Source organism: Saccoglossus kowalevskii, chromosome 20 (genome assembly GCF_978046115.1).
Source record: "Saccoglossus kowalevskii chromosome 20, keSacKowa6.1, whole genome shotgun sequence".
NCBI classification, from domain to species: domain Eukaryota; kingdom Metazoa; phylum Hemichordata; class Enteropneusta; family Harrimaniidae; genus Saccoglossus; species Saccoglossus kowalevskii.
Window position 1 is genome coordinate 6,563,777 of NC_140660.1, and position 136,903 is coordinate 6,700,679.

Below are 136,903 nucleotides of genomic sequence, written 5' to 3' on the forward strand. Positions count from 1 at the left end.
TCCAGCTATCTAGGCACTGTTTACACATAATGGTCCAGCTATCTAGGCACTGTTTACACATAATGGTCCAGCTATCTAGGCACTGTTTACACATAATAGTCCAGCTATCTAGGCACTGTTTACACATAATGGTCCAGCTATCTAGGTACTGTTTACACATAATGGTTCAGCTATCTAGGCACTGTTTACACATAATGGTTCAGCTATCTAGGCACTGTTTACACATAATGGTTCAGCTATCTAGGCAATGTTTACACATAATGGTTCAGCTATCTAGGCACTGTTTACACATAATGGTTCAGCTATCTAGGCAATGTTTACACACAATGGTTCAGCTATCTAGGCACTGTTTACACATAATGTTTCAGCTATTTAGGAACTGTTTACACATAATGGTCCAGCTATCTAGGCACTGTTTACACATAATGGTCCAGCTATCTAGGCACTGTTTACACATAATGACTCAGCTATCTAGGCACTGTTTACAGATAATGGTCCAGCTATCTAGGCACTGTTTACACATAATAGTCCAGCTATCTAGGCACTGTTTACACATAATAGTCCAGCTATCTAGGCACTGTTTACACATAATGGTCCAGCTATCTAGGCACTGTTTACACATAATGGTTCAGCTATCTAGGCAATGTTTACACATAATGGTTCAGCTATCTAGGCACTGTTTACACATAATAGTCCAGCTATCTAGGCACTGTTTACACATAATAGTCCAGCTATCTAGGCACTGTTTACACATAATGGTTCAGCTATCTACACTGTTTACATATAGTAGTCCAGCTATCTACACTGTTTACATGTAATAGTCCAGCTATCTACACTGTTTACATATAATAGTCCAGCTATCTACACTGTTTACATATAATAGTCCAGCTATCTACACTGTTTACACATAATAGTCCAGCTATCTACACTGTTTACATGTAATAGTCCAGCTATCTACACTGTTTACATATAATAGTCCAGCTATCTACACTGTTTACATATAATAGTCCAGCTATCTACACTGTTTACATATAATAGTCCAGCTATCTACACTGTTTACATATAATAGTCCAGCTATCTACACTGTTTACATATAATAGTCCAGCTATCTACACTGTTTACACATAATAGTCCAGCTATCTACACTGTTTACACATAATAGTCCAGCTATCTACACTGTTTACACATAATAGTCCAGCTATCTAGGCACTGTTTACATATAATGGTCCAGCTATCTAGGCACTGTTTACATATAATGGTCCAGCTGTCTACACTGTTTACACATAATGGTCCAGCTATCTAGGCACTGTTTACATATAATGGTCCAGCTGTCTAGGCACTGTTTACACATAATAGTCCAGCTATCTAGGCACTGTTTACATATAATGGTCCAGCTATCTAGGCACTGTTTACACATAATAGTCCAGCTATCTACACTGTTTACATATAATAGTCCAGCTATCTAGGCACTGTTTACATATAATAGTCCAGCTATCTACACTGTTTACATATAATAGTCCAGCTATCTAGGCACTGTTTACATATAATGGTCCAGCTGTCTAGGCACTGTTTACACATAATAGTCCAGCTATCTAGGCACTGTTTACATATAATGGTCCAGCTATCTAGGCACTGTTTACACATAATAGTCCAGCTATCTACACTGTTTACATATAATAGTCCAGCTATCTAGGCACTGTTTACTTATAATAGTCCAGCTATCTACACTGTTTACACATAATGGTCCAGCTATCTAGGCACTGTTTACATATAATGGTCCAGCTATCTAGGCACTGTTTACATATAATGGTCCAGCTGTCTACACTGTTTACACATAATGGTCCAGCTATCTAGGCACTGTTTACATATAATGGTCCAGCTGTCTAGGCACTGTTTACATATAATGGTCCAGCTGTCTACACTGTTTACACATAATGGTCCAGCTATCTAGGCACTGTTTACACATAATAGTCCAGCTATCTAGGCACTGTTTACACATAATAGTCCATCATTCTAGGCAATGTTTACACATAATGGTTCAGCTATCTAGGCACTGTTTACACATAATAGTCCAGCTCTCTAGGCACTGTTTATACATAATGGACCAGCTATCTAGGCACTGTTTACACATAATAGTCCAGCTATCTAGGCACTGTTTACATATAATGGTCCAGCTGTCTAGGCACTGTTTGTCACCACACTGTACATTTTAAAGCTTCCAATTTGACTTTATTGTTACATGTATCTACAAATTTGGAAAATTTATGAGAAACAATTTTTATCCAAATTTGAGGTAGTTTGAGCTGAATTCAAAATTTGCACCACTCAGCATGTTACCGCACATATATGAAATGCATTATGGGAGATAACTTCAAATTTTGAACCACTAAGCAAGTTACTGCACATATACGCAATGCATTATGGGAGATAACTTCAAATTTTTAACCACTGAGCATGTTACTGCACATATATGCATTGCATTATGGGAGATTGTACAATGGAAACTAGTATAACCCTGGAAACTCATTAAATTATATGTCAATTTCATGATTTCATGAATGTTAGATTTCATATCAATATTAGTTTACGACTTTTTCATTCCTTGTCACAGAGCAAAATTTTTAGATATAAATAAATATGATTTTTTTTTTCAATTTTTTGGTGACTCCATTTTTTTGTTATTTTTGGTATTCTTGATTGTATGAACGTATAATAATGACAAACGTGACATAAACTTCAATTTTGTTAGATCTTCTTTAAATCATCTTTTAATCTGCTAAATAAATATTCATTATTTTTTTTTCTGGCCCAGACAAAGACAACTGTCATATAAAACAATAAATTGCCACGATGGGGGATAGTCAATATTTTTATGTATTCATTTATTTTTTCTTTGCTAATTCTGGCATAAACTATTGTCACAATCAAAATTTTCGAAGAAAAATAAGGACAAATTTGTATGTGTTTTTAATTTGTAACAAAGTGTACTTTGAGGTCTAACATTTGGAATGCAAAATGCAACTTTTGTCACAAACAAAAATTGAAACCTACATTATTTTATATTTTCAAATTTTATTTTCAAATTTTATTTTCAAATTTTAATCAAGCGTGTAGCCAGTAGAAAATTGTGGTTTAAAATTATCACTAAAATTACCAAAAAATCCCTAAAATATTGCATCAAAATTTTGGTGAGAAAAATTATGGTTTTCAAAGGGTATACCGATATTTAAGGTATATTGTCTTAGTGTTATTCACTGTGTGTAAATTTGTATTACTGCAAACCATTTTAATTTCAAGAGTGATAAATTTTCTCAAATTTGTGGGAGAGAAAATTTCTCTGAGGTGATAACACTTTGAATGTCAACGACCTTTGCGAAATTTTATCTACACATATGCCTGAAAGTCGGTAAATTGCGAAAAATTCCTTGAAGCGAAAATTCAGAGGTTTACAGTATTTTGTGGATAGTGAAATTAAAAACCCTGAAAATATACAAATTTGGATGTATTGTTTCCTTAACAAATCACTGCCAGAATTTAAAGCTGGGGAGTCCGTATGCGTCAGATGGCCATAGTGTGTGATTGTTTACAAACAAGCGTCTACCCATGAGCCTTTGCGTTTTTAGCGTGTGTTGTTATCATCGATTCGGACTCAATTCTCGCGCGTGCGCAGGTGGCAGCCTTCTCGCTTTAAATACCTAGTAAATATCCGTGCAACATCATATCTGCTAATATTAAATCCAGTAATTATTTACTTCCTTCACAGTACATTGCAAGACGATGCAAACAAAACAGACATAAATAATATATTTGTATTTTAATTATTGTAATTTGACATTCCAACACAGCAGGAAAATTATTCGGACCTGTTATAATTAAACACAATATACTTAACGATCTAGTAAAAAATACTGAATATTCAGGGTCATAGGTCAAACAAACAACTTTGGCAAAGACCCGACATAACAATATGGTCACATGACTTTGGCATGGACTGGCGTTACTGTCTAATGGGGTACACAGGGTTTGTTAAGGTACTATCGAAAGTAAAACGTTATTATTCAACAACATGAAGAAGTAATCAGTTTAATTAAAAGTGAAACCCCTATTTCGTGAATGGTTCGGCCTGATTAGGACCTTATTCCAATGCTATGACGGGCCAGCATATGATGTTCTAGGGGAGGATTTCAGTCTCAGTGCTTGTGAGAGAAGAGTAGATCCATCGGCAATGGCAGAACTGCATGAAATAATCCTGCGCTGGTGGTCGGTATTGTTAGGATCCTGGGCTAATGACTGCACACACAGACAGAGCTGTACACACGGGCTGACCACACTCATACATCCACCCAATACGGCAGTCTGAACGTTTTTCCCTTCCTCTGAAAGTTTAGCGGGTGACCCGAGATGCTCGGATTCCGTCGCATAATCCACAAGCGATTGGCAGGCTTGGACAAGGGGTCGTGAAAACACAACACATCGTAATCGATTTCTTTCATCCAAAGTGTTCTTATAGCGTTTAACAGTAGAAAACAAGGCCATGGCGCATGCCGTCATACTTTTTACGCAAAGTTTGAACTGCTCTTTGTGAAACGGGTCCTCGCTAGTGTCAGATGCTAACATACATGCCTGAGATAAAATATGTAGATTTTTTCTAATTTCATCCGATATTTCCACAATTAGCTGCGGTGACAATTCAGTTATTGGAGTGTGCTGGATACGATTACAACAGTTTTCGATGTCAAATTTTGCACGGGAGACTTTGTATTTATCTACTATTCCGGGAATAGACTTGATGGATGACATTTCTGTCGTCGCAGCGAGGTAGGCCGCATGAGCCGAACATTCCGTCAAACTCACAACAAGTTCGCATATTTCTCGGAGACTCAGTTGTACATCGTTGTATCTTCCGGAGCTCATCTGTTGTAGAATGTCTCGTGTCAGAACGGACAAGCCTTTCGTTCGAGCAATGATCGTATCTCGACATTTGGCGTACGATTCTCCAAACACTGATAAACTTTCTGTATTCACCGGCCGCAAGTCGCTGGTTAATAGCAGTAGATCGACCACAGCTTGCATTTTTGAAGCGCAGACGTCGCAGCAAACGGCTAAAGATAAAACAGTGTCGTTAGCGGACACGGCCATTCCATCAACCGGCTTGCGTCGAAACTGCAAGCGATGACAACACGACTCGATGCATCGGCGACCACTGTGTTGAAGGCCGCGTTTTCTAAACTCCCCACTACGAGGAATGACATCGCAATTGATAAATATTTACCAAATCACCGACACCGTAAATCCGCCGATCAACCGCGCGAAGCGACGAGACCGGCGATAAACAGCACAGCACGGGCATCCAGCCTAGCAAAGGGGGCTTGGTGAAGTGATTCAAAGAGGAAGTCGTCGATAAACTTTGACCGCAGAAAGGCAAGTTGACCTCAGTACCAATATCAGTTTTATGAATGGAGTGAATTCACTTACACAGATTAAGTAGAAACCACGGCTCAAACGAGGTCGTCGATCATCCGCGATATTATTGAGAATTTCACCAGACTATTCGCGTGATTTTTCATCTAAATAAGACGCCACAAACTGAAATAAGGGCACTGAGTGGGTGTGGTCCATATTAACAGTTCACAGACCGCCACTATTTGCATATGAAATACAACGACTCCCTCTGGACGAATAAATATTTACACAAGCTTTTTTCTAAAAAAAAATACAAAATCTGAATGTTATAATTAACCTTTTTCATATTTCTCAGTTGTTTTCCTTTTTCACGTTAATAATTTCATACATAGCATCAACGAATTGTAGAAAACTACAAATTAAAAAATAATGATGACTGTTTGCCGTGTTTAAGACGCTTTCGTTTATTGGGCTACTGTAATAATATATAAAATAATTGACCAATTGAAATCGTTGTTCCATGCGCCTGGCGGAGCTGTCTGTACTCTGCTCGACGTCAGATCCCCGGACAGAAAATAGTTCTATTTTCTGACATGTTTCGTAATGTGGCGACAATTTGTTGAGAGAAAATGACAGATACAGATTAAAATAATTGTAGCACCGAATCCCTTTAAAGAAAAGGGAATATTTGTCAGGTTACTTTGAATAGTGTCTTAAAACTCAAATTTCCGCCCGGCGTAGGGATACAACTTACGTTTTCACCTACGAGCAATATTTTATAATAAGGTGACCTCACATTTCCGGGTTCACAAACATCAACATGGCAGCGTGTGTGGAGGTTGGTGGCAGTCGTCGACGCAGAGTTTTATTTCTCGTGCTATGCATTACGATGCTGATAAGCGTCGGATCTGTGGACACGGATGAGGAGGAAGACGACGAAGAGGTAGAGAAAAAGCCCCGACCAGGAGAGCGGACTAACGAATGGAAAAAGAAAGACGTACGCGATTACACAGATGCAGACGTAGAAAGACTCTTCGATCAATGGGAGGTGGGTGAACAAATTCTGCAACTTATACTAGTCGTAGCAGACGACAGTGTGATACCTCAACAGAACCAACACTGTCGATTCCTTTAAATAGATTCAATATACACAAATTTCAACTGCAAATCGAAAATTAAAACGAAATATGTTACTGCAATTTAGAGATAAAACTCTTTAAGTATGTTGTGTCGAAACGTGATTGGTCGAGACGAGTTGCGTGCTATACCCGTGGGCTGCGAAAAAGAGGGTAGGACATCTGTTAATGAATTCATAAACTATTAGTATAAATCTATCTATTTATATATTCGGAAATCACATGAATAATAGTTACTTTGACGATAGTTCTTATTAATTTTCCATCTGTTTCTATTAAAATGATAAAATGCAACAGAGGTGAAGCGGTTTCTATTAGAACATATATAAGAAATTGTCATTTTTTCGTTCTCAATTGTTTGAAAAAAAAATGGGTGCGACTTCTATAAGGGATGCGGCTTCTAATACAGATTTAATTGCAGAATTCAAAAGTTAACTTAAATTGTAACAGTACTAACATTGTAGAAATAGAGTATACACTGGCAAATTAATTAAATCTGAATAATTAATCCTTTAACAGTACAATCATACGATACATAGTGACTTTTGTGAAATTTTGTTTTCATGAATTTCATAAAATTCTGGAATCCCACAAATTGTTTTCAGTGAAAATTAAACGGTTTACAGATTGCAGTAAAGCATCTTGTCATGGTACATCAATTCGGCTTTAGAGATGGGTGGATTTAAGGGCGTGGAAATTGTATGGGATGGGAATCCTTTCAGAATGACAATTTTCCATCCATTAATTAGAATAATTATAATTTTTACAGTGATTGAATTATTAGTGAGTTTTAGTTTTCTGGTATTGTTGAACTAAAAATGGTAATGGTAGACATTGTCATTTGAAAATTGTCTTGGAGCTAAAACTGGCTTTTCCGAACACAGTAATGTTAGTGATTAGAGAGAGCTATGCAATTAAAATATCTTCACAGAGAGTGATAATTGGCTTTGGAGTGAAGGAGAATTTTTCTCATCAACATTTTGTTCCAATATTTTGCATATTTTTAGGATTTTGGGGTAATTTTGTTCATAATTTTGAACCAAATAGACATATTTTTCTGTTGGCTACAAGTCTTGGTCAAAATTTGGAAAAAATATGAAATAAAACATGCAGGTTTTAATTTCTGTTTGTAACAAAAGTTGAAATTGGTGACAAAAAAAAGTTACACAAAGGTGAATTGATACTACTAATATCTAAATGTGACCGCCAGGCTGCTGATTTTGTTGATAATTTTTGGACGAAATGGACATAATTTCCTACTAGCTACTAGTCTTGGTGAAAATTTTGGAAAAAAAATGTGGACTTTAATTTCTGTTTTTGACACTACCGGTACTAATATCTAAATGTAAACATTTTCTCGTCAGGCTGCTGAATTGCCAGGGAATATAAAAAAAAAAAATATAAAATAAAAAATATAGTTGAAGATAAAAGCAGATTACAGTACATGAATTATTGTGGTGTGGAAAAAGATTATGTAAAAATAACTAAAATCCGATGTAAATGCATTTACATTTTTTAACCAGCATTCATGTAAGAAGCGGTGATGAAATTTCCATTCATTTTTTGAACCAAAACTTCTGTATTTCTATTTAACTGTTTATAACATTTCAGGTGGAAGAAGAAAAAAAAAATTTAAGCCAAATTTATCAAAATTTTGACAAATTTGATTCACAAACAACTGTAAGCATTTTAAATTTTTCGCTGCCAGGGATTTTGGCAATTTTGTTATTTGCTGGTATTTGTAAAGACAAAAAAATATTGCAGTTGTTGCTGATACAATTGTTGGAGTTTCATAGTATTTTTGCCCCCTTGCAAAACTTCGTCTTTCGTGAAATAAAAACAATTTTTTTTGGTAATTTCAAGCATTTGGGCATATGTTTGCATCTGTTAATGAAATTCCAGGATCCTCTACGTTGAATTTTGTTTAATCATCAAGTCTGTGTTTTGTCTTGAATTTCCTACCTACAATGTACAAGTAATTTGGTAAATTATTCAGTCATTTTTGTTTCTGGTTAGCCACTTATCACTAAATTTAGTCCTTGGCAAATAGGTGTAACAGAAATCCTGGTTCTCATCTCTGTTCCATACTGGCTATACTTTTTAATTATGTTTGGATCATACACTTTTTTACTTTCAATTAATAATTCTCTTTAGGATGGTGAAATTCACAAAATTTGTAGCAGTCACAAATTCCAAAAAAAATTACATCCAATCACAAGGCTGCCTCGCTTGCATCAATCATGCCACATCACAGTCTGTGTGGTAATAACAAACTTTTTCAATACCACAAATAACACTGTGAATAGGACTGAAACTATGTCTGTGTCGAGAAAAAATGTTCTATGATATAAATTCATTTATTTTTCACTGGCATTTGATTTCATTATTTTGTTATTTTGAGCAATTTAACTGGGTCTTAGGTTCACAAAAATGGCTGAGAAACAATGAGTTCTAATCTATTTTATATGTTCACATAGATTTAAAGCAGGGGAGTCGTCACCTGCGCATGCGTCAGATGACCATAGCGTGTCATTGTTTACAAACAAATGTCTACCCACGAGCCCTTGCGTTTTTAGCGTGTGTTGTTATCACTTGGGACGACCCTCTCACTTTAATTTAGCGCAATTTATTTATCAGCGAAATTTTACATGTTTTAGAGTATAAATAACAGAACTAAAATATCAAATGTATTCCTGAGTAACTTCCGTTGAAATGGATGAATACATATTGATATGACTGCTACACGGTTTCTTCAGTTATGCCATTCATTTATGCTGCACCCACTGCTCTTTTAATACTTTATTTTTACAGGAATTAATTTTTTGTTGAAAAGAATTTTTGGTGTTTTTGTGTAGAGTTTATTTTCACTGATTTTTGATTCGGGAAAATGTACGAAAAAAATTATATTTGTTGGATTATTTTCACTGAACCATCCCTTTCATTCAGCGAATAATAAATTTCATGTGAAAATAAAGTATTTTCCAGTAGTTTGTATGTCTAGATTACCTCTACATGTGCAACATATGTACATTTGGTTGTTCCGGATTGTCTCAAAATTGAGTTTGTGCAGTTTTTTTTAAGTTGAGCTATTTTCACCGGCTCTTCGACCGGCGTTTCACAGCAGCTTGCGAAGAGACCATAGAAATATATGGTACGGTGCTGTGCATTTTAGCAACATAGAACGTTCTCTGACGTAGCTTATATCTTGTAGGAAGGAGAGGATGAAACGGATCCCGATGATTTACCAGAACATTTACGTCCACAAGCGCAGTTTGACATCAATGAATTGACTGGTAAAGAACCAGAAGACATCGTCAAGGTTACCAAGAAAGGCCGGACGTTGATGATGTTCGTTACTGTGTCTGGTAATCCATCACGTAAAGAAGCTGACGAAATCACTCTAATGTGGCAGAGTCAGTTATTTAATGCCCATTATGAAATGACAAGGCAAGTAGAAATTGACCATTTTCCGTTCACTGCGAGAATCACGCGTTATGCATGAAATCGAACATAAAAACAGGACAAACAACGGTCATAGCAGCATAGTGGCGTCAAACATCGCGTGGGATTCGACAAACGCAGAAGTATTTTGGGGAATATTTCCATGCTTAATAATGTGCTGTATACATTTGATGATAGGCAATTTCAATGAAGTAAGGGTATTCAAATGCAATATTCCCCTGTCAAAGATCGGCCGGTCGATGTGAGCTACGAAATAAAGAAATTCGAGTTCAAAATCAAATCGTTCGACGCGTGTCTTTCATGCAACTCACGAGATCTCGCAGTTGAACGGAAAATCACCTATTAAATCCTTAATTTACACCAAAAAAATAGGTTTTCCTTCTTGTCATTTTGAAACCTGCACGTCACATGCCTCAAGATTTTACGTATCAGAAAAAATAGCAAAATTAAAAACTGAAGAATAATTATTGCATTTTCATCATTTTACTTTTTTCCAGCATAAAACAATATTTCAATATTTGGTATCCACATTCTGGGGCATAACTTCAATATTTGGTATCCGCATTCTGGGGCATAACTTCAATATTTGTTATCCGCATTCTGGGGCATAACTTCAATTTTTGGTATCCACATTCTGGGGCATAACTTCAATATTTGGTATCCACATTCTGGGGCATAACTTCAATATTTTGTATCCACATTCTGGGGTATAACTTCAATATTTTGTATCCACATTCTGGGGTATAACTTCAATATTTGGTATCCACATTCTGGGGCATAACTTCAATATTTGGTATCCACATTCTGGGGCATAACTTCAATATTTGGTATCCACATTCTGGGGCATAACTTCAATTTTTTGGTATCCATATTCTGGGGCATAACTTCAATACTTGGTATCCGCATTCTGGGGCATAACTTCAATATTTGGTATCCGCATTCTGGGGCATAACTTCAGTATTTGGTATCCACATTCTGGGGCATAACTTCAATATTTGGTATCCACATTCTGGGGCATAACTTGAAAGCATACCCTATAGATAATTGTGCATTATTGTCTTTCTAATTAAATTCATGCATAAATTAAAAAAATATTATATTCAATAATTTGTTTACATGGCAATGCCCATTATTGCAGATAACAGAGTAAGGACTGGACATAAGAAATAATGGTTGAGACACAGTCAAACCCATTATTTAAGGGATTATTTCTGTTTTAAATTTAAAAAATATAAATATAGTTAAAAAAAATTCTTTTTTTTTCTTCTGAAGGTACATGATAGAGGACAATCGCGCAATACTCGTACTCAAAGACGGTAGTACTGCGGTAGACATTAAAAATTTCCTGATTGACCAAGAACGATGCGAAGAAGTGACGTTCGAGAATCAAAGCTTTCCGGGAAAACACCTTGATGCCAAGGATAAGAAGGAATCGAAGAAAGACAACAAAACGGAACAAAAAAAGAAAAGTAAAAAAAAGAAAAAAAAGAAGGATGATAAAAAAGAGGAAAACTCGAAAGAAGAGAAGATGAGTAAATCGAAAAAAGAAGAATTGTGATTTTCATGAATTACTTTTTAGGCTGAAAAAAAAAGATTTGTTTTTGTTTCTGAAAAATTGTGTGTATATTAACTTTTTTCTTTTTTTGTGCTATTTTATTACAACATTTTAGCAGAAACCAGAAGAGAAAAAGACATGAGCAGCCAATTTTGAACAAAATGTATCAGGGATTTCATTTAAGAGCCGATCGACGGCCATATAGCTGACTACAAGCCCAAATTGACCGTCTACTTTCTGCCGAGATCCTTTTTATTTTATTCGTTGGCCTGTTGTTACAGGATGATGGCCTGCTATTAAATGCATTTGTGAAACCCCTGTGAAACAAGAAACAAATCAGTTATTTTTTTGGCCTTACTTATATAAAATATTTTGTTTAGTTACTTTATTGCTTTTATTACTGTCTATCTGTTTATGTTTTTTATAGTTTTTGTTTTTATCATAATACCTCATTCATACCTTTCTATATTTTACAAAAATTACAGATTGTGTAACTGACCAATCATATTCGTTATTACAAACTGACATGTAACATCAACCAATCATATTCCTTAGTACAAACTGACACTGCTGACATGTTGCACTGACCAATCCTAACCATATCTTTTATTACAGACTGATTAATTGGGCCATACTCATGTTTGTTTAAATAAGCTGCTATATGATTGGATAATAATCTTGTTTTAATAAGATGCTATCTGATTGGCTCATCTTGTCACATGATTAGTTCATCTTTTTATATCATTGGGATAACTTTTCACATGACAAACTGATCTTGTCTCATGATTGGCTCATTTTGTCACATGACAAACTGATCTTGTATCATGATTGGCTCATTTTGTCACATGACAAACTGATCTTGTCTCATGATTGGCTTATTTTGTCAAATGACAAACTGATCTTGTCTCATTTTATCTAATTTGAATAATTTAATTTGAATTTAGTTAACACTATAAAATGTGGTTGCTTTTTTAGTCAACAAAATAAAATATTCTATCACTAGTAGTCTCTCTCTCAATATGAATTTTTATACACTACATGGATCCCACCACCCTCCTAAAGCTTAATAAAACAAGCAGCCTGACGGCTGAGATAGCTCCGCTGTTAGCAATGTACATTACTATTAAAGAGCTGAAGATATCATTAGAAAATGAACAATATGTATAGTATCAAAGCAATCAAACTTACTGTTTTACCAAAAATATTCATCAACATTTTTAGAGAATTGAAGATATCTGAAAGAGGTCCACTTGAGGTACCTATATGTGTAATATCAAAGTAATCAGATTTGTGGTATTCAACAAGAAGTTGAAAATATCATTTTTTTACCAAAACGGACAGAAATATTCACTAAAATTAGAGAATTAAAGATACCATCATGTAATGGACGAATCTAAGAGAGGTATACACGAGGTACATGTACACAAAGTATCAAAGCAATCAGATTTGTAGTTTTCAAGAAATCAAAAAAGTAAAAAGTTAACATGGCCGCCGCCGAAACAATCACTCATATGATAAGCTGAACAGTGGAACTAAAAAAATGGTGCGTTTCTGGTAAACCTTACCTTTTATTCTTATCCAGTATACCAGTATTTTTTATCACCGAAGTGGCCACTAGAGGACGCTCATTTCCTGTTTCTAACTGCATGCTGGAAACATTCCCAGCAACATAAGGTTATCAATAATTGCAAAATTATTTAAAGCGGGGGGAGTCGTCACCTGTGCATGTGTCAGATGGCCACCCATGAGCCTTTGCGTTTTTAGCGTGTGCTGTTATCAGAGCTTGGGAAGTAATTCCATTGCATGCGCAGGTGCTATTGTCAAATTCTAAAAACCAAACAATACTTGAATGCAACTTGTTTCTGAGGTGACTGGGATTTAAACAATGGATCCTGTACATGAACACAAAGAATGCATCAGGGGGAAATGTAGACTGCCCTCTGGTGGCTGGAATATGCAAATACTGTTGTTTTTTTCACAACATTTTTTTGTAAGTATTTTCCTGTAATTTCATCAAATTCAGACGAAATGGACATTTTTGTTGCCTATTTGTCTTAATTTTGTATTCAAATATGGTTAACAAATGATATTTTTTATATTTCAACCAAAGAATCGGTATTTTGCAAGCATAGACTGTCGTTGGTGAAACTTCAAATACCTTACACCAAATCGACCAGAACCAGATGTTTTTTAAGAACATTATATCCAGATACGATACAGGACAGCAAATTTTTTATTTTTTTTTCCAGTGGCATGCCATATATTGAATGGCGCACTAACTGTTGCAACACAAATTAAAGCGGGGGGAGTCGTCACCTGTGCATGCGTCAGATGGCCATAGCACGTCATTGTTTACAAACAAGCATCTACCCATAAGCCTTTGCACTTTTAGTGCGTGTTATCGTTGCTTGGGACTCAATTCCCGCGTGTGCGCAGGTAACAACCTTCTGGCTTTTAACACAAATACAACAAATTCAATTTTCGTGGAAAAAAAAGACAACTTTATTATAATATGGTAAAGAACGGTCACTTTTATACAGAGGAAATGAGTCTCCCAAAAATTCACATCAGAAAAAAACAAAAACAATCACGACACTCAAAAAGCGTTTCTTTGGAAGATCTACAGAGCAACATGGCAGCCATCTTATCACCACCCCTCTCCCCCAAACCAGATTTCAATTGTATTCAAATTCAGTAAAAAAAGGTTTATTTTTCTGACCAGTTTTCAAATTACCGGTATTTTACAAAAAAATGTATTTTTACATTTGTTTCCCCCCCAAAAGGGCTGGATGACAAAAAGGCTGCTTCAAAAAGAGTTCCTTATTTTGTTCTGCCATGAAGGGTTAAATACATATACTTTTGATATAGTGTATAGAAACAGTTAACAATTTGGGAATTTACCTGTCATTAATAAACATCCAGTAATATAATTGCCATATTTGGGTAAAGACAAATCATATGATCAAATTCAACCAATGAACATCCAGTATAGCAATTACCATATTTGGATACAAATCATCTGATCAAATTCAACCAATGAACATCCAGTATAGCAATTACCATATTTGAATACAAATCATCTGATCAAATTCAACCAACGAGCATCCAGTATAGCAATTACCATATTTGGATACAAATCATCTGATCAAATTCAACCAATGAACATCCAGTATAGCAATTACCATATTTGGATACAAATCATCTGATCAAATTCAACCAATGAACATCCAGTACAGCAATTACCATATTTGGATACAAATCACAAACATCCATGACAAATCATGTGATTAAATTCAACCAACAGACATCCAGTATGACAATTTTCATACTTAGATACAGACAAATCACAATCTATTTCAACCAATAGGACACCAATCCAGTATAAATATTTGGTAATACACACCAACATCTGCTGAAATCTCAGCGACAGAGACCAACAAGACTTGTTTTTGTCCCTCGTACAGTATTTCATCCTCTCTTGTCATTACATCCACAGTAACCATGATAATTAGACTCGAGAGCGAACAGAATGCTATTTGAGTAGCAAGGACGAGTCATGCAGCTCTTTTTAAACGGCCATTGCGTCTGAAGAATCACAGCCAGAGAAATTATTGGGATCTCCTATACAGAAAGACACTAGCACTAAGATGCATCATTGCATGGTTATTCATGGAACGAGTAAAACTATTGGTAGTTGAGCCGTTTAAACGTGCCTCATAGAGACAATGGGTTCAACACGTACCAAATAGAAATAACCAAATCAAGAACCTGTGACAAGTTCCTCCATGATTCCTACTAAGGTTACACCTGGCCTTTTTTTCTACTTCAAATCAGTTACCAAAAAATATTACAAATTTGGGCCTTTCTGGTTTTTTTTTTTTAAAACAAGAATTACCGTTATAAAAGCCTGTATTGAGATTTAACACGTTAAGCTGAACATTCAAACAATTTGGTTTTTAAATGTTGATTTAATACATTGCAACAATGGATTTCTCCTTGCAGGACATCTTTCAAATTTTAACCTTCTTACCACCAGCTCCCCTCGCAAAATAGTCTTGTTTATAGTCTGCACTTTCAGTCAGAAGACTGGGATAAAAATTGTTTTTTTTTTAGTAAAAACATGAAAATTGGCTTAAATGTTGTCTGTCGATTTCAAAATTAAGATTTATTTCCAGAAATCAAATTTAACCAATGAACATCCAGTATACCAATTACCATATTTGGATACAAATCATCTGATCAAATTCAACCAATGAGCATCCAGTATAGCAATTACCATATTTGGATACAAATCATCTGATCAAATTCAACCAATGAGCATCCAGTATAGCAATTACCATATTTGGATACAAATCATCTGATCAAATTCAACCAATAAACATCCAGTATAGCAATTACCATATTTGGATACAAATCATCTGATCAAATTCAACCAATGAGCATCCAGTATAGCAATTACCATATTTGGATACAAGTCATCTGATCAAATTCAACCAATGAACATCCAGTATAGCAATTACCATATTTGGATACAAATCATCTGATCAAATTCAAAATGTCTGTCAATTCCAAAATTAAGATTCATTTCCAGAAATATTGAATACAAGAAAAAAATGCGCAGAAATATTTGGGTGAGAAAGTCTGGTGGTGAAAAGGATAAGACTTGAGAGCCGAACCAACCCAATTTAACAGAAATGATTTGGTCTATGTAACGGGTACTAATACATAGGGTTGACTATTCCTTTGAAGAACTAATCAACATTTTAACCCCCACCTCCTCCAGAAAAGGGTTTGCGTCTTGCCATTGTGTGTTTGTATCCCTAATCCTACATGTTTGACCTTTGACCTTGTTTGGCTGTGACCTTTGTTCGTTTTTTACTTTTGATTTTACGCATATTGTAGGATATCGTCACTGTTTTGCATATTGACAATGTGCGACACATGCGATAATAGAATGGGGGAAATGTTGGAATCCAAATCTTGAAAAATAATTTAATCAACGGTAAATATCCTTGTGGAACATATTTTCTCAGTTATACAAATTAAATTAATTAAACTGCATCATTTTTCTGAAAAAGAAGAAAAGCAAAAACTTTCTTTTTCGGGTCTTAGAGTTGATGATCTACCGGTACCTCAATTATGTTCAAGATTCTGTCTAGTCAGACAATGTCTACTGTGTTTTCTGTTCTGAACACACTTTGAACAAAAAACAATGACCAGTGTCAAACAGTACATCTTCGTCAGCCAAGGTTCATTTATTCTGTCGTCGCATCACTGTTATACATTGGCAGAATTTCCATTATCAGTTCGTGTGCTCTTGGTTTCCATGGTAAATAGAACATGAGGTCACATGTTGTGACAAATTTGCATGTTTTTGTCAGTTAAGCTATGACATGATATAAGACGGCAAATACTATTGGTTTATATTTGAAATCAATGTGACTTGTTACAGTAACGCTGATTGATGGATCCATCTCCAGCATGTCCAATCAAATCATTCAATTTAAGCAGAGGTCAAATAAAACTTTTCACAACACAATCACTCAGTTTCGTAAGGATGGCAACAGAAGGCCAGCTTCAGCGAAACCCTGAAGTGCTTTCGAATATTGGTCAATGACAACAGCAGCATATATATGTCGGATTTCCGAGATTAGCTTCTATTGGTCTGCAAGTTATTTGTATGGAACTTTATGTAAAGGTCAAATTTTAACTAAACACAAAAGCGATTGATAAATCATTGAACAGCGAAAACTGAACCGTAACATTTTCATGAATTTACAAGATAGTTTCTGATTGGTTACCCAATCTTAAGACCCCAACATTCTGACCAATCAGAGAGCAGCTTGTTTGTTGACAGCTTGTTTGTTTTATTTTCATTCAACTTATCAAATACTGCCTCACTTTGAGGGATTTCAAGACGGGTTTATGGATTCTACTAAAAATTACGCTTGTAATTATTGCCATTTACATTAATACTTATTTGTGTTACTGTAAAATACTTTATTTGAGCTGGAATTATATTAATTTTTTTTACTGCAAAAACATTTTGGCTGCTTTGTAAGAAGTTGATTTCCTACCAATTTTATACGAGTTGAATGTAAAAAAATAGGAGAAAAGGTATTTTCACTGGATTTTATTTTCACAGTTTCATCTTTTCAGCGAAAATAATTTACTTTACAGCACTCAAGACAATAAAGGACCAAAAAAAAAAAAAAAAAACACCAAAAAAACAAATTTGATGGTTCAACCAGTTCACTTCCACGGATATAAAATCAGATGTGAAAACTTTTTTTTTACAATACCATTAGAAAAATTCATGGTAGATCTAGGACTACCTGTCACCCCTACACAAGCAGTGGTTTCTTCCAAACTGGGGAAAGTTTCTGGTCTGGCAGGGCAGAAAAAATAGACTTTACTTTTAATTGGCAGTGACCGCCGTCGCCAAGACCAGGTAATTTCAGAAAGGAAAAAAAAAAAATAAACCCCATTTTTTATTTTTTTTGCCTCTTTAATAGAAAGCAGTGGTTTCAATTCTTTGTACAAATGTATAACTGTTTTTTTAAAGATAACTTTGATATTCACAAATGGCATGGTAACCATGGTTACCAGCATGTACAGATTTTATACACTCAGAAAAAATTAGCAAAAAAACTTTTTTGGTTCATTCTGTACAAGGGAGTAAGAGACTATCACGGAGTCGCCCAAATCATCTTATTAAAAAAATGGATGTTTCATTACCAAGAAAAGGGTCTCATGACGATAAATATTATTTACAGTTACCATAGATACAAGCCACGCTAAAAATAATATACATATTTTCTGTTTTTGTGCGCAAAAAAAATTTTTTTTGTATAAAATTTAACCCAGGATCTATTATTAACAAATCTGAGTTTCCACTCAAGTAATGAAACAGCGCCCTCAACAAACAGCATGAGAAATCATTAAATACCATGTGTCCACTGACTGCAATATATTAGGGCTATGTTCCGACACTGGATTACAGCACATTCTCACAGTGGCCGCATTAGGTTGTCATAGCAACTCGTATCTATAGTAACAGTAAAATAAATGAGTGAGGATTACGATTCAACCAAAGGTTTGTATACAACGCAATAGCGATGATAGTCCAAACAGTCCGTCTTCACGTGGGTCTTTGTTGTCTCGCACACTTTCATGTCGTCCACGTTGCCAAGCAACCAGTCGCTACAGGACGACCGTTGATCCTCTGAGATATTACCGACTTCCCAGTTTGTGAGCCAGCGGCGAAATCTTTTGTGGAGCTTTGTTGATATCACTGGATGCGACTGCAGAGATGAGAAAACAACATCAGGGACGTTATATTTAAGACAAATAAAACACGAGAACAAATTACGAGTGTGGTTCATGCGTCATAACCTTTAAGTAATTAACCATGATTTACGTTACCATAGCAAATTAAGGAATTTTAAACTAATCAAAGGGATTAAATGCTGTCTTTGAAAAATCTACAAATAATAAACAAATTGTCATCAGCTGATTTATCGTGTCGGATTTGACAAACGTGAAAGTATTATGTGCTATACATATACCCATTTGATGACGGTAAATTTTGATGAAGTTAGGGTTAGGGCATTTCAACAAAGAGCAATAAAAAAGAGATGTTCAATCATTTGATTTTTATGCGAGATCTCGAATTTAACGGGAAATCTCCTAATCAACACATGCGGTACAAGTTTTTTTTTTTTATTTGAGATCTAGAAAGTAAATTTGTTCTTGCCAAAATAAGACATCTTTAGAAGATGCACAACACAAGTCCACCAATAGACTGTCGTGTGGGAATATAACTGTCATAAGAAATCGTTAGCGGCAACGACAGACATGGCTAGCTAGACTGGCCCAACCGTGGCAATTTTATAAACTTTTCTTTTCTTCCTGAAATCGTGGTCTGACACGAAATTTTGCATCAACGCGAGAGATTCTACAAGTTTGTTTTTTAGGGTACAGTGCTCCCCCCCCCCCCGCCAGAAAAACAACAGATATTTTGCATAACAATATCACACGTTAATTATTGTATTCATTGTTAGCCCCTATTGTTTATCCAAAATTAAACAGTTGGAAACCCCTACACTTTTAAGCCTTGGGAGAACAAAATATAAAATAATAATAAAAATTTCCACTACTGAGCCAGCCAGAGCCAGCATTACAGGCGAAGAAACGGGCAATTACATTTGATAGTTACCTCTCTGGCCTTTTTAAGAGCTGATCTCCTGTACATGTAGTCTTCTGAATTTACCACATACACCATTTTGTAAGAATTCAAATTAAATTTACATTCCATATTGCTTGCCATCTCCACCCCATCCAAGTCTTCCTTCTCCTTCTTATCCTTTTCCGTCGTCTCCGGATCGGATTCTGTTTTCTTTTCTGGTACCTCTTTTTTTTCCTTCTCTATGTTCTCCTCACAAGCCGAGTCTGTGTCACTTCCCGCTTTCTGTTGACGACCTCTCCGTACATTCCTAAGTATAAAATCAAATGTTAACAATGAGAACAACGCGGACAAAGACATACTTCCATTACAGAACACAATTTTTATCAGCCAAAATGTTTGGATAACTGGAGTGGTAGGGTTAGAGTTTGGGTTAGGAAGTTTCAAAGTTGCCAGGAAACTGCTGCAGATTTTATGAGACCTGTTTTAGAAAGATTCACTTCTTCCAAGCAACTATCCAAACTAACTAATGGTCGTCATATTCTTTTACTTATTTACGTTGTAAAAACGATTTGTTAATATGGCGGTTGTTATTCTCGCCAGGAAGCACTCCGAATGTGCAGTTATGACCACGTCGCTCCAAGGTCATAAAATAAATTACCTACCTTGGCAGAAAGACAGGCTTCCGAGACAATGACTCTCTTAATTCTGGGGTTGTGTTATCGTTACCAACGAACCTCTCGACGTAATCCGACCACTTCTCAACCTCTACAGGGTCATCGCTATGGTCTTCGTCTGTATCTAAGAGTTCTAGCGTCAGTTTACTCTCGCATTTATACTGTAATACAGAATAACATAGTGAAACTATTAAAGCCTTGCCCTACAAGCTCATCGCTATGATCATTTACTGTCACTAAGAGTTTACACTCACTTATTTTCAGGAGGCAAATATCCGAAAACTTTCAGAAAATGGTACATTGGGATAGCTGTTAAGACTCTCCTGAACAGTGCCACAAGATTACCCTTACGGGTAAAACGTATATAAATTTGGTTGTACAGAATTACTTCATAGTTAAGGTTGTGCTGTCTTGACTTTGGAGCCAGTGTAAAAGGCTAAAAATTTAATGATTTGATTTTGCGATTGAATATCTTTTTAATAGTTGTCATTTCTTTCAGAGGGGAATATGACGTTACTTTATCAAAATTGACTTAACAGCAAAGATGCAGAAACACATTAAGGGTTAAAAATACACAAAAACTACTTTCGCTTTGCCGAATCTCATTTGATGTTTCGACGCCACTACAACACTATGATCTTTGTTGTTTTTTTCTATTCTTGCGTTTGATTTATCGAATAACACAGGATCTCAGAGTGACCAAACAGATCGCAGGATTGAAAACTTTGAACTGAGTCCGCAATTCTGTTTTTTGGCAGCCATCTTGTTAAAAAAATTTAGTAAACAAAATCCAAAGAGGCAAAAAAAAAATACCATAAACACAGTAGTAGTTTACCAACAGCCTCATAAAAGCCATGCCTTTCACAATGTGTGACACCTATCCCAGTAATCAACAGAGTCACAATTTACTTACATAATTTATTTTGAAAACATTTTGGTCATCTGATAGTATTTGTTCCACTTTTCTCTGATAGGCTGCTTCCGCTGCGGCTCTAGCCGCCTGACTGGCACGACTTCCACCCGAACCGCCAACTTTTTTTTCTGAGATGTATAGTTCCATTATTTGTATGTTCAGATCTTCGGCTACAATGTGCTGCAACTGGTGACGATAAATTAAAATCAAATCATTAGAATAGAACTTAAAAAGCAGTGATTCTCGCGCTGCGCATGTGCAACATTTGTGTTGATAAACAGATTTTCCCACAATCCAACGCGCTCTTCTAATGAAAATCATAAGTATGAGGTTTGACCTGGGCGTGACCTGAACTAATTACCGCCAGTGAATCCTTTGATACCTCCCAATCACCTAAAAAATACCTAATTAAAGCTTGGTAACATCCCAGTTTGTACTCGTTGATCAGCGCAACAGTCAAAGTCACCATCTTTGTTTATACAAGACCTGTATATCTCGCGCATGCGTGTTGCGACGACAGCCCCCTTAACTTTCAAATGCCCATACACTTGGGTAATTTTTTTTAAACTCCTATTATATGGGCTTCATTTTTAGCGCTTGTGATTAAGCCAACTAAATAAACTGTGTGGTTCCAATAGACCATTTTCCGTTCACTGCGAGAATCACACGTTATGCATGAAATCGAACGTAAAAACCAGAGAAACAAAGGTCATAGCGTCGTAGTGGCATCAAACATTGCGTGGGATTCGACAAAAGCGAAAATATTTTGGGGGGCATTTCCATGCATAATAATGAGCTGTACACATTTGATGATAGACAATTTCGATTAAGTGATGGTATTCAAAAGCAATATTCCTCTGTCAAAGATCGGCCAGTCTATGTGAGCTAAGAAATAAAGAAATTCAAGTTCAAATCGTTCGATTTTTGCGACAGACGTTCGACGCGCATCTTTCATGCATCTCGCAAGATCTCACAGTTGAACGGAAAAACTGAAAATATACTCAAATTAGAGTTGATTCCCAGAAATATTGAAGTGCAGAAAAATTTGGATGAGAAAGTCGGGTGGGGTGAAGGTCAAAGCAGGAGGGTCGTCACATGTGCACGTGCAGGAATCGAGTCCCGAGCAATAACACACGCCAAAAAACGAAAAGACTCGGGGCTTGACACTTGTTTGTAAACTATGATACGCTATGGCCATCTGACAACTCCCTCACTTTAAGTGTTTGTCTTAAAATGATTTAACAAATTTTAACAACAAATTCCTGATATTCATTAATTGTCTGAATCAGTGTACACTGACATACCTGTCTGACTGAGTTCTGTACCACTTTGTCCACCGTGAAAGATATATACGCGTGAATACCAAACATTTCTCTCATCTGATCTTCGTACACCGTGCTTTCAAGATTGCCGTCCAATAAATTACGAACCATCTCAAGAAATGTAGAGTAATATTCTTCTGGTTCAGGGTCATCTTAAAAACAAAAGATGCTCAAATTAATGACTGTAGAGGGTGCTAAGCCAGAAGCATCAAAGGCATTTGCCTCGATGCCCAAAGTACTGTTGGGTAATATTCCTCTGGTTCCAGGTCAGCTTATCAGAATTAATGAGTGTATGTAGAGGGCGCTATGCCAGAAGCATTAAAGGCAATTACCGAGGGTTTCTCCAGACCACCACTAGAGGGTGTAACAAAGACAGTGGTGTTTGGTGCTCAGAGTGGGGTTGAATTGACACAACATTGCATCATGCGGGAAGCGTATTATTTCCAGATATGCATCTACAGGCACAACTAGTACTGCAATGCTCCTGGTATTCATCCAGTACAATAAACAACAAGCAGCCTGTCGGCTGAGATAGCTCCGCTGTTAGCAATGCACATGGCAATTAAAGAACAGAAGATATCATTAGAAAATGAACAAATTTGAGAGAGGTCCACATGTAGTACCTATATGTATAATATATCAAAGCAATTGGACTTGCGGTTTTCAACAAGAAGTCGAAAATATCACTTTTTACCAAAAATTACAAAAATATTCATCAAAATTAGAGAATTAAAGATATCATCATGAAATGAACAAATCAGAGAGAGGTCCACATGTAGTAACTATATATGTACTATCAAAGCAATTGGACTTGCGGTTTTTACCAAAAATTACAAAAATATTCACCGAAATTAGAGAATTAAAGATATCATTACAAAATGAACAAATCTGAGAGAGGTCCACATGTAGTACCTACATATGTAATATCAAAGCAATTGGACTTGCGGTTTTCAACAAGAAGTCGAAAATATCACTTTTTACCAAAAATTACAAAAATATTCACCAAAATTAGAGAATTAAAGATATCATTACAAAATGAACAAATCTGAGAGGTCCACATGTAGTACCTATATATGTAATATCAAAGCAATTGGACTTGCGGTTTTCAACAAGAGGTCAAAAATATCACTTTTTACCAAAAATTACAAAAATATTCACCAAAATTAGAGAATTGAAGATATCATTACAAAATGAACAAATCTGAGAGAGGTCGACATGTAGTACCTATATATGTAAATATCAAAGCAATTGGACTTGCGGTTTTCAACAAGAAGTCGAAAATATCACTTTTTACCAAAAATGACAAAAATATTCACCAAAATATCATTACAAAATGAACAAATCTGAGAGAGGTCCAAATGTAGTACCTATATATGTAATGTCAAAGCAATTGCACTTGCGGTTTTCAACAAGAAGTCGAAAATATCACTTTTTACTAAAAATGACAAAAATATTCACCAAAATTATAGAATTGAAGATATCATCATGAAATGAACAAATCTGAGAGAGGTCTACCCAAGGTACATATACACCAAGTATCAAAGCATTCAGGCTTGTAGTTTTCAAGAAGAAGTCGAAAAAGTAAAACATTGACACGGACGACGACGACGACGGACAATCACTCATATGATAAGCTCCGCTCGACAAAGTCGACAGCGGAGCTAAAAACAAAAAATCTGGCGAAATATCCCAGACTTTTAGACTTTACTTTTCAAGACTTTCCACAAAACAATTGTTCATCGTAAAGAAAATATTTTTTTTTTAAACTTGCATAGCGCAATATGGTACTTGGTGGCTTTAGCGACAACATAACTACCGTAACATTCCATTGTTACTTACTCGGCGGTCGCAACCTGAGGGTTAATGCTGCGCTTTCTTTACTTGACTTCCTGGAAGGCGTTTCCATGGCAACTATCTTCGTAGCTGTCGTGTACATTTTAAAAAGTCTTTCACACAATATTTGATGGAGACGCAGGAACAAATACCAGTGATTATTAACAAAAAATAAATTATAAACGTCGTCCTGTGATCAAGAAAAAAAGAAAAGTATTAAGTTAGTGACCACCTCGATGTAAAGACAGCCTTACAACAAAACTATTAATCCATGTGGTGACTTGTAAAATACTTTATTTTAGCTGGAATTAATTTTCGATGAAGAAGTTTATTTTCATTGATTTATAAAGCGTTGATTGTAAAATAGGTATATTCGCTGGATTTTATTTTCACTGAAATGGATGATTCTGTGAGAATAGCGAAAAGGAAGTATTTTAAATCTAATGAGTATTGCAGAAATTTCATTTCAAAAATGGACATGGGACACGTGTTCACACCAGAATTTCCTTGCCAAACTATTTTCTTGGACTAGCTAAAGAGAACTGAAAAAGAAGAACTGAAGACTTAAAAGACATAAAATTGAAAGTATTAGGTTTAACTTGCAAACTGTTGTGCTACCTCTAGTTTTTATGGCCTGTTGATTTTTTTTTAAATTTTCCGCATTTTCAAGATACAAAAGAGTGGCGGTTACCAGCACAGTGGCTTTGATTTATCACCTGACTAGTTGGACACTGCTGGTCATTATTTTAAGTGCCAGAGGTTTATCTGTTTATTGCGTGCTTGTTATAAGTACATTAAGTGTTACAATTTTTGTTAGAAATGAATATGCAAATACTATTGAAATGTACACAATAACGAACTCTAAATTATCGGCCTGTCAAAAAAAATCATATTAACCCACCGTTTCATTTTTCTCTTTGTCTTCTGTGATCCCATTCACGAGTGGATTTTTGGTTTTTAATGCCGACGCCGTTGGTAATGTTGACCGCCTTGACGACGAGCAGCTTTGCGAGTTATCGGTTTCCATATCTGAAAAACAATTAATGGTTGTATGATGCTGATACGGCCGCACAATGTGTCGTGCCCTCTATACCGATTCAACGGATCACAGACACAGACTTTTTTCATGGCAACTAATTGCACCAATTCTTAAAGCATGTCAATGGTGCATCAGAAAATCATGTCGTAAGAGTATTTACAAAGGTTGTAATTTGTAAAAATGAAATTTGCCTTACTGTAGAACCATTTTTTTTTTTTTTACTATTTTGATGTTTTGAGCATATTCATTGTGTTTTAATTTCACAAATTCGTCAAGAAAATAATGAGTTTAATTGTTACTATACATGTTAACGTAAATTTAATTTAGTGGATTTTACTTATCAGTGCAATTAAAAGCCAGTGAAAAATTAATACATTTACAGTATACTTGCCTTCAGTAGTTTCCTACAGACAAATTTCGTTATTCTTTCTTGAGGGGCTGCTCCCCAAATACTGTGGAATACTTTATTTTCGCTGGAATTAATTTTCGCTGAAAAGGCTTTTTGGGCGTTTTGTATGGAACTTATTTTCACTGATTTTTGATGAATTTAATGTGAAATATAGGAAAAAAAGTATATTCGCTGGATTTTATTTTCACGGAATCATCCATTCAGCGAAAATAGCGAAAATAAATTCCAAGCGAAAATAAAGTATTCTACAGTAGCAAACAAGCTGATCCAACTTCATTTCATTTTGAGTAAGAATCCCCTTGTTAGGCCTTCAAAGAAAGTTTCTGGTCAACTTGTTTTTTACAAAAATTGGCCAGTTGGTGACCCCCCCCCCCCTGCTAAAATATTTGAAGGGGTGCGAATTTTGTAGGTTTCACCGAATTGTCAACAGAGGGTTGCTGTGCAGTTGTGAAATTAGTTGGGAAAAAAAAGCTTAAGGCTGAGAAAAAATATCTGTTTCTCGTTTCCGTGCGCATCATTTTGAACTATGCGCCTCGAACATTTTTGTCCTTCTAAAGCATTCCAAAATGCGCTTGTACTCGCACTTGTCTCAAATTTCCCCCATTTTAGCTTAGTATTCAAAAATTTTTTTTTTTAAATTTCCATCAAATGAGAAACAGAATTTTTTTTTTCCTGGCCTAACCTGTACTTCTGGGTTGTACATGCTGACCAGAAACCCATTTCTTTCTTTCTTGGTTTTATATTGAATTATTTACTGCAACACGTTAAAATGTCACGTGATTGAATTTTAAACACCTTACCTTCATCGTCCTCATCATCTGACAGCTCACCACGTGGGCCGAACATAAAATCTGGCAGGAAGTAGAGCAGCAACTGTTTAATCTTCTGTTTATCTTCTTTATGTATGCCTGTAAAACAAAAACAGCAAGAAGAGTACTGTAAAACTGTTTTATTTCACTATTTCGATGTTTTGAGCAAACTTGGCAGGGAAAGAATGAGTTCTATTGTTATTTTAAATGTTCACATAGATTTAATTCAGCACGTCTCAACACGTCATCAACAAACAAACAGCCTGTTAGCAATGCACATTTCAATTAAAGAACAGAAGATATCATTAGAAAATGAACAATATGTATAGTATCAAGCAATGGGACTTGCTGTTTTCAACACGAATTCAAAAATATCACTTTTTACGAAAAATTACAAAAATATTCACCAAAATTAGAGAATTAAAGATATCATTACAAAATGAACAAATCTGAGAGAGGTCCACATGTAGTACCTATAAATGTAATATAAATGCAATCGGACTTGCGGTTTTTAACAAGAAGTCGAAAATATCACTTTTTATCAAAAATAACAAAAATATTCACCAAAATTAAAGAATTAAAGATATCATTACAAAATTAACAAGCAGCCTATCGGCTGAGATAGCTCCGCTGTTAGAAATGCACATTTCAATTAAAGAACTGAAGACATCATCAGAAAATGAACAATATGTATAGTATCAAAGCAATCGGACTTACAGTTTTTAACAAGAAGTCGAAAATATCACTTTCTACCAAAAATGACTAAAATATTCACCAAAATTAGAGAATTAAAGATATCATCACGAAATGAACAAATCTGAGAAAGGTCTACATGTAGTATCTATATATGTAATATCACAGCAATTGAACTTTTGGTTTTTAACAAGAAGTCGAAAATATCACTTTTTACCAAATATGACAAAAATATTCACGAAAATTAGAAAATTGAAGATATCATCACAAAATGAACAAATCTGAGAGAGGTCCACATGTAGTACCTATATATGTAAGTATCAAAGCAATTGGACTTGCGGTTTTTAACAAGAAGTCGAAAATATCACTTTTTACCAAAAATGATAAAAATATTCACCAAAATTAGAGAATTAAAGATATCATTACAAAATGAACAAATCTGAGAGAGGTCCACATGTAGTACACCTATATATGTAATATCAAAGCAATTAGACTTGCGGTTTTTAACATGAAGTCGAAAATATCACTTTTTACCAAAAACGACAAAAATATTCACCAAAATTAGAAAATTGAAGATATCTACCCAAGGTACATATACACCAAGTATCAAAGCATTCAGGCTTGTAGTTTTCAAGAAGAAATCGAAAAAGTAAAACATTGACGACGACGAACAATCACTCATATGATGAGCTCCGCTCGACAAAGTCGACAGCGGAGCTAAAAAAGCAAAATGAAAAAAAAAAAAAAGAATAACTAATGTGTTTTAAAATGCATTAATTTAGCAAGAAAACAAATTTTACCAACATTTCTTAGCCACGAATATTGCAAAGTTACATTCCCACTTTGAATAACCTGCGGAAAACCTAACACTGAAATCATAAAATCATAAATTTTGTAAAGTTGATTACAAATATTATCAAACATGATATTGAATTTAGAAGTGTCTCAGTAAATATAGTTGCCTTAAGTTGCCTTTTCAATCAGATCTGGAAAACAAAATGATGTGTATTTCGATCTTGAAATGTCCAATTGTAATCCATCCATACACTACCAAAATCAGGTTCCAGGAAATGCGCAATTTTGGTGATTTTTATCATTAAAATGGCCGCCATACAGCCATCTTGAATTTGACAGTTCCTTCATTGTAAATGTGACACTTCAACTCATTTCACAGTTTCATTTTCCTAAAGGGATGGTGTATTTCCTCTAAAATTATCATTTCCACAATGTTTTAAGTGGGCCACGTCATTGATTAATCTTTTCAGCGAAAATAAATTCCAAGTGAAAATCAAGAACTTTACAGTGTTTGGTCTATTATCAAGGCAGACATTTTCACTGCCTGGCAACCATCACGGTGAAAACTCTCAGAAAACTACTTTGGGACAGTTGTTCCCTGAACAGTGTAACAACATTACCCCTACATATGCAACATGTATAAATTTGGTTATCCAGGATTACTTCAAAGTTGAGTTTGTGCGGTTTTCTCAACGTTAGCTATTTTCATCGACCACATTTTCCAATCTATTAATTCCAATATGTTTTATTACTAATATTTATGTCTTATATCAATGTTCCTACTTGTTCGTAGAGCTGGTTGGTTTTTGTGTTCTCATGAGATGCATTATCATGTTATTGACGAAACAGAAAATCATGTATCGATTTAATTATCTTGAAAAACATTGGAATTTGTAATTTAGTAAAAGAAAATTGACATTTCAAAAATAAATATAAATATGAAAGAAATCTGGTGCCACAATATTTTTGTTTCTCAAGTTCAGATACAATCACATCAAATTTTATTTATGACCCCCCCCCAATAAGCTGACTCAACTTTGCTTTTGTGAATCCTATTTTAAAGTGTCGCTACAAAATCAGTCCTGTAGAGGGCGTTTCTAAAAAATCAGCCTTGTAGAGGGCACTTCTACAAAATCAGTCCTGTAGAGGTCGCTTCTACAAAATCAGCCTGTTTTTCAGGCACACTGGTTCAAAATGTTGTTATCGATACTTACTTGTTTGTCTTTTGACGTGGTGAATAATAAGTGATGCCGCATCCTCCAGTATCGCCTTATCATGGAATATATACGACAAATGAGAACCCGCATAATCTCCATTTCCCTCAGCTGACTCTTGTCTCTGAATAAAAGACAACAAGTCATGTTTTTATGTTAGCATAGAGGGTCCTAGAGCTATCTGAATATTGAGTCTCCCTAGGTTGACTACTATTAACATGATTCTGGTTGTCACATTTCACAGTTGAATCAGTAGATAAAGATAGTACAATAGTTACAAAGTTTTGACAAACTGAACTACTGTGGAATACTTTATTTTCGCTGGATTTAATTTTCGCTGAAAAGGCTTTTTAGGCATTTTGCTTGGAATTTATTTTCACTGTTTTTTGATGATTTTAATGTGAAATATAGGAAAAAATATATATTCGCTGGATTTTATTTTCACGGAATTATCCCTTCAGCGAAAATAGTGAAAATTTATTCCAAGCGAAAATAAAGTATTCTACAGTATTTAATTTCCAGACTATTTAAGGCTCAGATAAGAGTTTTTAACCCTTTTCACCACCACTTTTCTACACTTTTTTTAAAATATTTTTTCAATATTTCTAGAAATGAAGGTGAATTTTGGGGCCAACATACAAAATTTGAGCCAATTTTCAGCTTTTACTCAAAAAAATTTGGAAATTTTTGTCTCAATCTTCTGGAGAAAAGTGCAGACTATAAAAGAGACTATTTTGTGCATTTGTGATTGAATAGACACTTTCTTGTACTTCTTACAATTGAGTAGAAAATACTAGTCTTCAAATTTTAGTGTAAAACTGACAGTCCATTAAATTTCACTTACTATAAAATACTTTATTTAAGCTATTTTCACTGAAGAGATGAATAAATTTATCCATTTTCTGATACTTTACATTCATCTCATCAAAAATCAGTGAAAATACACTCCATACAAAACAACCCAATAAGTCATTAGGCAAAAATTAATTGCAGTAAAAATACGGCATTTGACAGTACCCATGTACATTCATGAGGTTAATAGACCATTTTCCGTTCACTGCGAGAATCGCGCGTTATGCGTGAAATCGAACGTAAAAACAGGACAAACAAAGGTCATAGCGTCGTAGCCGCGTCAAACATCGCGTGGGATTCGACAAACGCGAAAGTAATTCGGGGACATTTCCATGCTTAATAATGTGCTGTCCACATTTGATGATAGGCAATTTCGATTAAGAAAGGGTATTCGGAAGCAATATTCCTCTGTCGAAGATCGGCCGGTCAATGTAAGCTACGAAATAAAGAAATTCTAGTTCAAAATCGAATCGTTCAATTTTTGCAGCAGACGTTCGATGCGCGTCTTTCATGCATCTCGCGAGATCTCGCAATTGTACGGAAAATCACCAATTTAGTTAATATATTGTGAGGAAAACCTACAACTGTCATCCATCGTTTGGAAAATTAACATATTCAAATTAGCATCAGGCTATATTTATCAGCCAATCAAGATCACTGTTACAATAATAGCCAATCAGGTAATAGCTTTCACTCACCTCATCAAAGACAGTTTCTATTTCATTCAATAGACTTTTTGACCTCAATGCTTTAGTGTCTGTCTGTTTAAAATTAATACCTTGATGGTCTAACGATTTCAGATAATATTTTTCATTCTGATCTCGCCAGATTTTGTTGAACCCTCGCTGAGCTTCCCTCCATTCTTCTTCTTTAGCTTTTAACCTACAACACAAAAGTTCATCAATTCAGTTTCAGAAGTTTTCACCTGCCCATGGTAACCATCTTTATATAAAGGCCACCTTCCCATGGTAACCACATTTATATAAAGACCACCAGCCCATGGTAACCACATTTATATAAAGGCCACCTTCCCATGGTAACCACATTTATATAAAGGCCACCTGCCCATGGTAACCACCTTTATAAAAAGGCAACCTGCCCATGGTAACCACCTTTATATAAAAGCCACCTGCCCATGGTAACCACCTTTATATAAAGGCCACCTGCCCATGGTAACCACCTTTATATAAAGGCCACCTGCCCATGGTAACCACCTTAATATAAAGGCTACTTGCCCATGGTAACCACCTTTATATAAAGGCCACCTGCCCACGGTAACCACCTTTATATAAAGGCCACCAGCCCATGGTTATCACCTTTATATAAAGGCCACCAGCCCATGGTAACCACAATTATATATAGGCCACCTGCCCATGGTAACAACCTTTATATAAAGGACACCAGCCCATGGTAACCACCTTTATATAAAGACCACCAGCCCATGGTAACCATCTTTATATAAAGGCCACCTTCCCATGGTAACCACATTTATATAAAGGCCACCTGCCCATGGTAACCACCTTTATATAAAGGCCACCTGCCCATGGTAACCACCTTTATATAAAGGCCACCTGCCCATGGTAACCACCTTTATATAAAGGACACCTGCCCATGGTAACCACCTTTATATAAAGACCACCAGCCCATGGTAACCATCTTTATATAAAGGCCACCTTCCCATGGTAACCACATTTATATAAAGGCCACCTGCCCATGGTAACCACCTTTATATAAAGGCCACCTGCCCATGGTAACCACCTTTATATAAAGGCCACCTGCCCATGGTAACCACCTTTATATAAAGGCGACCTGCCCATGGTAACCACCTTTATATAAAGGCCACCTGCCCATGGTAACCACCTTAATATAAAGGCTACTTGCCCATGGTAACCACCTTTATATAAAGGCCACCAGCCCACGGTAACCACCTTTATATAAAGGACACCTGCCCATGGTAACCACCTTTATATAAAGACCACCAGCCCATGGTAACCATCTTTATATAAAGGCTACCTTCCCATGGTAACCACATTTATATAAAGGCCACCTGCCCATGGTAACCACCTTTATATAAAGGCCACCTGCCCATGGTGGCCACCTGCCCATGGTAACCACCTTTATATAAAGGCCACCTGCCCATGGTAACCACCTTTATATAAAGGCCACCTGCCCATGGTAACCACCTTTATATAAAGGCCACCTGCCCATGGTAACCACCTTTATATAAAGGCCACCTGCCCATGGTAACCACCTTTATATAAAGGCCACCTGCCCATGGTAACCACCTTTATATAAAGGCCACCTGCCCATGGTAACCACCTTAATATAAAGGCTACTTGCCCATGGTAACCACCTTTATATAAAGGCCACCAGCCCACGGTACCCACCTTTATATAAAGGCCACCTGCCCATGGTAACCACCTTTATATAAAGGCCACCTGCCCGTGGTAACCACATTTATATAAAGGCCACCAGCCCATGGTAACCACCTTTATATAAAGGCCACCTGCCTATGGTAACCATCTTTATATAAAGGCCACCTGCCCATGGTAACCACCTTTATATAAAGGCCACCTGCCCATGGTAACCACCTTTATATAAAGGCCACCTGCCCATGGTAACCACCTTTATATAAAGGCCACCTGCCCATGGTAACCACCTTTATATAAAGGCCACCAGCCCATGGTAACCACATTCATATAAAGGCCACCTGCCCATGGTAACCACCTTTATATAAAGGCCACATGCCCATGGTGACCACCTTTATATAAAGGCCACCTGCCCATGGTAACCACCTTTATATAAAGGCCACCAGCCCATGGTAACCACCTTTATATAAAGGCCACCTGCCTACAGTGGCCACCTTTATATAAAGGACATATGCCCATAATTCTTTTTTCAGTTCCATGATATCAGAACATGCTACCATGCCCCCACCCCCAGCTGCTTTACCTCAACCAAAAATAAGATACCTCTGCAAGACTAAGGGTATGATTCTTTTTCAGTTCTACGATAACAACCCCCCACCCTAAGTAGATTGAGAAATGAACGCAATAAATAAACATATTACATAAACATACTGCAGTAGATTTTTAGTCAATTTACGAACAACCGAGTAAAACACCTACGCAAAACTAATAATATCACTCAACTTCTACCCACCCAAAATAATATAATAATCTTTATTCATATCGTGTCAGCAGCGAGACATGGATATATACAATATTGTTATGTATACAAAATAATACAGAAAAAAAAAATTGCAATAGTGAAAGTCAGATATATTAAGAAATATGTAAATTCATATTTTGAGAGAACGCTGGATATTTTGTTTTTGTTTCACAGATTAATCTACACTGCTCAATGAGTTGGTGTTTACAAAATATTTATTAAAGTTTTTTCGTCACTGTATACTGATTTTAATAAGTTAAACTATTCAAACGATTTCTCCCAGTCAAATCCTCACCTACCTTTGCATTTTGGCATTCTTACATATCAGACATTACATATTTGTGAGGCAAGCATCTCAAGTCACTGCCTGTTTCTATTTGCAAAATGTAATTATTTATTCTCCTCATGACTGATTATGATACCAAACCCCAGCCAAAAATAACAAGCAGTGTTCTCACCAAGACATTAAACATGAAACATTGCTTCAAGGTTTAATTTTTTGTTCAAGATTCCCCCCCCCCCTCATGAGACTTATTGTCTCACAAAAAAGTTAAAAAAAAGTGATAATTCAGAATACTTCACATTGATGTGTAATTCCCTCATACTTTCTAAACTGATGGAACAATTCAACTCCACACATTTAATTTCTGGTGAGAATACTGAATATTTTGCCTCAAAACTTATAGCCCAGCTACAATAGAATAATGTTCCTCTAGTCCAGAGATATGAAAACCCCCTCCCCACCCCAATCTACCCTATCCAAAGTAATGTACCTCCTTAACACTAATAATATGACAAAAGGGCTCTTGTTCCTGTCCTAGGGTATCAGACTCCCATCTCTCCAACTCTGCTTTAAGGGGATCCTTAAAATATTCTTTTCCTTGTCCTAGGGTATCAGACTCCCATCCCTCCAACTCTGCTCTCACTGAATTCTTAAAATATTAGTAAAATCATAATTCAAAAAAGAAATAAGCATTAAACATGTACACACCAACGTAAATGTGAAGTTTTAGTAAATTTAAAAAAAAAAACCCTTAATTTATTACATTTTGGCACACAGCCGAGGGCTCGAAATTAACATTTCTTTAAAGCCTACTGGGCCACCAATTATAAAAGTTGGTAGTCACATAATAAGTACCAAGTAGTCCATCAAGTTTAGAGAGTAAACAAAAATAAAAAAACGCTCAATTTGTTTAAGACACTCTTGCACTTAAAGACATACAGATTATGTAAAACCAAATTACAATTCTTCTTGTTTGGTAAATTTCCATAGTCGTCAGGTTGGGTTACAAGTTTTGAAAAACCCTAACCCTAGAATAAAAGCTAGTTGTCTGTGCGCGCCGTGCATGAGCTACTGCTAATTTCAAGCCCTGTACCAGCAGGAACATACCTCTTCAAGACTAATGGTACGGCTACGACAGGGTTCTTCTTCAGACCTTCAATGATACCAGCCGATTTATCCCCGTATATCCTGTGTAGCGTCGACTTGTGTGTAACGTCCAAGGTACTATTGACAGAGAGGTCATAGCCCAAGTAACATACCTCCTCAAACACAATGGAATTACAACAGCAGTGTTTTTTTTTCAGTCTTTTTATGGTATGAGACCTTCCCCCAACCCCCCCCCCCCACTCCAGCCCAAGTAACATACCCCCTAAACACAATGATATTACTACAGCAGTGTTCTTTTTCAGTCTTTCTATGGTACGAGACCCTCCCTCTACTCCAGCCTAAGTAACATACCTCCTAAACACAATTATATTACTACAGCAGTATTCTTTTTCAGTCTCTTTATGGTATGAGACCCAACCCCCAACCCCTCAACTCCATCCTTAAGTAGCATAACTCAACACCAATGGTATTGCTAAAGCAGTGCTCCTTTTTAGTCTTCCAAGATATCTGGACCCCCCCCCCTCTCTCTCTCTACCCTAGCCTAAGTAACATACTTATAATCTTCTCTAAAACTGTCACTAGAATGTTTACTCAAATTCACTCATAATTATAATAATAAAAGTTGAACCATACTTACACCCAATTGATGCAAAGATATTGATTGAAACTGTAGGACTCTAAGTGTTGATTGCCCCATTTTGAAAATATTACCAGATCCTGGTTTGTGGAAACTCTGTTTCCACTTCAGAGAAAATCTATTTTCTCCACAATCAGATGATTTGTCTAATGGCATTAACGGTCCCACATAGTGGCGAGAAATTTAAAAAAGTCGTCAACCCCATTTTAAAAAAATTCTAAGCGCCTATGTGATTATAATTTTCCAACCCAAGTTTTTTTTTGCACACATAGCAGCCATTTTAATATCACTGTTACTCCTGCTAGATGACACCATTGGTTCGTTAATAATACTACTCAGTACTAAAATGCAGTTTTTAAGAGTGTAAACCAAAATTCCTGTCTGACTTGTTCATTTATTTAGTGAAATTACTGCATTAAACACTGAGCAGCTACATAGGAAGGCATGACTAATAAATCAGAAACGTTACGAACACAACGACAAACTTGCTCATACACTAGGACGAGTGCTAGAAAACCTGTTTTTATTTGACTGTAGGCAGTTTTTCTCAAAATGGGACATTGATCAAGTAATTCCCAAGACTTTCATTCAATATATCCTCTTATGGATCAAGGGCTAAGGCTTATGTATGGCTTAATGTAGAAATATCGTAATTGAGAAGAAAAAAAGCAAGAATTCACATAAACCATAAAATCTGTATTAGAAGCTGCATTTTTAATAGAAGTTGCATTTATTGGACCAATTGAGAACCAAAAGTTCATCGTTTCTCATTTGTGTGAATGCTATAACGGAAGACACCTTTTCTGTTGCAATAAACCGTTTTAATATAAGCTGCGACTACTGATACAGATTTTAGAGGACATACCGATTTTTAATGAAAACTTAAATTACTTTAACGATAAAAAGAGCATAGTCCAAGTAACATACCTCCTCAAGACTAAAGGTACGGCTACGGCAGGGTTCTTCTTCAGTCCTTCGATGATATCAGATGATTTATCCCCATATATCCTGTGTATCGCCTTCCTGTGTATGACTTCCGTGGTACCGCCTAGACTGTTGTCAAGACGAAATTTAGCGGCTTCTTCAGAGGACATGCGTGATAGTTTTTTCTGTACGCCTTCCAGGACTCTGATTGTCTGAAGGTTGGTTTCCAAGACGATATCCAACTGCAAATTAACAGAATCATGAAGTTAAAGCGAAAGGGTTGTCACCTACACACATGCACGAATCAAGTCATAGACAACAATAACAGACGCAAAGGCTCATGGGTAGACACTTATTTGTAAACAACAACACGCTATAGTTGTATGCTGCATGAAAATCTGAGGTCTCCCCTACTTAAAGTAATTTTATCAAATTCGCATGGTTATTTCTTCTCAATCACCGTACAAATACTTGAATGAGCGTAATAAACTTAAAGAGCGAGGGTCGTCCCCTGCGCATGCATGTCAGTGAAAATAAGACTTGACGTTAATTGATATTTTTTCAATGACTTCTCAGAATTCAAGAAAATTGTTTTTCACCCGAAACATTATTCAAATTTTGAGACTTTTTAGATAGTACAGGACAGCAAAAACCCGTTGGCAGCATACATGGTAAAAAAAAACATATATTTTTTAAATACCCTCTCCTCGTTTTTAACATTACCTATAAAAAAAATCACCATGGCAACACAAGCTCACCTCAAATCGCTCATCTTCGCATCTGTAAATATGCTCTTCGTATTGCGTCTTTTTAGACGTCACAAATTGAGAGTCTTCTGACCAGGATGGGAACGAAACCCATGTGTCGTTCAACACCTCTTTACATAGCGGTGTTCTGCCAGTGCACTTAGGCTGTGTGTAACTCTTAGGCAGTGCTCGATAGCTGGCACCGTACCGCTTACATGATGAGAAATCTACGTCAAAATAAAACAAGAATAAGGTTTTGTTATTTTCTCAAGGGCACCGTACCGCTTACATGATGAGGAATCTACGTCAAAATAAAACAAGAATAAGGTTTTGTTATTTTCTCGATAAAGGGCACCGTACCGCTTACATGATGAGAAATCTACGTCAAAATAAAACAAGAATAAGGTTTTGTTATTTTCTCAAGGGCACCGTACCGCTTACATGATGAGAAATCTACGTCAAAATAAAACAAGAATAAGGTTTTGTTATTTTCTCAATAAAGGGCACCGTACCGCTTACATGATAAGAAATCTACGTCAAAATAAAACGAGAGTAAGGTTTTGTCATTTTCTCGCTAGATGGCCCTGTAATCTTACTTGATGAGAAATCTACGTCAAAACAAAACAGTTGAGTGTTGTTAGTTTAACTATGTTCTTTTGGTGACGTTGGGAAAGCATAAAAGGTTAACTAAAACGAAGCATTTTTTTATTTACAAAATCATTTATTGTTTATATATATTTTTTAGCAAGGTGACAGCAATGCCAAGATTTTATATTGGCATAAGATCAGTCATGTTTGTCCAATTAAAAAGAGAAAAGGCAAATTCTTTTTTTATAGCCAAAGGATTCTTAAGCATGAAACTAAATAAAACTCAATGACTTTTTAAGATTTTCAGGAGTCCAGAACTATTTTATCACAATTTTGGTAACCCCCCCCCCCTTTTTTTTCCCGGTAATCATCGTCTCATCAAGTTGATTTTTAGTTGTTTTTTTTCTTGTGCCATCCCATCCTACTCATCTGATTGTGATTAAGTTACAAAAATTCTTTCTAAAAATTTCCAGGTATTTAATATTCCTTTAATATTCCAGGAAATACTACTGTACATGCATTAATTATTCACTGGGTTTTAATTTCAATATTTTCGCTAAGAAGTAAAATTCGCTAAAGATAAATCCACATAAACATGTAAAATGTAAAACATGTAAACATGTTTCCCTTGTCAAGTTTGTGAACTTGAAATCCAGTGAAATTGCTCAAAATAATGAAATTAAATGCCAGTTAAAATAAATGGTTGACAGTACTATTATATTTACTGAGCATACAAACCCTGGAACAACTTTGTAGGAAATCTTTTTTTTTCCCCCCCCCCCCCCCCGGACATTGGGTGTCTCTCCTGACTTTTTTTTTGTACATGTGCAAATTGCAAGTGCGAGTGACGACACATAGTGCATTTTGCCACAGAAGTCGTATTCATGTTTGGGACTACATGACAGGGCTGCGTGGCCATCTCTCTGTCAAATGGCAATTTTAATGCGCTATCCTGGCGTCAACCAGGCCCAGCCGAACACAAGCACCTGCGGACCTTAACCAAGGTTCCCCCAAAGTCGCATTCGTTAGTGAATGAATCTCGGCCAGTGGAATTGGCCTTCCCATTGAGTCTGTGGCACACTCACCCAGGGTTGGGGGTCGACCATTTTGATGTTCAGCCAAAGGTAGGTTTTGAACTTGGGTCTACCGATCTTGAGTCTGATGCGACAACCACTATGCTACCAGTTACCGGTTATTGTATGAAATCTTAACTTACCGATCTCCATAGCGAGTTCGCTACTTGTTCGTTCTTTTGTCTGTGGAGGCGGCTCTATCCGATCACTTTCCTTGTATCCAAGGAATTCTTTAAACCATTTGAACAATTCTGGGAATTTTCTGTAAATGGAACACATGGAAAAGTTATGGTATGCACACAAAATGTGTACCTTCCACGGAAAGTGGATATATATATTTTTTTTTAAATATTTTTGTGCCGGGCTCAGTTCTGGACATTGAATGTCAATGTTGTCTCTCCTGATTTTTTTTTTTTGTATGTGCAAATTGCAAATGCTAGTGCTGACATAGTGCATTTTTGCCACAGAAGTCATATTCATGTTTGGGACTACATGACAGGACTGTGTGGTCATCTCTCTGTCAAATGGCAATTTAATGTGCTATTCTGGCGTCAACTAGGCCGGTCGATCACGAGCACCTGTGGACCTTAACCAAGGTAAGTGGAATTAATTTGAAGGAATGATTCAATGAAAATAAAATTATACCTTTTTTCCTATATTTTACATTCAACTCATCAAAAATCGGTCAAAATAAATTCTGTACAAAACACCCAAAAAGTCTTTTCAGCAAAAATAGTATTTTACAGTACCACTGCCTTATCATAGACACACTGGAATAACCCCACCACGACCACCACATAGAACACTAACCCCGAACTGAACCCCACCCACTATCACATACATCTTACTGACACCCCCCTTCCCCACCACATATAGCATACTAACCCTAGGAATGGCGTGGCAATCTGGACTAATTCAGCTCTAGAAATCACTTCTTGGTTAAACAGAACCAAACAACGCAGAAAATTCTCGTAGACTTCTTGGCTCTTTAAGGCTTTGCGTACCTAGGAAGATAAAAGTAGATACCATTCCTTATTCAAATCAACAATAACAGCTTACAATGTAAAATTCAATCTATGTAACGTGGCCTTGTTTTTTATTTTTTCACTTTTTAAAGAAAAATTTAAATAAAGGAAAAAGTTTGAACATACTTTATCCTACTTCCTTATAACAAAGACTATACATAAACTGAGAGAACAGTGCCCTCACGGTTACTCACTTACCTTGTCAAAAAATGCAAACTCACTCAGGCTTCCATGCTTACTGGAATCAGACAGTGACGGGTCTTTAACAGAACGTTTTTTCTGCGAGAAAAAAATAATTTGAATAAGTACAGACTTGAAAATGAAGATTTTGAAATTACCCTTACTTGAAATCAACATTACTGAATAAAATCAACATTACTAAATGAAATCTGAATGAAATCAACATTATCAAACGAAATCAACATTGAAAAAAAATCAACATTACCGAATAAAATCAATATTACCGAATAAAATCCACACTACTGAATGAAATCAACATTAGCAAATGAAATCAACATTAGCGAATGAAATCAACATTACTGAATGAAATCAACATTAGCGAATGAAATCAACATTACTGAATAAAATCAATATTAGCAAATGACATCAACATTAGCGAATGACATCAACATCACAGGATATTGCGGCAAACTCTTATGGTGATGCTGAATCCCAACTTTTTTACAGAATACAATAAGAGTACCTCAATCACTAAAATTGTTGCTGAACTGGTACATGACCAGACATTTTAAGGTTAGCATACATACCTTCTGAGGGGCACCCGGTTGACCAGACATTTTAAGGTTAGCATACATACCTTCTGAGGGGCACCCGGTTGACCAGACATTGCTCTCTTTGGATGGGAACTTTTATTATTACTTTTACTCGACATGCCAGGTTTCTTGACTGTTGAACTGTGATCATTGGTCACTCCAGGCGGCCGGTGTTTCAGCTCCTGCATCTGCAATGTAATATTTGTATCAAGATTTGACTCAATCTGTGGGAATGCAGCCTGCTCTCTGATTGGTCAGACTGCTAGGTGTTAGAGTTGAGCAGCCAATCAGACACAACCTTGTAAGAAGCATCACACAGAATCCATATTTTTAGATCTGTAGGAATGTAACGTTTTCTCTGATTGGCTGACTGTCAGTTGTTACGAGTATAGCAGCCAATCAGACACAACCTTGTAAGAAGCATCACACAGAATCCATATTTTTAGATCTGTAGGAATGTAATGTTTTCTCTGATTGGCTGACTGTCAGTTGTTACGAGTATAGCAGCCAATCTGAATGTAATATACTCACAAAGTTGGTTGTAGCCTGGGCACTGTTTGCATCCGGCAAAAACTGTCCAAACTCTTGTAGGAGGTCTTCTTGGTTTTGAAACAGCTTAGCTACCTGGGCATAGACCTCAGCCTCTGATAGGCTCGGTTGATAACAGCCACCGGACTCCTTGACATTCCGCTGTTCTTTCTGGTACGTGTGAAGTATCTCCAGAAACGCTTTGTAGATGTCAGGCTGACCTTGGAATCGATTCTATGTAAAGAAAAACAAAAAGCTCTATCATCAAATGCCTTATGTGTGGATGGCATTCATTGAACAAAGCACTATGACATTTTCTCGTCTCAGTAATGTAATCATGTCAACTCATAAACTCAATGTTTCAACTCGTAGTTACGAGCACACACCTTTATTTTATTAACGTAGTTGATTGCATGGTTGAACTCCACAGGTTGACTGACTTGCTGAGAAGGGGTCTGAGAGTTATGCTGCGGTGATGATTGTACAGGCTGTGGCGTTGCTTGTTGCTGTGACGACGGTTGCTGGGGGAAACTTTGCCCTGATGACGCATGTTGCTGTGCCGACGCTGGTTGCGGTGGATGTTGATTTGAAATGCTTGATGTGACAGAGTGATGCGGTGTCGGCGGCTGTGAAACAAAACAAAGGAAGCATCAACTACCGCATCGCTATGGTAACTCATCTTTTCATCTCGTTTCAAATGACTGCACTAAGCATTATGTCATGTGACTAAATATTCATGAGACATTTGATTCAAACAGAGAAATTACGAGACAAAAACTAAAATAGCGACAGATGCATTTATAATTGCTGCAACTTTGAAATACTGTAAAACAAGTCTTTTTAGCTAGCATGTTATTTTAGCCAATTTAGCTAATCTGTAATTTTGCTAATTCAAGATGTAGCTAATTTAACAGAAATATATTCTCACAGGGACATAGTCGGCACTTTAGCTAAATTAGAATTTTGTTAATTCATGCCAAGAGTCAAATCCGCTAAAATTGCAAGCAGCTATTTCAACGTGTTCTACAGTAATTTCCCCGAGTTTTCTCAGGCTATAAACTTTTTTGGGTTACAAAATACAGCTAAGTAAATTGTATTTTATCTTCACATTTGTACTATGTTCTACCATTATGCGAGCATATCTGGTTCGTCAGAAAATACCAGGTGACTTACTAAATTTGTAATAAAAAATTTCCAGTAAAAAATTAGAAATAAAATAATGACAGGTAAACTGTTGAGATGTTTAAATACTGTAGAATATTTTATTTTCGCTTGGAATTAATTTTCGCTATTTTCGCTGAAGGAATGATTCAGTGAAAATAAAATCCAGCGAATATACCTTTTTTCCTATATTTTACATTAAACCCATCAAAAATCAGTGAAAATAAATTCTATACAAAACACCCAAAAAGTCTTTTCAGCGAAAATAAATTCCAGCGAAAATAAAGTACCAGTATTTCACAGTAAGCCACAAGGGCTTTGATAATTAACCTAGTGATTGGCAAATCACTTAAAGTAATACAATTACAATTGTTATCTGCATGTATACATTTTTATCTGCTTCAAATCTGCAGATACGTCCATCCTACATTGGTTTCAAATATTGTGTTTTGACACTGCATATAAAGCAAATACAACAAGTCATTGTCAATGACACGTCCCCGTTCCGTTCATATTTGAGTGACATATACATTCAAAGCAGATCATGACCGAAATGCACCTGCATATGTACAACACATTGTACTAAATCTGAACAAAATCCATGCATGCATGACTGAGATCCGGTTCTGGAATTGTGAAAATACGTGATTTTAATGCATTTTCGGCCTTAAAATGGCCATCATTCAGCTATTGCTAAGCGGATCATGAAACAAATGCACATATCTATTTGTGACATGATGCACCATGTGTGTGTGAAGTTTGAACTTGATCAATCCAGACATGTCTTGGATACGGATCCAGAACTGAATTCTTTAAGAAAATGGCCGCCAGTCGGCCATTTCGAACTTGATCCGAAAAAAAAAATGACGTGCATCAAGGTCCTATTATGTTTAATGTAAGTACCGAATTTGAACAAAATCCGTCCATGCATAACTGAGATCCGGGTTCGGAATGGTGAAAATGTGCGATTTCAATGCATTTTCGGCCTTAAAGTGGCCGCCATTTGGCTATCGTTAATGGGATCATGAAACAAATGCACATACATATTTGTGACATGATGTACCTTGTGTGTGTGTGAAGTTTGAACTTGATCAATCCAGACATGTCTCGGATACGTATCCAGAACTGAATTCTTTAAAACAAAATGGCCGCCAGTCGGCCATTTCGAACTTGATCTGAAAAAAAAAATAACGTGCATCAAGGTCCTATTATGTTTAATGTATGTACCAAATTTGAATGAAATCCGTCCATGCATAACTGAGATCTGGGTCCGGAATGGTGAAAATGTGCGATTTCAATGCATTTTCGGCCTTAAAGCGGCCGCCATTTGGCTATCGTTAATGGGATCATGAAACAAATGCACATACATATTTGTGACATGATGTACCTTGTGTGTGTGAAGTTTGAACTTGATCAATCCAGACATGTCTCGGATACGGATCCAGAACTGAATTCTTTAAAACAAAATGGCCGCCAGTCGGCCATTTCGAACTTGATCTGAAAAAAAAAATGACGTGCATCAAGGTCCTATTATGTTTAATGTATGTACCAAATTTGAATGAAATCCGTCCATGCATAACTGAGATCTGGGTCCGGAATGGTGAAAATGTGCGATTTCAATGCATTTTCGGCCTTAAAGCGGCCGCCATTTGGCTATCGTTAATGGGATCATGAAACAAATGCACATACATATTTGTGACATGATGTACCTTGTGTGTGTGAAGTTTGAACTTGATCAATCCAGACATGTCTCTGATACGGATCCAGAACTGAATTCTTTAAAACAAAATGGCCGCCAGTCGGCCATTTCGAACTTGATCCGAAAAAAAAAATGACGTGCATCAAGGTCCTATTATGTTTAATGTATGTACCAAATTTGAACGAAATCCGTCCATGCATAACTGAGATCCGGGTCCGGAATGGTGAAAATGTGCCATTTTGATGCATTTTCGGCCTTAAAATGGCCGCTATTCGGCTATCGTTAATCGGATCATGAAAAAAATGCATGTGCATATGTCCCATATAATGTGTGATGTATGAGTGAAGTTTGAACATAATCGGTCCATGCATGTTCGAGATACAGGTGATCACGGACGCACGGACGCACGGACGCACAGACGCACACAGGGCAAAACATAAGTCCCCGTTTTCGGACTCCGTCCGAACGGGGACTAACAAGCAGCCTCTCGGCTGAGATCGCTCCACTGTTAGCAATGCACATTTCAATTAAAGAACAGAAGATATCATTACAAAATGAACAAATCTGAGGGAGGTCCACATGTAGCATCTATATATGTAATATCAAAGCAATTGGACTTGCGATTTTTAACAAGAAGTCTAATAAAAAGTTTATTTTGGGTGTGAAAATTATACAAATCAACTATGTTACGAAGTATTTATGTACAAAATAGGTTGATGTGGACGTACAAAAATATATGTTGCCTGTAACTCATTTTTGTAACTTGACGTTCTTCTAACTTCATTTTCGTAACTCGAACAATTTAGCATCTCCTACTGGGAACAGTTAAATTTTCACTAAGAATTTGTATTCTTACGGAATTTGTGAAGACATAATCTTGAGGAAGTTGCAGATACTATCGTTTTAAATATCTTACGTTTAAATGAAACCTGGAGCCAACGAAAACTTGAAAATTACGGTGTTACGCCGTAGTCATTTTGTATCAGCAATCAAAACACAACATTTTTACTGAGCTCTCATTACCATGACTACAGCTATTGGCAATAGTTACCTTCACTCCAGAGGTAGGTTGCGTCTGCGGCGTTGTCGGAGTTTGCAGCGGTGGCTGCTGCTGCGGTGTAGCAGGCTGTGGTTGCTGTGATGGGGGTGGCACTTGTTGCGATGGTTGTTGGGCTGGCTGAGTGACTTGGGCCTGCGGTAGAGGGGGCGTTAGATGCATAGTTATAGTGTTGGGATGGGTCTGACCGGGTATACTAACGTTCACTTGGTTCATATCATTGGCCTGCACCTCGATTTTGTATCCCGGCGGTAGAAACGTGTTAAAGCCAACGATGAGGTCGGGATGACCTTTGAAGAGATTCGAAACCCGATTTATCACACCGGGAGTGTCAATACTAAAATAAATAAAAAAAGAAAAGAAAAGATGCAGTAAAAACATAGTTAAACTATACATGCCTTGTCTATATATGTAAGGGCGGGCAATAGACCATTTTCCGTACACTGCGAGAATCACGCTTTATGCGTGAAATCGAACGTAAAAACAGGACAAACAAAGGTCATAGCGTCGTAGTCGCGTCAAACATCGCGTGGGATTCGACAAACGCGAAAGTATTTCGGGGACATTTCCATGCTTAATAATGTGCTGTCCACATTTGATGATAGGCAATTTCGATTAAATAAGGGTATTCGGAAGCAATATTCCTCTGTCGAAGATCGGCCGGTCGATGTGAGCTACGAAATAAAGAAATTCGAGTTCAAAATCAAATCGTTTGATTTTTGTGGTAGACTTTCGACGCACGTCTTTCATGCATCTCGCGAGATCTCGCAGTTGAATGAAAAAATCACCTATTGACATTATCGATTATGCAAATTATTCTCATTTGATCCGTTTCAAATGCTTACACTTTTTTCATTACATCAGTTCTATTTATAGTAAAAATCTGGATTCAATGCAAAGCTACTTACAACACTGTAGCTGATTGGCTAACCATCCCTAAAACCCAACAGATAAACCAATCAGTGAGCAGCTTGTTTGTTGACAGGATTTTTTTTTTTCAACATTAAATCATGTGTCATATGTATGATTTGATTCAACAGAATACTGTAGAACACTTTATTTTCGCTTGGAATTTATTTTCGCTGATACTTTTTTCCTATATTTCACATTAAACTCATCAAAAATCAGTGAAAATAAATTTCATACAAAACGCCCCAAAAGCCTTTTCAGCGAAAATCAATTCCAGCGAAAATAAAGTATTCCACAGTATTTGTGACAAATCCTGGTTTATTCATGACACGGCAGGGCGATAATCCTGCAGCATATTTTTGAGTAGCTTTTTTTTCCCCCCGTGTGTAAATGTATTATTTATTCACAGGGTTTTAATTTCGTTATTTTTGCCGATAAGTAATATCTACTAAATTAAATCTATGTAGAAAATAAAATAATAGAACTTCCCTGTCAAGGTTGTAAATTTAAAAATTTAAAAATTATTGAAATAATGATTGACCTTTTCACTACAAGCTTTTCTCGCTCAAATTTGTCTCCACTTTTTTTTTTATATTCTTCAATATTTCTGGAAATGAATCCTAATTTTGAAGCCAACAAACAAAATTTGAGTCAATTTTCAGTTTTTACTAACTTGGTCCCAATCTTTTAAAAGGTAAATGAAGACTGTAGACAGGACTATTTTGTGGTGAAGAGGGGGAACTGGTGGTAAAAAGGTTAAAACCACTGAATGTGGATGAACTCGAGGTTTTTTGGGAAGGGGGTGGGGGCAACATGTTAAGTTTGGATAGCTATATTTTTACTGTTTTTAACAAATTGTCCAGAATCGTGTTATGAAGTGTCTAACAAGTATTTTTTGTACTTTCTAGCTGCATCCTGGGCGCAGGACAAACAAGTGCCGTTATGAACGCGACTATTTTGTGAATATGTGATGAAAAGAGGAAACTGGTCAGGGTCCATAGCACCAAGAGCCAAATGATTTTCAAGACTTTTCCAGATCTTTTCCAAAACTTTCTTGCATTTTTCCTTTACATTTTGACCCTTAATTCAGGCCAACATCACCAAAACTCATCAATTTTCTGAGGATATGATAGTTCCCTGGAGAAAACAAGCCTTTTTAAAATGAATAATAACTATGAAGGAATTTAAAGACTTTTCAAATATTTTTTTATTTTTCCTGTAATTTAAAGACAACTCAAAAGACTTTCCAGACCTCAGAAAATCCAAAGACTTTCAAAGGATTTTCCCAACGCTATGGACCCTGCTGGTGACAAAAAGGTCAAATTCCAGTGAAAATAAATGGTTTTACAATACAAGAGAAATGAAGCAAAGGTACCTCTGTGATTTAAACTCCTTCATAATGTCCAGGAAATCGTTGTACACCTGGGGTTGGTTACCGAACTGTAACTTGACCTGATCCAAGTACGACAACGCGTCTTCCACTTTTAGTCTCTGAAACTGCTGCTGTTGACCTTGAACCTGGGCAGCGTGAGCCTGAGATAGTATCTAGAATAAAGTTGTCAAGTTGAAATAAAGTTGAGTCAAAGCATATACAAGATACAATATATAAATTCACTTGCCCCGGGCAAGTGTGAATTGGAGGTGTGACTATGCTAATAAGCGTTGTTGATCACTTGCATAGCCTATGACGCATCCTGTTTCAGCGGTCCAACATCACGTTACTTTGACAGTAGTTAATTATTCAAAAATAGTAGCATGTCCCTTTCCCCGGTTCGTGTTTTTGACTTTTATCCACCAAAATCTCAGCTCGTACACTATTTATTGTCATAAATACTACTACACACAGTCACTGCTGTGATATTCATAGTCACATGCATCCACTTTGGCATGACATAATCTTCAACTGTGACCTGTCTGATAGTAATTTTGTCCCCAAGGAAGCCATAGAATGCTCCATTTTAACTTAGAATTATCAAAAACTCCACACCCTGGTAGGGAGATTCCTATCTCCTCACTTGGTGGTGTCGCTGAATTGCAGTGCTCCTTCTTGCAGTTTGTTTTCATAGAAAAAATGCCTGATTCAACAAACTAAATTTCCATAAACCTGTCAACTTTTAGTTGACAATTTCCAGTTTTTACAAAAGAACTATAAATAATCATCAAAAATAGACTACATGTCTGTGGATACAAACAAGCAACTGTTTATTATCTTGCATTTCAATAGAGATTTTAAACAGGCACTTTTAATTTTCTGGATATTATTCTGCATGATTGAAAAAAACCACCGTAGCAGACAGAATAATGGCAGTGGTTAGACGGGCGTCTCAGAAAAACAAAGCACGTTATCCTGCTTATTTAAATGACAAAAACACTAACGAGGCGTGTTGAAACTTGCAGAGATTGAACTATAGAGGGAGCCCTAAAGTTTTCCCCCTAATTATAGCGGAAAACAACCTCTATGGCAGACAGAATAATGGCAGTGGTTAGACGGGCGTCTCAGAAAAACAAAGCACGTTATCCTGCTTATTTAAATGACAAAAACACTGACGAGACGTGTTGAAACTTACAGAGATTGAACAATAGAGGGAGCCCTACCATTCTCTCCCTACTTATAGTGGAAAACAACCTATATGGCAGACAGAATAATGGCAGTGGTTAGATGTGCATTGCGGAAAAACAAAGCACGTCATATCGTGCTTATTTTTACGACTTTAAAAACACTGACAAGGTTTGATGAAACTCGCAGGAATTGAACTATAGAGGGAGCCCTACCATTTTTTTCAAAGCCCCTACTTATCTAAGAGAAGTCTACCTACCTGTGCATGAGCATGAGCTTGATGAACCGACTGTTGTTGATGAGCTTGTGCTTGAGCCTGCGCTTGTGCCTGGGCCTGTGCCTGAGCCTGCGTTTGGGCAGCATGGTGCGGATGAGGAAGATGTACATTACTGTGGGGAGGGCCACCTCCTTGATTCACTGGTGCAACCCTGTAAAAAAAAAAAACATAGAATGATTGAGATCACGATGCACTTTGTGCTCCACAATACAAAATAGCTGGTGGATGATCTCATTAGCATAAATTTGCATATCAGCTCTTAATATCGCATGTACTGTAAAATACTTTATTTTAGCTGGAATTGATTTTCGCTGAAAAGAATTTTTGGGTGTTTTGTATGAAATTTATTTTCACTGATTTCTGATGAGTTGAATGTAAAATACAGGGAAAAAGACATATTCGCTGGATTTTATTTTCACTTTATTTTGTCCTTCAACAGAGAAAATTAATTCCAAGCGAAAATAAAGTATTTTACAATATTCTACTGTAAATAAAATGTTCACTATAAAATAATCCAGTATACAATACGTGGAATTCCAAGTTCATGTGTACTTCTATTGCAGGAATTGAAATAGAATTTTTTTTCCCAGCATGCATAGTGTGCATGTTGAATTTGAAATTTACCTGCACTAACTTGTTGTGAAATGCACCACTTTTAAAGTTTAAATAAAATTTACAGGTTATCGATTCATGCGATCATGAAAGAATTTTCTTTTTTTCCCAGTTGTCTTACAATGTTGGTTGAACTTAATTTAGGCTTAGTGAATATGATGAAAAAATGTTGTGTTAATTTCTAAATGCACAGTGTGCACATTATATTTTGAGTTTACTTGGACTAGCTAATAATTTATGTGCATAGTGCAGTGTGAGTATTTTGACCCCCTGTATTGAAGAAGAGTATTGTTACTTACTGATATCCAGGTACTGCCGGGAACTGTAAACTGGTTGACATGCTCTCTGCAACTCCTTCGTAAACTGTCGGCGGTGCCGGAGCTAATACACGGTGGCTGTACGTTTCTGGTCCTTGTACACGGCGAGGCTGAAAGACGTTTTCTTGGTTCTCTAACGCACGTTTCATGGTGCTCATGATAATATGATCAGGTGACCACAGTCAACCTATCAGATATCAGACACCTACAACCAAAAATAAAACGAATAATTACACATCTGGCCGCGAAAACAAAAGAATTTACAGGGGTTTCGTTAAGAGCTGGTCACCGGCCATATGGCCACCTACAAACCCAAATTGGCCATCTACATATGTTGGTATCGCTGCAGCACTTCGCACTGCCGAGAGACTTTTTTTTTCTTTGACCTGTTGTTACAGGATAATGGCCTGCTATTTAATACATTTTTGAAACCCCTGGTATCTTTTCCAACGCCGCATTCATTCAAATTTGTTTTCTTCTTTTAGTAAACTACTGTAAAACATGTCTTTTTCGGGAATTTAGCTTGAGAACTAATTCGCTAATTTAAGATGTCGCTAATGACTTCATTATAAAATAATATAAATTCAAAATGGCGCCCAAACAATGTCTTTCTCCACACGCACACTTTGTAAACAACACAGAAAACGTAATAATCAGGAGCACTTCCTAATTACACTTGACAGTTTTTCTTTGTTTTTATGGAGGCGATAACTGCGCATTTGTTTTGGCAGGCGACAGACAAGTACTGTGAAAACAGGAAATCAACAAAGACAAGAGATATTCGCTAAATCAACATTTCGCAATTACGTCATTTCACCACAATTCGCTAAAATAGTATGTCGCTTTTTCAACATGTTTTACAGTACATCACCAATGTGTTCAAGAATATTGGCACCACAATCGAAAACGTCAATTTCATTTAACATAGAAACGCTATCAGGGCATGTTGAAACAAATACCACCACTCAATACAAAAGTTTGTTGCCATTTAGGGCTGTTAATCAAATCGTTACTACGAGCAGAGAAAACGTGCATATTAGCTGGAACTAATTATCGCTAAAAAGTTATTTTGAGTGTTTTGAATATTGAATGTATACAATAGGAAAAAAGGTATATTCATTGGGTTTTATTTTCACTGAACCATTCTATCAGCAAAAATAAATTCAAAGTATGTAAACAAGATGATTTCATTCAATGATTAACCCATTGCAGATATAAGATTGATGTCATCTCTGGGAACGAGAACAGCTTCACATTTGGGTTGGGGGCACTAATCTATCACAGTATTAGCGGCCACTATAGTCCAATGCTGCTAATGATATAGTTAGTATTTGTGAATTTTGCTGTGCTTCCGAGAGCGATTTTTACTGCTATGAAATTTTATTTTATGCTCTATTTTCGCTTATTTTTGCTGAAGGAATATGAACTTCTGAGGAGAACCAAATTCATAGCAAAATATGCTAAAAATGGCTTGTATTGATTAAAATTGCAAATATACGTAATCTTCTGAATTACATGTCAAGTTAATAAGATTGCACCTGATTGGCTACCAAACCTAATAGCTGACAGGCAGACCAATCAGAGAATAGCTTTGTTTTAAAGTATCAAATTCTACCAAGTATAAATTTTTTAACCTTTTCACCACCAGTTTCTCTTTTCATCAAAAAGTCCTGTTTATATCTGCACTTTCCTTCAGAATATCGGGACAACTATAGCCACATTTTTTGAGTAAAAACTAAAATGTGACTCAAATTTTGACTGCTGGCTCCAAAATTAGGGTTCACTTCCAGAAATATTGAAGATACGAGAAAAAAGTGCAGACAAATTTGGGTGAGAAAGTTTGGTGGTGGAACACTACCATTAGCACATCACATGGTGACCCACACACCTAACCTACTCTACCCAGAAAATAGTGGTGCGTTCCAACATACTGCAAAAGTAGGTCAACTGTACACTGTGAAATGGCAAGAGACTTGCCTCTATTATGCCTCTATTATGGCCTCATACCACCAATTAACCTACTGTGAAATACTTTATTTTCGCTGGAATTCATTTTCGCTGAAAAAGGCTTTTTGGGCGTTTTGTGTGGAACTTATTTTCACTGATTTTTGATGAGTTTAACGTGAAATATAGGAAAAAAAAGTATATTCATTGGATTTTATTTTTATGGAATCATCCCTTCAGCGAAAATAGCGAAAATAAATTCCAAGCGAAAATAAAGTATTCTACAGTATCAGAGTTTGTAGATCTCAAACCATGGTTGTCAGCCAATGAGTTTTTATTTCACCACGTTTTGTCTGAAACATGGTGTGCGAGGGCGTACTTGATTTACATGCGAAGTTGTCTGTTTTCATATTGTAACATCGTTGTAACTAAACAAACAAGCAGCCTGTCGACTGAGATAGCTCCGCTGTTAGCAATGCACATTTCAATTAAAGAACAGAAGATATCATTAGAAAATGAACAATATGTAGACTTGCTGTTTTCAACAAGAATTCAAAAATGTCACTTTCACCAAAAATGACAAAAATAATCATCAAAATTAGAGAATTAAAGATATCATTACAAAATGAACAAATCCGAGAGAGAATCACATGTAGTACCTACATATGTAATATCAAAACAATTGGACTTGCGGTTTTTAACAAGAAGTCGAAAATATCACTTTTTACCAAAAATGACAACAATATTCACCAAAATTAGAGAATTGAAGATATGATCATGAAATGAACAAATCTGAGAGAGGTCTACACAGGGTACATATACACACCAAGTATCAAAGCATTCAGGCTTACAGTTTTCAAGAAGAAGTCACCGCCGAACAATCACTCATATGATAAGCTCCGCTCGACAAAGTCGACAGCGGAGCTAAAATAGTTGTAACTATCTGTACAAATCGTATTGTAGTTGCTTCAACTGTCTGAGGGAAGTTGATGAGAGTATTGAAACATTGATACGGGAAGTTGCAAATCAGCTGAAGAATCAGGTTTGCGCTCGTGGTAATACAATAATTTTATGCCGATTTCATTTTTTTTCTATTTATTTTGGCATTCTGTGAAGACATCTAGCAGGCAATGTCGTGAAGACCATGTTCGGAAATGACATGAAAAAAATTACACATACTTGCATTGAAAGATTACAATGTCCTAACTGGGAGTTAAATTCATGAGGAAGGGGGGGGGGGGGCACTGATACTACTGCAGTACATAAGGAATCAAGGTGAATATAACATATCACACATTGTTCATATATAACAATGTAATTATCACCAATACATCTTAACATTTTAAAACAAATTTGTAGAACAAGTCTCAATTTACTAACGACAAAAAGCGCAAAGAGAACATACATCTGACATTGCAGTTACAATCTTTCAGTATGGCCAGACTTTTCTAATTTATTTTAGTTTCTGCAGCGTTACTTCTGCTTAGTTGTAATTAGAAAACAAGAATAAAAGGAGGAACACTTGATGAACATTGATTTTATTGTTTTTCAAAAACAAAATTTCCAGATAACCACTGCAATTCTATCTCATGAAATACAATAGTGGATGAAAAACTGCCCGAACTTCCCCAACCTTCAAATTAAGGCACACTGGAATTTTCGTTTATTGTTTCAAACTATTTCCACATACATATCACAATTGTACTGAATCATCTTTTTTAGTAAATTTTGATATAAAAAAAATTCAATCTACAACGTTTACATCTGACAGAGTGAGAGAGACGAAGCATAGAGTTAAATACAGACTATAGATTACATGGGTTTACCTCTTCAATGAGATAAAATACAATCACTAAAGGTTGCCATGGAAACCATGAGTAACTTGACATTATCTTCTCACATTTGCTAAAGTACAATTTGAAGTCAGCTGAAAGTAATTGTGAAATGAGCTATTGATAGACGTTTTTTTTTTTTTTAAATATAAAAAATAATTATCAAATCTCTGAAGGGTTTTTTTTATAGGGTGTGCCATCACCCAGCAATACCCCCTTTTAGCATTATCAAACAAGATGTTTATTTGCTTTTTTTTGTTCAAGGGCTTTCACTGTAAACAATTTGTTTTCTTGAACCACTCTCCACGAGGTAAAAAAACTTAATCAAACTCGCCAAGACACTGTTGGCCAAATTTATTTTTGTTTAGAAACTCAATAATAAATTCATCCATTCGTGAATACTGTATTTTTGCTGGAATAAATTTTCGCTGAAAAGGCTTTTTGGGCGTTTTGCTTGGAATTTATTTTCACTGATTTTTCATGAGTTGAATGTGAAACATAGGAAAAAATGTATATTCGCTGGACTTTATTTTCACGGAATCATCCCTTCAGCGAAAATAGCGAAAATAAATTCTAAGCGAAAATAAAGTATTCCACAGTATTTAAACATCTCAACAGTTTACCTGTCATTATTTTATTTCTAATTTTTTACTGGAAATTTTTTATTACAAATTTAGTAAGTCACCTGGTATTTTCTGACCTACCAGATATGCTCGCATAATGGTAGAACATAGTACAAATGTGAAGATAAAATACAATTTACTTAGCTGTATTTTGTAACCCAAAAAAGTTTATAGCCTGAGAAAACTCGGGGAAATTACTGTAGAACACGTTGAAATAGCTGCATGCAATTTTAGCAGATTTGACTCTTGGCATGAATTAACAAAATTCGAATTTAGCTAAAGTGCCGACTATGTCCCTGTGAGAATATATTTCTGTTAAATTAGCTACATCTTGAATTATTTGTGCCTTAAGCCACCTGTACAGTCACACAATTTTTGTTCGTAAAGATGTTACCCCTCAATAGTTAACAAGCTGACATAACTTGATTTTGGGAGATTCCATTTCGACTCGGGAGCACACTGGTTCAGGGTATCGCACAATTGATTTGATAGGCAACTTTTCATTAGAAGCGCAAAGTTAAGTTGCCATGACAACACACACTTGAATCCTATTCAAGTTGTAAATCTTTTCAAATTTTAATTACTGATGAAAGTCTGCATTACAAAGAAACTGACACATAGTCATTGCAAAAATCTGCGATTCAGAATGGCTTCCGTCATTCTGGCAAAGTAATTTAAAATTGTCATCTTGAGGAAAGTCGAGAACAAAAGCTGTTAATCTTTCATACTGTATTTGTTCTATTTGTAGAATACCGTATGCGCTTACGTACATTAAGCATGTTTCAGTGGGTAATTTTAATAATTCAGTACACAACTAAATTTTGTTCGTTTATATGCATTTCTATTGTTATGCTATTCCATTATTTAGTGAATATAAAAATATAATAAATAAGCTTGTTTGCATAAAAATTTTCGTTTCACCAAAAATACGAGTACGGTAGGATTACTAGAAATAATTATTTGTTTCCTCGGGTGATAATTGAATACAGCAAAAGTTGGCGGTTGTCTGGTTGTCATGACAACTCTTTTCACGATGGGATAACCAAATCTTGAACTTCTGGCATCAAAGGGTATTTCCTTGAAGCCAAACAAAGGGAAAATCAGGGCATAACAAGTTCAAATTTTCCACTACTGAGCATGTTACTGCACATATATGCAATGCATTATGGGAGATAACTTGAAATTTTCCACTACTGAGCATGTTACTGCACATATATGCAATGCATTATGGGGGATAAATTGAAATTTTCGACTACTGAGCATGTTACTGCACATATATGCAATGCATTATGGGAGATAACTTGAAATTTTCCACTACTGAGCATGTTACTGCACATATATGCAATGCATTGTGGGAGATACTTTCAAATTTTATACTGAGCACAGTACTTATTAATATTAATTTATCTCCACTTGTGTCCTAAATTCCCTTGCTAGTGACAGGCACATCATTTTCATTCAAAAACTAGAAAAGGTACTGAGAGAGCCTCGCCACACAGAAATAACATAGGGCATATCTGTATTTCTCACGGGGCACCAAGACAAACTGATAGGACATCTAAGCAATTCATTGCCTTTGATACCTCTGAAGTCCAAGCCTATCAACTCGTCCCATGGACAGACAACCTAATTTTTAATTCTGACTCATAAAATCCCTTGAAGAGTTGCTGTACTTGATTAAGAATGAGCAAGAATTATTGTGTTTTTGCCAGAGTACAATACTAACAAGCAGCAAAGTAACTAGTTGCTTGTGCCCTTACGAGATCAAACAATGGCGCAATTTCAGCCATTCATTCCATGCGTCTATAAAATATGTAACACATTGATTTGTTTTTAAACAAGCGCAGCGCCCTCATGGCAAGGCCATGCGCCTCGTTACCCTGGGGAGCAGATATTTTGGCAACCATAAAATTCTGAATGACCAGGGATCACATGTGGCCACAGTCTTCAACTGTGACCTGTCTGATAGTAATGCTCCATTTTAACTTAGAATTATTAAAAATTCCACACCCTGGTAGAGAGAGCCCTATCTCCACACTTAGTGGCACCACTGAATTACAGAAAACCCCTGTAACAGTTTTTGCACCTATAAATAGTGGATGCACTTATGTAAATTACGGAGGTTTTTGTACACCCAAAATTAGTCATATTTTAATGATTCCAGTATATGATAAATTCAATTTGAGGTTAATATACATTTCAATACTTCTAATAGAGCAAATATGATATGCTTTTTCTGATAAAAACTTAGATAGTTGGAGTTAGTAATTTTTGATTGGTTTGTTGGTATTTCATTGTCTACACTATTGGATAGTGTCCAATGTACTGTAAAGTAATTAACTATTCACCTGTTTTTAATATCACTATTTTTCCTGATAAGAAAAACCAGCTAAATTAAATCTACATGAACAAGTAAAATAATAATATAAAACTCATTGTTTCCTTGACAAATTTGTGAAATTAAAACACAGTGAATATGCTCAAAACATCAAAAGAGTGAAAATAAATGGTTTTACAGTACATGGATTCGCAAAGATTTAGTCACCTATGGGGGTTGAACTTAAAAATTAAAGTTGCCTGTCCATTTGATAGATTGGAGATAAAAGTATCTGTCCTAATTGATAATGTACCTGTCCCTAACACGATAATTTAAGAGATTACTTGAAATGAAATTTTAATTTTTGATTCTGAAAGCAATTTTCTGAACATTTGCAACTTTGGACTACCCCATTTGGTCAGTTAGGAATCATTTGACATCTTTACTTGCACACAAACAAGGACAGGCAATCTGTACGTTTACCTGTTTAAACTAAAATCTGCCAGTCTGGGACACCTGCCTGGACAGGGCAAGGTTTCAACCCCTGACCTATATTTCCCACAACGCATTTCAAACCATCAAATGTCAGAGTGCTTTCTAAGGCATGGATCCCTCCACTCCACTGAAAAGACCCAGAAGAGCTACTTACCACCCTCCCAATCTATACCATTTTTAAGGAATTTTAAAAGTAGACCCCACACCTCCTGAATCTCAAGTTCAGGGAAGTCATTTTCTCAGCTCACAGACAATTTTTTCAAAAGGCAAGAACTAATGAAAAACGCAAATAAAGTTATATGATTGATCAATGAAAATGGCAAAAATCTTTTATGTTTGTTTGATCAGCTATAATAGAAGAGATTATATTTGAAGGGGTAAAATTGGGTAATTGTGGTGCTATACTGTAAAATGACTAATTTTCACTGGGTTTAAATTTCGCTCAATTACCATTTCAGGCATATTCAGTGGGTTTTAAATTCACGGTTTTATCATTTATATAATGTGACCTATGCTAAATTTTACATATTCACTGGGTTTTAATTTAGCCCATTTTCCAGTCCGCGAAATAAGCAAAATTAAAACCCAGTGAATAATTAAATTTTTTGCAGTATTATGAAGTACAGTTGGAAAGACACCGAAATCTGATTTACAGATTAACTGTGTTGGCGTTTTTTTTCCATTAATTAAACCTGATATTGGGCAAACCTAGAAACAAGGAAACAAAATCATATTGAGAAACAAGTTGTGATTTCATCTCCAAGTTGAACTCTACAATTTATGTTGCTTGTACAAGCGTGTTACAATTTATTTGTCCGAAAGGAAACTTTACTTGGTCCAAGACTATAAGGACAAGTACTCGTGCGAATCACAAAGTCAGGAACACAATTTCTGTGTTTCCAGTAAAGTGTTAATAAAATATTGGGTTGGCAGGTAGAGTTTTATTCAAACTATTTTTTTTTCCTACAATAGACTACCTTTTAACAGGTAATTTCTACCAGGATTATGCATTTAATGCATACTCCTACGTGAGATAACGAAAGGAGGATCTAATGTCTTGTATTAGTAGAAGTCTTTACATGAGTGTCTAGACAAGAAAAGTAATATTTCCTTGATAAAGCATATAATAATTGAAAATTATTTGCCTCTAATGTTCTAAGTTCCCAAAATAGGTATGTTTTGGTTATGTAATCAGGGATCATGTTAACCCCATATTTTGCTTCCCAGACTCCGATTATTGGAAAGGGACCCAGTTTTTCAGGTAAGTTGGGGTCCAATCTCTAATAAAGTTATCCAGGGTCAAATTTCAATTTCTTAAAATTTTGTAAGTTGGACTTGTCTTGCCGAGACACTAGCGCAAACCCCAAGTAATACCCCAACAGAACAAAATAACCAAAATCGCAATAGATACAGCAAAATCAATTTGTAGAGACCAATATATAAAAAACAATTCATAAAACGTTGGAGTGCTGAGAATTAAGACATGCATGCATTTATTCGTTCTTGCAAAAATACAACACTCAGGGCCTTGCCTTTTGAGAATGGCATGAAACCTAATTGTCCTGAACTCAGCAATGTGATTGATTGGGTGAAATTAACTATTAAAATCTCTTCAAAATGGTATAGACTGGGGATATGATAATTAGCTTGGTCTTGATTTGGAAGATTGATAAAAGAGCGAAGTGATCACTCAACTTAGAAAGTACGGTCAGAAAACTAAACTACGATGATGTAATGTGTACGATTGTAGAACTTGCAATTCATCTGATAGTTTCTATATCACAGGGACAAATTTTAGAAAGTTTCACATATCGGGCACACGACTGTCAGGATACTTGGCAGGGGTAACATTTTGCAATTATTCAAACTAAACTTTTGTCATATAGCAGGACTCAAAATTAACAGCGTTTCTTCCAAGTCTGAATTTTGCTCTCTTGGTCAGTTGTAAATTTATATTTTTTCTTCAAAATTTACTAAATATGGATGTATTTAGTAAAAATTATGAAATTATAAAAATTACATGGGAAATGTGTGCCATTTATTGTTTTCTGCTGTTAATCATCAAATTTGTCAATACTTAAAACAAATCTAGTGTGCCCAGAAGAGTTAAAAGGTACCTGTAGGCGTGCATGTTGTTTAGTGGGCCGACTAAGCCACTGTACACCATTATGAAAATAAACTCACTACGTGCAAAACCCATATCAGTGTTGAAAACTAAGGCAGGCCAGTGGGTCCGCAGACAAGACCATCAGAGTAGGACCAACACATTTTAAAAAAATATACCAACCTCAATAGGCCTGTTTGCTACATTCATCAAACAGCCCATGGCGGTTTAAAATAGAATTTCTCTTTGGGTGATCAAAAATGCATATTATTTAAATCTATCATTTTCAACAAATAATATTCACTTCTATTTTGAGTTTTTTTTTTTTATTTCAATTTGGGGACAACAAAGTTCAAAAATGAACCACGACTTTTCTAGTCAACAACTTTTTAAGGTGGTAGAAAACACAGACCCACATTATGGTATTTTTGTCCATTAATGGATAGACATTTATAATTATGGGGCTACTAATATTGAAAAATGGTAGCCCTCGTACGAAATTGACAATTTCAATGCCATAGCCCTATAGTAAAAATATCAGAACCTCAATACAGATGCGTAAAGTAGGCAATAGTTACACGGTTCTTAAAATCAACATTCAGCAAAGTTTATTTAAATACTTGTAATTTTTTTTAATTTTCATGATTTAATAGCTATTCGCAAAGAACAAATTTCATGAAAGCTGTTGACCCATTTAGAGTTGTACAACTCAATTTTTACTGATTCGCCAAAATTGCCTCTAAAAAAATAATAATTCTATAGCCCACCCAGGACAAGTAAAATTACTAATAGGACTACAGAAAAGTAACACATTTGAATTAACAGACAATAGTAAATATACTGGTAGCATACATTGTGACAAACATTTAATCTGATGCTCTGTGTTTTATTTGTCAACGAGCCATTCAAAAACCCGTGGTATACACCAACTGCACAAAAAAACAAATGTTGCGGGAATTTATTTTATGATATACTGTTTCTCGCCGTGTTAAAAGATTCAGCTAGCTAAACGCATAGATTTTAAAATTAAACTTGTTGATTTTGTTTTAAGGTGTGAACCAATTATGGAGTGATTTCTGCACAGTATTTAGGGAAAAAAACCAAACAACCAGTTTACTATAGTTTACAGGTCAACCCATGATATATACCTTCAACGCGAGACATAAAATTACCAGAGAAATTTGTGATTGTATCGACTATACACAAAAGCAAATTTTTTTTTTAAACACTCCAATGTTGAAAAGACAAAATGCCAAAAAACAAAAACAAAACATTTAATACTATTTAAAAATACCAACACAGAAAAAGTGAAATCTCATTTGTTAGGTTATCATTGTACCTATAAACCTGTTGTGTTTGTTGTTTTTTTAATTTGGGAGGGAGGAAAAGTCAAAACGACGGCATTTTCGTATGCTGGCTTAGTTTCATTTGCGGTAACTGAGTTGTGTTGCTGTCAGCGTGGACTTACGAGTTGCCGCCCACGCAAAAAATGGATTGAAACCTTGTAAACACTAGTACAACATAAAACAGACGACGAACACTGAACGCGTCGACACAAAAACGTCAAGTGTACAAAAAATGAATCTGTGGCGACCAAGACTAATGTCAGTGGGGGTAACAAGTCGGTTGTTTGTCTATGTCGTGTTCAACATTCACGTACAAAGATCGTGGAGAATTCAAGCGCCCAGGCAGTGATCAACAGAAAATGGCTGCCCGGTCGAAACCATCGACGATGGGGTTGACAATAAAATAACGGTAAAAATAAACAGGTTTTGTGTACCGATTATGGGAAATAGCTATGCTAATCCTTCAGTACAGAGCTAAAATTAGGCGAGTTATTTACATATTTCATTCAAAGTGAATATAATTAGAGTTTTCGAATACCTAAATTAATAACATGCCCACCTGACTAACCGACAACACGAATGGAATCGTCCGATAAACAATTACATTGTCATTGAAAAAACCAGGAAGAACGCAAGGTGAACTCGCGTTCCACCATACACGACATTTTTCAATTTTTCTACACTTTTACGTGAATCAAAATAAACCAAACCCTCGTCACTTAAAGTGGGATTGTCGGGGACCATTTCTGTGGCAAATCAGTCGAGTTTGGGTGATCGGCATAGTTGCTAGAGCTCACAGAACTGACGGCTAGCTCCAAGCCAGCTGGCTGCCGGGCTACGTCGAGGCAGAATTTTCTGGCGAGCTGCCACGAACGAGCGAAAATTCGCCTTCTTTTTACAAAAAAACTACCCGACCGAAATTGATGAAACTTGGTAGAACGGTGACTTGTCACCCAAAATTTCAGGGCTGAAGTTTTCAGAGAAAAACATCGACTCACATCGGAGATTTCTGTGAGGACTCTTTCAGGGGTTCGTGTGTACACAACGAGAGGACGAGTGGATCGGAGAACCGTAGCAAACAAACACAGAACAGAGTCGCGAATTCATCGACGATTGCGTTTTGCATCGACTGATCGCAGATTTGCCACTTATTAGTAGGTCCCTGAGAGACAAGAGAAGTTCCGACAGCTCATGTGAAGTGAATGAACGACAAAATAACAGTGTTAAGCCTCGATCTTCGGACATAGTCTATAGATCACATAGGAGCCAGACGACATGTATACAAATCCTCTACAACACGAAAACATATAGAATCTTGGCGCTAATCAAAGAACAACAGCTGAAAATAATCATCCACCTTAAAGATAATCTATTCAGCAATATATGGAAGAAAAATTACCTCAATCCAGCGGCGGATGGCGATGATATCAGCCGATTTTCACCAAAGATTACAATGCTCTCGATATAAGCGTTTTTTCTTTGGGTAGATATTTTGCATAAAGATTTTGCGGGTCAAAAGCAACACATGACATCATCGCTATTTACTACAGTTCAGCCAATCGCAGGGCGGTTTACATTTCAAACATTCCGCGCCAAATAATGAAGTCACGTGACAAGTACGCCCACGCTTCCGGTTAAAGTTCACAGTATTTCAAAAACTACGAAATGGCTTGTGAATTACAACGTGTTTATATTACTTATGTGTTCTCGTGTATTAATAAAAGAGATAGTTCGTATCGGTTTTAATCCGTATTTCAACGCAGATACTTTAACATGTAACAAAAAAAACAAAAACAAAAAACAAAAACAAAAACACTTTTTTGCGGTTTTTCCTGTAATTTCTTTTTTTATATGAATATCAACAGAGTGTTTTTCCTTATATAAATATACTAGTAGTTGCTTCGTATTGTGTGATTTCCCTTGTAGAATTTTTCTGTACAGATTTTTTTCTTAAAATCACGGTTACTGACCAAAGTACCAAAATTTACCACTCTCTGAAAAAGATTAATGAGGGGCGAGAGTGTTTGACCAGTGCATTTTTCTGCTACGTATTAACTACATTTTTGCTTTTCTTGATTAGTTCAACATTTGATTCTTAACACCTTGCATGCACGGTCACAAGCTTGAATTGTTGTCATCAATTTGATTAAAATAAAAAAAAATATATTAAGAAAATTTTCTCCTCGTGATCGCGGTATTCAGTTTGGAACCACATTTTTGCTTACCAGTAAAGTGCGCCTCATACGGTAGAATGTGGAAAATGCTTGTTTTTCTGTTTCAGTGAATGTTTTTAAGTTGTCAATCCGAATAAACCTTTAACGCATGTATTTGAAAGCATCATTTATTAAATGTCAAACTTAAATATATAATTTGTTATTGTATTAATTCATCTTAAGATAAGACAACAAATTAAAAATAGTGATCCATTTTGAAAAGGCAAAACATTTTAAGGGGGGCTAAGCATGAGTTTGTTGACTCCATTGTCGCGTAGTTTTGTTTGTAGTTAATTTTCGCAGAGTTGCCGGTTCTATACCATGCCTCGGCAGTTGCGACTTTCTATAACGCCACTTCAAGACAGTTTTCAAGTTGGTACAAATGTAATTTTGTTAATACTTACAGCCGTTCTGAGAATTATTCGGACAGTCAGTTAGCAATATATGTTGGAACTTTGCAAAACACTTGGGTCTTTTCCAATCTAGACTTGATGGCGCCGTTGTATTGACACGCCCACAATTGGAATCATTCCATTATCTTGCAAGATGCGGGTAAAACGCTGATTTCAAAACGACACGCGTTGGTTACCATATATTGACAGGTTATATATTGTATATGCATTCAAAGTGTTATTTTAAAATGTTATAACCATCTGAGTCCACCTGACATAGCGTAATTTACAAAACAACTCCCGAGTGTTGAGTAACCCCAGGTATTAATGAACTCGTCGTTGGCGGGAAGGCTCAAAGTAAAGTTTCTTAGCGGGACGCGCTGCAGTTTCGCGACAGTTTTGGGCCAAACTAAAAGTTGTTTTTACATTACTGGTACATTATGTATCAAATCCAGATTTTATACCGAGGTGGGAGAGTACGTCGGGGATACACTGACGGAAAACTCGATTATAACAGTTTGATGGATTTTGTCAAATCAAAAGTGCCTTCCTTGATCGAATCACTTTTTCAACAGCAGTTTGAAAATGACGGGGTATAACGACCGTTATTATGTCTAGTCCATTTTTGTAACAGGTACAACTGACTAAAATGAGCGAGGGGTTGACATTTTTCGACAGATTTAAGCAACATCCAACTTGTGATTTTCAAAATTACTGAAAATAATTACAATATAATTATAAAAAAATAAAGAATGGTTGCTATAAACGCACGCTAGATAATACTTACAATTCAATAAACCGACAACCCCTATGAAATAGTAATCCCAAACCACGTGCCCGTCACTCAAATGGCGTCGACAAGTCTAGATTGGGCAAAGACCAAAGTTTTTTGCAAAGTTGCAAGTCATTTTGCTAACTGACTGTCCGAATAATTCTCAGAACGGCTGTAAGTTTATATAATGGTGACAATATTTCTTCAAATCATATTTTCCATTATTTATATGGAGATAGACCTTAGATGCAAATGGCCGCCAAAGTCTCGCGAGATGACCTCGAGATTTGTTTCATTCTTTTCCAGGCCGTCATCGTGTCTATTGTGTCACTGTACTACAAGTATATAATTAACCGTGTCAGTGGATGAGTTTACTAGTATGCGTCATAAAACAAGGGCCGAGGACCCACGTGCACGTGATTGGCTCATACTCTACCAAACTTGTTCATTATCTGACATTGTTATTTGTTAGTGTGTTTGCGTTTGTCTATTTCTCTCAATCGATCTGATCGTCAACATCGCCAGACAGAAGTTGGTAAAATCCACGACATATGAAATGATTACGAGAATTTAAAGTGTGCACATGATGCCATCCCGTGCTGCCTGGGTGTATACTCTGTGGTATTCTCGTGATAACCTTATTATCAGGCGTTTTTTTTCTGTTTGCAGGCATAATGTATTAGCATATAAATGCAAGCAATATGTATTCGTGTCTGCGCGATCGTTGAATTCTATTGCTTTCGAAGTTAAATTTATAATATGTAATTTCGTCATGCCCAAAACATACATCCATATTCCAAGCACAGTTTAAACACTGTTACATGTAAAATCAGTTTAAAACATTCAATTTACCAGTACATTAGAAGGGCGTAATCACAAACTGCGAGTCGCGGACAAACTACGCCATCTACGGCCTCTTTTCAATGTGTCACACTAAACAACTACTGGTATTTATTGAAGTTGAGGTCAATATTCTGTATAATGACCTGATGCGTAGCCATAATTCTTCTGAGGGTCATTAAAGCTGACTATTGACCGACACTGAGTAACTATACGTTTTATTATACCATGGACACAACAAACCTATTTTATTCATTTGTTTTCAATAAATTTAAAGGCAGTTAAATCAAACCATGCACTCAATAAACGTGCGAAATGACATTATTTAAAAATGTTCCACGCATCTGCAAAACCTCTCATTTTAATTTGAATTGAAAAAAATATAAATACTATGAAATACTGTATTTTCGCTTGTAATTAGTTTTCGCTATTTTCGCTGAAGGAATGATTCAGTGAAAATAAAATCCAGCAAATATACCTTTTTTCCTATATTTTACATTCAACTAGTCAGAAATCAGTGAAAATATATTTCATACAAAACACCCAAAAACACATTTCAGCGAAAATTAATTCCAGCTGATTTCATTATCAACATGTACTCCCACAGTATACGGGCGTTCGTCGCTGTTTTAATCCACCTTTTCACGGTCAAGCTAAACTTTTTGACCGCCAATTTTAAGATTTTCAGCCATTTTAGCAAAATTTCGGAAAACTTTTTGGAAAAAATGCATTTTTTTGTCAAAAGCGTCCCCAACGTCTATCTTTTATTGAATTCAGTTTTCAACCGACTGTGGAGAACTTCAGGTGAGTACCACCCCGCCATATCGGGCTATCTCCAAATCGGAGAGTTCACTAGATCGGAAGACGAATGCGTGTTTCGAAGGTGCCAACCACTCAAACGGAATAATTTGTTGACAAACCCACGATGCGTGCGCATCTAGAACAGCCGAAATGCAGATAGCCGAACAAGCCGAATGGCAATAGGTGGTTTACCAACGTTCGAAACAAAAAGTAAACTTTAAATATTTGTGTTAATAAGTTAAGGAGTTAATAAGATCAAATTTCCTGCTAAGAAGATATTCAATAACTTAGATGAAATTCTGATTTGGTATAAATATGAATTTGTTAAATTGTTTATATATTTTATTATTGCAGCAACATAAATCAAAAATTACATGACAAAATAAAACAAGCAAAATCAGAAAAGTTCAAACAAGAAGTGCAGCCAAGCCAAGGAGAGATTTGATTTTGATTAACAAACAAAATACTATATTAATACATTCTGTAAGAGCCTTAGTTGGAAATAAAATACAAAAGGCTACTCAATTTCCTTAAATGTTTGTCAAGTTTATTTTTTTCTGATGGCTATATAATATTTCACTTCCTGGATCTGAATTGAACAAGTTGAGGTAATATAATATTTATACATTTTATATATTATTATTCATCTGTCAGCGTACCGCCATAAATTACAGCGTGCCGTAATTATGCGATATGCGGCACTGGGTATTTTCATCCTACCATATTAGGAAAAGCAAATTCCAAATATGGAACGATTACATACGTAAGCGTCCTCTAATAATAAAAACAAACATGACTGCCTAAGGGTGTTACCGGACTCCACAAAAAGAAGTTCGATAAATCTGTTCTAAACGTTTTGGATTTCGACATTCCCATGGTGTATCTCTGGGAGGAAAAGATGTATAATAATTATTATTACGACGATACCGCAAAGTACACACTCAAACAGTACGCGATCACAGCGACACTGTACTGTCTTCGTGCATACTTTGCAGTATCCTCGTATCCTCGTAAGAATTCTTCTAGTAACCGTGATTTAGAAAAGTATAGAAAACTCGTTAATGGTAGATCTGTAAAATTAATATCGAGAAAATTGTTGTCCAGAACCTATTAGTAATTGTACATTCATGAAAAAAGTGAATTAAAGTTTCATTCTCATTCCTACAGAAAGTACATAACGCAGATGGAACTATGGCCATTTTAAAGTGCCTGTGAAATGCCCATCCACACATTTCTCATTTTTGATTTGTATTCCACTGAAATAGACAGTTATTGATTTTTTGGTTGAAAATGATTGCTCGTGTCCTAGTAAATTTATAATATTGTTGCAGACACGCCCACCTATCCTGAAACAGTCGACTGTTTCCGGCTTTCCGACTTTTAAATTAGCCGAAAAAAATGGCGCCATCAAACGCAAAATGTATGAAAGGAAGCCATACTCTTGAGCTGTACTTTGATAATACTGCGTCATTTAACGATACTACTAACGATATATATTTTTCGATCGGAGCTTTTTTGAATCGTTGTATTTTTGGCGGACTCAGTAGTAATAGAGTGAGAATTTACACGTGTTTGTCAATAAAATGTTTTGCAATATTTTCCATTGGGTATTTCTTAGTTTACTAACCAGTGTCAGATTAATTGGTATACGATATGTTATTTCTCAGTTAGTTAACAGAGGGCGCAATAGATCAGAGTGCTGAGTCTGTATTTAGTATGGCAGCAGTTGTATCAAATACGGATCATACAATTGGATTCTTGTATACGGTTAACAATATACAAATGTATTAGCAGTTGAGGCAAATAAAACTGTTATTTCCCTAATTCCCTAATGTTTTTTTTTTCGTTTAAATGTTTCTTATAATAATAGATAGGTACTTAAGTGGGAATAATTGGGTGTGTAAGGACAACATTGCAATTACGTGATTTTTCCTAAAAAAAAAAAAACATCCTATAAGAAGTGGCTACTGGGTTGAACGGAGATTACATCGCGGAAAACCGAGGTCTATTTTAGGGTGTGTGACAATTACGTCCTGTAGCCGATACGGAAATAATCTTGTATATTCCAATATGAAATATTATATTTATCGCTTTAAAAAGTGGAAATAACACTACCTAACCCAAATTCATTTAGACACAAGTCGTATAGGAAAATTTATTAGTTTATGAACACAAAACATACGACTGACATCAATTGTCAAAATTAATCAACATTAAAAATGAAAAAAAAAAAATGAGTTCAAGCTCACTATCCTGCATAGTCAAACCAGTGTGAGAAATAAATATATGGACTCCGTGGTTTATATGAAGTATTTTGAGAATACTGAGCACGTGGCACTTACCGGGAATATCATTCCGAGTCATAATCACGAGTGTTTTGAATAAAACACGAGGCCTATATCAGACAAGTGAAATATACAAATAACACACGCACAAAATTCTCTTAAAGTAATAATCAAAAAAAAAAAAAATATGATTAGAGTTCCGCCTCTGATGAACATCTTCCTATGACCAATATCAAAGAAGGGGTAGATGGCGCGGAGACAATAGGTGATTTTCCGTACAACTGCGAGATCTCGCGAGATGCATGAAAGACGCGCGTCGAACGTCTGCCGCAAAAATCGAACGATTTGATTTTGAACTCGAATTTCTTTATTTCGTAGCGCACATCGACCGGCCGATCTTTGACAGAGGAATATTGCATTCGAATATCCTCACTTAATCGAAATTGCCCATCATCAAATGTGTACAGCACATTATTGACATGGAAATGTTCCCCAAAATACTTTCGCGTTTGTCGAATCTCACGCGATGTTTGACGCCACTACGACGCTATGACCTTTGTTTGTCCTGTTTTTATGATCGATTTCACGCATAACGCGTGATTCTCTCAGTGTACGGAAAATGGTCTATTGTGGGCCTGTTGATGGATGTGTTTCCATGACAACTCGCACTGAAGACAAGAACAACCTGAGGGCATGAGACCAACAGCTTGCATCGTTCTCATTTAACGTAGTACTGTGTGTATACAGAATATGACATTCTCTTCTGAGAACTAGAGGGGTTGGACCACACGGCACCTCTAAATAAATTATAAAGACATTGATAATAAAACTTTTAAAAAACAATAAATTATTTCTATTTTGCTGATCAAAATGTTCTATCAGAAGGCAAATTCAACAAATATTGTTGCCACAGAGACAAAATCTCCGTGGTTACTTCATAACGTTGAATCCTTTCATGCGGCGGCCATTTTGAATTGAAAATTAAAATGCATATTTAAAAAAAAGGTTCGGCAGCCTACGTTTTTTCTTGGATCTTCCAACTAGCGAGACACAAGGAATGTCTTAGCAATATTTCGGGAAATTCCCTTATCAACAGACCGCCTTTACTCCACCCTCACGAAAAAATCGTGCCCATTACGACATTCATTCTATATTACAGAACAGAAGACAAGTTGACAAAATGATTCCCCGAACTTTCCCGATGGAAGGAAAATTGATTACACTATTCCAATAAATGACGTAATATTAAGGTATAAAACTGCTGGATTTTGTTCATTTAATATTAAATTATAGTTAAATATCAACTGTAAATATGGACACGACTGTTGGGATTCAAGCAAGGTATGTCTGTTTCAATATACACTCGGGAGAAAACGTGATGTTCGGCATTATTCGCCAGTGTTCGCCATTATTCGCCAGTATTCGGCACCAAACTACTATCCAGTTCATTTTAATTTTCGAAGAAATATTGAAATTATTTTTTTCTGCCTTAATCAACGAATAAGCTTTTTTCAAACGAAGTAATCATGTATTGATGGAGAAATAGAAGTTTATTTGGGTGCCATGACCAGGAAGACCGAATACACCCGACACCGGGAAACGATCAATTAATCGGGAACGCCACATTTGTATAGCATCCTGTTTAATCAAAATGAAACCATAAGAAATCAGTGTAAAGGCAGAATTTGATTAGTCGAAAAAACTGTTAGCAAGTAAGCTGCTTTTTGATTGGTCTGACTATCCGTTGTTAGGGTTGGGTAGCCAATCAGACAAAGACATACACAAATCTGAACAATATGTAGCAATATTAGCAAAGACCAATATTGCATAATGGAGATATAAGAAGACTGTGATTGAACACATATCCGTTTCTTCTGGAAGTTTGCCAACGTGATGACATCGAAACTGCGCACGTGATGAAAGCTGACACTGTGACTGGAGGACATACCATTATATCTACAGGGTGGCTAGCTCAAAATCGTACAAACGATAATTGCAGAGAACGAACGGGAGACCAAATCGCCTTTGCGATGTTAGCAAATTGTATGCATTGTGAAACAAAACAAAACACAATACGTTTCCAAACGACAAATTTAACTGGTTAAAATTCCAAAGCAGGGAAAGTGGTCGAGGCCATCATAATGTGCGTATTTTTATTTCTTCTTCAGAGCAGAGATATGGAGGTTCTTTGTTGCCATGGTAATTACCGCCATGTGCCTTGACGGATGTGAAGGAAAACCTATCGATGTGATAGAAGAAAATTCGTTTCTAGTAGTCCGTAACACTGAGCATGCGCAGTGCCAACGACTATCAGCCAAATTTTACTGCAGTCTCGACTCGATATTTGTTGATGATATTAATAACGTAATTCGAGAGATTGTAAGTACATTTTTAATGGTTACATGTTTTTTTTTTTCAATTTCTTCTAGTAACAACTTGAATTATCTCAAAGGGCAAAACCGACTTGATTTATTTTCATGACATATAGTGGTCGTCGCGCTCGCATGTGTTGATACACATTGATTTTCCCACAATCCAATGCTCTCTTCTAATGGAAATCACAAGTATGAGGTTTGACATGGGCGTGACTTGCACTGATTACCGGTGGTGACTCCTTCGATACCTTTCAATCACCTAAAAAAAATCCTAATTAAAGATTGGTAACGTCTCAGTTTGTACTCGTTGATCTGCGCAACAGTCAAAGTCGCCATCTTTCTTTATATGAGACCCACATATCCCGCGCATGCGTGGCGTGACGACTATAGCCCTTTAAATGAATTTCTATTGAAATTGTTCAAAAAAGGCCGATTTTTTGGCATGTTTCCAGTCAGTACTCTTTCAAATAAACATTTCGTACTGAAAAGTCAACGATTTGCGTATAAAACAGCAATTATGTGAAACTTATTCAAAAAATGATAATGATCGTAATACTGATCGTGATAATGATCGTAATAATGATCGTGATAATGGTCTCGAATGCCCACGAGCGACCATAACGGCCGGGGATCGTCGCATCGCGTAGAGTTCGATATAGGTCCCACGTATCCGACGTATCCGACCGCGCTGTTTGCGAACACGTGCTGGGAGTCAACCCATTAACTCAAAGCTGCAACGGTTAACCAAACAAAACATGACATCACAACATCGCCGTTGAGGTCGCTGTTACATTCACGAGAATGATGAGTAGAGTGTGTTGACATTTGTTTGTATTATCGAGTTACCGGGTAGTACATAGTTAGTACTGCTAATATTGAAGAGTGAGTGGAGCGCTTATAAGTAGGATGCCGAAAGATGAAAACACTTTTTGAATCTCGATTGCGTTTTTTGTTTCGACACTGGAATCAAGAAAATGTACAGTGAAACTTTGCCATTTCAGAGAAAATCTGTGTCAAAAATTCCATCTAACGTTGGCTTGTTACATTTCATTTTCACTCGGATGTTATTTAAGAGATTCCTGAAGGGAAGGGCCACGACGCCCCTGCGAGTTTTTCGAAACAAACATTCTCGAAATGTTTTCGCTTTCCCAGTTTGCATTGCTGCCCCCCGGTGTGTGTGTGTGTGTGTGTGTGTGGGGGGGGGGGGGGTTATTGCATTCTCCTTCCCAGAGTTCCTTGCGGTTAGATCACCGAAAGTATCTGTGCCACCAATCTCCTTCCCAGAGGCCTTTGCGCTTTACGCAATAGTGCCTCTGCCACAGGCAGCCTTCAATTTTGTGGTCAATCACCTCACTACGCACGGCCATTTTTCCGCGGTTGTTTCATTTGAAACCGAACTACAAAAAGTGGAAAAAAACGTATGTGACATCCGAACTATTTATTAATGTCAGACTTCAGTAAAAATGTAAATACGAACCATTATATCGCGGACTATGTTTTGCAAGGTAATGTTACTGTAGTGAAATGGCGCACGTGATACACTAAAACTGGGGAGAAAAAACGTCCTGTTAACGAATATAGTTGGGAAAGAAACATTAAAGACTAATTTCACTGAAAGAAGTTTCCTAGCCTTTCCGTTTATCTTGTATTCTGGTGAATATTTCATTACTATTTCTGGCTTGAACGGGTTCGACTTTGCGCGTCTAACAGCCATAGAACACACAGGTTCTAGTAAGTTTATAAAGTTAGTCATTTATAATAGAAACTAATGCTTTGGCATGTAGGTAAGGATTGCACTTGTCTAATCCAAGTCATGTATATTTTATTCCAATTAATTGAACATTTTATTCGGAGTCGGGCGTGAAACGTCTTATTAAAGTGATTAAAGTAACCAAGTGACTTACGCATAACTTTGTTAACCGACAGGGTCTTGTAGTTCGAACATATTCGAATATGCAAATGAGTTCTATGCAAAGCTGCTTTGTGCAGTGATGATATGTAACGCGTATCGAACTGTGCGGAGTTCGCTGTGCCACCACACACCGCCATTTTGTGGTGAAACACCACACGACTTTTACTACGCATATCATTTGCGTATTTTTGTTATTAGAGGGCTCTCGTGTTGATTTATTCCTACTGGAAAACAAGTTTTAAAATATTTTATCGATAGCTGATAAAGATTTTTCCGTAAATGCACTGTAAAGGGTGAAAGCATTATAATTTACAAAAGAAAATAATTTCATCGCGGAATAACGGTTACTAAGGTGTTTCTCGGTTCATCAAACCATAGACCCCCAACAATCGACAGGACGGTCAGTTTATGATCAAACTGACCGTCCTGTCGATTGCCAGACGTAGAAACATAAAGAAACTAAAGCACATAGGGGTAAATCGTCCTACTGCCGCACCGTTTGTGTTACGGAAAGTAAATAAATGGGTTTCTCACTTTAAAAACAGCCAGAATCTACAAACAACGCGTGCGCTTTCGTTGGGTTCGAAAATCGAACACCTGCGTAGCAATGTTTTGTTGGGCGTCTTTGAAAGTAGTGCCACTGTGACGCATCGACCAATCAATGACAAGCATAATATCGCGTGGTGGCAGAGATATATTCGTAGAAATAGAACTCTGCCTGTATACATACAGCACCAACCCACTACTATGATCACCATAATCCCGTTCTCTTATACATTTCAGTTCTAACTGAAACAAGATAATTTTATTGGCAGATGAATAACACTGCAATATTTTCGATTCTGTCATCGAAGCCCATGTGAACTGAAGCCATTCATGCGATTGGCTTAGATCAAACATGCTAAACTTACAAAAAAATATTCATCCGCTAAAGGTGTAACGTCATTAATTAGGGTGATTGGATTTAACTGCCTTTGAAGTTTATAAATATAAAAAAACAAAAACAAAAAAACAACAACAAGAGAACGGGTGTTGGTTGTGACAATATTCTAGTTCAAAAACAAGTTATGTTGTAAGTATCGTTAGACGTACATGTTTACTTTTTGTGCGCATGCGTAAGAATAATCCTCGGCATATGTGCGAATATATTTAAGCGTATAGAGCAGTGACAACATTTCGAGTCAAAATCAGTCTACAATTACATGTAATTGTTTCAGTATTAAATGTATGTTTTGAAATGTATTTTTTGAAAACGGTTAAATAATATGCATAAAATGTCATTTTAACCGCGGTTTCTATATACCTCAACTAAAACCACGAGAAATAATGTCAATTTCTTAATACTTCTAGACATTAAAAAGTACCTTGTGACAATGTGTCACCGAGCAAAAGTTTAAGATACATTCTTGCCACATGGAATAATGGTAAAATGCCCCAAACAGAAAAAAAAAACATGTTATTTTTACTCCATTTTGTACATCGATTTTCTCCGAACCGAGTTCCGTAACCACCCATTTTTATTACTTTTATCTTAATTCTTTTAACAGTAAATTTGTAAAAAAAAAAAAATACAAAAATTACAATATTTTTATTTTTGACTCCTGTTCGATATGGGACTCATAGCGACGTATACGACGCAAGTAAAATACATTGTTTATTTACATAAAATTCAAACGCGCGCTGCGCGACGACCACATCGTAGGTCCTGTGTTACATTCTTGATAAGAACCCGAAACACATCAATTAAATGTTTAACTCTGTATTTCTTCCCAGAACCAAAATTTAACCGGAGGATTTCACGAACCGTTTGGTGTACCGTATAATAAGATTAAACGTTGCTATGACAACTGGCAGGTAAGTCACGTGAAGTCGCTTTCCTTTTTACCCAACTCGAATTTTGATGAACTAATCTAGTACTTCCGTTTCTGGCACTGAACCTCAAACCACGTGTAAATTCATGGAATACGATCTGCTTATAAATCTCTCCGACTAGTGTGCGTAGTAATTGAGGTCATCGATCACGATCACGATTTATCGGTTAGTAATCTTCTTTCTATATGCTTTACGGGGGATATCAACAAAACCTTCAGTTTGAATCGGTTTCGCTGGATCCCGGCGTCCATTGCCGGTAACTAGTTATTTCTCCAGCCATTAAACTCGGCTACGGGCTCGGCTACCATCACTTATCGCTGCAGCTACTGTACTGTGACTCCGTTATGCTTAAAGCCAAGAAGAGCACGAGCGTGTAAACCAAGCCTTTACATTCAGCTGGAATGAGCATATTATCGTGGGCAGAGCTACGTCACAGAACGTTCTATGCTGCTAAGAACTGCGATACAACTTGGCTGGTTTCCGCCTCAAGTGTCATGGCGTACCAAGCCACAAGAGGCCGGTAACTAGTAACAAATCCGGCATTCTGACTGGTCCATCATTTTCTCGTTGCTTGTTCTACATGTATTTGGTTAACGCTCGTGGCGGTTCGGAGGAAACTTGGAATGTTTTCAAATTACGTCACTCAGTCACGTGCCTTCCAGCCGGAAAACCGGCCCAAATGAAACAATATGGCGATTACTAGTTTACAAGTTCCGTTCTGCGTAATACTACAATAAAGCCATGCTCATACATACTGCCTGCTTAGATTTACATATTTGAGATGTTTCTGACATTTCTTCACTGCTTCTGTGCAAATTTATAACAAAAGACACATTTTTTTAACGCCCAACTTTCGAAAGTAAAAGGAAACCCCTGCTCTAGGGCCATGAGCGTAAGCGCTGACGTCAGGTAACCAAGGGAAATCGAACAAGCAAAGAGAAAGTGATGAACCAATCAGAATGCCGGATTCGTTACTAGTTACCGGCCTCTTGTGGCTTGGTACGCCATGACACTTGAGGCGGGAACCAGCCAATAGTTACCTGCGTTCTACTTGCCATTCGCAAAGAACGTCGGGAACCAGCGAACGATAAAACAAGCCCGGCATGTTCCTCTTCTTCAGTATCCACTGTTTGCTTTCAGCCACTTGAAAAGTTAGACTTTCACCGAGAGAAGATTGTCCAATGCACCTACCCATGGCTGTACAGGATGGATAGAAACACTGGACGACTTCACCGACACGTCATGTTTACGTCACAGCTGTACTACATCATTTCGAAGATCGATTCTTTGGTAAGAGCCGCAATTAACTGGGTACTCGTAAACCGCCGTAGAGGGCTCACTGCTACATAGGGTACATGCATGTTTTTTTCAACTGTGATATGGAAAATAATAAAACATAAATTAGAACGAATGAAAGGGTAGAAATCAGATACCAATATCTACGGCTCTTATAGTTAGACAGCTTGCAGCCCAAAAACATTAAAAAATCTAAGAACAAAAACAAACTTAACACGTTGCTTGAAAACAGGAGGGGTTTACAGTTGTATGGAAAAGATACGAGTTTCCTCCAGACGCCCTCTATAGTTCAATGTAAACACATAGTTTGTTTATTGGAACAAGCTCCGCGCGATGGATGTTTCGGATGCAAAATAAAGCAATATTTTTAATGAAAATCTGAAAATTTACATAAATATATAATATATACAATTTATGAGTTTTACTTGTAGATAATATCGCTACATTTTCTCTAGTATTACGGATCCTGCTAAGTTTGCTGTAGGAACAACTTTTTTTCTTTATTTATTGTTCCTCACAAGATAAAATAATATATAATAATAGTTAATTAGACATGTTCAAAACATATCAAGTTAGTTATATTGTCCTCTTTAATCAGAATAAAACTTCAATAATTGATTTTTTTTTTATTTTACTGAAGGACGTTTCGCCCGGTCCTTTAATTCCGGACAAAATACTGTTTCGTTCAAGGCGACTGTGTTTGTTCGTGATATTGAAGGCATGTGTTGCCAAGAGACGGGCTGCCCTGCATTCCACCACTATTTATTTATGAATAAAATTATATAATATTGAATCCCAACATTGTGAAAACATTTCAAAAAATTGACATAATTTAGTGAGTTTCCATGTTGATAATCTGTTTCAATACAACGGGAGGTCATCACCCATAATGCATCATGTGTAGTAACAGACTATAACCATATCTCGTGCATGCGTGGAGTGACGTTCACGGCCCATTAAGGTCTTAGACTCGGCAACTACTATAACTCTGCCTCGGTTGACACACCGTGCCGTTTGCGTTCGCTTAAAGCGCGGTGGTCTTCGCGCAGCGCGTGTTCGAATTTCATGTAAATAAACAATTTATTTTACAAGCGTTGTATACGTCGATCAATCTGATTAAAATCTGATGTAGTGTACGGGCTTTAATTATTTTGGCTATAAACTTATTTTAATTTTATTTTTTATTACTTTTGTTATTAATGCCCTTTTATTTTATTTTATTTTATTATTTTACTTTGATTTTGATTTTGTGATTTTTTTAATTCCGCCCTACCTACATCTGAGCCGATGCCTATGTGACGAGATTTCAACGAGACCCACTATCGACGATTTTAGTCAACGAATCACAGACCTCCTTCTATAGCGCACATGATGACGTCACCGGGCGGAGTCGGGTGGCAAACACTCAAATAAAATGGCGGATTATACCGACGTTAGCGACCGAGAATAACACGGCTTTACGGTAAGTTTATCATTGTCAAATGCAACGAAAGTCATTTTTATGTTAATATTGTGGCTCGAATGGTTCGACTTTAGATCGTTATTTTGCATAGTTATTCTGGGAGTGACGATTTTGTTTCCACCGTTTCGACCGAACACCAGTGTCTTTTTCCAGTCGCCTGCCCTGGAGACGGGTGATGTTTTGTTGAAGATCGGGCCAACATCGTCTACGGTATTGAAGCCGTAGCTGTAAATATTCATCAAATTGTATCAACATTGTGTACATTATACAATAACTCTTTATTAAAGTAATTGAGCTGATTTGGACTGGAATAAAATATTTTTTATTTGGAACACATCGCAAGAATTGATCAGGAAATATTTGTTTGCTCCAATTTTCTGCGTCGATGCCGTGGGCCGGTGACCGTTATACAATTTAAAATCAGTTTGCATTGTTTACTATAGCTGTTTACAGTGTTCTAATCATTACGATTTACTTATTTTTTTTGCTTCCATTCTAGATAATTATGCTCAGTGATGTAAAATTGAAGCGATGACTGAATGAACGAACCTTGGCTGGCGAAGATGTATCTGGAAGTGTACACATTTGTTGGAAGTGAAACAAATATTCAATGTAATGACAAAAAATGTAAAATGCTGAGGAATTTCTTTTGCAAATAAAAATATACTAGCAATTTTCTATTAATGGTTTATTCAAGTGGGCAAAATATAATGTACAGAAAGATTGCCCGTAGAGTATAGCTACACTGAAAAGTAAGCAACCGACAGCCTGTATAAAAGGGGGGCTGTGATTGGCTGTTACTTACGCGAGATTTGAACGGGACTTACATAGGCGTCGGATCAGATGTAGGTAGGGCAGAATTAAAAAAAAATCTCAAAATCAAAGTAAAATAATAAAATAAAAGGGCATTAATAACAAAAGTAATAAAAAATAAAATTAAAATAAGTTTATAGCCAAAATAATTAAAGCCCGTACACTACATCAGATTTTAATCAGATTGTACGTCGATATGAGTCCCATATCGAACAGGACGCGGCGCAGTATAAAGAATTGACAAATACCGCTGAGGGCAGCGTAGCCAGCATTAACGGCAACTATATACTGAACGCGCCGATCAGAAACTCGAGCCTATTCAGATTAATGATCCAACAAATTCTTTTAAACAGATATTCAAATGAGTTTTGTTTTACAGGAGTCTAAATTCTATTATTATCCCCGTATAGTACAGACTATGATTTATCATAAACTGTAACTGGCTATGTTGTTTTGGCAGGACACACAATAGTTACTGTAATCAGGGAGCTAAAATCTCATTACAGCTCCTTGCTGTAATCGTTAGAAAAATACTCAAAAGCCCTAATACGCATGCGCAGTGATTGGTATAGTACGTAGTGAAACAAACGTAGTGCGCATGCGTATTGGATAATTTACTTATTCCATCGTAGGAAAACACCGATGAGTGCTACAAGAGCGATGTTTTCATCATTCTCCTTCGCAGAGACTATGTTTTTTTTATCACTAAGCTAGGTGGTCGTCAGGGAACGTCCCACTAGTTGCGGCTCTCTGTGGCTTCCTAGGCCAGGTCATAAGCTCGAAGACTCTGCAAAGGAGAGTGCGTTTTCATGACACGTTAAACCATATTCCAATATATTCATCATTATACAGTAACAGCTAACAAAACGGCGTGTTCTCGTCCATAATGCATTTGTTTGTTGTTATTTCTTGACTCTTACAGTTCAGTGCATTTCAAGCTACGCAGTGCGAAACCGACGTCATGATAGAAGGTTCTGGTGACTGCACCGTGGAATCGGTGATAGGAACGTTTCACAATTGCGTAGAGGTAAAACACACGTCAAATCTTCAACTTACATTAGTATATTTTACCAAGTAGGCTGTTTTTTTTAATTCATTACGGGATCTCGTGTAATGCGTGAAAAGTACGTCTGCCGCAAAATAGAATGAATTGATTTTGAACTTGATTTTTTTAAATGTACGATGTCGAAATGTTGATTTTTTGAAAGGAATATTGATTTACCCTTACTTCACCCAAATGACCATCGTCAATGTTTATAGAGGGGGGGGGAGCAAGGGTTATTTTCGTTCAACGTAATTGCAATATTTTTTTGTTCGTACTACGTAAATTGAAAAAAAAAATCCCGTAATTCTGTAATCACAGGCTAGACGTACAACGTAATCGATCAAATATTTTTTTCATACACTGTAAAAATGTGTCATTTTTCTCGGTACGTACAAGAATTTACATCCAAATAAAAAATCGTAAAGAATAATCCAGGGAAATTACATTATAGAAACTGTAAAACGACTAGATGACACAATTCACTACAAAATTGAATGTAAAGACGTAAAAGGCCCTCTAACCGAATGAAGAGCATTACGAGGGTAATATGCGCGTGCATCTCTACACACGGCGCAGCAATGGCGGAGAATTTGAGCCGGAGAGCTCTTCGGACCATTCAATGTTCCTTTTTTTAACACTGTAAACTGTAAAAACGTCTTTTTTTCCTTGTAAATTGTAAAAAGCCCTTTTTATTTCCCGTAAAACCGTACCAGTTACCCCCTTGCCTCCCCTCTTTATAGTACATTAAAACGGGGGAGTCGTCACCTGAGCATGCGTCAGATGGCCATAGCGTAATATTGTTTACAAACAAGCGTCTACCATGAACCTTTGCATTTTTAGCGTGTGTTGTTATCGTCGCCTTGGGACTGAATTCCAGCGCGTGCGCAGGTGACGACCCTCCCGCTTTAACAAACGTCGATACACCCAAGAAATACATTCCCGTTTACATAAGAGCATATTTATTACCGATATTTATACCTATCTTGGCCAGAAATAAGACCGATACTTATACCTAAAATCCAAAAAACTAGACCCATTTCAGGGGCACGTCCCTATCTGGCAAGTTCTATGAATGGCCCCGGGATACAGACTGATATACTAGTATCATGTTTCGTGGACAAAGTCAAAATTCGATGGTATAACTTTTATCAGGGTTTATTTTTCAAATCCTTGGCCACAGATAAAAAAACAAACGATAATACACGTCAGAAAGTTACTAGCCTTGCACTAAAGACTATTTTAAATACTTTCGTTTACATTCAAAGTAAGAGCTCAGAGTCACTTTATCCTCGGGGCGGACATCCGGGCATTTTCACCGCTTGGCAACCCTGGCGGTGAAAACAAAGGCCAAACACTCGCAGAAAACGGTACTTCGGGATGGTGGTTGAGACTCCCCTGAACAGTATAACAAGATTAGCCCTACGTGTGTAACATATATAAATTTGGTTGTTCAGGATTACTTCAATGTTGAGTTTGTGTTGTTTTCTCGAATTTTCACCGGCTCCACCGGCGTTCCACAGCAGCGCGAAAAGAGCCCATAGAAATGCATGTGCACGTCTTAGCAACGTGGAACATCTTGTGACGTAGCTCCGCCCCCGAGGATAGCGTAAGGTGGCAGCGACCTCAACGGTCTGAATGGGTGAACTTATGTAGCTTTCTTTTTTTTGCATTAATTTGCTACGGTGGTACATCGTATTTTCTTCTAGTGTGTCTCTGTACTCTCTAATTTGTCAGCGATAAAAAAAAAAACTCGACATTTTTATTGACGCACAAAACCTAATTTGTTTCACGATTTTTGTATCCGCCATCCAAGAATAACGCCCCACTTCATTCAGTAATTATAATTATTTAAGTTTTATTTAAGTGAAAAGTTACCCGTCCCGGATGTACATACCGGTAGTAATTTCTCAGAGGAGTACAAGTAACAACAAGTAACAACACACAAACACCCCCCCAATAGTTACTAGCAACTATTGTTGCATCTCTAATGGTACAGATGCAACAATCCGGCCCCCTAGTGATCAATTTAGTAACACATTATGGTAATTTAATTCTAGGACAGACGCGTTGATGACTCAGACGTGACAAGGCTGGGAATCGATGAGGATGATTTCTACGATAGAGTGCTGCAGCAATTCGTCAGGGATTGGCCACTTTTCACATCAGTTCGACAAGAGTATCGACCTATGGGAGAAAATTGTAATATGAAATAAACGAAAGAACAACATATTTACGACATATGAGGGCGAAGGGATTTTAAAATGTTCACGCTCAATTTTGTTGTACACTATATATTACTAGTATATGATGACACTATTATGTTTGTAGTTTTGAACGATATACCTTTCGTATAGATTGCGCCCTCTAGCGTCCCGGTGACACCCTGAACCACCATATTTCCTCTATCTACGTCACAGACACAAATACTCGCTAGAGGGCGCATATTTTGATATATAATGAAAGCAATAGCAGAAAATATGTTTAGATTAGCCCTTTTTTGGGGGCTCTACTGATTCTAGGTATCAGTAATAAATGTAGACCTCTAATAGGTCAAAGGTCAATTTATGTAACTGTTATATAGTTCTAAAGACTGTTTATATTTTTGGATAAAACGGAAAATCCGATTTCAATCAATAAGTATCCGATAATGTCAGTATCTATTTTACTGTTACTAATTATTGTCGAAATGTATAATCTAAATTTTATTCATCATTAAAATGGACAATATTTATGAAATTATAAATGGAATATTGGAATATGTGATGTTATTTTGGGAATGTGAAACTAACAGTACTAAGCTCCTAATTAAAATCCAGAGGCACAGCCCCAATATCTTATCGTATCGACCATAAGAGCGTCATCATTCTTTTTAATTATGATTGTTTGGTTCAAACTAATTCAAAATGTTATAAACGTAAAAAACATAAATATTTGGCAAATGTTGCACCACCACGTGCAGCCAATACAAAACTATGACCATATATGGACATCATCATGAAAAAAGTAGCTTAAAACAAGACAAGGTGAAAATAATTTGCAATGTAGTTCTACCTTCCTTCCTCAAAGTTTCTCATTTTCAACTTTTTACGTCATCTTATACGTACGTGCTTTTATTATTATAGGTTAAATGTCACTGGGATGCAGGAAATAAAATATTGAGGTAACCAGAGAGACAAGATATCAAAGGGTTTGAAAACTAGCACACATTTGTCTTTTGCACCGATTTCTATATTTAATTTTTTTTTTCTTATCTCGAAATTTTAACATGAGATTGGAAAGTCAAATATCATTTGTGATATCAAATTTGATATTCTGGAATCATTTCAAAAACTTGACATTTAATTTAGTGAGTGTACAGTGTGATACCATATTTGTTTATATAACAGGAAATTGTTTCCCATAATGCATCATTGCACATGTGTGCAGTAACATGCTCAGTAGTTCAAAATGTGAATTTGTGAGAAACCAAAACAAAGTTGCTGTATGGTATATTGTATTTCCGGGTTTCATCTAGCCGACATTATTTGTTGGTTTGCAAGTTATTGACTACTATCGCATGAGATACGACACAACTGTCTCCCATAATGCATTGCACATATGTGCAGTAACATGCTCAATAGTTCAAAATTTGAATTTGTGAGAAACCAAAACAAAGTTGCAGTATGGTATATTGTATTTCCGGGTTTCATCTAGCCGACATTATTTGTTGGTTTGCAAGTTATTGATTACTATCGCATGAGATACGACACAACTGTCTCCCATAATGCATTGCACATATGTGCAGTAACATGCTCAATAGTTCAAAATGTGAATTTGTGAGAAACCGAAACAAACTTGCAGTATGGTATATTGTATTTCCGGGTTTCATCTAGCCGATATTATTTGTTGGTTTGCAAGTTATTGACTACTATCGCATGAGATACGACACAACTGTCTCCCATAATGCATTGCACATATGTACAGTAACATGCTCAATAGTTCAAAATTTGAATTTGTGAGAAACCAAAACAAAGTTGCTGTATGGTATATTGTATTTCCGTGTTTCATCTAGCCGACATTATTTGTTGGTTTGCAAGTTATTGACTACTATCGCATGAGATACGACACAGACCAAATCGATAGTTCTGGGGTGGGATTAACTTTTCATTTGATTTGGTGCCAAACATCTGAAATCATTATGACATTTTTCATTTGGCTAAAGATAAAACATTTGAAATCATTAGAGTTTGTCACTTTTCATTTAGTTGGGGCAGACATTTGAAATCGTTGGAGTTTTTGCTTTTCATTTGGTTAAAGATAAAACATTTGAAATCATTAGAGTTTTTCACTTTTCATTTATTTGGGGCAGACATTTGAAATCGTTGGAGGTTTTGCTTTTCATTTTGTCTGGGATAAAACATTTTAAATCGTTGGAGGTTTTTACTTTTCATTTGGTTAGGGGTAAAACATTTGAAATGATTGGGAGGGATCACTTTTCATTTGGTTAGGGGTCATATATTTGGAATCATTGGGGGGGGGGTTACGCTTTGTCTTATCTGTACATTGTTATTGTACTTGAATGTGTCAATATCGTTTGCCCTGAAACACATTGCGTGTATTTTTACTCCATGTCTAGTTTGCGTTTTTAAATCTTCTATCCACTCCCATCCCCGATATTTTAAATGGTCGACCCCCTAGAAAGAAAATACACAACCGTGGTCGGTGTTCTTTTATTAACAACAAACAAGTGTTACATTCGAGTGAATTATATACTTAAATGTACCGACAGGTCACTCGCGTATAATCACGTGATGTTATTTCTACCACGCATGCGTGACATCAGCAATCTGATTTGATATGCTGAATTATCATTTAGTTCGCCTCACTGCGAGTTTATTTGGACATCATCATCTTAACAAATTCTGTTTAAAAAACAAAACACGAAATTACGTTAAATTACCGACAGTGATGGCGCTCTACAACTCCCAAAGCAGGCAAATCATGGTGCGGAATGTGTACTACCGTCTTTGCATATACCTAGGCTCTCTGATGATTCAAACGTTGTTGCATGCTAAGTGACTTTTAGAGAATGTCTAAATCCCACATAAATTCTTAATTCGTTTTCCCCAGTTACCAACCGAAAAAGCTGCATGAAAGAATAACACCTTTTATCAACAAGTTCCAATATCATCTCAGATTTCAAATGGGTACAAAACCCATTAAAACAAATTGAAGGAGAATCTGTCATGCTCTTTATAAAATCAATCCTGAATACAAATTTAAAGAAAATTAAGATGGCGAATTCATAGCAACGAACGTACCCAGATGTAAATATGGAAGATCATACTTACCTTCATAATTGACTTGTCCATCGCCATCTATATCAGCCTCTTGGATCATTTCGTCAACTTCTTCGTCTGTTAGTTTCTCGCCAAGGTTTGTCATGACGTATCGAAGTTCAGCGGCGCTGATAAACCCGTTACCGTCTTTGTCGAATACACGAAATGCTTCTTTAATCTCCTCTTCTGTGTCGGTGTCTTTCATTTTTCTCGCCATCATAGTTAAAAACTCGGAAAAGTCAATTGAACCGCTTTCTGAAAATTCTTGAATAGTTAAAGAAATGAGGAAGCGCTAAGGCTCTTGACTAAAATACACAATAGCGTTCACAGCACGTGAAAGTCTAAAGGTTAAATTTAGACAACCGTGTGCAGACGCTAAAAACATTTTCAACCTCAACTGTGTTACTTTTGCTGTGATTTTCGATGATTTAGTGATTTTCGGTGATTTGGTGATTTTCGGTGATTTGCTGCAAGTTCATTGCTTGTGCAAATCCCGTGATAAATAACCCAACGCCACAACACATATAAGTACGTCTGAACGTAGTCGTGAATAATTAATCACATGACGTAATAATTAATGACGTCATTTAAATTTTGAAAGTCACGCCCTCCAGCAGCTTGACGCTTTTCTGGTGAGTAATTATTATTTGCGTTCTACTAGTGACAGTAAATTTGATTGGTTGTTTAAAAATGACATCAATATCACGCACTATTTTAAAGTCCTTCCGATAACCTTCCATATTGTGCGTACTAACATCGTACACATACGTAAGATAGTATACATTCTACATCCGCCAATAAAAATGATTTAGGAATTTTACGTCACCTGTGATAGAATGTACTCATGGGGTATCATGAAACAGTCGACTCACCATCGGCATCTACTTCATTGATCATATCTTGGAGTTCGGCCTCTGTTGGATTCTGACCTAGTGACCTTATGACGGTTCCAAGCTCTTTGGTTGTAGTGCTACCATCGCCATCTTTGTCGAAAAGGGAGAAAGCTTCCTTGAACTCTGCTCTCAAGAGAGAGAGAAAAACAAGAAAACAATGAGTCACGTGTAAATTTCTCATTACGTCACATCATGTGTTACGTCATTTAGACGTGCAAACAGACACAAAAATAAACAAAAACAAATATATTACACTTAGGCCGATATCACGCTAAGTTCACGACCCTTTAATTTTGACACCCGTTCTACGACTTATGAAACAGAAGTAAAATCTCACAGGCAATCTGTTCTTCGGTAAGTTGATCTGCCTACAAAAATAACAGATACGACCATGTATGATGTTTCTGAAACAGATCGAAAGTTTTTTTCTACAAAACCACTCGACCCATATACTGGGATGCAACCATTTCGTCATACACCGATTGACCCACATATTAGAATACTTTAAAGCGGAGGTGTAGTCACCTGCGCACGCGCGGGAATTAAGTCTCGAGCGACGATGACAACGCGTACTAACAGCCCAAAGACTCATGGGTAGACGCTTGTTTGTAAACAATGACACGCTATGACCATCTCACGTCATACACTGGTAGTCCCAAATACTGGGACACGCAAACCATTACGTCCTGCAACAGTATGAACGTGTGAACATACATTTATAGCATTCCCTAAAACACATTTTCTCTCTTATGGCAATATTTTGCTATATGGAAGTCTCAACATTTTGATGCAAAAATAGAATTGACCGTTATAATTATGATTTCTTGAAATCAGGTCATTGTATTGCTTTTGATTTTTGGTACTGGCCTTACTTTTATTTCACTAATTGTAACGTGTTTTGTAAGCCACTATTATAATTATTCGGCCTCGTGGAAGTTGAATTTTTTATATCACAATAAGATCAATAACTGTGAAGTCATTTCCGAGTGTACAATTATCTATAATTACCTGAAATAACGAGGAGTACGATGGATAAGAGTATGATAGATAAACAATGAGGATAAATAAGAGTAAGAATCGGATAAGAGTGTGCAAGCGGTGTGATATGCGATGGCGATCTCACGAGAATTCAAGACACGCGAATTGCGAGATGATAACACAATCGCCCGAAAAAAACTTGTTTATTGAAATATAAATTTGATTATGTGAAATAACTAGTTAGTGTTCGACCCTGTAGATTCCTTTGCAGTGTATTTGCACATTCTTGGGGCGGAGCTACGTCACAGAACGTTCCGCGTTGCTAAGACGCGCATCACTGTACAATGTATTTCCATTGGCTCTGCACGCGCTGCTGTGGAACGCCGGTCGAAGAGCCGGTGAAAACAGCTGAAGTCGAGAAAACAGCACCAAGGCAACTGAGAGTTTTCCGCCTTCGTTTTTCATCAGCGAAAATTTCTGAATGTCCGCCCGAGAATTCTTAAAGCATGTATTTTCTGTGTATGCATATTGCAACAATGTCACTCGTTTGTATTTAAGGTTGAAGCCTACGTACTCATCATTTTTTTTAGAAGGGTGGTCATAAATCGCATTTTCATTGCTTTATTGTGAAAAAATCGTGGCAAATCAAGCCGGAAACACTCAACTTGCTCGAACGTACAATATTATTAAAAAATGAATACGTTCTGGGTATTTGAAATCATGATTAGGCTTCTACTTTAGCCAATCAAATATTTTCGAGCGAGATAATATTGTGTGTTCATTACAGTCGAAATTTGACATGATCTAACAACGCATCGCACTCACCTGAAATATATTACTTTTCTTATACAGTTCAATCTAGTTGGTATCGATCAATAACAGCTTGGATAAACTATGCCAAGCGGATTACCATGGAAATATACCCGAAATTTACTAATATACATATATAAAAATCTGCCACGATACTCACCATTGTAAACGTTTGTAGAATACAGAGTTGAAACTAAACAATGTGTAGAGTCTGTAGAAGGTGTGTCACGTTGACCACAAAGTGCGTCGCTGTTATGTGCTCTGGAACGAGGTTCTACCCGCTAAATGGTAAACAATTTTCTCAAAACATCCCTCATATTGATCATTTTGTTATTTTTCACGACATGTGTATGACGCCCATTAATTGCGTCACTGTTACGTGCTCCGGAACGAGGTTCTACCCACCAAATGGTAAATTTTTTTCTCAAAACATCCCTCATATTGATCATTTTGTCATTTTTCCCGACATGTGTATGACGCCCATTAATTTGCATATAACATCAATATTTGAATGAATTTGTTTATCAGTAACTGATGAATATAGCTGCAAGCAGCGTTTAACGGTTCACAATTCAGAAACTGAAGAAACAAGATATATTTATGAAAGTAAAACCTCATCGCCATGGGCCTTTTAGATTTCAAAACATTTGTCTCTTCAGATTGAGAAAAATCTGGTCATTCTAATAAAAATCAGTCAACATAACAGCGATTTTGCAGTGAGCAAGATAAAAAATAAACCCACTAATTAGTCCGAAATTGGTTCCAAACAAAACTATTGAGGCATAATTTTCATTATATCGACACATATAAATGTGTGTTTTTTTTCAAATGTCCTGAAACAATGCTAATGATGAATATTGCTCCACTACATCAAGAATCAAGCAAGATATCAACTTTGTGTGCTTAGCTGCCAAGGGAATGTTGTGTCTGACCCGATTGGCTATATCAACAGACAATAGACTGTATGAAGCCATTTCGATATGCAACAATTAAGCGAGATAAGTTTGATGAAACTAATTGAAAACATGAACAATATAGTCACATGTTTCTATACATTTACATAAATTGGTAGCACAAACCATATTGTCATACACATGCACATTGAAAATAACAACATAAACCTATATGCGTAACACAGTGCTTGTGGATATACCAATCAACGTCACAGAGATAAAATTCCTATTTACCAAATATTAATGAGCTGATATGCTTGTATTTACTGCCATGATAAATGTGGACTTCTGTCTACTTTGTTTCACTGAAAGTGGATGTTAATATCATGTCATGTTAATGCCATACAATGCATTTTATATCTGTGAATATACCTCATTTATATATACACATATATAGACAAAGCAAGCAAATCAGTGTCCAGAAGAAATGAATTAGTGTTCTCAAGCATAAAAAAATGAAGGAAAAATAAATCACACCACTAGAGGGCACAACACTACAAGTAATTTTTAATTACATTCAAAAGACGAGGTATACGTTTTAGTCCAGTCATTCATAAGTAATTGACACGTGATGTAAAGTGTGGACTTTGATTAAATCAAACCTTTATTGTTTACTTTCCTATAACATACACCAAGTCACAGAGTGTACCACAGCACTATTTTGTTAGATATTTAAAGTTAGTTGCCTCTGTATTATGGGGGCACAGTTTACATGTATGTCATGTACAACTACTTTGAAACCATTTTTATTAAGCCTAAATAATAATAAAAAAATCAAACAATTATATAACACGTGAGATTATAAAGTTGACATAAAGTTAAAATAAAAGTAAAATTAATATAACATTTAGATATAATATGCAGTGTCATAATAAGCATATTGATTTATTTCTTGATGGAAAAATACAACTAATAAGCTAAACTACATATTGCCTGCTTGTGGATAGTTCTCATCAACTCTAGTAGGCATCATTTTAAATATTATCAGAGATGATTTTTTCATTCAATTCATAAAAGGTTTGACACATAAGATTATTACATTGCATCACTTAGATAGAATGGACATAACCATTCTGATCTGGTCAAATCAGTAAAGCATGCAAGGATCGTAAGTGCAGTGAAAATAAGACAAGTGTAAATTTGTTACACTGATCAAGATAATCATTCAGTTATTCCTTCCAAAATTGATAAGAATATGGAAATATTTCTCATCTTGTGTAATTCAATATTTTAAACAAATTACATAATTTTGTGTGTGTTGCTTCAGTTTACCTCTGACAGCAGGAATGGAAGTTTTAAAATAAACGTATGTTTAAGAACATATTTATACATTAGATAACAGTATCATGATTGTGGAGTTTGGGGACTATCTTTCAATAAAGCATTTTCATTCCAATGGGAACTAATTGTGCCTCTCTGCTGGCTGATTTATTTCATTACTCATGTGAACAGATTTTTTCAGGAACTAATAATCTAATTTCATCTATAGACATATTTATGATGTACAGCAATAAAAAATTATGTTTCCATGATATATCAACCTAAACTTAAAAAAAGGAACTACAGAATCAAGTTTTTCTGCCTCACCTTGATGTCCTTCTTGAATTTGATTTATTTGAACTGGACTAAATGACAAAAGAGAGATGCTGAATTGTTCGAGTTACGGACATCAAGTTGCGAGCATCGAGTTACAAAAAATCACCACGCCCACATTTTAGTAACAACGCCCACTTTTGCGAGACCTCGTCCAAAATGTAACTCGATGTTCACCAATTAACACAACTTTGAGTTATGAACAACATACATTTTTGTTTTTGTTTTAATGTCCACATTTAGTAACTCAAATGTTCCAATTTAGGCGTGGTTTCGCAAAAGTGGACATGGTTTTTAGAATATGGGCGTGGTCATTTTTGTAACTCGATGTTTTTGTAATTCGATGTCCGTAACTTGATGTCCGTAACTCGAACAAATCAGCATCTCACAAAAGATATGACCATAATTTTACCATCATTAATTTTCCTCATCTTATAATATCCTTCTTTCTCCTGCATATGGTGTATACATTTTCCAGCTTGCCGATTGGTTGCTATTGGTTGTCTTGGTCCCATCCAATCAGTGGCCTCCACCATCGTATATACGCATACCAAGTCATGACGCCCTCAAAAGGTAACACGCTTCATAGGTTTAATTGAATATAGTCGGCCTGCGCGAGCATGTCGTTTTGGGGTGCAAACTTGCATGGGTGGTACTGTGCTTCTTGGTGTACCAATCGTTGTCATAAAAAAATAAAATTTCCTTCTATCGACTATCAGCAAACTTACATGTTTGTATTTTCAGCTATGACTAAACAGGAATATTTTTGCATCCCAGTCTCGCTACTTCTGGGAAAGTCGTCTATCCATGTTCCTTGTCCATACACCTTATGTAAATATTCCTCTTATTATTATTATTGTTCGTGTCCTTCTAATGTCAATTACGTACAATAGACTCGACAACGAATATGAAATACATATGTGTCTGTACAGCTAGGCATTCCCAATTTCAAGGAGTAGTGTTAATTAATACAATGACTCCTCGTCCCAAAATATTGTGCCCCAAGAATGTACATCATAAAGTATACTGAAACACTTAGCACCAATACATTTTCATTGGATACTACCCAGTTTACATATATTAATGATTTATGTATTCACCAAACTCTTTGAATGCTAAACCAATCGTTAGCTGTATTATTTTTCTATTAGATTGTTCTTGTCTTAGTAGTAAGTAATATATGTTTTGCTGTATTGTCAGGGGTAAATCTTCTCTCTCTCGGGGTCTCCACACTTGTCAGGGGGGAATCTCGTCTCGTCTCTCTATCTCGTCCCCTTGAGGTACGGGATCGGGAAAGTCACTTTAACTTTACAGTCGAATAAGACACACACAACGAAATACGTTTCAGCTCTCGTCTTAGTCGATCAATCGAGCACTCTATAAGACACAGCACCCTGGGGGAAAAATCCCCAAAACTCTCACAAGGCTGAACCAAGACTCGCCCAAGACTGGACTGCGTCAAGGCTCGCCCCAAGACTGGACTCTCGACTCTCAGACTGCGTCTATCGTAGAGTATTCGCCAAGACCAACTCAAACTCTCTTTATTCATTTTCAAAACTCTAACCAATTACAAAACAGTAAAAAGACTCTAGGGCGTAACCTTCAATCATAAAGCCAATCACACTAAGTACTGAATACGTCATATCTTTTGATTAATCGTTCACTACATTAATAACTACGGATGTCAGAATAGCGACGGTATCTTGTAATTAGTTCCAAATCACTGAGCCAAGTTCCGTCCAAAATTTCAAATAGGCCTACACGATGACAGACATAACACAGCAATTCGCTCGTAATCAACTAATTAAGTCGGTCAACAGATACGCGAAAACAAATTCATGACAGTATTAGAACTGTTCACGAACTGGTCACGAACTGGTTACAAACTGTTCACGAACTGGTCACAAACTGTTCACGAACTGGTCACAAACTGGTCACAAACTGTTCACGAACTGGTCTCGAACTGGTCACAAATTGTTCACGAACTGGTCACGAACTGGTCACAGAGAAATAACATTTCATCAAATATCTCAATATCGAAATGCAATTTTTTGCAGTCGGGGATATGGCGTTAAGATGCCGTTAGTTTATCAAAACTGACCATCTTCAATTGCGTAACAAAAAGTATTAAACGTGAAAATACCCCAATTTCATTCAAGTTTGTCGAATGGCATGCTTTGTTTTTGCTACGACGCTATGGAGGCGGAAGTTGCATGACATGATTGGATGAACAAATCTTCTCATTTACAAAAAATAAAAATGCCAAAATGCTTTCCGATAGTCAATATTGTATTTTTAAATTGACTGCTTCTATTATTACCAACTGGAACAATACTCTACCATAGGATCCTACGGCAGAGATATTATGTATAAAATGTATTGTAATTTTGTATTTATTTCAAAAAGGTTAATTATTCACGCCATTCGCTTTGAATTCCGCGCACGTCACTTGTGTTTGTTTATTGGAATATGCGCATGCAAGTTAGCGATTTATGAGTAGGCTTCTAAAAAATGATGAGTAGGCTTCAACCTTAAATACAAACGAGTGACATTGTTGCAATATGCATACACAGAAAATACATGCTTTAAGAATTCTCGGGTGGACATTCAGAAATTTTCGCTGATGAAAATCGAAGGCGGAAAACTCTCAGTTGCCTTGGTGCTGTTTTCTCGGCTTCAGTTGTTTCCATCTTTTCGACCGGCGTTCCGGCTCAGACCCCATAGAAATACATGGTACAGTGCTGCGTGTCTTAGCAACGTGGAACGTCTGTGACGTAGCTCCGCCCCGAGAATGTGCAAATACACTGCAAAGGAATCTACAGGGTCGAACACTAACTAGTTATTTCACATAATCAAATTTATTTTAAGATTTCTATAAACGCGTTTTTTTCTTGCGATTGTGTTATCATCTCGCAATTCGCGTGTCTTGAATTCTCGTGAGATTGCCATCGCATATCACACCGCTTGCACACCGTTATCCAATTCTTACTCTTATCTATCCTCATTGTTTCTCTATCGTACTCCTCATTATTTCAGGTAATTTTAGATAACTGTACACTCAGAAATGACTTCACAGTTATTGACCGTACTGTGATATACAAATTTCAACTTCCACGAGGCCGAATAATTATAATAGTGGTTTACAAAACACGTTACAATTAGTGAAATAAAAGTAAGGCCAGTACCAAAAATCAAGAGCAATACAATGACCTGATTTCAAGAAATCATAAATATAACGGTCAATTCTATTTTTGCATCAGTATGTTGAGACTTCGATATAGCAAAATATTGCCATAAGAGAGAAAATGTGTTTTGAGGATTGCTATAAATGTATGTTCACACGTTCAGACTGTTGCAGGACGTAATAGTTTGCGTGTCCCAGTATTTGGGACTACCAGTGTATAACGTCAGATGGTAATAGCGTGTCATTGTTTGCACACAATCGTCCACCCCATGAGTCTTTGCGCTATTAGCATGCGTTGTCATCGTCGCTTGGAACCTTATTCCCGCGCGTGCGCAGGTTACGACACCTCCGCTTTAAAGAATTTTAATATGTGGGTCAATCGGTGCATGACGTAATGGTTGCATCCCAGTATATGGGTCGAGTGGTTTTGTAGAAAAAATCTTTCGACCTGTTTCAGAAACATCATATATGGTCGTATCTGTTTTCGTTGCAGGCAGATCAACTTACCATCGCTCCATGGTAATAAATTTGTTCAATGTTTGTCCTTGCATAGATGCGTTAGACTCTCTCAGCCAGTTAGATGTACAGGCCAAACAATCACAGGAATATAAGAGTGCGTTTCTCCTGTTTGTTCGTTACTTTTGGCTGATGTCCCAATTTCTCCACAAACACTTTCCGGTATGTGCAGTTTCTTGCCTGTTCATTGTCGTCAACAGATTCCGTTCGTATTTATCTGAATGGCGTCCGGCTGCTGCCTTCCCATGGGTTTGGACCCTCCATCACTGCATGCATGGTATTCATCGTTTGTTTCTACATCATGTTCGTCGGAAATTACTCATTACTCCGGACATTTTACTTTGCACCTACCATCTAAACCTTGTGGGCAGCATTTCTTCTTTTATACGTTTTTTCGTAAATCAATTTTGGTTCTCCGCTCAGCATCTGAATTTAAACATCATCAAGCACCTTACACATGGGAAAATCCATTTTTCCGATGCGGGTCTTGTGGTGCGGAGTTACCGAAACCAAGACTATCCAGTTCAGCGAGAAAATTCATGTTCCTGCCCTAGCGATTCCTTACTCGCCTTTGTGTCCAGTCATGGCTAAAAAACGTATGGTCTGATGATGCCAGCAACATCCACTGCACCTGTATTCCTGATTCCAACATCAGCTGGAATCCTTCATCCACTCACGCATCGGCCTTTCACACATCATCTATCAGTCTTGCTGCGTGACATTGACCTCGGCCCCGACTCTTATTCAGGTCACGTGGAAGTGTGTCTTTCGCCTTTCAATCTGCTGTATGTTGAATAATCCATAGGTCATCGCTTTTGCACTGCTGCATGTATTCGCTTTTCAATTCAAGTGGGCGATTTTACCCTAATACTTCAAATAGAGTTTTGGCGTTTGGCTTTTTTAATTTGGACCTAAATTTTTGTTTGTCTGCCTAATCTGCATTTTGCAAGTTCTTTTTAATTTACCTTGAATAAATCTAATTTTCTTTCCCGCCAAAACTCTGGTTTCTGTTGTTGTTGTTGTTGTTGTGCGAGGAATAATTTTGTATTTATTTCAAAATGATTAAGTATTCACGTCATTCGCTTTGCACACGTCACTTGTGTTTGTTTATTGCTTTATGCGCATGCGTAAGTTTCGTTAGTCCTTTGTTTCTAGCAAATCAGTCGTGTAAGATTGTTTCAAATTTTCCGCACCCACCCTCCCAATTTTGTCTATTTTGTCTTTTCGTGTGTTATTTGTATGAAATCGCTCAGCGCATTTTTTTGAATTTACCACTCGAGTCTGTCCACATTAAACATTATTCATGATTCATGCTTGCACTTTTGCTTTTATTCGTGTTCTTGCATTTGAGCGTTTAATTTACTGTTCTTCTGCCTAGATTTGTGTTTGTCTGCCAAACCTGCATTTTGCAGTTTTTTTTATCTGGTTCTCAATTATTTCAAAAATGTTGGTTTTAATAAGTGACAAAAACGTAATTTTTCTTTAACATTGTGCGTCATCAAACTGTTCTAAAATTAGCAATTTTCTCAAAATATGCCACCGTAACAATGAAAAGAATGTTATTTAATAGTTCAATGGGGCAATAGCTTCACTATTTTACACAATAAACCAATGAAAATTGTCATGCAATTTATGACCAACTTTCTCAAACATTATGAGTAGGCTTATACCTTAAGACGTATCTGTGACTGGGTACAAAGGGAATGTAGTAAAAACAAAATAAAACGGGAACTGTATAGCTGTATAACGTGTCAGATTATGATATTCATTTGTATTTTCTGACAAGGTATCTGCAAGGTTTATACATAATACCTTTACGTATTTATCAAATGAATATCAATACGTAATTTTCTTTGTAGCATTTTATTGTAAACTATAATGACAAAGTCATGAATTGAAGTTCAAATTGTATTGATGTTTTCATTCATAGTATATTGTCTGAGACTGGCATGTGACAAACTGTCAGTTCTCTCGGCGGAAATTTAGAAGTGTGTGTGCAAACTGCATTTACTGCAAAACATAAGAGAAAAAAACTTACATGTATGTACAAATTAAGTTTGTTTTTAATGATAATACATATGTTAAGTCTTATTTTAAATTAACATGTAGTGCTTGTTGTGAGAACATTCATTCAATATGGGTCCCATGCGACGTGTATACAGTTGTTTGTTAACATGACATGAGCTATGACTACTTCTTTTTCAATATCATTTTTACATGAATTATAACAGACTTAAAATATTAGCAAAAATGTTATAGTTAGTTGACAACACCTTGAATCAGCATGGACGGTTGGTGTTGATATATAATAAATTAGCTACAAACATTCTGGTTAAAGAATTACATTCTACCGGGGACTGGTGTACATCTTATTCAGTAATATACTGACAATCCTATTCCCTGCTTAAATACTGAAGTGGAAATAATAAAGAGTATTTATGTTTTTTTTGTTTTTTTCCGGTGGGATATAGGTCTGTATACGTTTATGTATTATTTTATAGAAAATAATGGACACTATCTATTCCGACAGTAACTTCCGTCAATGGTCAAATAAAGAAACATGGCGGCGGCATGTTCGGCGGCTTTGGGTTGTTTCGTGCTTGATTTATAATGTTGTACTAGCGGTTTGTTTCGTTTGTGAGTAGTTTTTTTTCTCGTTTGTGTGTCGTCTGACTAATTTTGTGGCAATTATATAACAACACATATTTGATAATGATGTTTCATAGTTTTGATAAAGTAACCGATAACACATTTATGACGAGGTACCCATCATTATTATTAACCCTTTCCACCAAGAGAGGGGCATGGTGCAACAGGGTCTTTTTGTAGCTCTCAAGATATTCTCTCAATATAGCTCTCAATATTTTCTTCGACAGAATCTCCTGCCATAGCAAGAATTACCAGAGTATGACCTAGTGTGGAAGATTTGACTGTTTATCAGCGATTTGATTGTATCTTGTGTGTTTTCTACTTTACCAGTGGAATCACTTTACAAAACGTCACCCAAGCAAGTGATGTAATTCACTACATTCAATTACCCACCATAGACTCCGGTCAGTCAAATGACTATTTTGAACTGTAGTCAAGATTTACCTTCACGTCACGAACCACGTGGCCGAGGTAATGAGGCGTCGCCATATTGCTTCCTTAGCCACTTTTGTTTTTCTCTGCCCCATCTAGGCGGCTTGATAAAAACGGTGCGTTTCAGTCAGTGGGACTCGGGGTTTTGCCTAGAGAATATTTGTAACAACAGGGGTTCTGAGGCCTTAGATGCGTCCCAAAGCTGCGTGCAAAGTATTGAGACTGACTGAGATGGACCATGTTGCTTGGGTTCACAGCAGTCAGCATGCAGTAATGTGTGCGTGAATGTGTGGAGTCCTAGCATGAGTAGAAAGTCCTCCCACTTGTCTACTGGTGTCTTGAGTACCGCGGCGACAAGTGAGACGCCCGACAGTGGAGGTCCTGAGATTTCTCTCCCCCTGTTGATCGGAGGGCTTCCTCACAACCTGCGTCTGCAGGTGGCGGTTTGCCCGATCATACCGACAACGGCGAGGTTGTACCCCAGGAGGTTTTTACTGCAATGGGACATGGTGCCGGTCCCTCTGTGGATCTGTCCTCGCACGGCGCCGGGTTTGCCTACGAGATTCAGGCTTTGGTTGAGGACCAAATGCAGGGGGAACAGGTTGCCTCCACTGCAGTTGCCCCTTGTTTTGGCAAGCCGGAAGAAGCACACCAGCTATACTGGTGTGCAGGGGATGCTTCCTCCATCCTTCCCATCGTTTGCGAAGTAGGTGGGCACAGGCTGGTGGTATTGTGTCTCCGCCAAGACCTAGACCACAGGTAGCCAAAGGGGGCTGGTGGTAAGGCCTTTGATTTCAGAGAGAACCAAGGAGGACAAGACATTGGGTTTGTACCCCCTGCACTCTGGCAGCCAGGGATCGTCTGTCGGACCCAGTGACAAGTGATTAATTTTTTATGAGTCCTGCCTCCACTACGGGTCACTCCTCCTTCGAAGTCCCGCAGACACTCCCAGAGGGAACTTGTCGGGCCATCAGAAGGATATCTTATTTGACAGATGAAACCTAGATCTCTTGGTTCTTTTTCCAACGGAAATGGGCAAAGGGGTATGGCCGCATTAATGGAATATTTCGGCAGTTCAGTCGGAAAAATTCTACGCCCTGAGAGCGGGGTGGTGGCCCACTGTAACATACTGTTTTGCGCCTCCAGCACTCTGAAGTTGCAAAGGCGGAAAGCACCAGCCTTCTAGACCAGCAGACACAGCCATTGGTGGGACACCACTCAGCTTGGCGAGATATCCTATGGTGTCATCTGATTCTCTCTGTACAGTGGGATGCGGTTTTGGTTGTTTTCACTGGGAGCTTCACCGCCTCAGTTATGCAGACTGGACCTCCCCTACCCTTTTTTGAGGATGGAAGAAGCAGTCTCGGTGCTTCAGGATCCCACCGACCAGTTGGTACAGGAGAGAACTGCGAGCCAGTTTGGCTCCTGCAAACTTAAAGAAATCTCCACCAGATATATACATTAATAAAAACTTAACTCCAGCTGGGCGATCTTTATTAGGCAAGGCCAATGCAGCAAAGAAACGAACATAAATTTATGTGGACATACAATGGGCGTATTTATGTGGCGAAATCGTCTGAGCACAATACAATAATTATAATTACATTATATTATAGCATTACCAATACCAGTGGATTTTATGACGTCATTGCAGCAGATTATTCGCGATAATGTATCCCATCATTGAGCATAAAGGCCCTGTGCCATGAATATGAATACAATGTTGAAAAAGAAGAAAACTTAAATATTAAATCGACAGCAAATAACATATAACAGCGAATTTCAATATTAAAATCAGACAATTTTGTGAGGCTATCGTCGTCTGCTCAGCGCGCTAAAACGCGTTCGGTAAAAGCGTTCCATCCAGTACACGGGCTTCTAGATTCCGCGACTGATGCTGCTGTCAAGCGAGGGTGATTTATTCAAGCAAATGCGATAAATGAAGTTGGGGTATGTCTACGAGTACAGAGAGATGACTTTGTTCTGTTTTTGTAGTGAGTAGTACTACACAATTTGCGAAACGAAATCGACGAAAGACCGACGTGACTTGTATTTCCCGGCGTCGACTCCGGGTAAATGTAACAGTCCGGGCACAGTTTGCATAAATAAATGAAAGTATTCGTGTTCTCAGGCGTGTACCTGTTTATTTATACAGTGAGATCAAATCACTGTTGGTTCTCATCTAGGATGGCTAACACCCACTAGCTTTCTGGTCATGTACGTTCACTCGCTACGCCTGTAAGTTTCGTTTGCTATCAAAGTATTCACCAAATCACTGGCCTCCCGTAGAATTCGAAAATAACTAATACACAGACAGGACAGTTGCCAATTGTAATATATTGACAAGTTTGTGGCTTAACGTAAAAAGAACCAGTCCGTACGATTCAAAATGATGGAATACTCTTACTCATACTCAAATAGAACCTTCAAAACATTACACCAATAACATCTACCTTGGTGGTTTGAAAACACTCATGGGATGGGACAACGATACGACAACGTACATGTGCCCCGGGTGCGCACCACACGCACAGTAGCGTTGTACAATCCAGAAATGCAAGACTGCGGCGGACACCGATATGGTGTACCAGTCACGGTGTGTCGTTCGCTTGGGCGATCACTACAATGCTATTCAACACCACACATAAGTCACTCGTAATGTAAATTAATTAAATACAATAATATTTGATGGATTATATTAATTTCTTTCTTAGTTTCTTAGTTGTCATATACGATTGTGAAAAGCAAATCCAGAAAGACATTTCATATTATTCAGATTCACGGGCCAGTGAAACTGTTTCGTTCAAATTTCGTTCGGTTTCGCTTTTTAGTGACAGCAAATCCACTGGTATTGACAACGCTACAAAATAATAACAATAATGAACTCCCCGACAACTCATAATGGACTCAAGCACACTTTGTGCGACATATATGTACGAGGCGTGAGTTTTCGTCAATTATGAGTTGGCGGGTCGTTCATTATTGTTTATATACAGAAGCCGATATCAGTAAGATCATATAATGTCTTTGATTTCTGTTTCTTCCTCTTAAATTTTAGTTAAGCAATTTGTACATTCTCTTCAAATATGACTGCCAACCAAGAGATGAAAACAACTCATAAATTTCATTGTAAATCATATTCCGTTAATGACTTCAATACAAAATTCACAACACCTCCACCAGGTCCTTCTCGCCATTATATATTTAAATATCAGTTCTTGGAAAAAAAATTTATCACCTAAATTTCAAATAATTCCCTTGTCTGAAATATGACAAGTGGATGATTTATCCTATTCTAACATTCCTAATTATACTCTAGTTAAAACAAAATGGTCGTACTACTCTGGTGGAGGTGTAGCCGCATACATTCACAATGCAATACCATTCCAAATATTACCAACAGTTAACATATATAAATCAGATTCTTTGTGGTTCGAAATACAAGCATTGTACATTACCTTATTAACTCCCAATCAACTAAATCCAACTATATCCTCATTGGCGATTTCAATATTGATTATACTCAAGAAAACACTCTGAGTAAAAGTCATTTTGACACAATGTCAGCCCTTAATTTCGAACAACTAATTAACACCCAACCCATATCACTTCTTCCTCTTCAACTACAATTGATCATGTATATTCAAATTTCTTTGATTATTTTGTTCACTGTGGGACTATATTAAACACATATTGCATGGCCACGAGGCACTACTATGCGTCTATTTCTCCGAGGGGTTGTGGGGTACCAACAATACCTGCTAAATAGACCTGGGAAAATAGACGTATACGAGTGTCCGAATAAGGCCATGCAATATGTGTTTTATAACACATTACACGTTCATACTAGGAACGTACATAGATCGCCTACCGTCTTCTTCTCGAGGTCTGCTAGCGGTGTCCCGATTTGTTCACAAAACGATGTAAAGAAGCGTCTAGAAAACCTGATTGCGCCCTTTGTCTTCGGTGCATCTTTATTTTCTACTAGTGTGTCAAGTTCTTCTTCTGAACTGAAGCTAAATCGTCCAGTCTTTCGAGGCGGACCATCGATATCAGCGACCGAACTAGCAGACGACATATTGGAAATCACACGATCAGGGGACGAGTGACGTCATCCCCGGGCACTCGTTGATGTACCAGTCTCCCTAGGGAACTAGTAATTTCTTTGGCGCTACTATGGTAATTTAGCCGATAACACGTGATCCTGTTTCTACCAATTACAGTACAGTATTAACGACTAATGTGTTATAAATGCAGATATTGCAGATCGTCTTTCAATCTTTGCCTTCATTGTGAAAGGTGATAAAATGTTTCACAGAACCAAACAACACTACATACGCGACATTTCTAGGTATGATATTAATGACTTACATCATCAACTCAACAACACAAATTGGACAAATGATTATAACACTGCCGATGTAGATACAGCTTATGATAATTATTAAGTTTTCGCTGAAGTTTTTTAACAAAGCTTGTGATAACGTTGCCCTCTTAGTGAAACAAAAACTCTTCTCAACGAAACCCAAAAAACCGTGGTTAACTAGAGGAATTATGAAGTCAATCAACCATAAGTATAAACTAAATTATAAATTAGTGAAAAGTAATTATGATTCAATACGTCAACGCGCCTATAACAGCTACAAGCATATTTAACTTCCATTCTTCGAAAAGCCAAACAGCTTCTGTAAGCAAATCAATGCCGACAAAAACAAAAAACTATTGTAATAAACTATGGAACATAATTAATGAAGTAACGGAAGGGTTGCTGCCAGTAGTGGTAAATGACCCAAAATTCTGGAAACTAATAATCCTAAAAATCGATCTGATTATCTGCATGATCCCCCCCCCAAAATAAGTGATTATCTTAACAAGTTCTTCGCCAATATTGGAGAAAAACTTGCTAAGAAAATCACGAAAGACCCCACCAGGTATTTAACTTCTAGTTAATATTACATCATTGTTTCTACACCCAGTAACATAATATGATATGGAAACTGAATTACAATTATTAGATCCTCCCAAATCATGCGTCATGATCACATTTCGACTCGTTTTTTAAAAGATGTTACCCAGTTCGATGATTCTAATTTATTCCACTCTTACACACATTATTTAAATGTTCCAGGAATATATAACAACCTAACATAATAAACTAACAGTAAATAATACTAAAACTAACTACACAATTTTCTTTACTTCTAGGAAACAGCGTAGCAAATGATAGATAAAAATCTCGCCTGGAAACCCTATATTAATCTTGCTTTACAACTCTTTAATTTTGCCACACATTTCATACGGTTTGGAAGTATGGGAAACACATATCCCACATTACTCAATCCAATCCACATTCATCAAAAACAATTACCCACAGCCAACCACTATTAAACTCTTAAACTATTAAACTCGCTGCACATCCCATTTATAGGACCAATTTAAATCCCAACTATGCACATTTATCCATGATCTGCACTCTAATAGAATCTCTCGTAATGTGTGTGACTATTTCTCTTGCCAAGAACACAACTATAACACTAGATTTTCAACTAATTTCTTTTTTCTTAGAAAACAAACTAGCTTGGGACAATCATCTATCGACTTACCAGGGAACTATACATTAGAATAAGTTACCGACACATTTGAAAAGCTCACAATCGTGCCTGTTTTCTCTAATAATAAAAACAAACGTGGCTACCGCCAGGGTTTGACCGGACTCTATACAAAGACGTTTGCTGATTCTGTTCTAAACATTTGGATTTCGGTATTCCCATGTGTATCCTTGGAAAAAAGATGTATAATCGTATAATGCGCATTGGTCGATACTCCCGCTGTACTGTCTTCGTGCATACTTTGAGGTATACTATGACAAAACTTGTTCACATTCTTTGAAGTAAATGTAGTCGACAACAACAACAACAACAACAACAATAATAATAATAATAATAATAATAATAATAACAATAATAATGAAAAAACATTGAAGCAATCAAGTACAAGTGTACACAATTGTTTATAGTGCGAAATTATGTAATTTATTCGTTGAAATATACTTCAGTTCGAGGAATCGCCTCGCATGGGCGTCATGAATTCATTAATATGGCATCTTGCCAAGAGCTCCTTGTGTCAGTCAACCTGGTTACTTGCATTGGAAATAACCTACTACTTCCAAATCATTTTTTTAAAACACAAGTCCGTTTTTGCAGGACTCTGATTTGAAATAATTTATGGGTCCAAATTTTGTTTTCGAAGTTCAGTAAAGCGGGGGAGTCGTCAGCTGCGCATGCGTTAGATGGCCATAGCGTGTCATTGTTTACAAACAAGCGTCTACCCATAAGCCTTTACATTTTTAGCGTGTGTTATCGTCGCTTGGGACTCAATTCCCGCGCGTGCGCAGGTGACGACCCTCCAGCTTTGAATGGTCAAACAATTTCAAGGTTAATCGAGAATATTTGTACGGCACCATTTTCGAAAACTTTGAACTAATGTTCATAAAATGTTACAGTGAAAGACACGAAATGTGATTTTGTTATTTATTTCGAGAGAAAAAAATCACTGCCCTTCAGGGCGACACCTATTTGAAACTATTAAACACGGACGCTTACACGTTTTCTTTGCAAAACCATTCACATACACTGAATGATCGTGAGTTGACCTATCGTGCATTGCTAAAAAACAATGCAGTCGACAAAAATATAAGCAGTATCGTTAGGTTTAGTTTGAAGTGTCAACTCCTTGTCAAATGTTTATCCATTATGATACACTTTTTTGTTACTTTAAATTATGCAAACACGTAAAGTCGGGGCGGAGCTACGTCACGGACGTTCTACGTTGCTAAGACGCGCACCACTGTACCACGTATTTCTATGGGCTCTGTGCGCGCTGCTGTGGAACGCCGATAGAAAAGCCGGTGAAAACAGCTCAAGAAAACATCACAAACTTAACTTTGAGCTAATCCTGAAAATCCAGATTTATAAGTGTTGCACTCTTGTTACACTAGCCGTTTTCTGAGAATTTTTAGAATTCTTAGTTTGCCTTTTAAACAAAAGTGTATACTCCAAGCACAATATGAACAGATTGCTTACAATGGGAAATTGTCGCAATAAACTTCATATTATTCATCATGTTAGAATTGACCACTCATATTCGATACGCTTCAATGGACTTCATCGACAACAATGACTTGTGACGTCATTCTAACAGGTTGCACGCAGTGTTATAAGCGACGATAACAACACAGGCTGAAAACGCAAAGGCTCATGGTAGAAGCTTGTTTGTAAACACTGACACACTATGACCATCTGACGCATGCGCAGGTGACGACTCCCCTGCTTTAATTTCAGACTACAGTCCAAGTCGTAATTTAAAACTCTCTCCAAACCAGGTGAGTCTGAACTGACAACAAGTTCGACTTAGTTTTCAAACAAGCGTCAAATTCGCCGTGGTATATATCAGACTCTGTTTTTGTTGATTTAAGAACATTTCCACCCAATGTCAAAGTTAATCGATTGATATTTACCACGCCCCTATGTTGAAACGTTGGACCGATGTCAATACGAGGTTAACGTAAAACAACCGAATACTGATTATGTATTTAGTTTGAGATGAAAAAAAATGCTTTTGTGTTTCAAATGGATTGACAAGTAGGCACCCATGGTTCACTAAACAATGTAAGGTTGTTTTTTTAAATTAATGCTAACTTAAGTGGCCACACTCTCTGAATTACTGTAGGTTAAGGGATGCACGCATTGAGAACGAACAATGTACTATTAACTTAAGGGTTACATAAAATGAAGCGTGACATATATCTCAAACCTTGTTTTTACGTGTCACAATGACTGTGTACAGAGGTTTGGCGATACTACTTGCCAGACAGGGGTGTTTTTCAAAAACAAATAAGATACAAGTTGATTAAATGTATGCATGAAAACTGATTTCCAGATTAGTGCCTGTATGATATTCAACAAAGTTCAAATATATATATATATATATATATATTATTATTATTAACAAGTATACAAATTATTTATATATTTTGTTTGAAGCGTTAGGACCCCTCTGTCAACATCTAGCAAACCATAGCAAAACAATAGTAAGATATCTTTAAAATGTTTTATTTAAAGATGTGCGGAAAATATATAGAGAGTGTGACCAGAATGCACATTGTTTAAAACATTTCAAATTTAACGAGTTTAATCGTTTTGTCACACAGTTTAATATTTAAAAAATGTTTAAACAATTCAGTTTTAAAACTGTGTCTATTTTGATATATGTTATGCTTGTTTATACTGTAAACCTAAATGAGTTTTATTCCAAAGATGAAATGTTACTTTTGTTCATAACACTCATATTGTCTGGGAATAAATGTGATTGTTGGATTAGCAACACGATAATAATTACATAAATAAACTTTGGAGTACATTACATATTACATACTCTAGGTAAATTGTTATTGATAGTCCGTGTGGTTGAATAAGGTGATACTGGGACGTGTCCAAAATTAGTACAAACAAGGTGAAAGGTCGTGTGACAGAGTCGGTTAGCAAGATTTCAAATGCTACTTCCGTGACGGAGTTAGACTTTACTTAGACAATGGCAGAAGGAGGTTTGCGGGATTTCTGTGACGTAAGTATAACAATGTATGACTGTGAAATGATATGAACATTGTATGGTATTTGTGTAAAGGCGAAACGTATTGTGTTAACATACTTTTATGGTTTTATGTTGGGATCATTTTAGTTTCGTCTACCACGCCCTTGCCACTCATAATGCATTCTAGCTCGTGATGTCATGTATGATATGCCATTGTTAAAAGGTGGTGGTCGTCGTGCTGCGTTCTGTTCGATATGGGACTCATAGCGACGTATACAACGCGTGTAAAATACATTGTTTGTTTACATGAAATTCGAACACGCGCTGTGTGACGACCACCGCGCTTCAAGAGTAAACAAACAGTATCGTATAAGTAACACGTTAGTTTAATAGTCCGCTTGCGCCCCACTGCAACTCAAAGTATTTATTTGGTGACGTCATGCACAATATCTAATGGTATAGTCACGGAAAACCTAATAAGTAATATTTGGACCACGCCGGTTGTTTCAGTTGTACCACTACCACTCAAAATAAAACTACATTTAGTGACGTCAATGTAATGTAAATGAAAACCATAATCGACTTGCCTGAACATGCAACTGTTCAATACAGACAGGGTACGTGAAATGACAACGTTAATATCTCAACGTGCAATGTTAATTTGCCCATATGATAAGAAATGCTAGGTGTTTATATAGCAATGCCCTAAACTAATTTTAGATTAATTTTTTTATTGTGAAAAAAAAGACGACAGGTGGGCTCGTCTCAAATAGTACGGGGACGAATATAGAGTTTGGCACCGTGCCAACAATCGCCATGGTTAGTTGCACGCGTGTTCGCTTTTTATTGTGATGCAGTGGGTATGTAAGGAGTGGTACTATGCTTACAGTTGTTATGGTTCAATGACAGACGTGTTCACCTCCCAGGGATGTGACTTTATGGTCTGGTACCATGCCCACTGGGCCCCAAGGTTCTATGAAAGGCATTTTCATGGTGGGAATTTGGTGGGAATTCTTAAAATCTATATTATATTATATTATATTATATTATATTATATTATATTATATTATATTATATTATATTATATTATATTATATTATATTATATTATATTATATTATATTATATTATATTATATTATATTATATTATATTATGCTTTTTGGTTCACGGGTAAAATAAAATAAAAGACGATCACGTAACAGTACAAAAACACCTTGGAACCCCGTAGGCAGGCCGGTGACACCGGTTCGCACTTAAGGGGGTACCAACCCCCCTGCCAAATTCCAAGGGAAAACCAAAACATTTAAAACACAGAACAAGTAACATAAAACATATATGCGCTGCTGTAATTGTGTGCAATGATAGCCCACCAAGAGGACAAAACTCTTGGCTCCTGTGCGTGTGCTAAGTTTGTAAATACAATGATGTTCGTTTGTATCGATGTTTAACAACAAGACAAAGCAACTTCCTGCTTTAAATAGATCGTACCTGCCATGTTTACAGTAGAATGCGAAGTGTGTTATCCTCGATTTTACATAGTGCATCCTCTACCGTCCACATAATCTCAAATTCAGGCAGTTGGTTCATGATCCGGAAACATTCATATTCTGTTTCAAGCCTCGACTTAATACTTTGAATAAAAATGTCCAGAGGCTCACTCGATCCTTTGTTTTGCCTTTTATTACGACGGCTGACATGAATTGCAACCTTAGCCATGCACGCTAAGAAACAAAATATACCTTGTGCTTTGCGAGACATAAAGTGCTTTGAGCGATGGGGTGGTAAAATGGTGAACCACCAAATAGGCATGCGAAAGTCTGGTTGAAGCAGTCGCGACGTGATGTTATTAAAATAATGGAGTAAGGCGCTATTTGATGGACAATCATAAAAAATGTGTTGAAGTGTGTCAACTTCATTACAAAAAGGACATTTATCAGAATTGTTCAAACGAGCTTTGAACAGAAACCTCCCCGTTGGAAAGGCACCATGGACAATACGCCACTGCAGATCCCCATATTTGTTAATGACTGGTGTTTCATAGCAGTCCTTGAAGTTGGGTTTAGCACTTTCAGGCAGACTAAGGATGTCCCGCCAAACAGTGTCAAGTTTTTGTGGGTGTTGTGTTATTGACTGGACACGTATCAGATATTTATAGATTGCGCCCTTTTCAAACTTATATAGTGGCAAATTTAGTTCATCAGAAAGCTATGATGTGAAAGTGGTTGATTACACTTCCCGTTCCCTTTGAAGTAGATGTTGATAGTATCTTTCCATTTGATAGGAATAGAATCGTGAATGACCTTGATACTGAGATGGAGAATACGCTCCGAATGGATTTTAATTTTATCCGACATATCAGCGGCCTCCAACCAAGTTTTATTAGTTTCTGATACCAAATCACATACTTTGGTTATTCCCGCGTCAACAAAATGTCTGAGCGCAAAAGGCTCATTTCGTATGGGATGTATGATGAGTGGGTTGTTAAACAGTGGCTCATTAAGAATATCAGTTACGTTATTATCATTGAACTTACGCACTTTCTCTACAGATTTCCAACACTGGAGGAGCTCACAATAAAATAATGGCAATCTTTGTAAAGGTGCTTTGATAGTGGTGCATAGAAGTTGACTTGCATATGACATATTGCTCGCTTGCATAAAAAAGTAGTCTGTGAACTTAAAACAGGGGTGGTCATGATTATTATATAGATATCTTTGAATATAGGAAAGTCGCATGGTACTTATGCGTGTTGGAAGATGTGTAACATTTTGTCCACCTCTTTCCAAGGGGAGGTACAGTGTTGCGGAAGATACCCAATGTCGGCCTTGCCAAAAGAAGTCGAGCAGCATTTTCTGTACCTTCAGAACTACGTCCGATGGCGGCACAAGGCTATTAAAGCGATACATTAACTGCGATGAAATCAGATTATTAATGATAAGAGCGCGCGTTCTGTAAGACATGCTGTAAACAAAATGATTCCAGAAGTTGATCTTATTATTTACTTTTGCAACAAGTTCAGCCCAGTTCTGATTCGTATAAGTTAGATTATTCCCAAGATAAACACCCAACAGTTTCAACCCCTCGCTGTTCCATTTTATATTGAGAGGGGAGTAGGTGATGTTGCGCCAGCTACCTACCCATAACCCTTCTGATTTTTCGAGATTGATTTTAGAGTTTGACGCAAGCTCGTAGACATGTAACCAGCGACTTAGTAAGTTGAAATCCTGCTTGCGAGTTATGAAATATTCCACGTCGTCGGCGTAAGCGGTGAGTTTAGAACGTTGGTTTTTGCTGTGAGGTATAACCAACCCTTCAATGTTTTCATCATTCCTAATTTTATGAAGTAGTGGTTCAATGGCAATGACGTAGAGGGCAGTGGACATTGAACACCCTTGCCTAATGCCACGGGCCACTGTGATGGGTGTAGTAAGGGCGCAGTTAACGCGGACCAGGGACTGGGCATTGGTATACATGAGGCGAATGCAAGAAAGGAAACGGTCACCAAAACCAAAGGCACGAAGCGTATTAAAGAGGTATCCGTGATGTATCCTATCAAATGCCTTTTCCTGGTCAATGGCAACAATAGCCAGGGGCGAGTTAGTTAAGTTGGCATAGTCAATACTGTCACGAAGTAGATTTATATTGTCGTGAATATGCCTGTTTGGTATGCTGCAAGTTTGGTCTGGATGAATAATGCTGCCTAAAACGCCGCGCAAACGCAATGCAAGCGATTTAGTGAACATTTTGTAATCGCTACATAACAGACTCACGGGTCGCCAGTGTTTTACGTTGGTAACGTCACCTTTTTTAGGGAGAAGAGTGACCACGGCCCTTGTGCAGGATAGGGGGAGCACATTTTCGTTTGTGGCAGCAGTAAATACATCGCACAAATCACTTCCAATGATATGCCAAAAAGTTTGGTAAAATTCGTTTGGTATTCCGTCGATACCGGGAGTACGCCCATGGGGAAGTAGTTTGACCGTGGCACTCAGTTCGTCAAACGTGATTGGTTTGTCAAGGTCATCACGATCTGTTTCATTCAGTTGAGGTAGCCCTTCAAGGAGGCTATTTTGAGCTTCAATGTCAATGTTATCAGGTGTATACAGGTTATTGTAAAAGGTGTGTATGATTTTCCGTATTTCAGTTTGATTTTCAGTAAGAGTGTTATCCTGGTGCCTCAACTGAAAGATCGCCTTTTTGGTTCCCTTCTTTTTCTCTAACTTGAAAAAGAAGGAATTGCAAACATCACTTTCATTTAAAAACTGATGTCGCGCACGCGTAGCACTGCCTTTTTGTTCACGTTGAACAAGGCGTGCGAGAAGTTTTTTCTTTTCAGTGTAACTGTTTAAGAGCGGTGCATCGTGTGCAGTACAACGTTCGATGGTTTTAATTTCCATTTCCAATGCTTGTTTTTCGGTTTTGTATTTATTTTGTTTGAGTGTGCAATACTGTTGTGTGAGTAACTTTATTTTATTTTTGCCAATATCCCACCATGTCTGTATATTTACATAATTATTTCGAAGTGTTTGCCACTTCGCCCAAAAATCAGTTAAGATTGCCACATACACTTCATCGCGCAGAATTTCTGTATTCATACACCACACTGGACTTTTGTTTTTACTGTCACCAATGGCGATGTTGATGTGGACAAGGGAATGGTCAGAAAAAGCTAATGCGCCATTGCTTATGTCAATATTCTTAATTTTCCCACGCATACATTTGCTGACATAAAACCTATCAAGGCGCACAAGCGTACCACCACGCCCCCAAGTAAAGTTTAATGTGTTCCCGTGGTATTGGCGCCATGCATCAAACAGTTTGTGATGATTCAGGACAAATTTGAGGAGCTTTGCAGTGCGCATGTTCGGTTCAGTCCCTCTATTACGGTCAATGTCGGGTTCAGTAGTACAATTAAAATCGCCTCCCATGATTACTGGGTCATTATTTAGAGAACTGATGAATTGTTCAATTTTAGTGAAGCATTCCACACGCTCAGCGCCATTAATTGGTGCATAGACATTAATTATGTGAACAAGATTTTCATTAATTTGAACATGAGCGTGCAACACGTACCCAGGCATGATCTCAGATTGTGATAAAATATTCACAGTTGCTCCTGGTGAAAACAAAATAGCCACACCCGCACGATTAACAGTGCCATGAGAAAAAATACCAAGGCCACGCCACACAAGTTTCCAAATATTTTCATCGGAGACAAGAGAGTGTGTTTCTTGTAGCATATAAATATTACAGGGATGGTCACGCTTGAGATAATTGAAAACACTGTACCGTTTGAGGGCGTCCCGGCAACCATTGACATTGTAAGTTGCGCATGTAATTGTGTTTGCCATCATAACAAGGGAAATTAAAAATCAGCGATAAAGTTACCCGTTTTGATTTGCTGTTTAATTTTTTTAATGAGTCTGTGCATGCGAGATTTATCAGATGTGTTCAACTGCGTGGTATTGCGGTAGTTTATCAGATGTCGAACCAATATTTTAAGATTGGGGCAAAATTCAAAACACTTGTCTATAAATCTACGTGAGTGAAGTGTAGACACTAAAAAGGTTTTGATATTAGCGTTTGATATTGTTGATTCGCTGTTATCAGTACATGTTGAAACATTTGAAATGATAGACCCCTCATTCTCACTACATTCGCTGGCAGTTTCCTCCATATCATCAGCGGTTTTATTTTGTGACATAGGTGTGCTGAAAAGGTCTTGTGATTGATCAATTAAACCACTTAAATCAATGGGGAGTTCGGATAGCGGCGAATCGCGCGGGGATTCAACTGTGAACTCAAGTGAGGGAGATGATGGAAATGGGGCCGACTCCGTAAGCTCGGGCTGTGGCTTTGGAGTGCACACTGTTACATTGGCATATACGTGGGGAAAGGGTTTGGGGGGTGGAGGGGGTGGGGGAGGCGATGGTGGTGCAATGGAAGGGGAAGGAGGGGTTCGTACCCTCTCTTCATCAATCGGACAATTTTGTTCAACAATTTCGATTGCATTTTCATCGTTACGCTTTTTAGAACTTGGTTCACATTTATTTTCGTCATTTAACTGGTCATTGTTTTGTTCTTCTCTATGAACTGGTGATCTAGAGCGCGTGCGCTTTTTGCTCATATATTTGGATGAATCTGTATTCATTTCAGTTTCAATTTCAATGTTATCTGTTCTACCATCGGTCTCATGATTGTTTATCTCGTGCAATGTGTCAGGAGAATTTAAATTAGTTACTACATTCACCTGTTGAGAGTCTGTTGGAGCGCTATTTTGAGCACTATTGTTTTCATCATTCATCATTTGCATATTCGTTGTTTGAGAGTTTGGGCAAGTTTTACGAGTATGTCCCTTCATGTTACATGAAAAGCAAGTCAATTCGTCAGAGGAAACGTAAATATTGTATGTCTGACCTTGAAAAGTAATAGGTAATAAACCGTTAACATTGAGATCTTTTAAATATACATAAACTTGGCGGCGAAAAGACTTTACGTGTTTCAGTGCTGGTCTTTTACACCCGATTGGGATCGCTCGCACCGCGCTCATTACACGCCCGTATTTAGCTAAGGCATCTGTAATAAAATTGTCAGGTAAAAAAGGGGGAACATTTGATAGCACAATTTTTGTAGAGGGGCGGACAAGAGTTTCAACAGAAACATGGAGGTCTCCAATGTCAATGCCAGCGGCAGAAACCATGTCGACCCATGTAACCTTATTTAAAAAGACAATAACCGATCGGTTAAAACGGGATGCAGCCACAATATTACTGGCCCCGACTAAATCTGCAACCGACTCCACATAAGTTTCAACAGGAATGCCATCAATGTTTTCACACCGTACCGCATGATTTCTAGTGAGGTGATCTGTTGGTGTTTACGGTGGCCTTGTGTGAGCGGCAGCCATCTTGGTTGCCGACCACCTTGCCAAGGCAAAGGCAAAAACACTCCAAAAACCACAATAATAACAAAAACAACAACTATAAATTACTCACGTAAAAGGTAGACACACTATATATACAACTGTGTAGAAATACGGGCGCACAACGAACGCAAAAACGCAAAACAGGCAGAAAATCGGGGAGCGCTGAAAAGCACCGCGTTCACCCTATTATATTATATTATATTATTATTGTTATATCATGTTAGTATACCACATCAGCTGACTATATGCTAATTCGCCATATTATATGACCATTCTATTTTACGCCGATTCCATGTTGTTGTATTTCATTAACCTTTTCTGCCACCCTTTTTTCATGACAAATTCACAAAATAGTCCCGTTTATTGACACTTTACTTAAGAAGATTAGGACAATATTACCAAATGTTTTGAGCGAAAACTAAAAATTTACTCAAATTTTGTCTGTTGGCTCCAAAAAATGGTTGCATTTCCAGAAATATTGAAGAATATATGAAAAAAGGGCAGAATTTATTTTCACACACGCAAATATAAGCTAAAACTATACTTTTGTATATTTAAACCATTATATACTTATAGCACATTGTTATAATTCACATATATATCATTATAGGCTTATAGCACATTGTTATAATTCACATATATACCATTATAGGCTTATAGCACATTGTTATAATTCACATATACATCATTATAGGCACATAGCACATTGTTATAATTCACATATATACCATGATAGGCTTATTGCACATTGTTATAATTCACATATATACCATTATAGGCTTATAGCACATTGTAATAATTTACATATATACCATTATAGGCTTATATCACATTGTTATAATTCACATATATACCATTATAGGCTTATAGCACATTGTTATAATTCACATACATACCATTATAGGCTTATAGCACATTGTTATAATTCACATATATATCATTATAGGCTTATAGCACATTGTTATAATTCACATATATACCATTATAGGCTTATTCAACATTGTTATAATTCACATATATACCATTATAGGCTTATAGCACATTGTTATAGTCTACATATATACCAATATAGGCTAATGGAATATTGTTATAATCTACATATATATGATTATAGGCTTATAGCACATTGTTATAATTCACATATATACCATTATAGGCTTATAGCACATTGTTACCATTTACATTTATACCATTATAGGCTTATAGCACATTGTTGTAGTCTACATATGTACCAATATAGGCTTATAGAACATTGTTATAATCTACATATATACCGTTATAGGCTTATAGAACATTGTTATAATTCACATATATACCATTGTAGGCTCATAGCACATTGTTATAATTCACATATATACTATTATAGGCTTATAGAACAATGTTATAATCTACATATATACCGTTATTGGCTTATAGCACATTGTTATAATTCACATATATACCATTATAGGTTTATAGCACATTGTTATAGTCTACATATATACCATTATAGGCTTATAGCACATTGTTATAATTCACATATATACCATTATAGGCTCATAGCACATTGTTATAATTCACATATATATCATTATAGGCTTATAGCACATTGTTATAATTCACATATATACCATTATAGGCTTATTCAACATTGTTATAATTCACATATATACTATTATAGGCTCATAGCACATTGTTATAATCACATATACATCATTATAGGCTTATAGCACATTGTTATAATTCACATATATACCATGATAGGCTCATAGCACATTGTTATAATTCACATATATACCATTATAGGCTTATAGCACATTGTAATAATTCACATATATACCATTATAGGTATATATCACATTGTTATAATTCACATATATATCATTATAGGCTTATAGAAAATTGTTATAATTCACATATATACCATTATAGGCTTATAGCACATTGTTATAATTCACATATATACCATTATAGGCTTATAGCACATTGTTATAATTCACATATATACCATTATTGGCTTATAGCACATTGTTATAATTCACATATACATAATTATAGGCTTATAGCACATTGTTATAATTCACATACATACCATTATAGGCTTATAGCACATTGTTATAATTCACATATACATAATTATAGGCTTATAGCACATTGTTATAATTCACATATATACCATTATAGGCTTATAGCACATTGTTATAATTCACATATATACCATTACAGGCTTATAGCACATTGTTATAATTCACATATATATCATTATAGGCTTATAGCACATTGTTATAATTCACATATATACCATTATAGGCTTATAGCACATTGTTATAATTCACATATATATCATTATAGGCTTATAGCACATTGTTATAATTCACATATATACCATTATAGGCTTATAGCACATTGTTATAATTCACATATATACCATTATAGGCTTATAGCACATTGTTATAATTCACATATATACCATTATTGGCTTATAGCACATTGTTATAATTCACATATACATAATTATAGGCTTATAGCACATTGTTATAATTCACATATATACCATTATAGGCTTATAGCACATTGTTATAATTCACATATATACCATTACAGGCTTATAGCACATTGTTATAATTCACATATATATCATTATAGGCTTATAGCACATTGTTATAATTCACATATATACCATTATAGGCTTATAGCACATTGTTATAATTCACATATATATCATTATAGGCTTATAGCACATTGTTATAATTCACATATATACCATTATAGGCTTATAGCACATTGTTATAATTCACATATATACCATTATAGGCTTATAGCACATTGTTATAATTCACATATATACCATTATTGGCTTATAGCACATTGTTATAATTCACATATACATAATTATAGGCTTATAGCACATTGTTATAATTCACATACATACCATTATAGGCTTATAGCACATTGTTATAATTCACATATACATAATTATAGGCTTATAGCACATTGTTATAATTCACATATATACCATTATAGGCTTATAGCACATTGTTATAATTCACATATATACCATTACAGGCTTATAGCACATTGTTATAATTCACATATATATCATTATAGGCTTATAGCACATTGTTATAATTCACATATATACCATTATAGGCTTATAGCACATTGTTATAATTCACATATATATCATTATAGGCTTATAGCACATTGTTATAATTCACATATATACCATTATAGGCTTATAGCACATTGTTATAATTCACATATATACCATTATAGGCTTATAGCTCATTGTTATAATTCACATATATACCATTATAGGCTTATAGCACATTGTTATAATTCACATATATACCATTATAGGATTATAGCACATTGTTATAATTCACATATATATCATTATAGGCTTATAGCACATTGTTATAATTCACATATATACCATTATAGGCTTATAGCACATTGTTATAATTCACATATATACCATTATAGGCTTATAGCACATTGTTATAATTCACATATATACCATTATTGGCTTATAGCACATTGTTATAATTCACATATACATAATTATAGGCTTATAGCACATTGTTATAATTCACATATATACCATTATAGGCTTATAGCACATTGTTATAATTCACATATATACCATTACAGGCTTATAGCACATTGTTATAATTCACATATATATCATTATAGGCTTATAGCACATTGTTATAATTCACATATATACCATTATAGGCTTATAGCACATTGTTATAATTCACATATATATCATTATAGGCTTATAGCACATTGTTATAATTCACATATATACCATTATAGGCTTATAGCACATTGTTATAATTCACATATATACCATTATAGGCTTATAGCACATTGTTATAATTCACATATATACCATTATTGGCTTATAGCACATTGTTATAATTCACATATACATAATTATAGGCTTATAGCACATTGTTATAATTCACATACATACCATTATAGGCTTATAGCACATTGTTATAATTCACATATACATAATTATAGGCTTATAGCACATTGTTATAATTCACATATATACCATTATAGGCTTATAGCACATTGTTATAATTCACATATATACCATTACAGGCTTATAGCACATTGTTATAATTCACATATATATCATTATAGGCTTATAGCACATTGTTATAATTCACATATATACCATTATAGGCTTATAGCACATTGTTATAATTCACATATATATCATTATAGGCTTATAGCACATTGTTATAATTCACATATATACCATTATAGGCTTATAGCACATTGTTATAATTCACATATATACCATTATAGGCTTATAGCTCATTGTTATAATTCACATATATACCATTATAGGCTTATAGCACATTGTTATAATTCACATATATACCATTATAGGATTATAGCACATTGTTATAATTCACATATATACCATTATAGGCTTATAGCACATTGTTATAATTCACATATATACCATTACAGGCTTATAGCACATTGTTATAATTCACATATATATCATTATAGGCTTATAGCACATTGTTATAATTCACATATATACCATTATAGGCTTATAGCACATTGTTATAATTCACATATATATCATTATAGGCTTATAGCACATTGTTATAATTCACATATATATCATTATAGGCTTATAGCACATTGTTATAATTAACATATATATCATTATAGGCTTATAGCACATTGTTATAATTCACATATATATCATTATAGGCTTTTAGAACATTGTTATAATTCACATACATACCATTATAGGCTTATAGCACATTGTTTTAATTCACATATATATCATTATAGGCTTTTAGCTCATTGTTATAATTCACATATATACCATTATAGGTTTATAGCACATTGTTATAATTCACATATATACCATTATAGGCTTATAGCACATTGTTATAATTCACATATATATCATTATAGGCTTTTAGCTCATTGTTATAATTCACATATATACCATTATAGGTTTATAGCACATTGTTATAATTTACATATATATCATTATAGGCTTCTAGCACATTGTTATAATTCACATATATACCATTATAGGCTTATATCACATTGTTATAATCTAAATATATACCGTTATAGGCTTCTAGAACATTGTAATAATCTACATATATACCAGTATAGGCTTATAGAACATTGTTATAATTCACATATATACCATTATAGGCTTATAGCACATTGTTATAATTCACATATATACCATTATAGGCTAATAGCACATTGTTATAATTCACATATATACCACTGTAGGCTCATAGCACATTGTTATAATTCACATATATACCATTGAAGGCTTATAGCACATTGTTATAATTCACATATATACCATTATAGGCTTATAGCACATTGTTATAATTCACATATACATCATTATAGGCTTATAGCACATTGTTATAATTCACATATATACCACTGTAGGCTCATAGCACATTGTTATAATTCACATATATACCATTGTAGGCTCATAGCACATTGTTATAATTCACATATATACTATTATAGGCTTATAGAACATTGTTATAATTCACATATATACCATTGAAGGCTTATAGCACATTGTTATAATTCACATATATACCATTATTGGCTTATAGCACATTGTTATAATTCACATATATACTATTATAGGCTTATAGAACATTGTTATAATTCACATATATACCATTGAAGGCTTATAGCACATTGTTATAATTCACATATATACCATTGAAGGCTTATAGCACATTGTTATAATTCACATATATACCATTGTAGGCTCATAGCACATTGTTATAATTCACATATATACTATTATAGGCTTATAGAACATTGTTATAATTCACATATATACCATTGAAGGCTTATAGCACATTGTTATAATTCACATATATACTATTATAGGCTTATAGAACATTGTTATAATTCACATATATACCATTGAAGGCTTATAGCACATTGTTATAATTCACATATATACTATTATAGGCTTATAGCACATTGTTATAATTCACATATATACTATTATAGGCTTATAGCACATTGTTATAATTCACATATATACTATTATAGGCTTATAGAACATTGTTATAATTCACATATATACCATTGAAGGCTTATAGCACATTGTTATAATTCACATATATACTATTATAGGCTTATAGAACATTGTTATAATTCACATATATACCATTATTGGCTTATAGCACATTGTTATAATTCACATATATACTATTATAGGCTTATAGAACATTGTTATAATTCACATATATACCATTGAAGGCTTATAGCACATTGTTATAATTCACATATATACCATTGAAGGCTTATAGCACATTGTTATAATTCACATATATACCATTGTAGGCTCATAGCACATTGTTATAATTCACATATATACTATTATAGGCTTATAGAACATTGTTATAATTCACATATATACCATTATAGGCTTATAGCACATTGTTATAATTCACATATATATCATTATAGGCTTCTAGCACATTGTTATAATTCACATATATACCTTTATAGGCTTATAGCACATTGTTATAATCTACATATATACCGTTATAGGCTTCTAGAACATTGTAATAATCTACATATATACCAGTATAGGCTTATAGAACATTGTTATAATCTACATATATACCGTCATAAGCTTATAGAACATTGTTATAGTCTACATATATACCGTTATATGCTTCTAGAACATTGTAATAATCTACATATATACCAGTATAGGCTTATAGAACATTGTTATAATCTACATATATACCGTTATAGGCTCATAGGACATTGTTATAATTTACATATATACCGTTATATGCTTCAAGAACATTGTAATAATCTACATATATACCAGTATAGGCTTATAGAACATTGTTATAATCTACATATATACCGTTATAGGCTCATAGGACATTGTTATAATTCACATATATACCGTCATAGGCTTATAGAACACTGTTATAATCTACATATATACCATTATATGCTTCAAGAACATTGTAATAATCTACATATATACCGTTATAGGCTTATAGAACAATGTTATATTATACATACATACCAATATAGACTTATAGAACATTGTTATATTCAACATATATACCATTATAGACTTATAGCATATTGTTTTATGTTACAAATATGCATATATAGGCTTATACTTCAATGTATATTACGCTTAATCTATCTGAACAAAACAGGTCCTCAAACATTATCAAAAATTATAGAAATCTGGCACCAGTTGTGATAAAATCAGAAAGTTGTGTGCCTCACAATATAAAATATATACCATTAATGCTGTCCCTCAGCGTTGGTTTTGGTTCTTGAAGTTAGTTGTGGTGGTTGTTTATTGACAGTGGCGTGTCAAGAATACTGATATTTCCGCTGAACCAACTGTGCGATATCATGTAAAATGAACATTTTTCATTTTGTGTGTATATCAGAGGAGTGAATGGGATACTTCTACCAAATATTTGACAGTGATTGCAGTGATGCACTTTTTATATTATATTTTTATATTCTTCAATATTTCTGGAACTAAACTCCAACAGACATAATTTGAGTCAATTTTCAGTTTGTGCTAAAATAAATTGGCTATTTTTGTTCAAATCCTCTGAAGGAAAGTGCAGACTGTAAACAGGAACTGGTGCTGAAAAGGTTAATAGTCTATGTATTGCACTTTGAAGACTTATGATGTCTTATGCATTGTAAATTGGGCCATATTTTTTTAGTAGACCCTATGATACCTTAATACTTATTTACTTGGTAATTACATTAAAATGAATCTGAATTAGCAATGTCGATTTCAATGCTTATCATACGTACAGCAGATTAGTATGTCAATATTACCTGTAGACGTGCGTAATTATCAATTATATCTCTCTGTTATTTGAAGGACTTCTATAGAGCTGCTGCAAATGGAGATTTTGAGACATTACAGACATGGTTGGATAAAGGTCATGATGTCGACACAGAATATGATGAGGTGAGTTTACATTCCAGATAGAGTCTGTAATTGAGTACTGAGCGTGATATAGTTATGACTTTTATGTAAGGTCGAGTGTAAAAAGTAGACAACAGAAAGTGCCAGAAACTGTGAATGAAAATGTATATAGCCAATAGTTTTAGAGATATTTGTATGGATTAACGTTTGCTATGTTGATTAGATCAGCCTCGTTTGATTCAAATACCACCATTAAGATGTTAAAACTAATTATGATTGGTGACATACAAGTTAAAAAGTAAATGACCAATGGAGTACATAAAAGTATCTGACAAATAATAACCTGGCGACAATAACGACCTTCAAGTACTACTAACTAGACATATAGTATTCACCTAAGTAATACCAGATAGCATATTGCTTGTCATTTGTATTTACTATACCTATATTGGTAGTGTGTCATGTCAAGAAAACTATCAATGCTTGTCAACACTGGCTTATAAGAGTACGTTTTACTTTTATACTGATTTACGTGGGTTGTATTACAAATGAACTTGACTCCAGTAGACAGTAATCAGGAATAGACGTTCAGTCATAAGTTATGATTGTATATTAACAGAATAATCTGAACGACTAGTATGACCACATCATTAAGAGTAAACTAAACTCAAACTAGCAAAGAAATATATAATTGATATATACCCAACGAGTAATTTAATTTGTTTTTTCTGGAGGTCAATTCAAGGAAAAGATCGGCGGTGAATTGAAAATATGCAATATTTGTATGCATCTGGTTATTTGCACCTCGTAATTACCTCCCTACAATTTATGGAAACCAATTGTTTCATTCGTTGAGTGAATAAACGATTCAAGATACGATTTGGTGAAAATAAAGCTTATGTGAATATGTCATATGTATATTGTCATGAAAAGGGTTGTATATTTATATGGAAACATGTCACAGTGTAGGACGTAATCATAGAAACATAATTTTCATACGTTTTCACTTATGTCATGTTCTTAGGAACGTATGAATGCTTTGACGGTAGCTGTACGTAACAATCATTTTCCGGCAGTTGAACTGTTGCTGTCACGTGGCGCTAATGTCAACCAAACAAACGTGGTAAGTTATATATATATATATATAAATTGTGTAATTACCATGTTTGGTTATATATGAAATTATTGTTAACATATCTATGGTATACAATGTTATAACAATCTGAGAAACGGAAAACCGAAGTGCGACTAAACGCAGCACAAAATTCTAGAAATAGGTGATTTTCCGTTCAAGTGCGAGATCTCGCGAGTTGCATGAAAGACGCGCGTCGAGCGTCTGGCGCAAAAATCGAACGATTTGATTTTGAACTCGAATTTCGTAGCTCACATCGACCGTACGACCTTCGACAGAGGAATATTGCTTTCGAATACCCTTTTTTCTTCGAAATTGCCTATCATCAAATGTGTACAGCACATTATTAAGCATGGAATATCCCCCGAAATACTTTCGCGTTTGTCGAATCCCACGCGATGTTTGACGCCACTACGACGCTATGACCTTTGTTTGTCCTGTTTTGACGCTCGTTTTCACGCATAACGCGTGATTCTCGCAGTGAACGGAAAATGGTCAATTACAAAATTCTGGGGTGCCGAAGACAATAACAAACGTGGAAGGAAAAAATGTCGTAGGAGTAAAATTGTGTTAGAATGAATCATCCCCGAGAACCAATAGCGACATATTTGTCAACAGGAATGCGTTCATTTAACTTGCCTAATCAGGTTAAAAATGCCGAAATCGGTAGAAAGATTTTTTTCATTGTAGAACAAGATATTTTCCTTTAAGTTCCCTGGTTAAAGTTAATAATATCTTTATGGCTGACAACAAATAGTAATTAAAACCAAAGTATGTTAATGTTTTAATTTACCATAACCATAGTGATGAAGTGTAACATGTTAATCAAACAATCGAATACGTACTGGAAAAGCGACAAAAGGAGTATCCCGCTATTCGATGATTTATATGTAAATTATAGTAAAAAAATATTCTATTCAGTAAAAATAGCGAAAGTGAATTCTAAATGGAAAAAATAAAGTATTGTACAGTATCATGTTCTCAACCTGGTAGTCAATTTCACTCCAACGGCAGAATTAAATCAAAATTAAATTTGTTATTTATTTTATTTTGTTCAATACTTACGTAAACAGAGTTATGTCTGATATCAAATATTTCTGACCATATATTTATATCATTTACGGCGCCCATTTCCAGTGGTGTTGTCGGAACGTGAATTGTCTTTGCATTCTTTGGTTGATAAAATATAATACTTTGTGACCCAGGGAGTGTTATGATTGTATACATGGCACCAATCTGATTACAATCTGACGCAGGCAGACGTTACGGCCACGTTTAATACTGTAGAACATGTTGAAATAGCTGCATGCAATTTTAGCGGATTTGACTCTTGGCATGAATTATCATAATCTTAATTTAGCTAAAGTGTCGATTATCTCATTATGGGAATATACTTTCTGTTGCATTAGCTGCATCTTGAATTAGCTAAATTGGCCAAATTGTTTTACAGTATTCGGTCGCCTAGCAATGGCCTTCACGGCCATCTGTAGTAAGATGCGTATACACCAGCCGCCATAAATTTACAGAATGTATGACTATTACATCTGAGTTATCTGTCAATGTGTTGACATTCTTACTTGTATTCTCTATATCACATTCATAGGGCCAGATGACTGCATTGATGTATGCTGCAGAGAATAACAGTTGTGACGCAATTACATTATTATTGAAACATGGTGCCGATATACACCATCAAGACAAGGTTTGTAAACTACTATTGTCTCTAATATTTATATTTTCAGAATGTATGACTATTATATCCGAGATATCTGCCAATGTGTTGTCATTCTTACTTTTATTCTCTATATCACATCCACAGTTTCAGAATACTGCGTTGATGTATGCAGCAAGGAATAACAGTTGTGACGCAATTACATTATTATTGAAACATGATGCCGATATAAACCATCAAAACAAGGTTTGTAAACTACTATTGTCTCTAATATTTATATTTTCAGAATGTATGACTATTATATCTGAGTTATCTGTCAATGTGTTGACATTCTTACTTGTATTTTCTATATCACATTTACAGAATCAGAAGACTGCGTTGATGTATGCAGCAGGGAATAACAGCTGTGACGCAATTACATTATTATTGAAACATGGTGCCGATATACACCATCAAGACAAGGTTTGTAAACTACTATTGTCTCTAATATTTATATTTTCAGAATGTATGACTATTATATCCGAGATATCTGCCAATGTGTTGTCATTCTTACTTTTATTCTCTATATCACATTCACAGTTTCAGAATACTGCGTTGATGTATGCAGCAAGGAATAACAGTTGTGACGCAATTACATTATTATTGAAACATGATGCCGATATAAACCATCAAAACAAGGTTTGTAAACTACTATTGTCTCTAATATTTATATTTTCAGAATGTATGACTATTATATCTGAGTTATCTGTCAATGTGTTGACATTCTTACTTGTATTTTCTATATCACATTTACAGAATCAGAAGACTGCGTTGATGTATGCAGCAGGGAATAACAGTTGTGACGCAATTACATTATTATTGAAACATGGTGCCGATATACACCATCAAGACAAGGTTTGTAAACTACTATTGTCTCTAATATTTATATTTTCAGAATGTATGACTATTATATCTGAGTTATCTGTCAATGTGTTGACATTCTTACTTGTATTTTCTATATCACATTTACAGAATCAGAAGACTGCGTTGATGTATGCAGCAGGGAATAACAGTTGTGACGCAATTACATTATTATTGAAACATGGTGCCGATATAAACCAACAAAACAAGGTTTGTAAACTACTATTGTCTCTAATATTTATATTTTCAGAATGTATGACTATTATATCTGAGTTATCTGTCAATGTGTTGACATTCTTACTTGTATTTTCTATATCACATTTACAGAATCAGAAGACTGCGTTGATGTATGCAGTAGGGAATAACAGTTGTGACGCAATTACATTATTATTGAAACATGGTGCCGATATACACCATCAAGACAAGGTTTGTAAACTACTATTGTCTCTAATATTTATATTTTCAGAATGTATGACTATTATATCCGAGATATCTGCCAATGTGTTGTCATTCGTACTTGTATTCTCTATATCACATTCACAGGATCAGAATACTGCGTTGATGTATGCTGCATATAAAAACAGTTGTGACGCAATTACATTATTATTGAAACATGGTGCCGATATACACCATCAAGACGGGGTTTGTAAACTACATTTGTCACTAATATTCATATTTTCAGATTCTATGATTATTATGTCTGAGTTATCTGTCAATGTGTTGACATTCTTACTTGTATTTTCTATATCACATTCACAGGATCAGAAGACTGCATTGATATATGCTGCAGAGAATAACAGTTGTAACACAATTACATTATTATTGAAACATGGTGCCGATATAAACCATCAAGACGAGGTTTGTAAACTACGATTGTCACTAATATTCATATTTTCAGAATGTATGATTATTACATCTGAGTTATCTGTCAATGTGTTGATATTTTTACATGTATTTTCTATATCACATTCACAGTATCAGAAGACTGCGTTGATGTATGCTGCAAGTAAAAACAGTTGTGACGCAATTACAATATTATTGAAACATGGTGCCGATATACACCATCAAGACAGGGTTTGTAAACTACATTTGTCACTAATATTCATATTTTCAGAATGTATGACTATTACATCCGAGTTATCTGTCAATGCGTTGACATTCTTACTTGTATTTTCTATATCACATTCACAGTTTCAGAATACTGCGTTGATGTATGCAGCAAGGAATAACAATTGTGACGCAATTACAATATTATTGAAACATGGTGCCGATATACACCATCAAGACATGGTTTGTAAACTACATTTGTCACTAATATTCATATTTTCAGATTCTATGATTATGTCTGAGTTATCTGTCAATGTGTTGACATTCTTACTTGTATTTTATATATCACATTCATAGGGTCAGATGACTGCATTGATATATGCTGCAAGTAAAAACAGTTGTGACGCAATTACAATATTATTGAAACATGGTGCCGATATACACCATCAAGACATGGTTTGTAAACTACATTTGTCACTAATATTCATATTTTCAGAATTTATGACTATTACATCCGAGTTATCTGTCAATGCGTTGACATTCTTACTTGTATTTTATATATCACATTCACAGGATCAGAAGACTGCATTGATATATGCAGCAAGGAATAACAATTGTGACGCAATTACAATATTATTGAAACATGGTGCCGATATACACCATCAAGACATGGTTTGTAAACTACATTTGTCACTAATATTCATATTTTCAGAATTTATGACTATTACATCCGAGTTATCTGCAATGTGTTGACATTCTTACTTGTATTTTCTATATCACATTCACAGTTTCAGAATACTGCGTTGATGTATGCAGCAAGGAATAACAATTGTGACGCAATTACAATATTATTGAAACATGGTGCCGATATACACCATCAAGACATGGTTTGTAAACTACATTTGTCACTAATATTCATATTTTCAGAATTTATGACTATTACATCCAAGTTATCTGTCAATGTGTTGACATTCTTACTTGTATTTTATATATCACATTCACAGGATCAGAAGACTGCATTGATATATGCTGCAGAGAATAACAGTTGTAACACAATTACATTATTATTGAAACATGGTGCCGATATAAACCATCAAGACGAGGTTTGTAAACTACGATTGTCACTAATATTCATATTTTCAGAATGTATGATTATTACATCTGAGTTATCTGTCAATGTGTTGATATTTTTACATGTATTTTCTATATCACATTCACAGTATCAGAAGACTGCGTTGATGTATGCTGCAAGTAAAAACAGTTGTGACGCAATTACATTATTATTGAAACATGGTGCCGATATACACCATCAAGACAGGGTTTGTAAACTACATTTGTCACTAATATTCATATTTTCAGAATGTATGACTATTATATCCGAGTTATCTGCCAATGTGTTGACATTCTCACTTGTATTCTCTATATCACATTCACAGGATCAGAAGACTGCGTTGATGTATGCGGCAGAGAATAACAGTTGTGACGCAATTACATTATTATTGAAACATGGTGCCGATATACACCATCAAGACGAGGTTTGTACACTACAATTGTTACTAATATTCATATTTTCAGAATTTATGACCATTACATCCAAGTTATCTGTCAATGTGTTGACATTCTTACTTGTATTTTATATATCACATTCACAGGATCAGAAGACTGCATTGATATATGCTGCAGAGAATAACAGTTGTAACACAATTACATTATTATTGAAACATGGTGCCGATATAAACCATCAAGACGAGGTTTGTAAACTACGATTGTCACTAATATTCATATTTTCAGAATGTATGATTATTACATCTGAGTTATCTGTCAATGTGTTGATATTTTTACATGTATTTTCTATATCACATTCACAGTATCAGAAGACTGCGTTGATGTATGCTGCAAGTAAAAACAGTTGTGACGCAATTACATTATTATTGAAACATGGTGCCGATATACACCATCAAGACAGGGTTTGTAAACTACATTTGTCACTAATATTCATATTTACAGAATGTATGACTATTATATCCGAGTTATCTGCCAATGTGTTGACATTCTCACTTGTATTCTCTATATCACATTCACAGGATCAGAATACTGCGTTGATGTATGCTGCAGAGAATAACAGTTGTGACGCAATTACATTATTATTGAAACATGGTGCCGATATACACCATCAAGACGAGGTTTGTACACTACAATTGTTACTAATATTCATATTTTCAGAATTTATGACTATTATATCCGAGTTATCTGTCAATGTGTTGTCATTCGTACTTGTATTCTCTATATCACATTCACAGGATCAGAAGACTGCGTTGATGTATGCTGCAGAGAATAGCAGTTGTGACGCAATTACAATATTATTGAAACATGGTGCCGATATAAACCATCAAGACAAGGTTTGTACACTACAATTGTTACTAATATTCATATTTTCAGAATTTATGATTATTACATTGAGTTGCCATTGTTCATTTCTAAAATTGTTATTGTGGGGGCGCTCTCTAATGGGAAATATATATTGTGTCATTGTATAGCGGTATGATTGAAATAGTATTATTACAAAAATCTAAATTTTTCTTAGTAAATTTTATTACAGACTGCTGATACATCACTGTTAATAGCTTGTGGAGCGAATAGTTATGATGCAGTTAAAGTACTTCTATCAAAATCGGAAATCAATCATCGCGATAAGGTGAGTTATATCAACGAACCAATCATTATTGTGTGCATCTCGTATTAAGGTTTCACATCGTTCATATTTCGATTTGATTGTGATCTGTGTTTGTGAAAAACCGCTTCTGTCCTGTTTGCTTTCGAATATCACGCACGAACAAAACTTATTGCAGCAGACACTATAATCACGTATAAACTGGCATGGTGTCATGGATCGTTTGAGGCGAATCTCAACCCAAAGTGCGAAAAATGTATTTTTACTTTGTTGATTCCAAAATTGGTTGGTAACGGGACACTAGTTAGTGCTGTTTCTGCTACTTGTCATCCACTCCTGTCGGTCCATAATTTTTCTAAAATACCACTTTTTTAAATTATGTTTTCGTATGAGTCTTTGCGGGTAGGTGAGAATGAAAAATAGCTAATGAAACCTTATTTTCTGACCAAACCTGTGCCATGGTTATGATATTTGATGTGCAAATTTGTATCAGATTTTATAACCATAATTTAAGTTTGAATATTGCTGGCCTATTGCTTTGATACTTCAAATACATTTTCACCAGGACTTCTGTTATAATTTTATAATTTTATGACACAGAAAAATACTTTTATCATTTCATCATCCATGTACAACATCTACTCAATCACCTCAATAATTACTACCTATACCAAATTAATTTATTTCATGATTGTTTAGCAAATAGTGATTTTTATTGACTTTTATTTCTAGGTGAGGTAAGGTTCGTTCGTGATTTTTTTTTTTTGCTTTTTATTACCCAAACAGTCTTGGCTGTAGACTGTTAAAATGTCGCAGCATTGTGAATAGTGGAACATACAGACGAAACGGGTCGATACAAATTAAACGAACCCTGACCTACGAACCCTGAAATACCTCATTCATAGAGTGCCTTAGTACCAGAGGTCGCCGTGCATGGCCATACAACGTACTTTGCGACATCGCTACAGATGCATGCTAGCGTGATTTTTTTCTACGGTGTTTAAAACAGCATCTCGTTGCCGATTTTTCTGTAATTTTCAGGGTATTTTTTTATTTTTAACTAACCGAGCATTTTACGTTTGTGTATTTTGCCACTGAAAAGTTAGTTATCGATGACAGCACAGCAATGGTGTTTATTCATTGCATCGCAATGCTACCATCACGGTGATCGTTACAGCGAAACGAAAATTGTATACTTCAGTTTTAAAATGCCTTTGGAGAAAAAAAGACGTAAAAAATAAAATAAATTATTTTACAGTATACTACTGGAAGTTGTTTTTTTATTCCGCTTGCATGCTGGAAGCGTCTACGTCTTGTCTGTTTTTTGTAGTTTCTGGGTCTCGTTGCTGGCGTGTAAGGTAACAGGGTCGAAGACAGGAAGTCACACATCGCCGCACCAGCAACTCATTTGCATATAACATCAAAGTGACTTGTCAATCAAAGAGCAATGTAATGAAACTTTTGGGACTTTTAATCACATACGCGTGCCTCGGCTCCCTATATTTTGAAATCGATTTTTGGGTATGTTCCAGCATTGACAATGCTCCGAAATTTTGACACTTTTATTTTAACAATTTTATCTAGCCAAGACTTTCTTGGTAAGAAAAAGCAAAAAAACCATTGTGAGTGCCCACGAACCTGCATCTATACCTTAATACTACTAGTCCAACACTCGTACATTTTATTTGACCTCTATCAGAGTAGTTTTTATTTCATACTGAATTTGTCTTGATTACAAGCCAGATTTATTCGATATTTCAACATTGGTCAATGTTCAACGTTAGCTTTGTTGCCTAGGAATCAAATTTACTAACATGCTTAGAATCGAATTGTGTAGGCCAAAATACATACTTTAGTTTCGCATGAGATTTAATAAAGTTGATCACACCCTAGACGCTGAAAATTCGAGCAAATCCAAATCTGTATAAATTCTCAGCAATATTTGTTTATTTGCCAAAATTTCAAATAGCTAGTGAATACTGCAATTGTTTTTATTTTGTATATGGTGCATACTGAATCATACCACGGTTACTAGGAAAGATAACCGTGATCAAACGTAATTAGCTACAAACGGATTAAATTCAAATTTAATAAAAGCTAATGTTGTTGACAAATAGGTCTGAAATAAAATATAATTCCATGCTTAATATGTAATCTATGTAACTTAGGGTGGAGTTATGACAACCAGACCAGACCAGACCAGACCAGACCAGACCAGACTTACTCACTCATTCATTCACATAATACAATCAGCATTCTTTTTAATTCTCCTACATCCTTATAAATTCATTATCACGCCATATATCATCATAATATGCCTACAATTCTACGAACTTACGAACTTACAAACATAGTATTATAAACATATTCTAGACATGTCTTTATCCATAACAACAGAAAGAACTAGTGAACTAGTAATTTGCGAACCCAGCTTCTAAATTTATGACTTGTAGTACAAACCCTTTGCAGATAATATTGTAAAAATACAAAATGGCATTTGTATATAAATGAAACGTAGTTTGCCCTCACCACGTGCCTGCTTTATTATTTCAAGCTATTATAAATCACACCCCAGTATATCTTATGAATATATCGCTTATATTAAGATGGCAACGTTTGTAAAAAAAATGGGTAAAAATAGGTTTGTAAAAAAGAATAATTTTTACCTTGTGTAATCTCTCATGCAACATTTCTGTTGTGGAAGTGTGTCTCTATATTATCTGTTTTTATTCTACATTTTTTCATTTAGCCAAAACAATATATAAATGAACTAAAAAAGACACATGACTGAACAGAATAAGTGTATATGCTTGTATATATATAGTTGTTTATAATTATTTGCAAGCCATAACTTGTATTGTCGTTTTTGAATTAATTTATGTATTTTAAAGGTTGAAGTGAATATTATATGAAGGCAGTGACAGATGATAAATCATTTCATACCGAGGATCAGTTAGGGTTACAATATACTCTTGCTGTTATGTTTTTCGACTTGTTTGATTTTTCTTTTGTATTTCATGTATTTGACATTACTAAAGCAAGGTGGAAATGCTCTCAATAAAGTGTTGCAAAGGCCTTGGTATACGCTTGACTTTGATGTCGATACGAAGACATCTGCACTGAATATTATGAAATTACTTCTGGAGACACACATCGATATAAACAATGTTGATGAAGTAAGTACAATTAATGTTTATATGCTAATGATTATCGGATTATGATACAGTTTTACATTCAGTGTCACGTGACTAATCATTAAATGTATTCTGCCTTTAAACTGAACACAAATTAATCCCATACATGTGCTTTATTTTAATAGGAAAACCAGACACCATTGGAGTATATTAATTCAAACATTAGAGAAGCAGGTATTAAAACAGACTTCTACAAAGAAGCTAAACTATTACTTTTGAACGCAATACAGGCAAGTTATTATTCTTTACAAACAAATAGATTACCAGTTGTTTGCTGGGTATGATCGAATATCGCTTACCATAGTTTATGATGTTGTGCAGTGACTGTTATTCATTATGTAATCCAAATGTGTTCAACAGGAACGTGAAAAGAGTGAATTAATGATGCAGGATGGAGTTAAAATTGATGCAGTCAAGTTTTACTTTGCTGGTCATGGTGGGGTTGGCAAAACAACTCTTAAAGAAACTCTGATGAGGGTATGTATGAAAATGAATTGATGCTGGTGATTACTTTGATGAAACCAAAATGGAATTAATATCTGAATTATTGGCATGCTGTTATTGCAACATCTTCCTCATTATCAACTTTAGAGATATTGGATTTCAATGGAATAGCATGTCAATAATACTCATTGTTATACGAGATTATTATGAGGATACCTCAAAGTATGCACGAAAACAGTACGGCGAAGTATCGGTCAACGCGTAGCGGAGGTTGAAGCATGGCATAATGTCTTTTAAGAATACATCATGGGAATACCGAAAACCAAAATGTTCAGAACAGAATCAGCAAACTTCTTTGTGTGGAATCTGGTCGAACCCTAGTGGCAGCCATGTTTGTTTTTATTAGTAGAGGACGCTAACGCGTGCAAACTTTCCATATATGGAATTCGCATTTTTGTATATGGTATACACTGTAACTTATGACATTACGGTGACAGATGTATAATAATAAACTAATAAAACGTAACAAGGTGTACTACGGGTTGCAGTCTTGCAGCCTTAAAATCAATACATTTTCTTCAGAGGTCCAACATTGCTAAATAAATGGGAAATACCAGAGCTACATCTCGAACTGTTAGGAAAGGTGGCATCAATGCTACATCCCAATTGAATTAGAAAAAAGACTGTCGGCACGCAAGATTTGAATATACTCCAGCATTTTATGTTGGAAAAGGAAAAGATCAACTAACTGGAGTGAACACTTCAAACAAAATGGGCACTGCACCAAGCATTGTACTGCTGACAGTAGACTAGAATTAAACCACATCCATCGACATGATACTCTCTCTGTATCAAGTTGAGCGCTGGCTTTGGTGACAGTAAAATGAATTTGAACCCACAACCACTAACTTGTTAATTTGTCTTGATGATAGAACATGAGAATTGATTTCCCAAATTCTGCACATTGCTTAAATTTATTAGCCTTGTTAAAAATTGGCAGTTTTTGTCAATAGCAATTCCAATAATATCACACGTTAGATTACTAATGTCTACCTGCAAAATAGTTGTCACTCAAGAAATAAGACATGATGCTAAAAACTGAAATAGATGAGGTTACAATAGTGTATGAGATAGCATGTTGTTGTTCCACTAAATAGAATTTTTTGCGCCGTTGCTATATACAAGATTGTAGCTAGAATACAAAAATATTTGTTGGATAGTTACTTGGCATTATATTTGGTTGCTATTGACATGTAGATGTTGATCATATCTGAAACACGCTAGTCATTGATTGTTTTTTTATAAATGTTGTAGGAGTTCTTTCTAAGCTTTATTTGTTTTATAAATGTTGTAGGAGGTGAAATCAGACAGAGAAACTTACTCTTGTCCACCTGGCAAAGACGATTATGTAAAAACAGCTGGTATCGAGGTCATGAACTACGACCTTCCAGGGGTCGGAAGGAGCAGCCTTTGGGATTTTGCAGGTCAAGCTCAATTATTCGTGTCACACACCTTGTTCCTTGATCCAAGTAAAGCGACATTCCTACTTGTTTACAAGATAGTCACTCATGATGGAAAAAAGCTGGTAAGGCCAATGGACTTGAAAGAGACAAATTTAAAAGAGGTGAGATATCATACATGCTTTTCAGCTTCGATTTCATTTTGAAAATATCAAACATAGCTGCAAGCAGCCAAAATATGTTTGGGCCCATTGGCCTATACCCACATTTCTATGTTTTTTTTCAGTGATTGCTAGTTACGTACGTACAAAAAATGAAGAGTTAGGAATTTTAGTGGTCATGAACTTATGAATATTTTTTTTCTGAACTGGCTGCTATGGTATTTTTCATGGTGTGAAAAATAGTCATTACATGAGTAAGGTAGCTATTCGTATAGCAACCAAGTCAACGCCCATAGTAACCAACCACAAAGTAGCTTTTTTGATGAACATGAATTTTAACTGTCACAAAAAGGCATTAGCAACCAGTTCAAAACAACAACAATTATATATAACAGTTTCTTTTTATAATACTATGATACATTCATACTTTGATAAATTTTGCTGAAAAGGTGCGCGTATTACTATCAACCAATAACATAGCAGCATGAGTTCAATAAACTAGTGGTAGAAATGATTATGATGGCAAAATGTCACTGTGGGGATATTCCACTATTATTCTAAGAACATGTCTGTCTATTTGTCAATTTTGAAAATAATCATTTGGTTGTATACGCTTTTATTTTCCTTGTATTCATATTTATGCATTGTATTTTTTACCTGTATGCCATATAAATGTTATCACATTTAGTTGCCCAAAATACCAACTGATTGCTATAATAATAATAATAATAATAATAATTTTCCATTGTATTTTGTGTTAGTTGTTTGTCTGGCTTAAGATGATACGCAACTCTTTCATACAATCTGATATTGACCCAGCTGCTCGACCAGAGATTATTCTGGTGGCCAGTAGAGCAGATTGGGCAAATGAATACAAAAATGAAGGTAATTTATTTCATCATAATTAAGAGTTTATCCTATTTAAATATGAATGTTATCGTGATAAAGGAAATAAAAACGCATAATTAGTATGTATTGTCTGAATATATATACATACATAGACAGAGACATTAAGACACGACTACATGAGTAAAGTTGACTCTACAGTACTGTTTCGTAAGGTACACGGAATACCTCACTCATCAGAAGTTAAAACTTTATTAAATAAACATATGTGGGACTAACAGGGTATGAATTTAAAACCTGGTACAGAAACCACACTGCATCGCTATGCAACCAATCATCAAGAAACGCAACAGAGCTCAGTGAATACGCTTGGTCATTAAAAGACAATAACATTGATTATGACATCAAATGGAGAGTGTTATCGCGTGCTGCATCATATAATACTTCAAGCAAATGTTGCAACTTATGCATTAGAGAGAAATATATTATAATTTTCCAACCACATTACTGTAGTTTAAATAAAAGAAATGAGCTTTTTTCTTCCTGTAAACACAGAGCCAAATCGTTGCTATGCAACAACTAGTTTCAAGATCGTAAACCCACTCCATTGTTATGCAAATCTGTAGCGCTTATAATGTAGTCTGTTTCGGTGGTTTATTTAATAAAGTCTTAACTCCTGATAAGTGAGGTACTCCATGTACCTTACGAAACAGTATCGTAGGGTAAACTTTACTCATGTAGTCGTGTCCTAATTTCGCTGTCCATGTATGTAAATCTACTCTACAAACTCATCGTTCACCTGGGATAACCGACTACCTATATATATATATCAAAACATTTTATCCACCCATTTTGAACACATTTACGTTTTATTTGTGCAGCCGCACTTGTCAAGGAAGAAATTTTGAAGGAATGTAAAGAAATGATAAAAGATCAGGTTCACATCTCAGATGAAACATTTTTAGTAAATTGTAATGATGGTAACAGTTCTGAAATGCAAGAGTTGAGGGCGGTACTCCGCAATAGAAGAGATGCCATACTAAAGGTAATTTAGTAATTTTAGTATTTAGTAATCTCAATGCATTCATTTTTTTTATTTTGCTTATGAATCTTGGTAATGATATCGTCTGATTTTATCGAACAAATAGTTCGCGTGGATTGAACTAAGTGAACTTTGCATCAGTACATTCGGATCTATGATCTATTGTTTGAAGGAATACAACAATCTTGCATGTAATTGTTACTGTGTTTTTCAGCTTGAAAACCCAATGCCAAAGATATGCGACAGAATATTGAAATCGAAAAACGATTGGACTCGTGATAACATTGGTTTTCCAGTTATGAGTTGGTCTAAATACTTTGATCTAATTAAGAACACTGTAGATTCTATGGTGAAAGAAGATTTCCTTCGAACAGCAACCAAATATCTACATTATGGCGGCCATGTGAGTTGAACAATAGCAATTCTATAGAATCTGAGAATATTATTTTAGAGAGTTGGATTTTCATATCATATTCATATTACGCTATGTATCAAGTTATTATCCAAAATATTTGAATTATAAGTCCAAAAGAAAATATGTTCGCATTTATTCATATTTTCTTATAATAAACATGAACAAATACTTCTTAGTAATGTCAAGTATGAATACTTCATAAACATGACAAATAACATTATATATATACTATTTATGTTAGGCTTACTATCTATCGATAATATTTGTAAATAATTAAAATTAAATTATTATTATCATTATGCGCCTTTTATATTTTATATTTTAGCTTATACATTTGAAAGGCATTGTAAAGGATGGAACCGATGTTGTAGTCCTAGTACCACAGTGGATGTGTAGTAGAGTGATGGGTCCATTCCTGGCATCAGAAGAATTCATTCAGTTTGCCAAGAAGTTGCCAAAAAGGATGACACATGAGAGGCAGGACATTGAAAGTGTATTTGATGAGGCAACTAACAAAGATTTGGTTGTGGAGTTGTTAGGTGCACTAGAATTACTGTTTCTTTTCAAGAAGGATTCTGAAGATAATTTTTTAAAAGATTTGTTCATTATTCCTACTCTACTGCCTGATCGTATGCCTGATGGTCAGTGGAAAAAAGGCCCCTACAAAAGTAGATATGGTCGACGAATTCAAATCCGTACCGATAGGGATATGTTTTCACCTGGTCTCTTTCCGAAATTACAAACACGTCTTTACCACAATTTCACTGACATGGGAAAGCCACCAAGTGGTATATGGAGGAATGGAATAAAGGTTTCCCATGGTGCAGAGGGTCTGGTTTATTTCACTAATGACAAGACAGCAATAAACTTCGTTGTGAGAAGTCTGGATGATAAAGGCATTGGCGAGTGTTACCAGCTGATGGAGATAATCCAGCAGTGTATGTATGCTGTACGTAACCAAATTGCACCAGGATGTGATGTCGATGAATATATCCTCAGTCAAGAGTCTATCACAGATATTGAAGACTTTGAAGACATATGCTACTATTCAATGGATATTATCCGTGATGCAGAATCCAAGAAGACCACTGTATACAATGAAAAGTACGGTATTGAAGAAAAAGTTGAAGATTTGCTGTGTGTCGGGTATGACCCAATATTCGTGAATGAGCAGAAGTATGATTGCGACATCAAGTGGTTACTACATAAGACAAAGGAAGATTTAATTAATATGCTGGAAATCGAACGCCATAATGATCACAGATTCATGGCACAGTACATGGGTATATCTGATTATGACAGACGAGTCATGAATGAACATGTCAAAAGGAAGAACAAATGCGTAACTGAACAACTATTTGATGAATGGTCTAGGAGATGGGCAGAAAGAAAACAGAAGAACGGTGACGATGCACTGAAATCTGAAGTTAACACTACAATGAGCACCAAGCCATACACCGTCTACTATGAAAGCAGCATACAGAATCTACTCGAAATCAAGAACAATTATCTGCAAAGTAGAGACGATGTCGAGGAAGCCATAAAAGCTATGTTTCAACGCCGTGTATAAAATCGACCTGAAACAAGATTGATAGTATGCCATGAAAGCGCATATTCCAAGTATCATAAATGCTATGCTGGAAAGGAAATCAGTTATATTGATTATTTGATAGACAAATATATGGAAAATAATTTCCAGAATGAAAAGAATACTTCACATCCTGTGTTTAACTCACTTTCCAAACAGATATAAACTGATAGATATAATTGAATGCACCTAGTAAAAAGTGTGACACCAAGTCACGTGATAGACGTGAGCACGTGTGTGTGATAGACATTTTTGAATGCTCTCAATGATGGACAGACAGAAAACAAGAAGATGGCGGAATACACTAAAACCTGAACTTATTACAATAAATATTATCACAATGTGTACTGTGGGAGTGTCACCCTTGGGGAGAATTTCCTACACAATAAAGATGATGTACATGAAGCCATAAAAGATATAATTTCAAGACATAAATGTGTTTAAAACTTTTGTATCTCATCAGTTTTTTTTATTGAGCTGTTCCATTAATATTTTATTTGTATGTGATTCCAGATTTAATGTAAATATAATTTGTCAGCTTGTATGGTAGTAAATAACATTTCATGTCATTACTACGTTCACTATCCAATGTGTTTACGACCACAATTGACACAATTAAAAATGATAGTCGGACGATTCTTAAATTGTACATGTGAACAGGACGTTCACTGAAATATAAGTGAAAATGTAGACAGGTTAAATATAGGCATAGTATTTATATGCACTCAATATATCTAACTTACTACCCTGTTGATTTATTGTATTAGGTATAGATGTAAGTATATATGTAAATAAAATAAAAGATTGCTTTTATTCCAGCTATGGTACAATAAATAAATGGATAGAGAAATTAAGTGCAGTGTTTTATTTTACTTTTTATGTAGCAAATATATTAGATTGTATAAATTCATCAAAACTACGTCAAACGAAAATATTTTCGAATGAAAAAGAAAGTGAAATATGACCGCCCATTGAGAGCATATTTGAACTAACATTCAAATCACATTATTCCTCGAATATATATATATCAGTCAGATGCGTGGTATGACAGATCATGTC

The 136,903-nt window shown here is 35.9% G+C and overlaps 4 protein-coding genes, 1 long non-coding RNA gene and 1 pseudogene across 6 annotated transcripts; 3 read left to right on the plus strand and 3 right to left on the minus strand.

The window, feature by feature from the left end:
• Positions 1-3,723: 3,723 nt before the first annotated feature.
• On the minus strand, positions 3,724-5,632 carry LOC100372490 (talin rod domain-containing protein 1-like). The gene has a single exon (XM_002739013.4). It carries the CDS (start codon positions 5,137-5,139, stop codon positions 4,147-4,149), a length of 993 nt encoding a protein of 330 aa, XP_002739059.1. The 5' UTR covers positions 5,140-5,632; the 3' UTR covers positions 3,724-4,146.
• Positions 5,633-6,195: 563 nt separating this feature from the next.
• Positions 6,196-12,561, plus strand: LOC100372638 (LDLR chaperone boca-like). The gene is made up of 3 exons (XM_006821825.3): positions 6,196-6,451; positions 9,751-9,986; positions 11,274-12,561. Exons 1-3 carry the CDS (start codon positions 6,224-6,226, stop codon positions 11,557-11,559), a joined length of 750 nt encoding a protein of 249 aa, XP_006821888.2. The 5' UTR covers positions 6,196-6,223; the 3' UTR covers positions 11,560-12,561.
• Positions 12,562-14,034: 1,473 nt separating this feature from the next.
• On the minus strand, positions 14,035-61,918 carry LOC100313732 (Sin3A-like transcriptional regulator). Its single transcript, XM_085494553.1, has 23 exons — positions 61,802-61,918; positions 49,724-49,946; positions 48,795-48,963; positions 47,354-47,523; positions 45,064-45,406; positions 41,539-41,778; positions 41,156-41,386; positions 40,669-40,812; positions 40,050-40,130; positions 39,712-39,830; positions 38,970-39,088; positions 37,178-37,392; positions 36,423-36,661; positions 30,996-31,179; positions 29,446-29,569; positions 26,735-26,842; positions 25,388-25,515; positions 24,493-24,676; positions 22,636-22,805; positions 21,332-21,517; positions 20,407-20,579; positions 19,775-20,051; positions 14,035-18,860 (listed from the first exon to the last, which is right to left on the minus strand). Exons 2-23 carry the CDS (start codon positions 49,897-49,899, stop codon positions 18,636-18,638), a joined length of 4,005 nt encoding a protein of 1,334 aa, XP_085350679.1. The 5' UTR covers positions 49,900-49,946; positions 61,802-61,918; the 3' UTR covers positions 14,035-18,635.
• Positions 61,919-76,432: 14,514 nt separating this feature from the next.
• LOC146729961 (uncharacterized) lies at positions 76,433-77,295 on the plus strand. The gene is made up of 2 exons (XR_014927837.1): positions 76,433-76,622; positions 77,122-77,295. It is a non-coding gene; the product is annotated as an uncharacterized LOC146729961 (long non-coding RNA).
• Positions 77,296-80,324: 3,029 nt separating this feature from the next.
• On the minus strand, positions 80,325-89,561 carry LOC100374975 (calmodulin-alpha-like; annotated as a pseudogene). The gene is made up of 5 exons (XR_014927987.1): positions 89,415-89,561; positions 85,029-85,059; positions 84,671-84,814; positions 83,811-84,053; positions 80,325-80,664 (listed from the first exon to the last, which is right to left on the minus strand). The product of XR_014927987.1 is annotated as a calmodulin-alpha-like (transcript).
• Positions 89,562-104,331: 14,770 nt separating this feature from the next.
• LOC102805122 (uncharacterized) lies at positions 104,332-136,694 on the plus strand. The gene is made up of 33 exons (XM_085494723.1): positions 104,332-104,428; positions 119,225-119,314; positions 120,297-120,395; positions 122,008-122,106; positions 122,224-122,322; positions 122,440-122,538; positions 122,656-122,754; positions 122,872-122,970; positions 123,088-123,186; positions 123,304-123,402; positions 123,520-123,618; positions 123,736-123,834; positions 123,952-124,050; positions 124,168-124,266; positions 124,381-124,479; positions 124,597-124,695; positions 124,812-124,910; positions 125,028-125,126; positions 125,244-125,342; positions 125,460-125,558; positions 125,676-125,774; positions 125,892-125,990; positions 126,108-126,206; positions 126,324-126,422; positions 126,623-126,718; positions 129,733-129,870; positions 130,014-130,118; positions 130,249-130,365; positions 131,687-131,956; positions 132,715-132,838; positions 133,681-133,844; positions 134,056-134,244; positions 134,582-136,694. The coding sequence occupies exons 1-33, from the start codon at positions 104,396-104,398 to the stop codon at positions 135,824-135,826; spliced, it is 4,749 nt and encodes a 1,582-aa protein (XP_085350849.1). The 5' UTR covers positions 104,332-104,395; the 3' UTR covers positions 135,827-136,694.
• Positions 136,695-136,903: the final 209 nt, after the last annotated feature.

Coding starts and splice junctions, on each gene's coding strand:
- LOC100372490 (XM_002739013.4), bottom strand. CDS start 5,139: ATGGCCGTGTCCGCTAACGACACTGTTTTATCTTTAGCCGTTTGCTGC.
- LOC102805122 (XM_085494723.1), top strand. CDS start 104,396: ATGGCAGAAGGAGGTTTGCGGGATTTCTGTGAC. Junction 104,429..119,224: donor GTTTGCGGGATTTCTGTGAC/GTAAGTATAACA, acceptor TGTTATTTGAAG/GACTTCTATAGAGCTGCTGC. Junction 125,127..125,243: donor ATATAAACCATCAAGACGAG/GTTTGTAAACTA, acceptor TCACATTCACAG/TATCAGAAGACTGCGTTGAT.
- LOC100313732 (XM_085494553.1), bottom strand. CDS start 49,899: ATGAGCACCATGAAACGTGCGTTAGAGAACCAAGAAAACGTCTTTCAG. Junction 47,524..48,794: donor AAGCTCATGCTCATGCACAG/GTAGGTAGACTT, acceptor ACTTTATTCTAG/ATACTATCTCAGGCTCACGC. Junction 40,131..40,668: donor AACCGGGTGCCCCTCAGAAG/GTATGTATGCTA, acceptor TTTTTCTCGCAG/AAAAAACGTTCTGTTAAAGA.
- LOC100372638 (XM_006821825.3), top strand. CDS start 6,224: ATGGCAGCGTGTGTGGAGGTTGGTGGCAGTCGTCGACGCAGAGTTTTA. Junction 6,452..9,750: donor GACTCTTCGATCAATGGGAG/GTGGGTGAACAA, acceptor TATATCTTGTAG/GAAGGAGAGGATGAAACGGA. Junction 9,987..11,273: donor GCCCATTATGAAATGACAAG/GCAAGTAGAAAT, acceptor TTTCTTCTGAAG/GTACATGATAGAGGACAATC.